We start from the raw sequence: 144,179 nt of genomic DNA, 5'->3' as shown, positions 1-144,179 counted from the left end.
TGGAAATGTCTGTAACAGGTAAATCTATAGAGACAGAGTAGGTGAGGAGAATTTCCCACCCTAAAATATGTTTTTGGCCTATTAATTGTGCTAAACTGGTTGTTTTCTGGGAAAAAGCAGGCAAGGGATGGGCTCTGCAAACCAAGTAGGGAGTTGCTTTCTGTAAGAAACACTTACATTTGTAAGGGAAATCTCCATTTGTAAGGGTGTCTCCCTCCCCGTACCTGAAAGAGCATTACCGAATCTCTACAAACTCTTATCAACCCTGCTTTTCCTTGTAACCTCCCACAACTGACTCTGCCTACCCTTAACATCATCGTTCCTCTTTAGCTGAGGATGGTATTTAGAATAAGGTCTTTGGCCCTTTTGGCAAGTTACTGTTTTTTTCTGTGTCTCTCCCATGTAATATTAAGTGTGGTTTGATTTTCTCCTGTTAATCAGTCCCATGTCAATACAATTCTTAGACCAGCCAGGAGAACCTAAGACTACAGAGGAAATTTTCTTCCCCCCAACAACAGAAAGTAGACTCATGGTTGCCCAGGGATGGAGGATTTGCAGAGAAATGAGGAGTGACTGCTAATATCTATGGCATTTCCTCTTAGGTTTATCAAAATGTTTTAAAATTGGCTGTCCTGATGGTTGCACAATTCTGCAAATGTATTCAAAACCATTGAGGGCTTCCCTGGTGGCTCAGTGGTTAAGAATCCGCCTGCTAATGCAGGGGACACGGGTTCGAGCCCTGGTCGCAGAAGATCCCACATGCCGCGGAGCAACTAAGCCCGTACGCCACAACTACTGAGCCCGCATGCCACAACTACTGAAGCCCGTGTGCCACAACTACTGAGCCTGCACTCTAGAGCCCACGAGCCACAACTACTGAGCCTGTGTGCCACAGCTACTGAAGCCTGTGCGCCTAGAGCCCGTGCTCCGCAACAAGAGAAGCCACCGCAATGAGAAGCCCGCACACCGCAACGAAGAGTAGCCCCCGCTCGCCGCAACTAGAGAAAGCCCGCATGCAGCAACCACGACTCAACGCAGCCAAAGATAAATAAATAAATATATTTTAAAAAAATACTCACATTAGGGCTTCCCTGGTGGCGCAGTGGTTGAGAGTCCGCCTGTCGATGCAGGGGACACGGGTTCGTGCCCCGGTCCGGGAAGATCCCACATGCCGCGGAGCAGCTGGGCCTGTGAGCCATGGCCGCTGAGCCTGCATGTCCGGAGCCTGTGCTCCGCAACGAGAGAGGCCACAACAGAGAGAGGCCAGCGTACAGCAAAAAAACAAAACAAAACAAAAAAAAACTCACATTAGAATCAAGTAAATCAAGTGGTTGTGCTAACTTCTAATTTTTAACCAGTTTATAGATGACCAGTCAAAAAAATTAGAAAAATGTATCCAAATAGTTGGGGCGGTGAAGGAGCTAACCTTCAAAGATAATCACTATTAATATTTTGGAGTGTTTTCTTCCAATAATCGTGCATCATAGTTTTTTCTTCACATAACACTATATTATAAGCCTATCTCCATGTCATCAGGTGGTTTGTTTATTTGTTTGTTTGTTTGTTTGTTTTTGGATGTACCATGCAGCGGGTGGGATCTTAGTTCCCCGACCAGGGATTGAACCTGGCCCTCGGCAGTGACAGCGTGGAGTCCTAACCACTGGACCGCCAGGGAGTTCCCCAGAGAGTTTTTTGTAAACGTCATTTAATGCCCATGGAGGTGTCATGATGTATTTAACCATTACCCTATCACTAACTGGTTCCTGTTTTCCCCTATCTTAATGGGGGAAAAGGATTAATATCTTTATACAGAAAGCATTTTGGTATTTAGGATTATTTCCTTGGATAGATTCTGATTCCTAAGAAGTAATTAATGAAACAAAGGACAGGACCATTTCATAGCATTTTCCCCAAAAGTTGTACCAGTTTATTTATACTGAGAAGTGATAAAGTTAATTTGTATATTGGGACCCACAGAATGGAGGCACCCCAGTAACCCTACACATGTCACAAATCTAAACCTAAGTCAGCCTGCACTTACTCCAAATGCCTCACTGTCAAGGAAACCGAACAAACACTAATCACTGTCCTCCACATCAGCTTTAACCAGCTAACCTTACCCGAGAAAACAGGACTTGCCAGCCTTACAAGGAAATTCCCAACCTCCAGGCCAATCATGCCCTGTTTCTGCTTGCCCTTTCTAAAGCTCTGTACAAATCTTGCCCAAAATCCCTTCAGAAGAAGGCCCCACTGCTTGTGAAGCACTGTCCTCCCCCAAGCAATGGGTTATTTTCCCTTGAATAAAGGATCTCAAACGTATAAGTAAATGGTTTTAGTTTGGTCATTTGACAGTGTGCTACAAAGTGTGATTTAAGACCTGGAATTTATGTTACATCTTCATCTCTGAAGTATTTATGTATTGCTCATTGTCTCTATACTCCTGTTTGGATATAAGCTCCACAAGGGCAGGAATCTTGACTTACTGGTATATCTCAAGCATCTAAACAGTGCCTGGCATATAGGAGACATTAAAATATTTGTTTCAAGAACAAATGAAATAAGAAGAAGTTTGTTTTTGAATCATGATTATGTAGTCCCAATGGCAAGATTTAATCACAGGTTACAACAGAACTGTCAAGTGAATATGTCCCTATGCCCATCTCATTCTCTGGTATTAGTTATCATGACACAATTTAAGCTTGAATCACTTATTGCATGTCTACTTCAGATAAAAAAGTTGCATTCCTTAGTTCTTATGTGTAAGAGAAACTGCTAATTACCAATCTGATTTCAGGTTCTCTTGCTATCTTGAAGAGCATATACTCGACTAGAAGACCACATTTCTAATCTCCCTTGCAGAGAGGTTGTGGTCAGATAATCATTAAGATATATACAGAAATTGTTGGAATTCCTTCTAGAAAATATCTTTGAAATGGGAACAAATCGCTGATGCGGTCCCTTGTTTTCCTTCTTCTGCTTCCTGCCTAGAATGCAGACATGATAGTTCCAACAGCCCTGCCATATACAATGAGGTAAATTTAAGGATGGAATCTCAGGATGGAATCTCTGGGCTTCTCTGGTGGCACAGTGGTTAAGAATCTGCCTGCCAAGGCAGGGGACACGGGTTCAAGCCCTGGTCGGGGAAGATCCCGCATGCCACGGACCAACTAAGCCCATGTGCCACAACTACTGAGCCTGTAGAGCCTGCAAGCCACAACTACTGAGCCCATGTGCCACAACTACTGAAGCCCACGCGCCTGGAGCTCGTGCTCCGCAACAAGAGAAGCCACCGCGATGAGAAACCCGTGCACTGCAACGAAGAGTAGCCCTCGCTCGCCGCAACTAGAGAAAGCCCGCGCACAACAAGGAAGACCCAACGCAGCCAAAAATAAGTAATAAATAAATTTATTAAAAAAAAACAAAACACTTCCTCAGTTTTGCTGTTCAGGGTGATGCTGCTTTGGGAAAGATCCCCGGTGTTCTCCTTACTTGCTGTAAATGATAATAAATGCTTCCTTCTCCCAATGTGCGGCTTGGTTGTGTCCACTGTCTCGACACCCACCAAGAGGAGAAACCAGTTTTGGGGTAACAGGACCATAGGTGGCAGTGCAATTATAAGAGTTTGGTAAGGCCATGGGGAATTCCCCAGCCAAATTCACCTCTCACTCCCTGTCTCGCAGGAACGCGCCTGCCTCAGTGTTCCCAGCGTGCTCAGCAGTGGGCTGGGCCCACTTTATAAGAAGCAAGGCCCCGGCTCCACAGCGGTGTTGGGTGTCAGAGCAAAGCCACTGAGGGCATGGATCAATCATACCTTTGCAGTCCCAGTGAGAGGTCTGAGAGCCACATTCTCCTGGTTCAGGATACCTGATGATCCTCTGAAAAGACGCCTGGAACAGTGTTACCTTCTGAGAAAAGGGATATAATAAGTGAAAAAACTCCAACAGAATTTAACATACATTTTTGAATGAATTTCTTTAATAAATATAAAAATACACTCAAAGCAATTGGGATTTTTCTGCATTTTTAAATATGTTAAAGATGATATCACTTCAGTTAGAAGTGAAGAATCATTTATAGTGATAGAACTAGAGACCTCATTACTCTGTTTTGTTTGGACTATTCATTGACTGATGTACTTCCGGTCTTTGACAGTGCTATGGACTGAAATGTGTTGCCTCACCCAACTCCTATTTTGAATCCTAACCCCCAATATGACTATATTTGGAGATAAGGTTTTCAAGAAGGTAACTAAGGTTAAATGAGGTCATAAGGGTAGGGCCCTAATCCAATAGGATAGGTGGCCTTATAAGAAGAGGAAGAGAGAGAGATTTCCCTTCCCCTCATGCTCATATATGTGTATATCTATGTATGTGTGTATACATATATGTGTACACGTGTATATAGCTTCACTTCAGACAGCTGAAGTTAGACGTTAACAAAGGAACTAGTGAAACTTCTAGGCAAACAGCAGTGCTAAGCAGAAAGTCTCAACAGGAGAAAAACCACAACTTCTATGTTTCTTGGCTCCATCTCCTCTATTTCTATTTTGAGGCTGCTCCAATCTTCAGAGAAAAAACACTCACCTGGTTCTTTATGCCATTGTCCTTTCATCGGTCTCCTGCCTTCCAGCCTCGCTGACGGCTGCCGCTTCCTTTCCACCACCACGGCCGACCTACAACTGTTCACATAAAGAGTGCCCTTCCCTGGCTTCCCTGGTGGCTCAGTGGTTGAGAGTCCGCCTGCCGATGCAGGGGACACGGGTTCGTGCCCTGGTCCGGGAGGATCCCACATGCCGCGGAGCGGCTGGGCCCGTGAGCCATGGCCGCTGAGCCTGCGCGTCCGGAGCCTGTGCTCCGCAACGGGAGAGGCCACAACAGTGAGAGGCCCGCGTATCACAAAAAAAAAAAAAAAAAAAAAAAAAGAGTGGGCTTCCCGTTGTCAAATCCAAAGGATCCACTCGCTGCCTTGACCTCTTGGGAGCATTCGTCACTGTTCTACCCTTGTAGAAACTTTCGGTTCCCTTACTTCGAAGATACCAGTCTCCCCCTGTTCTCCTTCTCTGATGAGGTTTCAAGTCTTTTCCCCTTCCAGCCATCCTTAAAGCTATGTGTTTCACAGGAATTTCATCCTTTAACAGTTTTCTTCTCTCACTCAGAGACTTTTTGTGAGTGATCTCATTACCCATGGCTTCAACTACTGGACCCTCAAACATGTCTGGCCCTGATTCTGCTATGAGCGTCCAGTCCTTAGTTTTATTTGCCTACAAAGTGACTCCACCTGGGTGTTCCATGGGCGCGTCTCAATGATATGTTCCCATCTTAACTCTCAGGGAGTGTCCGCCTTAAGAGAGGCATCTCCACCTGTTTTCCTTATTTTGCATCATCATCTACCAGTCACCCAGGTCGTCCCTAGACTCTGTCCTCTCCTCCCTCACCCCCTGGATTTAATTTCTAACTCAACCCCGTAGTTTCTGTCTCCTTCATAGTTCTTAAACCCATCTCTTTTGCATCACTGCCCCCAATTTATTTGTTTGGGAGGTAGTATTGAGGGAGCAACAGGAATGTGCATCAGAATCACCTGTGTGGTTTTTTTTTTTTTTTTTTTTGCGGTACGCGGGCCTCTCACTCCTGTGGCCTCTCCCGTTGCAGAGCACAGGCTCCGGATGCGCAGCCTCAGCGGCCATGGCTCACGGGCCCAGCCGCTCCGCGGCATGTGGGATCTTCCCAGACCGGGGCACGAACCCGTGTCCCCTGCATCGGCAGGCGGACCCTCAACCACTGCGCCACCAGGGAAGCCCTGGTTTTCTTTTTAAATAAGTGTGCCTGTCCTGCCCCTCCTCCAGAGATTCTGAACCAGCACATCCTCTTCCTCACCACGCTATTCTTATTCTCCCCTGGTCTCCCATCCATCCTCCACACCGCTGACAGATGATCTCTCCAAAAGGCAACTGTCAAAGTGCAACCTATCTGTCATTTCAGAGGTTCCACAAAACCTTCAGGATAAAGTCCAAACTCCTCAGAAAACCCTTGACACTGTGGTTCTTGCCCACAGCTTCCACCTCATCTCCTGCCACTCCCTTACAGGCACCCTGCACTCAAGCCTTAAGGAAGTGTGCTGCTTGCTGTTCCTGGAACATTCCTCCTTTCCTTCCCTTGTTATTCTCGGTGGATCTCCTCCATCAGCCCTTTCCACCTGGAAGTTATCTTGTTCAAAAACAAGACCTCTCCTGACTTCTCCAGGCAGTTAGATACTTCCTCTTCTGTGTTTCCACAGGACCTTGTTCATATCATGATTCTATATTTATTATTGGATGATTGTATTTGTGTTTATACAATCTCACCCACTAAACTATGAGCACACTTTGTTCAGTTCATTATCGTATGCCCTAATGTAGAGACCCACACATAATGCGTACTCAACAAATGCTTACTGAATGGATTTTTGAAATGAATAGTTTTTTTTGTTTTTTGTGGGGTTTTTTGCGGTATGCGGGCCTCTCACCGCTGTGGCCCCTCCTGCTGCGGAGCACAGGCTCCGGACGCGCAGGCCTGGCAGCCACGGCTCACGGGCCAAGCCGCTCCGCGGCATGCGGGATCTTCCCAGACCGGGGCACGAACCCGTGTCCCCTGCATCGGCAGGCGGACTCTCAACCACTGCGCCACCAGGGAAGCCCATGAATAAAGTTTTAATTTACACTTTTCTGATTGATTAAAGTATACAGTATTTTTTTTTTCTTTTTCTTCTTTTTCTTTTTTTTTTTTTTTTTTTTGGCCTTGCTGAGCAGCACGCTGGATCTTAGTTCCCTGACCAGGGATTGAACCCATGCCCCCTGCAATGGAAGCACGGAGTCTTAACCACTGGACAGCCAGGGAATTCCCATACAGTATTTAACATATAACAAAAATGATACCACTGACCCACTTTTAGGACAGCATGCTCTTTGAATCCCTTTAATATTTATTTATTTATTTATTTGCCACACCATACTGTATGTGGGATCTTAGCTCCCCCACCAGGGGTCGAACCTGTGCCCCCTGCAGTGGAAGCACAGAGTCTTAACCACTGGACCGCCAGGGAAGTCCCTGAGTCCCTTTTAATAATGACAGTTTATATTTGAAAGTACTTTTGATTTTTCAAAGCCACTTTTTTTTTTAATAATCTCACCACATTTTTTTTTTTTTTAATAATCTCACCACATTTTTTTTTTTTTTTTTTTTTGGCTGCGTTGGGTCTTTGTTCTGGTGCACAGGCTTCTCATTGCGGTGGCTTCTCTTGTTGTGGAGCACGGGCTCTAGGCGCGCGGGCTTCAGTAGTTGCGGCACGCAGGCTCTAGGGCACAGGCTCACTAGTTGTGGCACACGGGCTTAGTTGCTCTGTGGCATGTGGGATCTTCCCCGACCAGGGATCGAACCTGTGTCCCCTACATTCGCAGGCCAATTCTTAACCACTGCGCCACCAGGCAAGTCCCTCAAAGCACTTTTCTTCCAACACTTTATTATGAATATTTCCAAACACATGGGATGGAAAGAAAAAGAATTGTAAGTGAACTCCCATGGACCCTAGATTCTAATTCAACATTTTGCTATATTTGCAAAACACTTTTTATAGGCTAGTTTTATCAGCACTTTTTATTTCACCTAGTGACTAAGGTATGATTCTGTCTGTTTTTATAGACAAGGAAAGTGAGACTAAGAGAGTTAATGATTTGCCAAGAAGTATATCTCCCAGGAGTTATGATCAACCTGTGCCAGCTGATGGCAACCACACCTTCGGGTTGTCAGATATATAGCCCAGGCCTGAACATACATTGAATATCCTCGGTAACGAAAAGCTTCCAATTCCTCAAGACAGGAGAATCACCAGAACCATGGGAAATCCGGCAAGAAAACATTTCTAGGTCATAAATCATTCAGAGAGGAATCCAGTCTTGGGCCTCCCTCCCCCTCACCCCACTTCCCTTCCTGGTTAGTCATCATTTCCTGCCCAAATCTAGCTGAGAGATTTCTTCCATTCATTCTTTTCCAGTACTAGATGCAAGTCTAGAATAACTTTTTTTATCAGCTGGCCTACTTCTCTCTCTTGCCTTTTCACATGCCCGAGATACATGACCTCAAGGAAACCACAGCCCCAAATCATATCCTTGCGCAGCTCACAAAACAGCTCACCGTTTCCTACCAAATTACGTCTAATATAACGTCTGCCACCCGCAGTATAACCTATCCAAGCATCTGTCTTCTTACTCTTTAGCTTCCATCCTACATAACTAAGAGTTGTTCCTGTAAATACACCCAGGGCTTTCTTTATTTCCCTTTTTCACGTGTAAATCACCATCACTCTCTCCCCCCACCAAATTCCACAAGTGTAAAACCGAGACCTCCAAGTCTTTGCCCAACACAGATGCCAAGTCTTCTAATAAACCTTCTAGAAACCGCAGGCCTGTTATGACCTCTATCGCCAAACTTGCGAAAACTTGTGGCACTGATCTTAATCTACCTTGTAAAGCTTTATGGTCTGATTTCTCTTGCCACCTTCGCCCCCCTTTGCCTGAGGATAACATTCTTGAGGAAAGGGACGTTGTCTTCCTCAGCATCGCCCTCGCACACAGTGGGGGCTTTACCGTGCTTAATTTCGTTTAACGCAACATGTCCCGCCGACGGCGTCGGGGGCGGACACCCTTTACCGGATTCACACGTACACTCACACGCATGCACGGATGCTGTCTTCTACTCGGACACCCACGTGTCTCCAGGGCCACAGCCCTGGAGCAGTCTTGGGTCTCCCAGCCTGTGGGCGTTTCCACTGCAGCCAGCGGAAGGGGAGGCTCATTCCTTTAAAACCGCCTCAAGGGATCGTTGTTACTTTGAACCTCCCACAGCCCCCATCCTATGAATAGCTTAAGACCCGCTTCCTCCCAAATCAGTATCACTCCGGTTCGAGGAGTCCCTGCCTGGTCGCGCCGGGCTCCCGTCCCATGGATCCCCCCTCCCTGTTGCGCTTGGTAGCGTCCGCTTTGTCAGCGCTCTGCGCTCGCCGGTTACCCCCCAGCTCTCGCCCGCTGGCTGCAGACAGCGCCTTGGCGTCGCAGCAGCGGCAGCATCAGCCACTCAGTCTCCGGCTCGCCTGCCCAGCACCTTCCCCCGGGCCGCGGCGGGAAGAGAAGGAGCCCGGGAGCCTCCGCTCGGACGCCCCCGAGAGTCTGCTCGGCTTGCCCGCGTCGGCGAGGCCCGCGGGTGGGTCGGGCGCGCGAGGGGCCGCGGCGGCGGCGGCGGCGGCGGCGCCCGGCATGTATCAGAGCCCGCGGCGGCTCTGCTCCGCCCTGCTGCAGAGGGACGCGCCCGGCCTGCGCCGCCCGCCCGGCCCGCCGCCGCGCCGCCGCTCGCCCGCGCCCGCCGCCGCCCCCCGCCTCGCTTCCCCCCGGCTCCTGGCGGCGGCCTCGGCGGCCCGCGGCGTCGCGAGGTCGTGCTCCCGAACAGGTGAGTGCGCGGCGGTTCCGGGCAGAGAACGCGGCGGCGGCCAACGCGCGGCCGCCACCTGGAGACGGCGCGGAATGAATGGGAAGCCGGGGGCCGCCGGGCGGTGGGGTCGGACCGGGAAGCAGGTCCCTCTCTCCCTGAGCCGCTGTCTCCGCTCCCCTTTGCGGCTCTGCCCTCGCCTTCCCTTGCCTGGGGCTTGCACCGCGTCCGGTAAGAACCGGAACCCCGCGGGAGCTTCTAGTTTGATCCTTAGCGTTCGATGCCGTGGTTTTTGTATTTCTCGCTCTTGACCTGTAAGTTTTCCCCTTCCGAGGCCACAGATTATTTGTGTTTTGTTTCTAATCGCACTAATGATGGAACATTTTATGCGAACAAAAAATCTAAAGTTACACTTATCGGATCACGTGACCTGCGTGTCTTTTAGGTTTCTGAATTTTGAAAAATGTCATGTGAACAGTGTGTTATAACACGCCTTGACTCTTTGGACATACATTTGAAATCTTTCGGGAGCCTTCCCGTCTTAATATTTGCGTCATTCTGCGTCCGGTATACCTGGCTTAAGATCTTGCAAAGGTGATGCCGTCTTGGCCAAGAGCCAATTTTATACGTCACGTGCTCTGCATTTCCCCTTTTTGCCCAACGAGGTTTCTGCCTGAGGACCCATTACCGCGGCCACAATTTACATACAAAGTAGTCATACTTTTCAAAATGAGGAATAAAGCTTCTCTTTCAAAACTGGCAATTTTATCACCCTAAAAAAGTGTATTTTGTTTGTGCTCAAGTTTATTGCTGTTTAAGACGTAAGAGCATCTTAGATTGTAAATAACTACATTTTGCTCCAAAAGTTCTGGATTAACGGTTTTGGGTTTTTTTGTTTTGTTTTGTTTTTGGTCCCACTGCGTGGCTTGCGGGATTCCCAGACCAGGGATTGAACCCAGGGCCAGGGCAGTAAAAGCCCTGAGCCCTAACCACTGGACCGCCAGGGAATTCCCAGATTTACTTAAGGACAGATTGAGCAGTAAAAAGAATATGTTCAGTGTGGCTTTCTTTACTTAAAGTGATCACCCAGAATGTGACTAGGGACTTACCTGGCGGTCAAGTGGTTTAAGACTCGGCGCTTCCACCGCAGGGGATGCAGGTTCGATCCCTGGCGGGGGAACTAAGATCCCACATGCCCTGCGGTGCGGCCAAAAATAAATGAATAAATAAAGTAAAATAAAATTAGGATGTTAAAGTGGTTACCGGAGACTCTAAATTCTTCAGTGTCCTTAAAATGGGTGAATTTGGCAGTCACTGAGATCTTTCCAGTTCTATAGGAGTTTGGCACAATAAAATAACTGTTAGAATGGTTACCACCTAATATCTGATAGTGTTTTTTCTTTTTTTTTATAAAGTATTTTTAAAATAAGTTTATTTATTTATGGCTGCGTTGGGTCTTCGTTGCGGTGCGCAGGGCTTCTCATTGCGGTGGCGGAGCACGGGCTCTAGGCGTGCGGGCTTCCATAGTTGTGGCACGTGGGCTCAGTAGTTGTGGCGCACGGACTTAGTTGCTCCGCGGCATGTGGGATCTTCCCGGACCAGGGCTCGAACCCGTGTCCCCTGCATTGGCAGGTCGATGCTTAACCACTGCTCCACCAGGGAAGGTCAGTGGGTTTTCTTGCTGGAAATTTTCAAGAGGAACATTGTTAGGTTTGAGGTGGGAGAAGGGATGAAAGGAAACCAATTGGGGTCTTCCTAGCCGTCTCTCCTGTCTTAACCTTTCACCTTAAATTTCCTCCAGGCCCCTCGGGGCAGTTAGTCAGTAGGCTCATCTTGGGAGTACAGATAGCTTACATAACACACATACAGAGAGCTGTGCTGTTGGCTGAGGAAGAAAGGCCAGAACATTTGGAATCTTAGGCTTTGGACCCAGAAACGTGTTTAATGAACTTTCTGGAAGTCCCCTGAAGTTTTAGAAGGGAATTGAAATATTTTATGGTAGTTAAACTATTGTAAACTATTATAGACAGTTACTACTACAAGATCTAGGCAATTTTCTGGCTTCTGCGCAGTTTTCGCTTCAGCTACTTGTTGGAAGACACTCATGAATGCATTCATTCATCAGCTCATCGCTTGATCACTCATTCATTCAAAAACTTACAGTCTGTCTCACTCTGTAGGTGCTTTATTATAGGAGGTAAAAGAACATGAGACTTAGTCTGCCTCTAAGGAGTTTAGTGCCCAGTAAGAGGTGAGTTTTGCACAAAGACATGACTGTTTAATGAAATCAAACACCTTTTATTCTTAGTCTGTTACAATTAAAGGTTTGCAAATGGCACAAGGATGCCAGAGAGTGCAAAGTCCCTTTTAGCATTGGTGATCTTTTTTGGCTTCAAAACGTGGTTGGCATTTGAGCTGGGCCTTGAAGTGCAGTTTAGAATGGAAAGAGATTAGAACACTTTGCTTGGGAAAAGCCAGGAGCAAAGTGGAAGGCATGAGGCATGGTTGTGGCAGGGTGAGAGAAGAGATACCTTGCAAAATGTTTCCCAAAGAGCCTCAGAACCAGCATTAGGTGCTTTTTAAATAAATGCAGATTCATAGATCCTACTGTAGACTTAACTAAACAGAATTGTTACCGGTGGGCCCCAGATTCCACATTACTTAACAAAATAGCAACAATGATAAAAACCAGATTATTTTTACAGACCCCAAGGTTTAGACATCTGGCTAGAGAAACCTTCAGGGAACTGAAGCTATTCTTCCCTTCAGCACCTTTTTGCGGGGGGATGGGTAATAAAGCCCCACACTTGACCCCATTTGATAATCAGTTCCTTCCTAACTTAACGCCCCTTGGCAGTCAGAAGTCACTGGAAAGATGAGTGCAGCCTCTTTGCAGTCATCAAATGCTGGGTTATTAGAATTTAAAGGGGGACCTAGCAGTGTTTTGCTACCTTTTCTTATGGAAGGACAGCAGCCCCCATAAAGAAGCAGCAGTTGCCACAGTTACTGTGCTGGATGACTGTACTGGTCCAGTGTCATCTGTGGGTTTATAAATGCCTTCCTCCTCAGCTAATGAAGAGTTGGCTGAATTACTGTTTTCCATCACTGGAACATGTTGCTTTTTTTCTTGGTGCAATTTTAAAAGCAAATACCGGCTCATTTGAGGAGGCGGCTTTATTTAGTATGTCCCTTAACGGTGTGAGTAAGCTGCTTATGAGAGAGAAGAAATGCAAAAGCTTGTAATTATCAAGCTTCTACAAAGATAAATTGCTTTCTTTGTAGGAGAACCAAGGTATTGTTTTCCTGTAGCATTTAATGGTAAGAGCTTAAATACAGTGAGTTATTGGGGGCTTTTGAATTAGTAACCATGGCTCCAGACTCACATTCAACACACTTGTATGAACACTTGCAAATCATTTAACTTCGCTTGCTGGACTTTTCCTAGGGAAAAAAAAATTAATAAGATAAATTGGTATCAATTGATCCACAAGTATTACTGAACATAGTACACTTAAAAGGCCAAATATTTTATTGCTTCTCATGACTAATTGCAGCAGAGATTGAGAAGAAAGACATGAGTGTGGCTAGATTTGTTGGAAAAAAACTTTGCTTTGAATGCGAGAAAGGAGGGTGAGAGAAGACCATGTGCCAGAAGAAGGTGGCAGGTGTGGGAACAGCGATGAACACCCTGGGAAAAGGGGTACTTGAGAATCATCTGGGAGTATTTTATAAGCTCCACTCCTAGAGGTACTTATTCCTCCTGGAAAGTTTGGGAAACCCGGAGAGAATTCTGGAAGAGTGTTAAGAGTTTTGAGCTTGGGGCCTAAGACAATTCAGGAGACGCCTGAGCAAGAATGTTTACCTGAGCAAAAGCGAGCTTCAAGAAAAGGAAAGAACTGGTGTATCTGTGAAAGTTCAGTGAGACAGAACTTGACACTGACGTAACGGGAGTGTACAATTTATAGAGTAGGTAGGTGGATAAATATGTACTCTGTAGGTTCCTGTGATGGGATGTTTGCTAAAAGAGGTGAGGCAGGTATATTCAGCTTCTTGGAAGGAAGAGGGAGACTCAGCATACATATATATATATATATATATATATATATATATATATATATATATATATATATATATAGTTTTTTTTTTTTTTTTTTTTTTTGCGGTATGCGGGCCTCTCACTGTTGTGGCCTCTCCCGTTGCGGAGCACAGGCTCCAGACACACAGGCTTAGCGGCCATGGCTCACGGGCCCAGCCACTCCACGGCATGTGGGATCTTCCCAGACCGGGGCACAAACCCGTGTCCCCTGCATTGACAGGTGGACTCTCAACCACTGCGCCACCAGGGAAGCCCTCAGCATATATATTTATTGTTAGGAGTCACTCTAATCAGGATTCATAGGACCTTGATAACCACTTGAATGGTTATCACACTTGATGAATACTTAGCAATTCAAGGTTGATGTGCATTTCTCTTTTAGGTGGTTCATGCTGAATTTTATTTGGAAAATTTTCATGATAGTTTTTTTCTTTTTTGAATTTTATTTATTTTTTTATACAGCAGGTTCTTATTAGTTATCCATTTTATACATATTAGTGTATACATGTCAATCCCAATCTCCCAATTCATCCCACCACCACCCTGCCACTTTTCCCCTTGGTGTCCATATGTTTGTTCTCTACATCTGTGTCTCTATTTCTGCCCTGCAAACCGGTTCATCTGTACCATTTTTCTAGGTTCCACATATATGTGTTAATATATGATATTTGTTTTTCTCTTTCTGACTTACTTCACTCTGTATGACAGTCTCTGGATCCATCCATGTCTCTATAAATGACCCAATTTCATTCCTTTTTATGGCTGAGTAATGTTCCATTGTATATATGTAGCACATCTTCTTTATCCATTCGTCTGTCGATGGGCATTTAGGTTGCTTCCATGACCTGGCTATTGTAAATAGTGCTGCAATGAACATTGGGGTGCATGTGTCTTTTCGAATTATGGTTTTCGCAGGGTGTATGCCCAGTGGTGGGAATGCTGGGTCGTATGGTAGTTCTATTTTTAGTTTTTTAAGGAACCTCCATACTGTTCTCCATAGTGGCTGTATCAATTTACATTCCCACCAACAACGCAAGAGGGTTCCCTTTTCTCCACACCCTCTCCAGCATTTGTTGTTTGTAGATTTTCTGATGATGCCCATTCTGACTGGTGTGAGGTGATACCTCGTTGTAGTTTTGACTTTCATTTCTCTAATAATTAGTCATGTCGAGCAGCTTTTCATCATGATAGTTTTTTTAAATAATTTTTTTTAATTACACAAGTTACACATGCCCATTAATAAAAATATTTTCCCTCAGAGCTTAAATGTCTTTGTCAGTACTGGTTATCACCAGAAGTTTAGGATTGTTTGTCCTTGGTGTTCAAAAGTTCTGTCAGGATAAATGTCTCAGCGTCAGGTGAGCCCATTCAGTCTAAGGACATCCCATTCTTTAGCACAGGAAAATTTTCTATTATTTCTTGGGTTATTTTATCATATTCATCACTAAATCATCCCCCCTTCTCATGTTATTAAAAAGTCCCGTTTGACAGATTGTTGTCCATATGGATCCACCCTCTGGCTCCTCTCATTTTTTCAAGTCTTTATTTCATGAGATTTTCTGAATGTGTCTATTTTGCAGTCGTTTACAATTTCTGGACATTTTCTAGTTCTCCACTCCTTTTTTTCACAGAAGCCTACTCTTACATTGTGTCCTATGTAGTTGTAAATATATGTAGCTATGTGTATTTTAGGATTTATAGCCCAAATATCTGTTACAACTGTTCAACTCTGCTGCTGTAGTGTGGAAGCAGCCACAGACAATACATAAACCTTATTTACGGACATTGAAGTGTGAATTTCAAACGATTTTCACATCATGAAATATTATTAGTTTTTTTTTCAACCATTTAAAAATGTAAAAGATCACAGGCAGCACAAATACAGGGCACTGGCCAGATGTTGTTCACGGGCTGTAGTGTGTGGACCTCTGATCTAGAGGGAAGAATATCAGCAAAATAGTCCTCTTGGCTCCCACACTCCATATTTCCATTCATAGCTGTAAACCTGGCCCACTTCTTGAGTATCCCGGGAATGTTAGTGATGGGCATCAGGTAGTAACACAGACCTGATGTCTTATTGGAGAGCTGCTGTCCCACCAGATTCTTTTCATTTCTGCCTTTTCAGTTTCACTGCAGAGCATTATGCTAGAAAAGCCCGGCTTGTGGAAATGCTTGGCCAGGCCACTAACAATCGAGCACCAATTTTAACAGGTTAACCTCAGCTTTCATCGTGGAGGGGTTTCTTTTTCCCTTAGCCATATTCTCTAGCTGAATCGGGCGTGACTGAAGGTACAGCTTAGCCTTGTCTGGAAGACACTTGGACTTGGGCGTTCCTGTCTGTGACTGCTGCCTAGCAGAGGTCGTTGGGGTTGTCACACTGTGTCTAGGATCTTGTATTTTTAGACATGCTAGGTTGAGAGCCGTGACCTTCACTTGATATCTCTAGTAACGCCATGTGGGTCATTACACCGCTTTGTACACTTTGTGCTGTGCCAGCGTGCGCACCGTGCCGGTGGTGACGTCCTCGTGACGTCCTCGCAGAGGGAGGAGGTGGAATTCGACCTCTTGACCCCGTGCGCACCCCTGGTGTGGCTCCGTCCTGTTGTCCTGACTCTGGCTCAGCACTGTCGGGGATGCTGACGAGCAGCGGTCCAGGGTGCAGGCAGCCTTCTCCAGGGCCTGACCCTTTGCCAGTTGTGCAATCCTGAGAAAACCAGGTAATCGCTTAACTTCAGTCTCCGTGTTGATAAAAGTAGGCAAACACAATACCTACTTTGCTGGATTGTTGGAAAGAGTAATGAAAATACATGCAAGGAGTATGGCACATGCTGGGCTCTCAAATGTTAAAAGCAGCTTCTCTTGAAACCCAGAAAGTGAGCTTCACTAACAGTAACAAAATAGCTAACATTTAGCTCCCATTTCCAATGTGCTGGGTATAGCTAGTTTAATTCAGCGGCCAGTAACCCAGTGAAGTAGGTCACAGTGATCCCCAGGTGAAGAAAGTGAGCCACAGAGGTAAATACTTTGGTCAGGATCTGATTAGTAAAGGAGGAACCGGGATTTGAAATGAGGCAGCCTAACCCGAGTCCATGTGGTTAAGACCATTTTGCCTCACTGAGAAAAGTAAAAGCTTTCGCCGTAAGGCTTTCCCATGCTTAGAATACGGTCTCTAGGACCCAGGGAGTGTAATGTACTACACGTCCACACTGCGTCACAGAATTTGAAGGTGGTTGTGTGCCTTTACCAGGTGGACCTTCCGGGGACGTGTTGCACTGTTTTGAGTTTCGGTGTTCTAGCTGATGGGTACATAAACACAAAGAGAGGACCCTGACTACAGTCTCACAAAATTCCAAAAAGAGTACATTTAATAGTGACTCAGGACAAGTCACTTCTGAGCCTCATCTATAAAATAGCCAAGGGGTTCTTGAGAGGGTAACAGGTGTCTCAGCAAGTAAAAGTGCCTAGTGCACCATAAAGTGCTCTACCAACGTAAGGCGGTTCTTCTGCCAGTGTTTGACAGGGGTCCTTAATTAACACTTTGCACCCACTTGCCATCCTTTCTTTTATCAACGTTTTTAAAGTGCTAGGCCGGGTACCGGCTACCAGGGGAAGTGGTAATCAAGGCAGATGTAGTCCCTATTCCTCACAGAACTAATGAGTGAAGGACAGGGATTGTAGTTCAAATGTCAAGGGTCATTTAAGTAAGAGAAGAAGACCACGTGTAAGAAAAAGGGAGCCACTGGGGCTTGCTCCATGAAGCTGTGAGGTGGGGAGCTTTGACTTCTTCAGTAAATACGAACTATACCACATATCCAACACCCAGGCTGTTTTAGGTCGATGGTTATCTTGTGACTGTTTTGAAGGTGGCCGCGTGTGTTCAGGAAGCTGCTCTAAGGAGCCCCGTGAAAGCTAGCTGCTGAGTTAGCCGTCTAAACTTCCGAGGTGGTTCAGCACGCGGCCAGTAGGTGGCAGCACAGTCTCGCTGTTCAGTGATGCCTTCCCGTGACGTCTGTGCTTTACACTTCTGGGTACTTTACGCCTGGAGGTTTCCGCGGGCCCAAGCCTGGTCAGTTCCAGCAGCTTCTCAGACGTGGACCCAGAGAATCCTGGCTTTCCTTCAGTTTTTGCTTTTTAACCAGTATTTTTGCCAAGCCATCGTTTCAGGAGACTAAGCTCAGGCTGGTTATGAGAAATTATTAACAGACTGAAAGGTTTGGGCAGACTCTAGAAGAAGCAGTTGCTGGGTAAGTAGAGAAATGTTACGTGGAGAGAGGTTTTTCTGCTGAGATTTCTGAGTGCTGTTAGGACTGCTTGGGGTGGTGAGCCCAGTCAGTTTGGGTTCTCATCCAGCCTTCTAGTTACTGATTGACGGTGTTTTCATTAAACCCTGATCATTTGCCTCTGATAGCTGGCACATGGTTGGTCTGCCTGTTGCTTTAGAGTTGCTTTAGTCATCAGTAGCTTAAAGAGTAAATGTATTCTGTATTTCAATAATTAGCCCACTTTTGCTTTATCAGGAAAATAAAGGGATGACAAAATGGGGGAAGTTTACATATCACTGCTGTATTTCTGGAACCCAAATAATCTGAATTCTCTGGCAGACCTTTATTTTTTTTATTTTTTTGCTTTATAACAAATTTAATCAGTTATACATATACATATGTTCCCATATCCCCTCCCTTTTGCGTCTCCCTCCCACCCTCCCTATCCCACCCCTCCAGGCGGTCACAAAGCACCGAGCTGATCTCCCTGTGCTATGCGGCTGCTTCCCACTAGCTATCTACCTTACGTTTGGTAGTGTATATATGTCCATGCCGCTCTTTCACTTTGTCACAGCTTACCCTTTCCCCTCCCCATATCCTCAAGTCCATTCTCTAGTAGGTCTGTGTCTTTATTCCTGTCTTACCCCTATGTTCTTCATGACATTTTTTTTTCTTAAATTCCATATATATGTGTCAGCATACAGTATTTGTCTTTCTCTTTCTGACTTACTTCACTCTCTGGCAGACCTTTAAAGGCTATTAACAAAGGTAAGAAGAGTTATTCCTATAAAGTAAAATAGGAGTGACTTATTTATTCACCGTCATCATATCATCACGGAATGCAGGCATCCAGTTCTCTGTGTATATGGAAATATGCTTACAGGATTGGGAAGTGGCAAGAGATGGGAGTGGTGCAGCTAAATGAGAAATAAAGGCGTGAGAAATAAAGCTGTTGTCATCTGCCTTTTGCCTGTATAAATTACATCATGTGCATTACATTGAAATGATGGCTGATACTTTCTCTAGTAAAGTGGCTGGAAAAAAAATGAATTTGGGGCAAAAACCGAATATAATATGGGGTCAAATAAATAACACTCCAAACACATGTAAAATTCGACCCAGAAGCTAGTATGAGTGCCAAATAAAAGTTCAGTAGAGGTTTTGTCAAGATTTCATGCTTTCCAGTATCTTAGCAACCACCTGGATGAATTGTTTGTGCTGCCTTGCCTCAGGAAAGTGGCTTTCCATGTTGCTGTCCTGAACCTTTGATGATCGTTTTAAAGCCCTGAATGGCAACCCCTATTAAGGTATAAAACTTCAGCAGAAAGGCAAGCAATTTTGGAATTGGACTTGTATTTACGTGTGAAAAGATTTTTTAAACGGTTGATACTCTAAAAGAAAAAAAATGACTTTTAAAACAGGTGAGAGAATTGTTACTAAGTGATCCCTCCTTGTAAAAGGGGAATAATCAGAGTGGCTACCTCCTAGGAATGGAGTGAGAATGACTTAATTTGCGAGTGGTGCATAGTAAGCATTCAGCAGTCATTAGCTGTCATGGGCATCATCCTCAGGGTGGGGGAGGGGCAGAAGGGTGTCACATGCTCTTCAGCATTCCTTTGTTCTCAAATTTAAATAACTTGCCTTACCACCTAGCAGTTCTTGGGTGGCTCTGAGCCTTGCTACGACGGTGTTATAAGCACAAAAATAGCATGTGAAGTCTCCATGGTGTCCACTTTGAGTTATTAATTCCCTAGCACTTCCTTTGAATTGATGTCTGTATGTTACCAGAAAGTTTTAGGAAATAAAGCCTTGAAAAATAACTGAGTAAGCTCGTATGTTCTTAGGATAAAAGCTGAAAAGAATAACTGAAGACAGGAAGAAATGAATTGGGACTTCCCCAGATCCCTTCTGATTTGGTTCAGTAACCTGACTTTATGAGAAGAATATTTTTGAGCTATGGAAAATCTAGCTTAGAAATATAAGGCCAGAGGTCAGGGAAGCTTGTCCGTGATTTGAAGATAGGACTAGTCTCTGGAGTGCCGTGGAGGCAGCCTAGCAGCAGTGACCTCTCCCACCTTTTGTGATCAGATGCTCTGTCAGTTTGAGAAAAATTCAGATACGTGCGCTGTGTGAATTACAGACATGTCTACTTTCTGTTATTTCATTTCACCTTTTTTAGTTCTCATTTTCTCCCCGGGGATTGCTTTGCTTGTATCCCCCTGGAACGGGATGTCTACACTCAGGTGACGGTTGGTCTAGAAGAGACAGTCTCACCTTTTGTTCTCTGGACCCCTTCGCAATCTTAAAAAATACGGAGGGTCCCACAGAATTTTGTTTATGTGGGTTAATGTATAAATAATTAATATGACCTATGTTTATATATCATGTTAGAAAGTAAGATGAGAATTTTTAAATGTTTATCAAGTCATTTAATAGTAAAATCAGTGTTAACCTAAGTAACACTTTTGAACTGTTGTCCAAGACAAAAAGAAAATTAGTGAAAGAGTGGCATTGTTTGACAGTTTTGGAAATCTCTTTAAAGTCTGGCTTAATAGGAGACAGCTGTATTCTCGTATCTGCTTCTCCATTCAATCTGTTGTGATATAGTTTGGTTAAAATATATGAAGAAAATTTAGTCTCTCACAGATAATATAATTGGAAAAAAGTATTTTAATAGCCTTATAAGATAATTGTGGATAGTCTTTTTTTGTGGTAGTCTCTATGTTAATACGTAGTTATTTGTGACGTGGAATCTGATACCATATATATCAATGAAGTTTTGGTATTGGTTATTTGGGAAGTGGTGTTTCACTGGGTTATGCAGATCTTCCAAGTGTTACACAATATAGAAATAACTGTAGCTACTCTCACCACCAATCTTGTCAGAAACATTTTTTAAGTATTGGGGACCTGTCAGGCTCCTGATGGCAGATATGTTTTCCAGAATTGCCATATCTGATGGCAGATATGTTTTCCAGAAGTTTTCCTCGTGGGCAAAAACGCTGTCAGTTGTGACAGGCTGACTTCTTCTTACATTTTAGTGGGTAAGTGTCTGCCTCGTGTCCATATGTGATGAACTATAGTTTGTCGGTTCTTCGAGGTGAAATGGTATTCCATGAAGACAGGGACGAGTTCATTTTGCAGCTCAGACACTCACCCGAGCGCTTTTCCTTAAGGCAGCGTATCTTGCGTGCAGCGTGTTTCTGTGGACGCTCCATTTTGTCATATATTAAAGATATGCCATCGAGGCTGCACATTTAACAGAGATACTACTACGTCACTAAGGGACATTTTAAAGTAAAACAGGCACTTTTAAACTAAAACCCTGAGTGATCGGGATGCGCACAGTGGCCACTAGTGGAGCCTGGGGCCGCTCGGTGCCCGAGACCTGCTGACAGGGCAGCGGTCACCACGGCTGTGCGGAGAACAAGCACCAAGACAGAGAACACGACACGTGGGGTCTCAGGGTCATGAAAACCTTGGCCGTGCATGGCTCCAAGAGTCTCACACATCCCCAGTGGCCCATGAACCACGCCCCGAGCTGCTGCTGGAGCAGTGCCTCATCAGTGGGTCGGAAACCAAACGTAGTCGGGTCACAACCAGCATTTTTTAAAAAAGAAATGGAATACACCAGAAAATGGCCCAGATGTCATGCAGAAAAAAGCTGTTCTGTGAACCTCTTCTTAGATATGTATGTATGCCGTGTGTGCGCGCTGAGTTGTGAGTGTAGAATGTGTCCATTTCAATTTTTATACTTGTTGGCTAAATATAGCTTATGTTATACATGTAAATATATAAATATTCATGTGTATTTCTTATATATGTTTACATAGCATCATGTAAAAATGACAGTTTTAACTGAAAGCATTCATTGCCACAGAAGTACCTTATCTGCCGGGGCATGACAAGGCATCAGGACCTCCTAGGGTCCCACAAAAAAATCAAACAAAATTCCTTAAGAAGTAATGTTATATTTTACCAAAATGTTTTAGATTTATGTTTCTATCCTCACAATAACCCCGGACATATAAAGATATAAAATAGACATTTGTAGCATGGGAATAAAGCAGGTGGATGGTAGCATTAACTAAACAAATGATTAGCTCATGGCAGACAGCAAGTGGAAAAACAGAGCCGTCCACGTCGCTAATTATCTCTGTATCTACACATCTATATATGTATAGTAAGTGAAACATGAATTCAGGCTGATGTCTCTGACTCCAGCTCAGTATCATGGGATTCCTTTTTTTTTTTTTTAATTTATTTTATTTATTTTTGGCTGCGTTGGATCTTCATAGCTGCACATGGGTTTTCTCTAGAGGTGAGTGGGGGCTACTCTTCGTTGCGGTGCGCAGGCTTCTCATTGTGGTGCCTTCCCTTGTTGCAGAGCACAGGCTCTAGGCACGCAGGCTCAGTAGTTGTGGCGCACGGGCTTCGTTGCTCCGCATCATGTGGGATCTTCCACATGCCAAGGACCAGGGATTGAACCCGTGTCCCTGCATTGGCAGGCGGATTCTTAACCACTGTGCCACCAAGGAAGTCCCTGCATACATATTCCTGAATGAACTGGAGTTCACTTAGGTAAATACCTAGAGGCATGAATTCTATGTGTATTGTAAAAACTGCCAAACTGTCAAACTGTCTTCCAGAGTGGCTATACGTGGGAAGCAGTAAGTGGGAGTTTGTGAAGGATTGCTGCTTCTTATTTAAATATTTGATAGACTCACCAGCGAAGCCATCAGGGCCTGGGCCTTTCTTTTGGGCAGATTTTAATTTAGTACCTTTGCTGCCCTAGTTGAATACTTCCATGGAGCTGAGGGGGAGGGGTGGGACCAGCCCCGGCAGGACCGGGCACAGGCTAGCACTGTCCTTAACTGAAGTTCAATAGCTTTCGTGAATAAAAGCTTCTCAGTTCGTTGTATGCCTTTGGTCTACATCCAGAGCACTGAAATGGCTGGTTTTGACACTCGCGCCCGGGTTGATAATTGTTTGGGGGGAGGACTTGTCGGCTTCCTCATGTCGTCATGCCTGAAGTCTCCTGCTTCGTGGGTTTCTCCCTCTGCTGTGTCACCCCCGTTAGCAAACAAACATGATACTGCAGCTTCCCCAAATTCTCATGCCTCCATCTCCAGCCACCATTCCATTTCTCTCCTTTTTTGGGGGAGGGGGGCAAGATTTTCTCAAAATACATCTCTACTCTCTGTCCTGTTCCCTATTTTCCCAACACCTCCACCAAAAATCAAAAATCGCTGTCGTTAAATTCACCACCACCGTTTCCCATGTCGCTTACGGGAATCTTTAGTTCTCCGACCAGGGATCAAACCCATGCTCCCTGCAGTGGAAGAGCAGAGTCCTAACCACTGGACCGCCAGGGAATTCCCTAAAAACAGTTAAACAATTTTTAATTGAATATGCTTGCTTCTTTCTGGTCCTTGCTTCCCCCCACCTCCATGCTTTTTTGGGGTGTACTAAATCTTCATTGGTTCATTATCAGATCTCATAGCCATTGCATATTGTACTCTGTCTTTTAACCTCATTTAGACTTGATTTTCTAAGTGGCTATATGTTTAATATAGTACCACCAGTTTTTAAATCAGTGTCTCTGGTCATTTTGGTCTAAATCTTGTTCTCTAGTTCCAGGGGTGGCAAAGACCTTTCTGAAAAGGGCAGGATAGTAAACATTTAGGCTTTGAGGGCCAAAAACAATCCTGTTGCATAGTGTGTGTGTGTGTGTGTGTGTGTGTGTGTGTGTGTGTGTGTGTGTGTGTGTGTGTGTGTAACATCTCTTTAAAACCATTCTTTGCTTGAGGACTGTACTAAAATACATCTGGCTGCAGTTTGCCATCCCCTACTCTAGTAGTTTCTGGAAGAAGTGCTCCTGGCATCAGTATTCCAGTTTTGCTGGATATAAAATCCTTGGCTCGTGTACTGATGAGCCATATATATAAAGTTTGACATATATTTGAAATACGTAACTTCATCTGCTTCTGGTATAAAACATTGCAGTTGAAGTCCGGTGATACTCTAATTGTCCTTGCTGTTTTGTTTTTGCTGTTTTTGCCTAGAGCCCAAGGGATTTTTTCTTTTTCTATTTCTTTACAGCCCAGTTGGTGTTGGTCATTCTGGGTTGATATTCTCAGGTACGTGTGTCCACGATACATGTTTTTTTAACCTCATAATTTTTACCTTTTAAACCATTCACTTTATTTTTTCCAGCTTTATTGAGGTATAATTAACAAATAAAAATTGTATGTATTTAAGGTAAACCACACGATATTTTGATATTTGTAAACGTTGTGAAATAATTACCTCAGTCAAGCTAATTAACATATCTCACTCTCATAGTTACCCTGTGTGCTTGAGGGAGTGGGGACGTGAGATCACTTTAGATCTTCTCTCTCAGAGGATTTCAAGTATGGAATACATTATTGTTAACTATAGTCACCATGCTGTACGTTAAACCTCCAGAACTGAATTCATCCTGCATGACTGAAACTTTGTACTCCTAAAAGTTTTCTCGATTTATAGTTTTTTAGTATTTGTTTCATTTCCTGGCATTGGTTTTCCTGCTACAAGAACCCCTGTTTATCCATATGTTGCATCTTCACTTAAAATTAGTACATAATGTTTGCCACTGTCTCTTAAATGCTTTATCTCCTCATTTCTTTTTGTTATGTTTTTTGTTACTAATTTCTTGTGTTGCCTCACTTCTGAGTTTTCTAATTTAGGCTATTCTGTCATTGTCTTTTAGCTCATTTTGCAATAGGATATAATTTTGATTGGCTTTCTCACTGTATCTTTCCAGCACACGTTTATTGTCTGAACAGACGTGAACCTGTTCCTTATTCATTTCATGTGAAGGTTTTTCTACGTTTTTAGAAAGAAGTGTGGCTCAGGATAGTCTTTCTGGCTTCACGAAACTCCTCAAACCTTCGACTCCTGTTGGACACTGTGCTACCCTCTTTTTCACATTCCTTTTCACATGGTACTTGCTTTTTATCACAGCAACTACCCCAGAGCTCAGCTTGGCAAGGATATGATGGCATTAAAAGGATGTAGAGCAGTCCTGTTGAAAGTGAGCTGCATCAGGCTGGTCATTTGCCTAGAGCCTGACAAATGCCACACACTGGAGCCCCTGTGGATTTGCTGTGACGCCCTGTGACAGTTTGGTCGACCGTTAGGGTGATGCTGCTGATCTGGAAACCACACTTGAGAAACCAGTAGGACTTTTTTTTTTTGGGGGGGGGGGTGGGGCGGCTGTGTTGGGTCTTCCATGATGTGCACGGGCTTTCTCTAGTTGCAGCAAGTGGGGGCTACTCTTCATTGCGGAGCATGGGCTTCTCATTGCGGTGGCTTCTCTTGCTGCGGAGCATGGGTTCTAGGCACACAGGCTCTAGAGCGCAGGCTCAGTAGTTGTGGTGCACAGGCTTGGTTGCTCTGCAGCATGTGGGATCTTCCCAGACCAGGGCTCGAACCCATGTCCCCTGCGTTGGCAGGCGGATTCTTAACCACTGTGCCACCAGGGACGTCCCCCAGTAGGACTTTTTACTGCCTTTTATTTATTTATCTATCTATTTATTTATTTATTTTTTAATTTGTGTATGTGTGTTAGTTTCTGCTGTATAACCAAGTGAATCAGCTATACACATACATATATCCCCATATCCCCTCCCTCTTGCGTCTCCCTCCCACCCTCCCTACCCCACCCCTCTAGGTGGTCACAAAGCACCGAGCTGATCTCCCTGTGCTATGTGGCTGCTTCCCACTAGAAAGCTGTTTTACGTTTAGTAGTGTATATATGTCCATGCCACTATCTCACTTCGTCCCAGCTTACCTTTCCCACTCCCCATGTCCTCAAGTCCATTCTCTACATCTGCGTCTTTATTCCTGCCCTGCAGCTAGGTTCATCAGAATCTTTTTTTTTTTTTAGATTCCATATATATGTGTTAGCATGCGGTATTTGTTTTTCTCTTTCTGACTTACTTCACTCTCTATGACAGACTCTAGGTCCATCCACCTCACTACAAATAACTCAATTTTGTTTCCTTTTATGGCTGAGTAATATTTTTACTGCCTTAAAAAAAACCCCAAAAAACTAGAAGTACAGAAGAAAGATTTTCAGAGTTGTACTGCCAGCCAAGAAGAAAATTCCTCTGGACCCATGTACTCAGATAGGCAAACAAATTTATTTAAAGGAATTTAATATATTCAAATCAAACAGTTTCGGAACAGGTGTGTGCGTGTGTTCATGCATGTGCGTTTGTGAGAAGAACAGGCTTGCTGGCAGTTGCACGTGCACAGAAATGTCTGTTGGGAAAACTGGTGTGTTTCTTTGCCTTCATCTAGCTTTCTTGTTGGGGCACTACTTTTGAGTTGATGAAAGGGAACAATAGAAAGCATGCTTGCATGCTTGTTAACCCTTGGTGGTGAACACTTTAATCTGCTTTTGTGACGTGCTACAGCAAGTTCGGTCAACTGCTAGTTTCAGATGCAATCAGCTTGCCAAATAATACGTTTTATGAAGGAAACTTTGTGTCCTTCAAGAGGAGGCCAGGACTTGGACGGGGTAGGGAAATCCAGGTTCCTCCATACCAGGAACCAGGCGCGGAATCGAGGAGGTGGTTCCAGGTAGAACGTGCCCCTAATTCACACTATAATGAAGAGGAAACAAGGCTGACCTTTAAAGGAGCAGGCGGCTACTTACAGGCGAGGTGCCGGGCACAGCTCTCCTCATGCGGACCTGTTGAAGGTTGTGCTGTAGTCTCCTTAGTGAGTTACTGTCCAGTTAGATAACAAGAGGAAGCCCTAGGAAGTGCACTGACAGTGCTTCCCGCACCCTTTCTTCTCCCAGGATCCCAGAAACTGCACAAGTGCCTCTGCTCCCAACCCCTTTTCTGATTTGTTAAAAATCTGGCAATCGGGCCTCCCTGGTGGCGCGGTGGTTGAGAGTCCGCCTGCCGATGCAGGGGATACGGGTTCGTGCCCCGGTCCGGGAGGATCCCATATGCCGCGGAGCGGCTGGGCCCGTGAGCCATGGCCGCTGGGCCTGCGCATCCGGAGCCTGTGCTCCGCAACGGGAGAGGCCACAGCAGTGAGAGGCCCGCGTACCGCAAAAAGGAAAAAAAAAAAAAAAAAAAAAAAATCTGGCAATCGATATTAGATTACAGACCGCACTGCTCAGTGATGTTCAGAGTCCCACAGAAAGCCAGATCCCTGGTGTACGGTTAACATGTACGAGAAGTGGGATATGGATTTAATCCAGCCGATTCTCGCCATAGCAGAGGGATCTGTATAGGTGACATGGCTAGGGCAACAGCCTGCTCTAACCGAATCTGTTCTCCAGGATTAACTGGGCTTTCTGATATCTGGCTCTGTACACACTGGTCTTCACGTTCTCACTTAAAATGCACAGAAAAAGGAATATGGATTTTGTTTAGCTATGCTTTCATAAGGCTGTGTCTGTAAATTATAAAGACAGATTCTAGGTTAGAATAAGCCATAAAGATCGAGGTATCTCAACAGCGATATTTCAAGTACCCGCCCTAAGAGAAAGCTAGAACCCGGAAACTCCTTTGATCCACCCTGTAGAACGCGAACGTGGCAACATCGCCCTAAAGGGAGCTCGCGAGCTTGCGGCTTCTGTGGACAGTAAGTGTCTTATCTTCTGGCTGAGCCGAGCGGGCGAGGAGCCGGGCGAGTGACTGTGCTTTCCTTCCCCGCAGCGTGTCCCATGGGAAGCGGCACGAGCCGGCTCTACAGCGCTCTCACCAAGACCCTGGACGGCAGCTCCGCCTCCCAGCACCCAGAGTATCTGGTGGCACCCGACCCGGAACATCTGGAGCCCATTGATCCTAAAGAGCTCCTTGAGGAGTGCAGGGCCGTCCTGCACACTCGGCCTCCCCGCTTCCAGCGGGGTTTCGTGGATCTGAGGGCCGATGGCCCCAGTAGTAACCACGCACCTATCCGGGTCATGCAGTGGAACATCCTTGCCCAAGGTACGCCTGCGCTGTGACCGCCTTCCTGCCCCGCCCTGTGCCCCGCCCTGTGCGCAGGGAGAGGGCAGGGCGGGCCTGCGGAGGCGGGCCTGGGGAGCTCCCACACGGGGAGGCTAGGAAGGGGTGTCGTCTGGCCTTCACTGCCCTCTATCCATCAGCTGAAGACGTACTCCTTACCCTCCACGTGTGCAGACTTTCCGTGTTCGGGGAAAGTGTCTGCTTCCCGGCACGTGCTTCCTGTCTCTTGTTAGCCCATAAGCTTTCACCAGTTGTCTCCCGCTTTGAGTCCACAGCACTAAGATAGCACCTGGAATGGGGAGACTGAGTCTACCGAACGGGTGACCCTGAACCTTCTGCAGGGAATGGGGGCTGTGTAGGGGTGGTGCTGAGTCGGGGTACTCCTGAGGCCAAGTTCTCATCCAGACGCCTCTTCATAATTTGAGGCCAGAGATGTTGCTTCAGTTCTCTGTGCTTTAAGATATTACTTTGTACGGTAGAAAGGACTCCTTTCCTGGGTCGGCTCAGTGAAAAAACAGGTGTGTCAGTCAACTTTATTGCCGATCATGTCGCAGTTGAAATTTTAAGAAGAAACCAGGGTCACCATTTTTTCTGGAAAAGAAAGGCATACTCCCTGACTTTCCAATCTTTGATTCATTTGTTTTTTCCAGGTGTAGGGAAAAGCTGCCCGTTTTAAATGGGTGTCATTTATTCTAAGTGGTGTCTATAAAGGCCTAGTGTGGCTTATTTTAAGTCAGTGTTGAAAGCACTCTATAGAGTTAAGTGTATTTACTTCATCTGGCATAGTTTAGATCTGTTGGACGCCACAGAACACTGTCTAAAGGTAAAACTTAAGAAGATCTTATGTCCTAGAATATAGTGACAAGAAATAGTTTTAATACGAAAGGGTCAGTTAGTTGCTTGCTTCATCTGGATGGTAAGAGGTTATTCAGTTTGGTAGGTCGGTGCAGTAGGAGAAGAACCACCCAGAGCATCTGAAGCAGGGGAAGCACTCTGAAGGTCTTGGGTAGCGTCAAACCTAAGGAGACTCGCAGGTACTTAGTAGCGGTTCTTAGTAGCTGACCACTGACCGGCTTTTTTCTTTCAGCTCTTGGAGAAGGCAAAGACAACTTTGTACAGTGCCCCCTTGAAGCACTCAAGTGGGAAGAAAGGAAATGTCTCATCCTGGAAGAAATCCTAGCCTACCAGCCCGATATACTGTGCCTCCAAGAGGTGGACCACTACTTTGACACCTTCCACCCCCTCCTCAGTAGACTGGGCTATCAGGGCGCGTTTTTCCCCAAGCCCTGGTCACCTTGTCTGGATGTGGAACACAACAATGGACCAGATGGCTGTGCCTTGTTTTTTCTCCAAAACCGATTCAAGCTAGTCAACAGTGCCAACATCAGGCTGACGGCCATGACGTTGAAAACCAACCAGGTGGCCATTGCCCAGACCCTAGAGTGCAAGGAGTCCAGCCGGCAGTTCTGCATCGCCGTCACCCACCTAAAGGCTCGCACTGGCTGGGAGCGGTTTCGATCGGCTCAAGGCTGTGACCTTCTCCAGAAGCTGCAGAGCTTCACCCAGGGAGCCAAGATCCCCCTTATCGTTTGTGGGGACTTCAACGCAGAGCCAACAGAGGAGGTTTACAGACACTTCGCATCCTCCAGCCTCAACCTGAACAGCGCCTACAAGCTGCTGAGCGCAGATGGGCAGTCGGAACCTCCGTACACGACCTGGAAGATCCGGACCTCGGGTGAGTGCCGCCACACTCTGGATTATATCTGGTATTCCAAGCATGCACTCAGCGTGAGGTCAGCCCTGGATCTGCTCACCGAGGAGCAGATTGGACCCAACCGACTACCGTCCTTCAATTACCCTTCGGACCACCTGTCCCTAGTGTGTGACTTTAGCTTTAACGAGGAACCTTGATGGCCATTTATAAATGCTTGTCTGTGTCTCTTTAATCACAAGACTTAACCAGGGACGTTTCAGGAAGCTGAAATAAGAGGTTGACTGAGGAAGGCTCCCCAGTTCCTCTCACTTCACTTACCATGTTTCCAGCATGCCCTTGGGAAGGAACCCCATTTGCTCACAAACCTTTTCCATTAAAACCTACAGCGAAAAAGGTGTTTGCACTCCAGTTTTGGTTTGTATTGTTTTCTTTCCCTTAGCATTAATTACATTTTGATCATTTAAGGGCATTATATTTGGCTTTGTTTGGAAGCTTTTTCAGTTTGAGGATCCTATATTAAAATAGACTTGCTCGAGTCCCCTGTAATTAACAAGTATGCAGGAACAATTTCTCTAGACAACATTTCGAGTTATTTATTTGTGGTTTTTTAAAAATATCAACAAGTTATGCATGGCAATATTTATTTTTTTATATCTTCGTGTAAAATTAAGTAAATAAATTATAGCATTATGAACATTTAAAAACCATGCAAAACATAAGTTATAGAGTAATTTATAGTAATCTTCTTAAAGCGTTAAAGATGTTCTTACTTGAGGTCTGATAAAATAGTAGTGTACAAAGGAACTGTTTAGGCTGGAGGGGTTTTTGTTTGCTATTTAAGTGGAAATATCAGTTCACCTTGATACATTCTTCACAAATCCTTGCTGTGCCTCCGTGTCCCCCATTATTATGTTTCTTGAAGAAATTCCATTTCTGGTTTTCCATCGGAATGCTATCGGTGTACATTTGCGGTCACTCAGAAGTGTCATTATATGTATTGAATATGCTTTGCACAGTAGGTTGTTTAGGAGCTGATATGTGGCAGTGGCTAAGTCAGTGGGACCTTCTTTTCAGAGATGGGAAACTATTTCTAACCTGTTAATGAGGCTGTCGTTGAGATTTACTAAGATAGCCAGATGACTGGTTTAAAACAACTAGAAAGCAGAATATAGTTAGAAAGATAACCTGGAATTCTCTTCCCTCAGAAATAAAAGTGGTAAAGATAACAGGTGAAACCCCTTCCTAACAAAAATCCCCCCAAAAATAGCCCATTGGTAATAAATGGATAGATATTTTAACCCATGAGTTGTAAATATTTAAGATCAATAAATAAATGGTCTTTAAAGCTAGTGTTTTCATATCTTGTCTTTTCAATGCAAAGAGAATCTGAAAATAGACTGGATCTTTTAATCCTCTTAATGCGGTGCCCACACCGTCCTTTTCATTTTTAAACTGGACAAAGGTGGGTCTGTAGCTGCACGTTGAAGGTATCTGTGCTGTGCTTATGAGGTGTCACTTGGTGACAGGGTTGGGGTCCCCAAAGTAGTTCCTCCAGACATTTCTGCATTGGAACCACTTTGGAGACAAATGAGGTTTTCAGTATATTGTATACACGAAATCTTGGGGCTACCTGGAAGGAATGGCAGTTGGGAAGAACATCTGTACCAATTGTCATCTGGTTCAGGTCTTAGCATGACTAATTCATATGTTGTTGAGAAACAGAATACTGATTCGTACAGCAGGCATTGAATATTGTTTACCTACCGCAAAACACACCAACCTGAAGAGAAATTATCATACCCATATCATAAGCAAATCTGGATGAGAATGAAAGCCAAAAGAGTGTCTGGATTTCAAATGTCCACCAGTATACAAGTTAACAGGCTATGGTTTGGGGGTGGAACTGGGGGTGGGTGGGAATGCCGCTGAGCAGAAGGGCTTCTGGAATACCAACAAGTCATCCTTCAGCATTACCACGGCCGCAGGCCTAAGCACTTACCAGTATGCTTTTGTTGTTTGTATTTGTCTTCATTTAAAATGTAATCACGTGAGCGTTTTATGTAAACAGGTTTTTAGTAGTATATAAATCTTGATAGGTGGCACTTTTATATTTTATTTTTACTTCCCCTCTAGTCTTTCTTTGCAGGCAGCTCTGCCTTGTGGACCATCAGGGTAACCTGAAGGCATAACAGTAAATAACAAATCTCTATTCTAAATTTTTTTAAGTATGTTCCATTACTGAGTTTCTCTTATTCCATCCCTGTGTACCTTTTGATCCAGCTTTTCCTTTTATATCCCATAATATTTTGATTGTGGTTGTAATTAGAGTCTTAGAAATTGTGCAGATTCTTGATGACAGAGTGAGAGTGGATTTTTTGTTTCTTCCTCCATGCCATATTTCAGTAGATTCCATTCTACGAGGTAGTAGGAATGGCCGCCTCATTTACTTAAGTAAAGCATAATGGTGTATATCTGTATAACATTTGAGTTCCTTAGCTTTGGTTCTGAGAGCTTTACATATGATCTTAAAACTACTCTTAGTTTAAAATGGGGCTTAAAAGGTCCAAATAATTTGACCAAAGTCTCAGCTAATAGGTAGAGACAGGATTCACCCTCAGGTCTGTCATGACCCCAAAGGGCCCACTTACTTCCCCACCACCATGTGCCCTTGGCCTTGAGTGAGTACAAATGGGGAGAAAAGTAATATTCTGGGGGTGGAAGAGATTTGTTGAATGCAAAATGGTCAAGCACATAAGTCATACAGTATAGAGTTAGAAGCAAGATACAGAGGCTGAATAGTGGCTGTAGAGCAGATTTCAGTTATTCTGATATAGTAAAGCAGTACTGCTAAAACTAGAACATCTGATACCGTTTGCATAGTTTGATGGTGGCTTTTTTTAAAGGAAGCAGTAAGAGCTGTAGTAGTGTTTCAAACTAAAGGAGGAAATTGATGCAAATATTCTGTATTTGAATCATTCTTTTAAAACATGCAAAATTTTATAATGAAGGGAATGTTGCATCTAATTACACGATGTGTCTTAGACTTGAGAGATTTCCAAGATTTAAATTCTAAAAAGAGAGAAAAACACATGCTCATAATCATAATTGATTTCAATTTTTAAAAAAAGGAAAGGCATCCATAAAAATGAACGTGCTTGCATAAGGAGCTCTGATGAACTTTTTTAAATGACAGGTAGAAAAATATGGCACAGGCAGGCCTTTATCTAGAGTGGATGGATACCGGAATGGCAGAGGTCTGGAGCTGGGCTTATAAAAGCAAATCATGTACAAGGGCATGGGCTGTTAAGTAAAAAGACTTAGCTGTGACCACTGTGGTTCTATCTCTAGGGCCTCAGTTTTCTCATCCAGAGAGTATAGCATCATACCTGCCCTGTCAACCTCATAGATTTGTGAGGTGTTTGTAAAACGATATTGTAAATTGTAATATAATACATATGTAAGTCGTTGAGTAAACAATACTTAAGATTCAGAGCAAGAAAAGGAAGGGTACTGTTCTGGATGTCCTAATGTATTCATGGATGTCCTAACAAGCCATTCTTCAGATCATTCCAAGGGGAATAATCCTTCAATTTTAAAGGGCAGAATTAATAGTGTTAATAGAAAATTAAGGGACTTCCCTGGTGGCACAGTGGTTAAGAGTCCGCCTGCCAATGCAGGGGACACGGGTTCGATCCCTGGTCCAGGAAGATCCCACATGCCACGGAGCAACGAAGCCCATGCGCCACAACTACTGAGCCTGCGCTCTAGAGCCCGCAAGCCACAACTACTGAGCCCACGTGCCACAATTACTGAAGCCCGCACGCCTAGAACCCGAGCTCCGCAACAGGAGAAGCCACCGCAATGAGAAGCCAGCGCACCACAACGAAGAGTAGCCCTCGCTCGCCGCAACTAGAGAAAGCCCGCGCGCAACAACAAAGACCCGAACATAGCCAAAAATAAATAAATAAATTTTTAAAAAAAAAAAAAAAGAAAATTAAGCCCCAAATAGGTGAGGGGCTGATAGAATGGCAAGATTTTTTTTCCTTAACTCTTCCTCCAGGAAGTTGTGAGACTGTGGGTTGGTGATTCGGTTCTTTAACTTCAGGAGAGGATTTCAACCCTACTTTGATTTGTAAAATAGAAATATCTGCCTTTGGGGCCCTAGCTCCCCAGATTTTTGTGGAAAGCTCACTTCTAAGAAAATATTTATTAGGCATGTAGACAGACCCATTCCTCTTGACAGAATGTTAGGGAAAGATTTGCTTCTTCTAAGCAGCTGGTAAACTGAGACATGAATCTCGGTACGTTGAATTCTTTTTTGCTTTGGCTGCCGAGACATTCAAAACCAAACCTTATAGCTGCATTTTAATTGCTGTGTAACATTTTATAGCATGTATTCTATTTTCTTTTGCCATCCTGCCTTTTTTTCCCTTGCATCATTGTCTCGTACCTGCTTGTTTCTGTTAACTTTCATTTATTCTTACGATATGTAAACTACCTGAAATTCTTTTGATAATAAAGCAGAGTATAAGTTAATTTGCCACACTGAACAGATTCAGGCTTCTAGATGTAGACCACTTGCATATGTATTGAAATATGATTACACAGTTCTGAATCATAGGGAGGAAACACCAGTCAGGAGATATGATGGGAAGCTGGACACGGGATACCGCGACATCTGCCTTACATTGGTAAACCTGAAGGGAACACCCAGCAAAATTCTGCAACATTTCACAATTTACTTTGTGAGAAAGTAAGATCATTGCATGGTGGGATAGACTTATTCAGACACTAACCTGTTCTACCCCAAGCCCTGCCTTTTTTTGTTGTTTGTTTATTTTTGGCTGCGTTGGGTCTTCATTGCTGTGCGCGGGCTTTCTCTAGTTGCAGCAAGCAGGGGCTACTCTTCGTTGCGGTGCGTGGGCTTCTCATTGTGGTGGTTTCTCTTGTTGCGGAGCACAGGCTCTAGGCGCATGGGCTTCAGTAGTTGTGGCACGTGGGCTCAGTAGTTGTGGCTTGCGGGCTGTACAGCGCAGCCTCAGTAGTTGTGGCGCACGGGCTTCATTGCTCCGCGGCATTTGGGATCTTCCCGGACCAGGGCTCGAACCCGTGTCCCCTGCGTTGGCAGGCGGATTCTTAACCACTGTGCCACCAGGGAAGCCCCCCTGCCTTTTTTTGGATGGGAGGGAAAGGAGGTTGAGGCCAGAGAAGAAGTTGTGAATCTAGGCCTGCCACTGACAAACTGAACTGAAACTGACGAGTCAAGTTTTTCTGAACCTTAGTTTATTTATAATACAGGGAATAGACCAGGAAATCTCTTAAAACTGGTTTGCACTTCAAAACAATTTGAGTTACTGCTGCCACTGGTCAAAAAATGTTTTTGAAACTTTGGGGAACAGCTTCCCTATCCAGTTTTATGAAGGTTTCAAGAAAAAAAAAAAAAACTGTGAACTTCAGAGCCACATTTCGTTTTGAAACAGATGTGGCAGTACTTAGCTTAATTTGTGTCAGTTTCTTAACCTCAAGTGACTTGGCTATTTCTAAAACAAATCTTCCTCGGCAGGAAACCTGTCTCTATTAAACATGTTTTAAAATTTAGGTTCTGCTCCAAGAAGCAATTCAAAAGTATTTTTTGAACAATGGTAGCATTGGTGGCATTAATATATAGCTTCCTGAAAGTAATTTTTTTTAAGGGACAAGGCACATTAACACAGTGTACTGTTTCCTAAGACTTTAAAAGATTCATCCTAATTAAAGAGATATTAAGTATGAGAAAAAGGCTTTAGAATCAATGAAATGTACAGTATGTACATTTTTTAAAAGCCATGTGTAATAGTTAATAGGTATATCTCAAACTACCTTTTTCTGTTGAACATTTTAGAAAAGCTTAGATTAAGACAGATCTCTAAGTGTAAAACTTTCCTTACTGCATCTGGATGGCAGTGGTTCCCAAACCTGGCTGCGTGGTGAAATCACACTGAGATATTTTTTAAAATACTGATGCCCAGCTCCCATTCCCACACACTGTAATTTTCTTTTTAATTTATTTATTTATTCATTTTTGGTTGCGTTGGGTCTTGGTTGCTGTGCACGGGCTTTTCTCTAGTTACAGCGAGCGGGGGCTACTCTTTGTTGCAGTGTGCGGGCTTCTCATTGCAGTGGCTTCTCTTGTTGAGCACGGGCTCTAGGTGCACAGGCTTCAGTAGTTGTAGCATGCAGGCTCCATAGTTGTGGCGCGCAGGCTCAGTAATTGTGGCGCACGGGCTTAGTTGCTCCACGGCATGTGGGATCTTCCCGGACCAGGGCTCGAACCCGTGTCCCCTGCATTGGCAGGCAGATTCTTAACCACTGTGCCACCAGGGAAGCCCCACACATTGTAATTTAACTGGTATGGGATGTGACCTGTGCAACAGGATTTTAAAATCTACCCAGGTGATCTAATGTGCAGCGAAGTTACCACAGTATTCCAGTGATTTCATGTCCTACAATCCAAATAATTTGCAGATTCTGTAAAAGTTTAGTATCCACCTTTTATGACAGTATCACGTCATTAAAATCTTTTAGACAAAATTTTCTAAAAGTTAAACATACAATGGGATGGGAGGAAACGATATTCTGGGAGAAGACAACTCTGCTCTTAGTTTACAGTCTATTTATAGTTTGGTTTTGATATGGAGTATTTTGCATTAAATACTCATGTTTTGTTTGTATGTTCTCACTTGGGAAGTTGTAATATATCATTTATAAGTCCTGAACCCACAGCATAACTGCTGAGGTGCAGTGTTAAAAAAGATAGTTATGGATGCGTTAAAAAGTGAAGTAGATTCGTGTCCAATCACATACGGCATACCTCAGAGACACTGGGGGTTCAGCTCCAGACCACCAGAATGAGTATCGCAATAAAGCAAGACATGAATTTTTGGTGTCCCAGTGCATATAAAAGTGGCGATACTATAGTCTACTAAGTGTGCGATAACATTATGTCCAAAAAAAAGCAGTGTATATACTTTAATTGAAAAATACTTCATTGCTAACAAAATTTAGCCATCATCTGACCCTTCAGTAAGCCATTATCTTTTTCGGAGGGTTTGAAATACCGTGAGCGTTACCAAAGACACAGACACAAAGTGAGCAAATGCTGTTGGAATAAGGGCGCCGATAGACTTGCTTGACAGCGGTGCTGCCACAGACCTTCAATTTGTATAAAACAAAGCATCTGCAGAGTGCAGCACAGTAAAAGGAGGTATGCCCATGAGTCTCTGCTGCACTTGTTTTTCAGAGGTTTCTTGGTGTGGTGCAGGAGGCGAGTCAGTGCACTTGCAAAGGGGGAAGAGTATCTTATTCTCATGAGGACTGGCAGCACTGTGCACCGAGTCCGCACAGAAAAGGTTACAACTGTGGAGGACGACGATATAATCAAGGGGCTGAAGGACAGATGAACCACAACCACAAAGGACCTGCACTGTGAACTTGCTGTGTTGGCTGTGGAACTAAAAGTAGGATTCCTCTTGCCTCCCAAAAATATGCTCTGTAATGCCCTCCCATAAGATAGACCAGGGGGCTTAAAGGATCACGGGATGCTTTGTACGTAAAAGCCCAAATTTTGTTTTTGTTATCGTTAAACATGACTTGTTCGTATACAGTGATCAGAGACGCACTCTCTGAAGCATGCCAGGTGTCAGAGGCGAGTGGCTGGTAACGAACCAGGTGCCGTTGTCCCTTACATTCTGGTTTCATGGCCAACCCCTTACTGGAACTGCCCCTCTCTTGTCACTGTATCAATGTTGGTGGCTTCTTATTTGCTTGGCCCTTCCTGGAACACTTGATACTGTTGCCCACTGTTATCTTGACCTGAGCTGTCCTGTTAACCATGAATAGTCCCTGGTCTCCATTGCTGGGTTACTCTTCCTCTCCCCTAGCCCGTGTTGTCTTTATATACTTGATGCTTTCCAATCTTTTACTCAGAATTCACCCAGAGTTAAGACCACTCCCCACCCTGAATGGCTTCCAAGCCTATTTATTTCAGAAATATTTTGATGTCTGTCACCTCCAACTCAAATCTAGGTGAAGGAAGAAAGAGCGGTCCAGAGAGAAGCCATCAGTGGCATGGCCCAACGAGGTATGAGTGCCTAAAATATTTAGGGAAAATACATGTCAATGTGTCCATGGCCCGGAGATGCCCAAAACAGGGGTGGCCAGAGAGTAAGGCTTGGGAACGTAGGCAGGTGCTAGGTCAAAGGACTTTAATAAGAGTTTTACGCTTTGGATATTTATCTTTTTAGCAAGAGATGCCGTTGAAGAATTTAAAGCAGTCGCAAGGAAGTGATGGAAGTACACATTTTAGAAAGCTCTCATCTGGTAGCATGGGACTAGAGAGAGGCTTGAGAAGACAAAGCAGTAAGGTAGGGAGGATGGGAAAGGAAGCTGTTTAGAAGGTACCATCAACAGGACTTGGTAAAAGACTGGATATAGGAAGCAAAGGGTCTCGAATGGCCTTCACGCGGTGTCATTTGTTAAGCTAAGAGGAATAGATTTTCGAGAGAGGAGAGTTCCATTGGACACTCAGGAGGAAACAGCCGGCAGGGAATTAAACCCATCTAAGACTTTCAGTCTAGCCTAGAACAATAGATTTGGTAGTAAAAACCACATGCGTGGATGAGGTTATCTAACAGTTATGTTGAAGCAAAATCGTAATGATAAATATAACTACTCTACGAGGAAAAGAGCCCCGTGGTAAGTACTACCTTTAAATGGGAAAGCTGAAGGAATACAAAGTAGGCTAAGAAAGTAGAGTTGGTCAGGCAGGAAGTAAACCAGAAGGGGGGGTGTCACGGGAAATCAAAGGGGAATTTTAAGAAGTAGGCTGATCACATGAAAAAATGAAGCCTCTGTTTGATGTGACTGTTGGGTTGCTGGAGACACCAGTGGGAACTGTTTCTAAGCAGAACTGACGGCAAGCTTCTGAAGAATATGGGCTGTTGGAACAAGGCAACCAAGGAGGTGTGAAAGGGGGGAAGATGGTGAGTACAGGGGGAGGCACACCTGCCTCCTTCCCAAGACGGCTGTTTGTTAAGGATGGAGGCTGGAATACGTAGATGCTCTTGCAGCAAGGGGTCCAGAAACGGAGTTCACAGCTCATGACCTCAGTGTTCTCTCTGAAGAGGTATACTGGCCATTTGGTAAGCAGGGTGGTGGCGAAAAGGCTGGGGACTGCTGCTGGAAGGCAACCCGAGGAATAAATGGGCCGACTGCTGGTCACTGTTCAAAAGCCTGGCCAGACTGGAAAATGTAGCCGCGTCAAGTCATTGTTATGTGGTTCTTCTCTGATACACTGGACACAAAAAGCAAATGTAAGTTATAATGACTAACTAACAGTTGGAAGGGTTACGATTAAACGCCATACCGCTGCTAAGTCCAATCAGAAGAAACACTCTGATCGGTATATACTGTCAACATGTGTTTCTAAATCTAGACCTTAGGTGAACTTACGCTGAAAGAGAGACAAAAATTTTCAGGTTAGAGTGGTGGAGGTAAGCAAGTAGCCTTGGCTTAACCTAATTAAAACCAATCAGTAGTACAGCACAGGCAGAAAGAACTGCTCATTTAAAATGTTTCATTAGTTATCCTCCACGTGATTCAGATTCGTAGCAAATACATTATTACCAAAATCCATAAATGTCCAAGTGCCTAAAATGCTCAGCATTTGGGGAGGGGTGTAGGCATGACGCAAGTTACAACCTTTGCCCTAGAAGAGGATTATGGGAGACGTAGCTCAATGAAACTTCAGTGCAATAAAGACAATACAGTTAAGCGTCAAGGCATATGATACAGATTTTGAAAGCTGAAATATTTAGGAAATGTTTTTAAAGGAGGTAGAATTTGAGATTAACCCCCAGATGGGATAAGAATCAAGTGAGTTCTTCTCTGAGCTTTTATTAAAAGGTACCATCAAGTATGTTTATGGAAAAGAAAAGGTTACAAAGGGAGCTGTTATAAAAATCTTTGTTGACCTAAGTAGTGTCTGACCAAAAGCGCAATTAAAGGCCACAAAATATTAAGTATCGGTTTATTTAAATTTCTAAAAGATGTAAAAATAGACTTTTCTTTGTAGTAGAAAGAGCATTAAAGTGTGGAGTCACAGGACCTAGTTTGGTGTGAAATTACGTTCCTCTGGTCCCTCCACTTCCTAATTTGTACAAGGGCTCGAGTATTATTCATTCTTCCTCACCCTCAAAAGGTCTGAATGAGAAACAAATGGTCTGATTGGAAATATAAATTAAGTGTGGCCAACATTAAAATAATAAATTCATTATGTAAGTAGAACATTATAATAATTACATGATAGTAATTAGAAAGGAAGTGGAAACATGCAGATTACTTGCTAAATATTAATGTAATGGAACAAAACAGAAGTAGAATTTCTTCACGCAGTAGTTGGGAAGGAGAAATAGGACTTCTGTTACTTTGTAACTAAAACAGTATGTTTATAGTAGCTTTTGAATATTGTTATAAATATCACCAGAGACAAGATAAATTTCATTTCTATATTTCAGAAAACCTACTTGAATACACTTTGAAACAAGAGTACAACAAAATAGAATATACTTCAAATGTTGAATATACAAACTATTATAGTTCAAATCTGAACACTGGTACTTTCCCCTTAAACTTCAACTAAACAAAAAAAAAAAAAAAAAAAGAAAGGAAGAAAGAAAACGCCAGGCATTAGAGCTACCTGACAAAAATTCATGCTGAGCCTTAACTTCCAAGTGACAGGAGAACTGAAACGGATTATGTCTGCGCAGATGCCAGGGCGAAGTGAGTGACACAGGCACATTTACAGCAAAAGGAAGGCCAGAGCCAACTGTTAATTTGTCCACAATTAAGAAACTGACAGACTTAAACTACCATATAAAATGTTACATGTATATTCTATAACAATACTGTGCTAGGTACAAGATTTTTAAAATTTTTCTTTTAATAAAAAAGCTTTACACAAACAAGCCATTAGCTTATTTCAATAAAGAAAACCGAAAATTAGTCTAAGGCCTTTGTTTTCAGCTTAAGCTATATGATAAAAAAAAAAAATCGCACTAGATCTTTTTTGCTATCTCTTTCTGAAGCTTTTGGATCCATTCTTCAATTCACATTCTAAAATACCTATATTAGCAGTCTTCACATAGCACCAGTTAAGTGAGTTCTGTGTGAACACAGTAATAATTGCTGGTATGCATATAAAATGCATCAAAAATTGCTATATGTAACAATGAGATCACCCATCCCAATCCCTCCCCACTGAAAACTATATAACCTCTTACAGAATGTTAGTGTTCCAAGTCTTAGTGTAACTTGATATTGTAGTGAGTTGCTTGGTCCCTTTCAATCCTTTTTCTTATTGACGGGTTCAGTTGTTTCCTACTGTAAGAGGCAGTTTTCTGTCAGCGTCTCAACATGTAGTTCACTTCCCACTGAAACATGGGATAGGTAATTTATTTCCAGTAAGTTTGATTGTTTTCTTATATGCATTAAAAATGTTTTAAAGTCTTTTGACTTCTCTTGATGACATCCTTGCAAATGCTTAATGTCAGGACTGTCACTAACATTCTAACGTCCATGGGAGAGCTGCTCTTTTATTTCTCACATGTCACTAGTCCTTCTGTTTTCATAGTTACAGGAAGGGCAAGAGCTGAAGGCGCACTGACAACCACTACGTGGGTCACTGTCTTATTTCCATCTGCCGGTTTTTCCTCCTGTACCAGCTGCAAAGTTTTCACATCATGTTCCTGCTTTTTGGCCACTGCTTCCGATTTAATCTCTGGCCCTTTTATGACGGCGCTGATAACTCGGGGAGGAGTCTGGCCAGATGCCTGTTGAGGCGGCACTGCCAGCCTCATGACAGGCGCGCCATGGGCTATTGAAACCGGGGTGAGCGCTCTCACCGCCAGTGGCGTTCCAACAATGTTAATGCTCCCTGATCCAGGCAGGTTTGATTTTGTCTGCAGCTGACACTGTGCGAGCTGTGTAGCTGGGATGGTAATAATTTTGGCAGGCTGCATGGTGATTTTGTCTCCATTTTCAGTGGAGGCTGGCATCACAGTAGGGATTGTCTGAATCACCACCTTCGGAGAGGCCGCTGTTGTTGGGCTAGTGCTGGTTATCAGGGGTGCACCTGCATTAACTGACTGAACGGCCACAGTTGAAATCTTCTGCCCCAACGATGTCATTACAACAGGCACTTGCATTGCCACACGAACTGTCCTAGTAGAGGTAAAAAATAAAGTTGATTATATTTCATGTTAAACTATAAAATAGGTCTCTTGAGCAAAAAGATGAATGCAAATCCAAAACATATAAAACTAGTGCTCCCAAATTTTACAAATGTACCGAAAACCCCTTAAGTTTAGAGTATGAAATACCATGAGACGAATATATTTTAAAAACTAAAGCCTAGGGCTTCTCTGGTGGCGCAGTGGTTAAGAATCGCCTGCCAATGCAGGTGACACGGGTTCGAGCCCTGGTCTGGGAAGATATCACATGCCGCGGAGCAACTGGGCCTGTGAGCCACAACTACTGAGCCTGCGTGTTTGGAGCCTGTGCTCTGCAACAGGAGAGGCCGCGACAGTGAGAGGCCCATGCACCGCAATGAAGAGTGGCCCCTGCTCGCCGCAACTAGAGAAAGCCCTCGCACAGAAATGAAGACCCAACACAGCCATCCATCCATCCATCCATCCATCCATCCATCAATCCCTAAAGCCTACGTTAAATTCCATCCGTAAGACCCTAAAAATCCATTCAGGTTAGAGGAGACATCTACTTTAACAACAACAACAAAATACATTTAAAAATGCCAAGCACTTTTCAAAGTCCTGACAACAGTGAGTTCTTAGAATGCAAATATTAAAAAAGGGAACATATCATTTCTGCCAAAGAGTTTTCTAAAAATTAAACCCGTTACAACTAATGGTTTCCCTCACTTACCTTGGAGCTGCTGTTGCTGATACAGATGCGGTAGTAGTAGGAGACCTGGACGAAGCATCATGACCAGGGGGAGTGATGTTCACAACTCTAGCTACACCCTTCTCTGCTTTGGAGCAGTTCAGAGGAGATGAGTTTTTCCCACCACGCACAGAAGTTGCTGCTTTCAAGAGACTTTCTGCAGACAGTGACACTCGTTCTAATGATTTTTCATCAGCAGCTGCTGCTAAATCTTCATTACAGGTTTCACTTTTGTCATCATCTATGACCACTATGTTCTTGGGCATATCCTTGAACTGATATACAAGCCTCTGTCCTTCAACCTTTGCGAGAATACCCCTTTGGTAATAATATCTGTCAGGAAAAAGTACTAAATAGATCAAGTACATTACATTTGTTCTCCCCACCTCCCTACCCTCCAACAAAAACACCATGTAGAAGAGATGCTAACAGAAACATTCACTGATTCTAGTAAGAGATAAGGAGGAACTCACACTGCCTGGATTGTTCAAAAGGCTAAGAATTTGAAGTAGGAATGAAATTAGAACCTGGTGCCACTGGTCTTATATAACCTTGAGATCTGTAAAGTAGCTAAAAGCTCATTCTTAAAGGAAGTAATTTAACCTAAATACAGAATATCTTACTGTACAGCTGGCCCTCCATGTCCCTGGGTTCCTCATCCATGGATTTAACTAACCCATGGATCGAAAATACTCGGGGAAAAAAGAATTCCACAAAACAGCAAAACTTGAGTTTGCCAATGTGATAGCAATTATTTACACAGCATTTACCCTGTGTTAGGTATTACATGTAATCTAGAGATGATTTCAAGTATACAGGGGATGTAGGTGGGTTATAGGCAAACACTACGCCACTTTATAGAAGGGATTTGAGCATCCATGGATTTTGGTATCTGCGGGGGGTCCTGGAACCAATCCCCCTCAGGGACGACTGAATTTTACAGACACTGGTAAAAACTTAGTTCTGATTTACATAGGTTATAAAAACAATCTCATGTTACATGGAAAAATTACCTAAGCCATGCTTAATAGAAGTGAATCTGTGGTATATATGAATACTGTCACTAAACTATGTTCATTTACAAAATACCCTTAATTAGAATAAGCCACGTGCATTACAAAGTTATGTGGGTTCCTCCAACTGACAAAACTTAAGAGAAAGTTTCATATCAAGATAAATCCATTATAGTAAGTTTGCAGGAACTAAAGAGCAAATTCACAATTTGGAAACTATTTTGTTTGGGTTTAATTTTCTGAAAGGTGCACATTTCCCACAAAAATGGATTTTCCAATGGTGTTGGAAATTTTAGCCGTCTAGACCAAACTCCTGTCTCCCCACCTGCGTCCATATACAAGAAGCTCCTCTAGAAAATCCCCCCCAAATTACAAGCAAGGGATTTTAACAGCTTCTCTTTAAATAGTTAATAGACAATATTAAGAGATATGTAAGTTTTGTCTGAAAACTCTTTCTTTTGGGTTCTTACCTCAGAGCTCGTCCCATAGTTTCATAGTTCATGTCTGGCTTGTTCTTATGCTTTCCCCAAAGCTTAGAGACAGCCTTTGAATCCACAAGCTTGAATATGCCTTTTTCTCTCTGAGTCCACTTAATATACCGGGGACAAGTATTTTTATCTTGAAGTAGATCTAAGAGAAACTCCCACAAATAGGTTGTGTTTCCTTTGAAAACAATCATAGATATTGATTAAAGATTAATTAACATAATTAAAAGCAAATATTTACTTATGCTGGATAAAAAAATCAATTAATTTACCATTGGTGAAGCACAAATGTACCGAGAGTCTGTCATGAAATACTTGACTAGATTGGCAATCATTTGTACAGTGTCAAATTGTGTTGTCTAGTAAATAACAACAATTCAAAAAATAAACAATAGTTTGAAACAATATAAGCTATAACATAAGGCCAGGCACAATTATATTTCAAATGAATGATAGAAAATAATGTCTGAGGTTTCAGGAGTGAACATAAAGTGGATTGTTAAGACATTATCAAGTCTTGGAAGATGGCTAAGATTTGCATAGAAGGAAAGGAAGGACTCTAGGTAGGTAAAATAAGAAACTGAGTCCCAAAGGGAAGAGAGCATCACTCTTCTTTTCTTTTCTTTTCTTGGAAGGTTGGGGAAGAGTAGTGGGCAGTGGTTATGAGAAGACTAGAAGACTAAAAACAGGCTGCTGTTTTTCTTTTATTCCCTTTGTAAGCCTCTAGGTGCAGAGGTTCTTAAATTGATGAAAGAACAGAAGAGAGTCCCGAGAAGAAGATCAGAATACATATGCCACCAGTGAGCCACCAGGTCATCTCCAGGCTCCTACTCAATAACCCTTTACTATCATCAAATCTAGATCCAAGTTACGGGCTACATGAGAAGAACCTTGAGGGTGGGAGGCTTCCACATCAAGCCACTGCTGCTACTCAATCGAAACGCTGATGTTTTTCTCCTCTAGCATTTCATTTTCATCCTGTATTTCCCTGAAAATTCAGTCAATCCATTAACCCATAGTTGAGCCCCGTGTACATCTACTGACTTTAAAAAAATTAACCTTCAACTTTACAATGTTATTTGTATCTCTTCAACTTTACTATGTTACATTTGTCCATCAGCACAAATACCTAAAAACCCTTAGTATCAAACCGTGCATAACTTTCAACTACATCACTCTCAACTTAATCAAGATATGTAGCTGGGGCAGTTTTATTTTATGACCTAGAGATTATAAGAACTTATTCTGGAAGAAATTTTTGCACAACAGACAATGCCTTGCACACAGTGGGATTTGAGTACTTCTGTGTCTACTGAATTAATCAGACTCATCAACATTCTTTAGGTTGTCTTTAAATGCTTCGCCCTAGTTCCCATCCCAAAGTTAAAATTAACAATTCTATTTCTGGTTTTAAGGAAAACAAGTTCGAAAGGGAAGCCTTCTTTATCAGACAAGGTAGTTCACTAAGTCTATGCAGACATTATCATTATAATTTTGCAGAAGAGGAAACACTGACTGGATTTTTAATCCAGGGGTGACTGTAATCACTTTAATCTTCACATTTCAACAGGTTGCCTCAAGTTTAATAATACAAAACTGAAATTTTAATGAAAGGTGATTTTGACTGGTAAAAATAGGTTATCACAAAATTTTTTGCCAGTTTTAAACATAAGGTCTTTGAATACAAGAGACACCACTGATGATGGGAATAATTTTTTTTAAAGTAATAACTGGGACTTCCCTGGTGGCGCAGTGGTTAAGAATCCGCCTGCCAATGCAAGGGACATGGGTTCAAGCCCTGGTCCGGGAAGAACCCACATGCCGTGGAGCAACTAAGCCCGTGCGCCACAACTACTGAGCCTGCGCTCTAGAGCCCGCAGGCCACAACTACTGAGGCCTGCACACCTAGAGCCGGTGGTCTGCAACAAGAGAAGCCACCGCAATGAGAAGCCCACGCGCTGCAACTACAGAAAGCCCGCACACAGCAACAAAGACCCAACGCAGCCAAAAATAAATAAGTAAATAATTTTTAAAGTAATAATTGTATATTTACAGTTCAACTTAGTAATACTACTATTATGTAAGTTTTAAAGTTTTCAATATAAATTAAAAGATAAAACCTAAGATACCAGAAATGTAAAACAACCATAGACACAGAAGAAAATAAAAGTATCCTAAATCTGTCCCAAATTGAATAAACAGTTCCTAAATAAATAAGGGTTTACTGTAACTGGATTTTTTTTATTTTTTATTTTTTTGTCTAAATTTCTTGGTAGGCTTACTAGACTTAATTTTTTTTTTTTTTTTTTTTTTGCGGTACGTGGGTTTCTCACTGTTGTGGCCTCTTCCGTTGCAAAGCACAGGCTCCGGACGCGCAGGCTCAGTGGCCATGGTTCACGGGCCCAGCCACTCCATGGCATGTGGGATCTTCCCGGACCGGGGCACGAACCCGCGTCCCCTTGCATCGGCAGGTGGACTCTCAACCACTGCGCCACCAGGGAAGCCCTTAATTTTTTTTTTTAATAGAGATTTAATTTTTGCTTTTATTATTTAAAATGAGATATATCAGACTACCCGTTGAGGATGCAATAAATTTGAATATACGAATCCAAAATGTATCCAACTATTGAAAACATTCATGGAAGTGATAAAATTTTGGTTATCAGATTATCAGAACACACCTAAAACCCTTACTAAGATCACTTGAAATCAACTTATGCAACAAATGACCACAGCAGAGAATGTAGAAGGCTTATTGTTATTTTTGTGCTTAATGAGAATATACAAACTCTAAAGCAAACATGTTAAATTTTTGTTCTAAGATCCTTACTGACATGACTGAAATCTGCTGGTTGGAAAACTAAATTCACCTTGCTTCTATCAGTTAAGAGAGTATGGAGAAATGAAGTCTTAGTTTTGTAAAACTTTCAATTCTAAGTGACTCTCCATGAGGATGCCTGCCGTTATACATACACACATCCTCCAGAACAACAGCTCTTAATACAGCTGTGTATCAGATTGCAGTTAGGGCCTTTTCCAAATTCAAACGCTTGCCCACCTCCACTCCCTGCAGTTTATCTAGGCCTCCACTCCCTACAGTTTTATCTCAGTGGAGTAAGGACCAGGCATAGATAGTTTGAAAAAGCTCCGCATGTGATGCTCATACAGCCCTGATTAAGAACTACTACCAGGGCTTCCCTGGTGGCGCAGTGGTTGAGAGTCTGCCTGCCGATGCAGGGGACACGGGTTCGTGCCCCTGTGTGGGAAGATCCCACATGCCGCGGAGCGGCTGGGCCCATGAGCCATGGCCGCTGAGCCTGTGCGTCCGGAGCCTGTGCTCCGCAACGGGAGAGGCCACAACAGTGAGAGGCCCGCGTACCGCAAAAAAGAACTACTACCAAAGACAGTACTCTCACATGTGCGTGTACTAGAAGTAATTTTCCTACAAATGTACTTGACTAAAAAAAACACCATCTCACCTACAAAACAGCCCTCCCCAAATTACCTTTTCCTTCTCTGGGTTTCTTCTTTATACCTAACTCAGGAGACCCATTGGAAATTGGCGATTGCTGGGTCTTTGGTTTACGGCCAACTGGAAATAAAAGATATTGAAACCACACGTTGAAAACAGGAAAAATAACAGAAGCATGATAGCAGGCTTTTTGATAACAAATTATTCATGAAACTGGATACTAATCTATGGATTAATATATTCAGTGTATATAAAAGTTGCTTTTAAAAGAACATGAAAAGCACTTCTGCAATTTTAGATTACAGCAGTTAGTGGATAGTAATGTCAATGTACATGGCAAGTCAGGCACTACTAACCCATTATTTACATGGTCAGAGCCTCAATTTGCTAACCTTTTCCAATAATGTAGCAATGGAAACAAATTCTAGTACAAACTTTTGTTTTCTGTTCTACAGAATTGTTAGAAAAAGCTTTACCTACCGATTGCAGAGGATCTGATAATCTGCGAAGCCCTTTGAGCTCAAATGAGGAAAAGTAAAAAATATTATTTTAAACACTCTCTACTGCTCTGAGCCAATCAATTCACCAGAATTTCAGCATAAATTTCCCCACCTCAACGTGCAGGTACATTATAAGGATAAAAAAATCTTCCAAGCGATTACTTCGTAGGTCTAGTAGATGTTTGCGCTCTTCCTTTTGTTTCCCCTCACTTCTGCCATAAGGCTCTCTGAGAGAGACTAGCATCCACAATGAACAGAAAAGCAAGAGCTATACTTCTCTACAGTAAAGAAAGCTTAAGCCTGAAATGTGTTGTATTCAACCCTCAGCCCTGCCGGATCAATGCTGGCAGTGAGGGGAAGCCTCAGGAAAGAGACTCGGAATATTACATATACTATTACTGATTTGGTGATTTGTCCTAACATCTGGGATTTCTGATGTCTCCACTCTTCATTAGCAAGGATTATCTAGAGCTAAATTAAAGTGCCTTAATTTATATGTCAAAAAGCATAGTTATTATATTCTAGGATTTCATTAAGACATATGCTTTGGCAAAAATTAAAACAGAAAGTTTACTGGCCTCCCTTGTTAAAACAGAGCTTAATTTCTCAATTTAAATAATACTTATATGTACAAATCAGTCAGTTAATAAGACTGACGTCTTCACCATCTCCTAAATTCAATCACAAAAGCCCAACTTCCTTAATGGAAAGATTAGCCCCAAAAGGCTTATTCTTATAAAGCAGCATTTCCCAAATGGTATTACGTGAGAAATAGGTTATTCATCAGTAGGAAAAACGGTTCTACAGTCAAATTAACTTTTAGAACCGCATGCTGTCTTCTCTTGGAGATTTACAATGCACATTAGTATATTAAAGGCTCTAGAAATAAAAAGAAACTTCTACTATTAAAAAATACCTACCTAACTTTGTATGTCCCAAAGGTACTTAACCACAAATGAATAATTAACGATGTTGCATGTAATTTTTAAATTGTCATTCATTAAGACCACCTATTTTCAAATACGTAATAAGATTAGTATTAAATTGGCAAATTACTTCCTGGTTTATACCATACCACCACATAGGCAGATCAACCTGTTTATCTAGAGGTCTTGGTTCCCTAAATGATCTCAGCTTTTCAGTCTTTTCCCTCTTCATTTAAATCTAAAATTTTCTTAAGTATTTTGTAATAGCTTCCATAAGACAACCAGCCGAAGGCTATAGAGGGCAGTGGGTAAACAGGGCTATTTATATGTATTCCTTTTGTTTTTAAACATTTACAGCAGGAAGTAATTCTTCCTTCTAAACTCTCTCATTCATGCCTTTCTCAAATACATATTATCTACATTGTAAGAGGGAAGGTGCTCTGTCTTATTCTCCACTGTGTACCTCACAGCAAATGAGGCACAGACCTGTGACCATCACAGCAATTTGAAACACTGCTACCTAATAGATCAAAGATAATACCATTATTTCTAAAACAAGTTTTCCCTTATTGTTGCCTTTGATTTTTCTTTTCCCCCATTCCAAAATGTGAAGAAAGAGATAAGGAAGAAAGCGGAATTAGATGAGTACCCATTTATACAGAATTTCATTTCTTTCAAGTTTTACCTTTGATTCAAAGAGAAAAAAAACCCACTCAGGATGCTGGAGATGGACTGGAGCCTGTGCCTCACCCGCTGGGGTCAGATGAGCACAAGTCTCAGCAGGCGTCAAGTAACAAGTGGAAACGCTCTTTACCCAAAAGGTGAGTCCATTCCCCTCACAAGTCCCTACGGGCAATCTTGGTGTTTTAAGGCCGAAGACAAGGGGAAGAAAATTGGGCTTTTTACTTTAACGCCCACAAAAAGAGTAGGAAGGTAAGATTATGAAAAATAGAGAAAGTCAGGAATAATTTTTTTTTTTAAGTAACCAAATACCTAAAAGGATCAGAAAGTAGAAAAATGGGCAGTGAACCTCTGACCTTCCTTCTGTGTATCAAGCACCTATTATAATCTCATTCTGCAGGCACCTACTTTTAGGGCTCAAATCTAACTCCTTTAAACAGTATGAACATGTTAAAAGACAAAATCTTAATTCTTTGAGAATATCTAATTAAGATAACATCAATCATAAATCTACAGCATATATTTCCTATGTCCTGTGATGGGGGGAGAAAGATACCAGAAAAAATTTCACCCAATATCCCAGAAATTTATAAATACACTCTACCTTTCTTCTTTTTCATTGGTTCGTGGCTATCCGGTGACGTAGGAAGAGGAGAGGTATCCATTGGTTCAGATTCTTCAGTTGACACCTCCACTACAGTTTCTGTAATGACATCTGGCCTCATAGCAGCATGGATAAATTCTGGAGTTGATACACAAGGAGGGACAAACACTTCCACTATAAAAAAAAGTTGAAAAATTAAAATTTCCCACCCCCATTAATGCCTCTCAATACGGACAATTCAATATTTAGTAGAGGTGAGGTTATTAAGAATTCATCAAAGCAGGATAAAAACTTGAAGTTCATTTGTTGAATATACAATATGGTCTAAAGTATGTAAGTAAATAAATGCAAAGAAAATCGACTTGAAGGAAATGTTAATCTTCCGGGTAAAGGGGGAGATCATAAGTAGTCAACCCCCATGCTTCACACTTTTAGATACTTTCAAGTTCACTGTAGAAGACTTTGGATTATTTTGACAATTGGGAAAACATTTGAAAATAAAAGAGTATAATAGTGAGTTAATAATTACTTTCCTTCCACTCACTCATCATTATTCTCTAACTAGGAAGAACATGCACCTGGTATAACATTATAGTAATAAACGTACATTTAGGGAAAAGTAAGCACAGTTCATTTCAAAATATGAAAAGAAAACCTGCTCATTACAGCCAAATGAATATCATCTTTCAATATTTAATATTTTATTTACTGGAACAGTCCCTGATATTTTGGGTCACTAAAATGGTCCATACAGATTTTCTATTACATAAAATGTTGCTCTGGCTTCCTTTCAATGTGCATGAATAACCAGGATATGACATTTCTATTTCAGTTAATACATACTCTCATGGATTAATATACTGACCAATATGCCCTAATCTTCTTCTCATATCCCTGAATAATACACAGGATTCCTACTTTAACTAAAAAGTACGGTTGATCTTAACATATGTTGTAAATCCCTAAAAGAAAGGGCCAATCTTAACTGTATTAAGTCAAATTAACATTTGGGCATTAAAATCAGGACAAATTAAAATTAGGACAAAAAGACTCTCAAAGGCAGTCTTTAAAAAGGGGGCCAAAAAAAAAAAAAAGGAAAACGTGCAGCCTGAAGGGAGTGTGAGGAAACACTGGAAGCTGCGTCCGCCCTCCCTCAGGGAGCACTCCCTGGGGTCACTGCCCATTTACCACTGAAGGAAGGACTGAACGTGGTCACAGGTGGCAAATGCTCCCAGCTGCCATTCTCTTAAGGTTTATAATTTACCCAGAGTTGAGGAAATAAGACATGATGGTATAAACAGCAATGTAACAGCCATCTATTTGTCTGTCTATAGTGGACGTTTCTGTTTCATTTATTTTGAAAATTAAGGATTTAAAGTATTTAAGATTTGGGAACATTGACAAATAAAAATCAATTACTACTGTCACAGGTATTTATGTATTATAGACTTTGAGAACACCAACAATCCCCTTGGATTACCAAAAACAAAAACTTTCTTTCTAGATACATAAAGTGATGTGATATGTTTAATATAAAAAAGAACAGTTCACATACCAGGACTTCTTGAATCTCTCAAGCAGGTAGGAGATTCCATATGAAGCAGGGCTTCAGCAGCTTCAATTGTCTTATCTGTACAGTGTGCATTACTGCTATGAACTGATGCTTCCACTGGGGGGAAAATAAGTTCTACTCAATAAAAATGCACTGAACACGTTATTAAACTCTCACGTTAATAACTCTAAATGAGTCATTAATACATATTAGCCCATATAAATTACTTACAGAAATAATTTTAAAACCAAAACAACCTAGTATCTATACTTTGTAAAATGAATGTTGATTATAAAGCAACTACTGAGATTGATTAGAAATTTCTGAATCTTATCCAAAGGAAAACAAAGACCCTTGAAATTTGAACCCTGTATCAATTTTAGGCCAAAACTAACTTGCGGGGTAGGGGAGGGAGAATGGTTGTAGATTAACAGTTCTATGAGGTCAATTGTAATTTTAATATACTGCTACTAAGTAAACACCTAGCAGAATCAGTCAGGAACTCGTATTTCTAAATTAGTTTAATCAATTAGTTCAATTCTTACAGACCCTCCTAGTGAGTGCACCAGAGAACTTGGGAATTTTCTTCACAGTAACTGCTTTCTTCTTCAAGATCTCTCTGGACTTTGCTGGGTTTTACCCAAGAAATTTAGAAAGAAAGAAAGAAAAAAAAGAGAGAGAGAGAGAGAGCGCCTATGTTTTTTTTTCCTCTCCATGAAGCCTTTTCTAGTTCTACCACCTCTTGTAACTCTCTTCTAACACTTACTTTATGCTTTGCTGATTAAATTATTTGTGAAACAGTAAAGTGTACAGCAGTGGTTTGGTTTTCCAGGCCCGAAAGCTTGGGCTCTAGTCTCTACCACTTAGAATTTCTGTTACCTTAGGCCAGCAATTTAATTTCTTGTAAGGCTCAGTTTCCTCTTTCACCAAACAGGAATATTACTTACCTCATACAGTTGTGAGAATTAAATGCAGTGATTCCCTTAAAAAACATGTAAAATATCTCACATATAGATAAGAATTCAATAAATGGTGATAATTTCTTATCACCATTTAAGCTCCGTGAGATCAGGGAGGGCTATCTTAATTCATTTACATCTGTTATGGTTCCTAACAGACCTTTCATAAAGGAGGCATGCAAGTGTTTCTTTCATGTTTTGAAGTTAAGGACAACCCATAGACCTTACAGGAAAAATAGCAATTCAAGCACAAACTCATTATCCTAATGATATAATTAATTTCACATCCTGACTTGAAATATTCTGCTTGGTAAGAGGTTCTGAAACATGAATATGTTAACAGTCTCTAATTTGATAAATTTTTCTCAAGATGTCCTCTAAAGGACTAAAAGAAAATATTTATACGAATTTCATAAAGCCATATTATAAATTTACAAGTTCTACAACACTAAAGATATGAATCTTTTAAAATTGTTTCCAGTAAACTTTTAATTGAAAACAACTTTTCCACTTAGTCTCAAAATTCACCGAGTGCTAAGGCCTCGGCCTTCCACACCGGCCATCTGGAGAGCATTCACAGAAAATCCAGTGACCGCTTCACCACCTGCTGCACAACATCCACACTCTCAACCAAGGTACCGGGTCTCTCCAGTTGCTCTTTCCATTTATGGAAATCTGCTCAAAGCTAAACAGTTCCAGAGAGGCAGCCAAACCTCTAAGTAAATCTATCTTTAGGTGACCCTGCTTACTCTTATCTGCAGCTTCACTGAAGCACAGGATTCAATCAGTCCTTCTAGCTCAACTTTAAGAAATTTACTATTAGTGAGTATAAAATACATTACCATTCTCAAGTAGTTTTTTCAAAGTACCTCCCCCTGCAGTACTCACATGCACTAAAGAACCTTGGGAAGCAGATTCTCAGGTTTTAAAAGTTTATTCTAGGAACTTCATTCTCTTTAAAGTCTGCTTGTGTTGCAATTTAGCTGTTGTCTTAGGTGCTATTAATAAACCATCCTGGGTAAACTAATTCCTTATGTAATTGTATTAAGACACACCCTAAAAACTCTACCATATTAAAGTAAGAGCTTTGAGTATTTGATAATAATACAGCAATAGAATTTTACCAGATATTTTAATGTTTTAAGTTATAAACAAAATGAAATTTACCAACAGCTATATATTATGCTGCCCTGAGCTCTTGTGCAGTTTGAGGTATGTTTTCAAAACTATGATTTCATGTTAGTTATGTCAGTGAAAATTTTCTTGCTATTATTTCCGACCTCAACCTCCCCTTTCTCCCTAAGTTCAAAATACTGTTTCCCTGAAATATTTTATATTCAGAGTAAAACAAATAGAATCCACACAAATTTAAGCAGAAAATTAACTCATTTATACTTTAAATTTAGGATGAGACTATATTTTTAAAAATGCATAAATTCTCTATGAACTATCAATCAGATCTAATACTCTATGTACAGTCAACAAAGGATTGTTAAGGGTTTTACCCTGTGCTATAAACCTGAGATACAAGTGTGAACAGATCTCTGGCCTCGTGAAGCTTATACGAATAGTTCAGAGTATCAAAAACATAAATGGAAGTAAAATATTTCAAAACAAAATAAAGATGCAAAATAATTTGACAGTTTCCAAGAATACTTAACCCAATTTGTTAAAAGTGAGCTCTATCTCTTTTTACTTTTCTTTTGTTGACATAAGTCAACAAGCAGTTTTTGGTAACAGAAATTTAAGAAATACTTTTCCTATTCAAGTTTCCATAATTTTTAAAAACTTTTCAATACTATTTTATTCAGATCAATAATTCAAATACAATTTAAACTAAAATTCAGCACAATTCCTAAGGATAAATATGAATGTAACATTGTTGTGCCATCAAAGTAAGCAAACTTACAAGTGAGGGCTGAAAATTCCTTATTTATCTCTTATTTAAAACTTGATTTTCTGGTGTCTTTCTAGGCCTGCGTATGAAATTTATGGGAGTTTAAAAAAATAAGCAACTCATTTGAAAAATAGAAATGCAGCTAAAAGTAATCTGGCAGGTATCAACTTCTAGTTGCCCCTAGTCAGTGGCACTGCTGGTCAATATTCCTTGAAGAAATAAATATACCAAATAAATTTCCAAACTACTTTAATTTTAATCAGTGTCAAAAATTAAATTTGCTTATGCCCTCCTTTACCATTGGTTAAGAGTCTTATTGTTCCATTTCTAGCTTTCTAATCAACTGGTGTTTGTATGGAGACTATTCCAGACTCACTCGACAGCTGTTACTAAATACCAAACTTGGTAATTAAGTCTGACAAGAGACATACCTCTCAGCTTTGCAGAAGAGAATGCTGGCAATGGATCTAGTTCATAACAACGTTCTTAAAAGTCAAAAATAAAAATTAACAGCAATTTAATTTGAGAGCAATAGGAAAAAACTAGAAAACACTTCACTAGGTGATAGTAGTATTCCCCTACAAGCAAGACCATAAACTAATATTTACAAGGGCATCACGCAGCTACCACACCTGACTCACCACAGCTTATTCTCTAACGCCCCAGGACTGAAACAGTTAATAGGCGAGTGAAGAACACAAACAAACAGAAAGGTAAAGGTCTGGGGCACTCCATCTGTATCCGTTCCCCTTTGACTTTTCTAATCTATACAGCTGCATTATCAGGTTAAAAAGGGAAAGAGAATAAAATCATTTTCTACAGTAGCGCTGTCTGATAAAAATATAACGAGAGCCACGTGTAATTTTTAAAGGTCCAGGAGCCACGTTAAGAAAATAAGCAGAAGGGGAAATTAATACCTTTCATTTAACCCAGTATATATCCAAAACACTGGCATTTCAACATGTAAAAGAGGTTTACATGCAAAGAACATGTAAAGAAGTTTTCCACTGCTTCAGTTTTTATGTTTATATTAAATTAAAAATTTGGTGAATCACCCACATTTCAAATACTCAATCACCACATGAGGCTAGTGGCTATGGTACTGAAAAGTATAGACTAAATAAAACTGTAATTCAGCTATTCTCAAACTTTTCTGGTCAAAGGACCCTTTTACACTCAGATTACTGAGGACCACAAAGAGATTCTGCTTATGTAAGTCCTGTTTAGATACTTATCCTATTTGAAATTAAAACTAAGAAAACTTTAAGTAATATGTTTATGAAAAATAACTTTTCTAAAACAAAGAAAAATTTAGAGAGTAGCTTTATTTTACATTTTTGCAAATCTTTTTAATACATGGTAGAAAACAGTTGGATTCTCATACTTGCTTTTTCATCCGATCTGTTCTATCAAGACATGTAGCCTCTAGAAAACTTCTGTGAACACTTGTGAAAGTGAAAAGGCAAATAATGTCTTAGCGTTACCATGAAACCAATCTGACTTCACGGACCCCCTGAAAGAGTCTGGGGAACTCCCAGAATCCCCCATACCAGAGATCTTAGTATTAAAGAACTGCAGCTGTAATTTATTATCAAATGTAATCAACAACACCCAAATTCCATCCTCATGTTTCTGTAAGTTTTAGCTTCTAAACATAAAATCAGTGTGTAGATGAACAATTATGATTCCATTTCCATAAGTACAACAGTACTTTGTCGACTTACACATGAATGATTTTTTTTAACTCTTCATAAATCAAAAGCACTCTCCTGCCTGCCTCTCTACCAATTAAATTTGTCCCTAAAGGAAACTGATGTTGGATTACCCTGAATGACTCTTTACACACTGATGTTACTCTTTAACTCAATTTCTGTATGAATTTTAGTACTAATGCTGCAATGAATTCTAAAGAGTAATTTCTTAAACACATTTTCAAATAAAGTTTTAAAAAATTTATGCCATTCTTCCAACTTTATTTCAACACATGCTTCATCTTTTCATAGCCTGATAAATTTTTTTTTCAAATTGATGTTCTTTTCAAGATTGACACTAGATATTGCAGTTTACAGTAAATTAGAAGATTTTCAAGTTCAAATTTCATGATGAATTTTAACAAACTAGACAGATTTGTTCTGTCCGTAAAAATACTTAAGGCTGCATTTCCAGAAGAATTTCCCCCTTCCATTCAATAACCATGTTAAAGTAGAACAATACTTCTTTCCTAAGAGTTACCCTATTTCTCAATTCTCAAATTCTCCACTTTCTCAATTTTCAATTTCTCAAAAAAAGGAAGAAAAAAGTCAAGGAATGTACACTTGAGAATAAGAAGGCAGAATATTTTAAATTGAAAATCTTCCAGAAAAGTCAGACCACATGTACACAACGCTTTCGCTAAGTATTAATAAAGTAACATTCATATTTTCCTGCAGACTAGAAATGAGCTTAATTTACTAAATAAACTATATCATAGTCTTATTCAACGTACAGACATGGCCTCAAGCTCCAATTTGGTCCAAAGATTGGCAAAAGAAATTAACACCTCCCCATTACATAACGACCTTACAGACAAATTCACTCATAGAGTGTAATGTAAAGAAATCCAAGCAAAAAGAGAACCTTCGCTTTCCATTAAATATTTCTGAGCCACCTATAGTTTCAGAGTTTTAAAAGTTATTAGGGACCACGTAGTCAATGCTGTTCTCTTACAGAAAACGAAGCCTTAAAGAGCTAGTTTAGTGACAGCTAGATGAAGATCCTTATCTCCTGACTTCAGGGTCAAGGCTCTCTCAAGGCTCTTTCTCCGACACCATGTTGCCAGTGAAAGTTTTATAAAGTATGTCAAGTCTTTACCACACAAAATATTTTATATGTGAAAACGAAAGTGATTTTTAGTAAATAAGCTTATGTATTTCATTCTTTATTCAAATGCCTCTGACAACATACATGTTGATAACTAAAGCGAAAGCTGATAGCTAAAGTTGATAGTTAAGTCTCTGAAGGCGGGAAAATAAAAGCAAAACTATATCCTCTCGCATCTTAACGTCTAACAGTAATGGTAATTCTAAGTGCTTTATACTTATTTAGAAACAACAGTTATGCTAACAATATTCAAGTTAAAGCTTATCTCCTCTAGAAGTTTTCCTTAATAGCATTCTACACTTACCAGGAACCCATATAGCAATCCCTGCAGTTATATTAACATTTATATATTATACAGATTTTCATCTGTCTCCTCAATTAGACTAAATCTTCATGAGCAAGAATTATGTCTAACACTTGATGACTTCCCTCAAGGGAATGAAAAGATACCATTAAGTCCATATACAAATACAAACCTTACAAACATTACCCTCCCAACATCATTGGAAATTGGCAGCAATAAAAATTTAGATCCATGATTCTTCATTTTCTGGGCCACCTTTCCTCCTCCACTTTTAACTCACTGAATAAACCTTGGATAAATCAGCAAACCTGTCTCAAATTTCCTTCTAAAATAGGGTTTATAAAGGAACTTCAGATTACACAAACATGACTGAGAAAATAATTTGAAAACAATTATATGTAATATGTATTCTTTACAGAACATTATAATCACAAATTTCAACTGTAAGGTTTCTATGTACTAAGGAAATGCAGAACTGGAAAACAACATTTAACTTACAAAAAAAACCTGATCAAAAGAAGATAAAACTTTTGTATTTTTGAACTGTAGACTGTCTATATGTTAAACTGTGTATATGTATCCACTCCAAGCAAAATATCTACAGGTAACGTTCAGTTGTGACGATAATTCCAAAAGCTTATGACAAAAATACCTTCTCTTGCCAAAATTAAGCTCTCTTACCTTTACCTTTACAAAATTCTAACTGCGTGGAGTATTCTAAGGTTCTCACAACCACTGGTAACATTTCCGGAAAGGTCCATGTTCAGCACTACTGACCCAAACAATCCATAAAGTATTGTTAGTACCAATAATATAAAGCCAAAAATTCCATCCCTTAATTCATACAGTATTAATGGACTGAACGTACACAAAGAGACCAAGTTCTCATTGTGCTTTGCCTCCTTTTCCTTAATATTTAAGTTCTTGCTCTAATCAGAAAGTAACTGTCAAATGCATTTTAATCACTACTCAGTAAACTGTGATTTTTTTCTTTGGGACCGTGCAGCGTTCTATTTTACAGATTAAGTTCTGTTAAGGGTACATGTAAGTTTATGATTTCTCCCAAACGAACTGAATCACAAGAGTTTCACCAACCAAAGGACCAACTCCCCAACCTAAAAACAGTGGATGGAAAACAGCCGGTAAGATCCTTTACAGCAATCCTCGTCGGTGACTCTTCCCCATCTTCCAATTCCCATCGATGGCGATATGAAAGAGAAGCCAAGGAAAGGAACACTGACGCTCACTGCAGTAGGTAAACCGTACTCAAGCTCCGCTACGCCGACTCAGGGCCCTCGCTGCGCTGTCTGCTATTAAGTAAAGCCGCCTTCTCTATGTAACTTAAGTCCGTGCCCTTCCGCTGCAGCAGTGGCGCCGCACATCCCCCACCGCCGCGGCCACTTCCGTGTTTACACTCCTCTTCCCTCCAATTCCATGCGTACATTGTCAGCTTCACTCCCGCCCAATCTTCATTGGCCCAGCGCGGGCCAGGAGTCCCGCCCCCAGAAACCAACGCTCTTATTCGGAACATCGCGGCGAGCGGATTGGAACCCGAGGCCTGTCAATCCCGGCCGTTCTGTCCTCTCCGAGGCGCTTCCGCTGTGGTGGGAGGCTTGGGGGGGAGGGGGAAAGGGGGCAATTCCGTGAGGAGACTTCCCTGGGGCCAAGACTCCCTCCCGCCCGCCCCGCTCCTCCACCTTCACCCGCTGTTTACAAAAATAAACGTTCTTCTCTGACGCCCCAACGCTCCAGTGCAGGGGTACAAAACATACTCCGTGTCTTTCCCATCCTCCCCCCTGAAAAACCCACCCACGAGGCAAGGGGCATAAGCCTACTTCTCCACAGCCGCCCACTGAACCAGGAAAGGGAGGCGGGCCCCCGAGAGAAACACCCCCCCAGGCCGCTCCACGTTATTAAGGGACCCTCTCGAGAACCGTTACTCCCGAGCCCGCACAAGGTGGGGATGTGAGGAGGAGGGTCAGAGCAATTTTTTGGCGGGTATCGGTCTACCGGACGTGGCCCGGCGCTGCCTCGTCCGCGCGGAAGTCCAGGACTTGCGGACCAAGTCTGAAAGAAGAACGGGGCGGGGGTGGCGAGCGTCCACCGGAGAAGCCCGCCGCCCCCGACCGCGGGCAGCAGCGGCCTCTGCGGCCAGACAGCGTGGCAGGCGCAGCCGGGAGACAACAGCCTCACTCACTTCCTGGTTCCTCAGCAACTGGGGTGAAGCGCACAACTCGTCCGCCCCCGAGTCCCCAACTTAACTGCGGCTCGGCTGCCCGGCACCCGCTGCCAGCGCTCCGCCCGGCAGCCGCCGCCGCTGCTCCACAAACCCACCCTGAAGCGACAGCGCCGGATTTGAGGCAGGTTACTCTCCAAGGTGATCACTTCCTGATTCGTCGCCTCCATTACTTCATTCACAACCCCCCTTTCCCCCGGCCGCCCCGGTTACCGAAGGGGACACCGGACCCCCTGCACTGACCGCCACAGGGGAGCCACCCCGCCCCCTGTGCACCCCCTCTCCTGCTGCACCGATGCACGGGAGTAAAGTTCCCCTGTCCTTACCAGCCCGGATGAGCAGATCCAGCTGGTTCGTGGGTCCCTCATGCAGAGACGTCGCCATGTTTATCCCGGGGCTGGAGCTGCTGCTTCACATTGACTTACACCGTGAGCAGCGGCGGCAGGGGAGGAGGCGGAACCCGCGGCCGGAGACACACGCCGTGCGGCCGACACACACTCACGCACTCGCACACACTCCGACGCCCGGATCCTTGCGCGTCCTCCGACAGGAAGCCGAGGCCGGCCCGCCTCCCGCCGCCGGGCTGAGAAACCCCACCACCTAACGGCAGGGGCGGCGGCGGCGGCCGCCTCGGCTAGCAACGCGATCCTTCCGCCCCGCGCCCAGACAGGAAGTCCCGGACGCCCGCCCCAGAGAGCGGCCGCGGCCCGTGGCGCGGAGGACACCTGAGGCAGGGAGTCGTCCGAGGGGCCGCGGCTGGGACGAGGCCCCTCGGCAGGAAGACGCACGTTTCACGCTCTGCGGAAGAGAAGTCTGCAGTCGTCCCCACGCTAGAAGAGAGCCATTAATCAAATTTTCTTTCTGGAAGAGTTCTAATGCCCAGTCCCGCAGCTGGACGGAAAGGTGGCTAATTAATTAACTTGTTGGGCCGTGTCAAAGCGTAGGCTGCGTGTAAGCCGTTCACTTGAAAGCGCTGCTCTGTAAAACAGGCATACCAACCCCAAAAGTCATACCTACAAAATATTACCAAGGCTTTCCTGGTACAAAGTAAGGGGCTTCCAACCACTCTCAGGGACCGACTTCGCCCTCTTCCCTCTACAGAGGTATGGAAAAGCACACTAGACAGGTGTTTATTAGCAAACAGAACATGCCAACCTCTGAGAGATTAGATTATCCTCCCCCAGTTGGCTATTTGGTTCGCTCGGAAACAAACGAACGTATTCACTTATATCATCATCTACTTTTAAAGATCTTTTTGATAAAACTAACCTTATTACAAATAACGTACATATTAAATACAGTAGACGCGGGAGCTAGATTGCCGTTTAGTGACTATAGACTTACTGACAACACAGGAAACCAAGCCAATAAAATGACCCATATGAAGCTTCATTGAAACAAGCACAAAAAATGCTTCCCTGGGTTCAAAATTTCATAATATAAAAAAAACTGAAACAAAAGGTTGTCTATAGTTGTTTCTCCACACAACGTAAAACAGTGCCTCCTACAGAATAAGTGTTCAAAAAGTTATTTCCTGAATAAACAAAAAAAGATTTGGTCGTTACAAATTTTAAATAAGGTGTAATTTTTATGACAAATTGAATGAACTGTGATGATAACTAGAGAAAAAAATGTTTTCCAGGGGTAATATAAATACTATATCGTTTTACAAATGTTTGCCCAACATGTGCAACTTCAGAGTTGATTCCACAGCCCATGACTTTGCTTTTTTCATTTCTTCTAAATACTCATTTATTCTTTGGGGCCTTTCCCCTAGCCCTACCACCATGATCCCCACCTTCCCAAAAAAGGACCCAGACGCCATTTCCAAAGTACAGCCCCCCTGAAACCAAACAGGGATCTCTTCCTTGTGTTAGGTAAACTTGCCACCTATTAGACAAAAGAAACTGTATGACTGGTAGCTTTTATTTTTTATTTCTAGTCAATTTAAACTAAGGATCATCCATTAACCGGCAGCATCATAAACTGAGACAGTTTCCAGGTGAGAGGATGATGAGGCATGCTCAGGGGCTAACTGCTAGCTTTAGGCAGAACACTGAAATTGATAGCAAATCTGAATTTCCACTCTTATCAATCATAGATATTCGTATATTTAGAAAGGAAGAGAGTAATGTAAGCCAAAGGTGTGTTTCTTCTGGAGGCGACAGCTTGACTTGGCTCAAAAAGAAACACTCTTCTCACTGTGGGAGTCAGTTTGAAGCCTGACATAACTTTTACCTCACTCTTTGCTTCTTGAGGGTTAGCTTTTAAAGAAAGATAATGGTGTGTGTCTGTGTATTTCACTCTTGGTACATCTTAATTATATGGACTCATGTCAGCCTTATATTTTAAGTTCCAAGTGAACAGCAGCTGTATCTATTCCTGCATAATACTTCACAGTTAGTATATACACATATATAGTATTTATGCATAAGTGTGTATATATATATATAAATAGAAATTAATGCAGAAAGGCTGGAAAATATTCCTATATATTTAAAGCTCTTATAAAAACACAATTCCCTGGGGTTTAATGCAATTCTGTCTTGCTACTATAACTAGGCTTTCAAAAGCCACCAATACTTTTTAGAGACCAGTAATACTATACTAGGACTAGCAAGCAAGGTGAGGCTGCTGCTGGAAATATAAACTGGTACAAACTTTCAAGAAAGCAATGAGCATTATATATCAAGAGTCTTAAAGAGGTAAATATCAATATATACTGATCTAGGAATTTCATTTCCGGGGCCTAGCCTGAGGAAATAATCAAAAAATGCAATGGATTGTTTTAATAAAAGCATGTTTGAAGAATTTTTAACATGGTAAAATATTAAAAATATAAATGTGGCAGGATTAAAATATACAGTATGTCCCCTACATAACAAATGAGTTCCATTCCGAAAGCGCGTTTGTAAGTCCAATTTGTTTGTAAGTCCAACAAAGTTAGCCTAGGTACCCAACTAACACAATCAGAGGGCAAGCTGCAATTTCACTCACGTCTGACACTGATGCAATGCATGTTCGCATTTTTGAAAGTTCGCAACTTGAAGGTTCGTATATAGGGGACTTACTGTATATGCATTTCTTCCACACAGTATGACTCAAGCCATGTAGTATATGTGAATATATGTGTACATAACATGTGTATGTGTGTATATATACACACATTCACACACACACATCGGCATTTCTCAAGTCTTCAAGGTTAAGCAGAATTTTCTCAAGTACTAACAAGCAGAATTTTAAAAATTGAATAAGACTAGGTAGGTTAGCCTGGTGGATACCTTAGAGCATATTCTGCTAATAACATTACAGAAAGGCAGACTCTACATCAAAGTTATTGCTGTGATCTAGTAGGTAAATAACAGCTAACTCTTATTGAAATAAAAGCCACCAAGATAAGTGCTTTACCTTCATTTTTTTCACTTATTCCTCTCTACATTCCTGCAACAGATATTACTATTGTGCTCATATCACAGATGAGGAATCTTGACGAAGGTCAGAGTGTTCAGGAGCAGAGCCAGGATTTGAACCCACGAACTCGAACTCTAGAGCCCTTCCTCTCAAACACTCCCCAAGCAACAAAGTAACAAGGCCTGTGTATCTGCTATGATGCATTTAGTACCTACTGATTTTCTTTTCTGAAAATTCTTTTATATTCCTCCCTTCAAGAGGTGGAATCTAATTCCCCTCTCTCCCTTTGACTGTAGGCTGAACTTAATGACACTTCTAACAAAGAGAATAAAGCTGAACTGATGGTGTGTGACTTCAGAAACTGTCTGCTTGATCTCTTGCTTTGGGTCACTCAGAGGAAGCCAACTGCCCATTAGGCAAGCAACAATGGCATCCTGCCAACAGTCATGTGACTGAACTCTCTAGGACACAAACCCTCCAGCCCTAATCAAGCCTTCAGATGATTCCAGCTTCATGAAACATCCTGAGTTACGAACCATGCAAGTAAGCCAATCCCCAATCCTTAATCTCAAAAACTATGTAATATTGATATAATGTTTATTGTCTTAAACTGCTAAATTTGGGATGATTTGTTAATCAGCAAAAGATAGTTAATATAAAAGAAAGGAGTCTGGCTTTGTTTTTTTCCTATTTGTTTTTTTTCCATTGACTTCGCCTACTTGGGCACAACCTTCAAATGTGACTGTTCTTCCAAAGCATGAGCCTTAGCCACTTTCTCTCTTCATTCTCCACTCTCTCAAGAATGGTAGTTAGTATCCATTCACCACCAGGGCTTTCAATATATATGATTTCTGAACTGACTCAAAAATCAGCATCTCTAGGCTTGACTCATTATTATTTTTTTTAGTGCTACGTTCTAATTTCCAATTGTACGGTAAACGTCTTTATTTGGATAACCCACTGGCACCTAAAGGTCTTTTATCTACAAATCTCCTTTGTTTCCTCTATCAATAACATCACCTTCATCCCAAGCTAGAAATCTTGAGTCATCTGTGTTCCTTGTTTAGGAAGTTATCTCTTGTACAATTTTTGAGGAGGATTTTAAATGTATGTGAAATTACCAAAAATATATATATATAACAAACAGTCATGACCCCCGCATCCAGAACAAACAACTGTTATCAGTTTGTCATCTATATGTTAAGGTGCTGTTTTTCCCTAAGAAATAACACATTACATGTGGAGATAATAACACCTTTGAGAACTACCCCCAGTCCTCATTCACCATTCTATCTCTCCAAAGAAACCACTATCATGAGTTTTGTGTATATTCTTCCAGTCTATGTTTTCACATCTGTGTACATTTATGCATGTGTGTGTGTGCATGTATCCCAGAATGACATACAGTATTACTTTGCATGCTTTGGGTACATAAATGACATACTATATATGCCATTCTAAAATTTTTTCATTCAAGATTCATATTCTATCCATGTTGGTATAAGTAAATATAGCTTTGCTTTTTACATACTTCAAATTATCCCAGTGCATACATACACCCCATTTTGTTCAAAAACTTATCTACTGATAGGCAAATAAAGTTGTTTCCATTTTTCACTTTTATAAACAATGCTGCAAAAAATTCTTATCTATTTTTTCTTAAGCATGTATGCTAGAGTCTCTCCACAGTATACACCTACAGAGAGAATTTTTAGGTCATAGAATAAGTGCATTTTAAATTTATATGTTACTCTTTCCAAAGTAGCTAAGTAGGTCTAAAATCCCACTAGTGATGTGTTAGTGCTCCCATTTTTCTTACATTCTTGTCAATACAAGATATAATCAAACTTTAAAAAATGTTTGCCATCTGTTGGACGGCAGGAAATTTTTCACTGTTGTATTAATTTGCGTGTACTTAGTAAGTGCTGAGGATAAATATTTTTTTCATATACTTATTGGCCATTAACATTTCCCCTATGAATTTCCTATTCATATCCTTTGTCATTTTTCTATGACACTTTTTTTGTCTTACTTATCTGTAGAATGTTAACATACACTAGACAACAATTCAGATATGTGTTCCAACTATCTTCTGTCAGCCTGTTGTTTGACTTTTACTTTGGTTGGTCTACGGTATCCTCTATCCTACAAAAATTTTAAGTTTTGATCCAGCCAAATTAATATGTGCTTTCCCTTACAGTGTATGTTAAATAGCCCATGGAATAAAAAGGAAATCATAAAGGAAATGAGAAATATTTAGAAATGAATTACAATAAAAATACAACATGTCAAACTATATGTGACACAGCTAAAACAGTACTCAGATGCCAGGAAATGAAAAGGTTTAAAAATATATAAGCTAAACATTCAGTTGATAAAAATGGAAAAATCAACAGAACAAACCCAAAGAAAAAAGAAGGAAAGAAATAATAGAGCAGGAAAAATGAAACAGAGAGCAATAATTTTTAAAACTAGAAAAGATTCACAAAACCATAAGTTGATTTTAGAAAGATTAATAAAATAGATAGACCTCTGCAAGGATAACCAAGAAAAGAAGGTACAAATAAGATACAGAACAAAAGGGGAGAAATAACCACAGATACAATACATATAAAAATAATAAATCAGTATTATGAACAATTAATAAAGTTGAAATCTGGATGGACTGTATAAAGAAGCTGTATAAACTATAAAAAGAAAAAACTGAATAGAAGAGTAAGTAGCAAAGAAATGAAAATGTAGCCCAAAACCTCCTCTCTACAAAAAAAAAATTACAGGCTTAAATGTCCTTTTAGGCAAATTCTAGCAAATTTTTAAATTAATTTTTATCTTACAGAAATTGTTACAGAAAATAGGAGGAAAAAAAAGTGAAAGCAACCTAGATTATTTTATGAGCCTAGTGTAATCTTGATTCCAAGATTAGATAAGGACAATACAAGAAAAGAAATTATAGTTCCATATTACTTATGAAAGGTCCTTAACTTAAAGCAAAACAGAGCAAAATGATGAGTAACATGTATCCTCAAACGCAAGGAAAATTCAATGCCTGAGAATTCATTAATTAATTGATCACATTAATATATTCCAGAAGAAAAATCATGACTTATCAAAGAATGCTGAAAAAGTATCTGACAGGATTCCATGTATAACTAACACAAAAACAAAACCAAAGGACTACACGGAAATTCCTTAACCCGGTACATGTTATATACTAAAACTTACAACAAACATTAAACTTCAAGTTGAAACTTCAGATACAGTCCCTTCAAGATTAGGAAAAAAACAGGACTGCCAATGGGAATGTAAACTGGTGCAGCCACTGTGGAAAATAGTATGGAGGTTCCTCAAAAAACTAAAAATAGAACTACCGTATGATCCAGCAATCCCACTCTTGGGTATATATTCAAAGAAAACAAAAACATTAATTTAAAAAGATATATACTCGGGCCTCCCTGGTGGCGCAGTGGTTGAGAGTCCGCCTGCCGATGCAGGGGATACGGGTTCGTGCCCCGGTCTGGGAGGATCCCATATGCCGCGGAGCGGCTGGGCCCGTGAGCCATGGCCGCTGAGCCTGCGCGTCCGGAGCCTGTGCTCCGCAACGGGAGAGGCCACAACAGTGAGAGGCCCGCGTACCGAAAAAAAAAAAAAAAAAAAAAAAAAAAAAAAGATATATACTCCCCAATGTTCAAAGCAGCATTATTTACAACACCCAAGATACAGAAGCAGCCAAAGTGTCCATTAACAGATGAATGGATAAAGAAGATGTGGTGTGTTTATGTGCGCGCACACACACACACACACACACACACAATGGAATACTACTCAGCCATAAAAAAAGAATGAAATTTTGCCATTTGCAACAACATGGATGGACTTGGAGGGTATTATACTTGGTGGAATAAGTCAGAGAAAGAAAAATACTGTATAATATCACTTATATAAGGAATCTAAAAAAATTAAACTAGTGAATATAACAAAAAAGAAACAGACTCACAGATACAGAAAACATACCAGTGGGGAGTGGGAAGGGGGAGGGGCAAGACAGGAGTAGGGGATTAACAGGTACAAACTACTATAAAGATAAATAAGCTAGGGCCTCCCTGGTGGCGCAGTGGTTGAGAGTCCGCCTGCCGATGCAGGGGATACGGGTTCGTGCCCCGGTCTGGGAGGATCCCATATGCCGCGGAGCGGCTGGGCCCGTGAGCCATGGCCGCTGAGCCTGTGCGTCCGGAGCCTGTGCTCCGCAACGGGAGAGGCCACAACAGTGAGAGGCCCGCGTACAGCAAAAAAAAAAAAAAAAAAAAAAGATAAATAAGCTACAAGGATATATTATCAAGCATAGGAAATATAGCCAATCATTTATAATGACTATAAATAAGAGTATAACCTTTAATAATTGTGAATCACGGGACTTCCCTGGTGGCACAGTAGTTAAGAATCCACCTGCCAATGCAAGGGACACGGGTTCGATCCCTGGTCTGGGAAGATCCCACATGCCACAGAGCAACTAAGCCCGTGTGCCACAACTACTGAGCCCATGTGCCGCTACTGAGCCCGCATGCTGCAACTACTGAGACCATGTGCTGCAACTACTGAGCCCATGTGCTGCAACTACTGAAGCCCACGTGACTAGAGCCCATGCTCCACAACAAGAGAAGCCACCGCAATGAGAAGCCTGCGCACCACAACGAAGAGTAGCCCCCCTCACCACAACTAAAGCCCGAGCACAGCAACGAAGACCCAATGCAGCCAAAAAAACAAAAAATTGTGAATCACTATGTTGTGAAACATATAATATTATAAATCAACTATACCTCATTAAAAAAATTTCTAATTAAAAAAAAATTTTAAGAGAAAATCCACAACCAAAAAAAAATAATAACCAAGAATGCCAATTAATATAACTATTCTTAAACATACTGGAGTTCTTGACGAACATCATAAGGAATAAAAGAGAAAGAAGGTGACTGGAGACTGGAGAGGAGGAGGGCTGAGTTGCCTCAGCTGAGGCCATCCTAGACCAATAAGCTCCCAGCTGATCCACAGACAACCACAAACAGGAGAGTAAAATGTGGTGGATGTCAATCAGGGAGCATTATGCAGCAGTCAGAAGCAACAGATTATATACATACAAAGCAACAGGCATGGATATTAAGAATAGTATTTACTAAAAAAAAGTAGGAAACAGAGTAAGATACATAGTACCATTTCTATAAACTTTAAATTTATACAACAAAATATATACACTTAATACACTAAAAAAGTACCTATTAATCAAATTAAATATTATGCTTATGAGGGAGGGAGATTGGATTTTTATATAAATAAAAAAGATAAAGAAGAATAAATAAATCAATTGAAAAAAAAATAAAAGAGGGTATGAAACAGGGCTCTAGCTTTACTTTTCTCTTTATAAAAAACTAGCTATCCTAATATAATCTACCGAATAGTTCTTCCTTTCTATAAATCCGTGTCTATTATATACTAGGCATAAATACATGCTTACTCTCTCTGGGCTCTCTAGTCTATCCTACTCAACTATTCATCTGTGGGCCAATAACACATTTTAAAATACTGTATAGTTTTAGAATCATTCTTTATGAATAGGAGGGCAAGTACCACACACTTTGTTCTTTTGCAGAATTATCTAGATTATTTTTGGACCTCTACCTAAGAGTTTGTCAAATTCCACCAAGTCCTCTTGAAATTTTGACTGGAACTATATTGAATTTATAGATTAATAGGGGAAGAATTAACAGCTTTACCATGTCCAGTTTTCCATGTGTTTGTGGGTTAAAGAATAAAGTCAATGAAATGGTTTTGGTCTCTTTAGGTTTTCTATTTCCTCTTAAGGAAGTTGTGTATCTCTTCATTTATTTATGTCCCTCCATAAAGCAAAATTCTTATTTTTATAGGTATTGCATATTATTGTTAGATTTATTCCCAGATACCTAATTAAGTTTTAAAAACTATTATGAATGGGATGTTTTTCATTTCATTTTCTGATTACTAGTCTTGTATACAGCAACACTGATGAACCTTCTAAGTAGTTTTAAAGTCTATACGCTCTTTTAAATTTTGTGTGTAAACCTCGCAAATAACAGTGTTTCTGTTGTTTGTTCCCTTCTGATCTTTGTCTTTTATTTTTCTTGCCTTATTTGCATTTGCTAGGCCTGCCAGTATAACACTAGTTAATAAACATGGTAAATGGAATAGTTTCCCCATTAATTATGAAATTTGCTATAGATTTTTAATATATATCCCTAATCAAGTCCCAATCCAGACTGAGTCTTTTTCGGGGGGGGGCTGCCTTGGGTCTTCGTTGCTGTGCGCAGGCTTTCTCTAGTTGCGGCGATCGGGGGGCTACTCTTTGTTGCGCTGCGCGGGCTGCTCATTGCAGTGGCTTCTCTTGTTCTGGAGCACAGGCTCTAGGCGCACGGGCTTCAGTAGTTGTGGCACATGGGCTCAGTAGTTGTGGCTCGCGGGCTCTAGAGCGCAGGCTCAGTAGTCATGGCGCATGGGCTTAGCTGCTCCGCAGCATGTGGGATCTTCCGGGACCAGGGCTCAAACCCGTGTCCCCTGAACTGGCAGGCAGATTCTTAACCACTGAGCCACCAGGGAAGCCCAGATTGAGTCTTTATCTTCAGAAGATGACGAATTTTAGCAAATGTCTTTGCATCTACTGAGATGATAATATGGGCTTTCTCCTTTAATCTATTCATATGGTAAATTACATTAATAAATTTTCTAATATTTAGCCTTCCTTGCCTTTCTAGTATGCATTTAGTCATTACGTATTTTTTAATGAGTGCTGGATTTGATTTGCTCTTTTTTTTTTAACGCTTTTCCATCCATGAAATAACTTACTTTATTTTTCTATTTTTTTAAAAAAATATATTTATTTTTTGGCTGCATTGGGTCTTCATTGCTGTGCGCAGGTTCTCTCTAGTTGTGGTGAGTGGGGGCTGCCCTTCGTTGCGGTGCACGGACTTCTCACTGTGGTGGCTTCTCTCGTTGTGGAGCACGGGCTCTAGGCACGCAGGCCTCACTAGCTGCAGCACGTGGGCTCAGTAGTTCTGGTTCACAGGCTCTAGAGTGCACGCTCAGTAGTTGTGGCACACGGGCTTAGCTGCTCCGTGGCATGTGGGATCCTCCTGGACCAGGGCTCGAACCCATGTCCCCTGCATTGCCAGGCGGATTCTTAACCACTGCGCCACCAGGGAAGTCCTAATTTGTTATTCTTAATTTAGAACATTTGTAGCTATGATCATACATAAATTCAGCAAGAAATTTTCTTTTTCTATACTAGATCAGTGTTAAGGTTAAGGTTATACTAGCTTCATAAAATGAGTTGAAAAGCTTTCCCTCTTCTACTGTTTTCTATGACAGTTTGTACATGATAGGGATTATGCATCCCTTGAAATTTTAGAAATAGAACTGGGTCTGATAGATTTTATTTGAATGAGGGAATGCATATGTAAAATTAAAGACCTTAAATGGTTATTGATTTGCCTAGGTTTTCTATTTCCTCTTGAGTCAGCTGTAATTTATATATATATACATATATATATATATGTATTTTTTTAGTTGCTCACTTTGTAGGTTTTCAAATTTTCTGGCAATAGGTTGTTTATAGTATTTTCTTATGGTTTTTAAACTCTCTATTCTGTTGGTCATATTTTCGTTTTTAATAGTACTCATTTTTCCTTGATCTGTCTTTATAGAGATTCATCCATTTTTATTAATTTTATGGTATTAATAATCTATTCTGTTCTATTTTCTATTTAATTAATATAGACTTAGTATTTCTTCTACTCAATTTGGATTCTGTTGGTCCTTTATTAACATCTAAAGTTGAGCAGATTACTCATTTTATCAACCTTTCCCGATGCAGGGGACACAGGTTCGTGCCCCTGTTTGGGAAGATCCCACATGCCGCGGAGCGGCTGGGCCCATGAGCCATGGCCGCTGAGCCTGCGCGTCCGGAGCCTGTGCTCCGCAACGGGAGAGGCCGCAACAGTGAGAAGCCCGCGTACTGCCAAAAAAAAAAAAAAAAAAAAAAAAAAATTTGCAGTGAGTTATGCTTAAGGCACATCTAAAATTTTTGCATGCAGTGCTCTGTTATTTAGCTACAAATATTTTATAAATTTCATTTCCTCTTTCATCCATTAATTAGTGAGGGGTATTTTTTTGTTTTCTGGGGGGGGGTTTTTGCGGTACGCGGGTCTCTCACTGTTGTCGCCTCTCCCGTTGCAGAGCACAGGCTCTGGACGCGCAGGCTCAGCGGCCATGGCTCACAGGCCCAGCCGCTCCGTGGCATGTGGGATCTTCCTGGACCGGGGCACGAACCCGTGTCCCCTGCATCAGCAGGCAGACTCTCAACCACTACGCCACCAGGGAAGCCCTAATTAGTGAGTTTTTATTATTTTATTTTTATTTTGGCCACACTGCACGGCTTGCGGGATCTTAGTTCCCTGACCAGGGGTTGAACCCAGGTCCACAGCCCACGGCAGTGAAATCACCGAGTCCTAACCACTGGACCACCAGGGAATTTCCAATTTGTGAGTTTTTAGTTGCCAAAATTATAAGTGTTTTGGTTGTCTTTTCATTGTTGATTTCTAACTTTGTTGCATTATGATGAAACAGTATATTTTGAATGACACTGATTTTCTAGACATTGTTGAGATTCTTCTATGACATAGTACACAGTTAAAAGCTGACCTGTATATAAATGGAAAAAGAAAATGTACAAAGTTGTATTTTATTCAGTTAACTACAGTGTTCTATAGATCTCCGGCTTATAAAACTTGTTAATCCTGTGGTTCAATTCTTTGATGTCATTTTAAATTTTGTGTCTGCCTGATTTTTCAATTTTGACAGAGTTTTTTTTTTCTTTTTTTTTTTGAGGCAAGGAATACGACTTTATTCAGAAAGCCAGCAGACCATGGAGATGGCAGACTAGTGTTTCCCAACAGAGGTGTTTTGAAGTCCCAGTTTTGTAGACATGTCCACTTCGCCTTGCAATTCTGAAAGTTTTTACTTTATTTATTTATTTACTTACTTACTTACTTACTTAGCCGCACCATGTGGCTTACGGTATCTTAGTGGATCTTCCTGCAGTGGAAGCGCAGAGTCCTAACCACTGGACAGCCGGGGAATTCCTGAAAGTTTTTACTTTAAATGATATTTCAAGGCAATGTTGTTAGATGCATATAAGTTTATGATGATTATATTTTCTGGACTGTTCCTTTTAGCAGTTTGAAGAGCCTCTCTTTGTCCCAATTAAAGATTGGCACCCTGAATTCTACTTTATTACAGCAGATTTATCTGGTATTTCTCTGATAAATATATTTTTCCACTCTTTTAATTTAATTTTGTTTTGTGTGTCTGTTAAAAACAGCACAGACTCGTGTTAAGATCACAATTGGTAATTTTAATATAATTGATGTTTTGGACTATTTCTACAGTCTTGATTTTTTAAATAAATGTTTTATTTATTTATTTATTTATTTATTTATTTATGGCTGCGTTGGGTCTTCACTGCTGCACGTGCGCTTTCTCTAGTTGCAGCAAGCGGGGACTACTCTTCGTTGCGGTGCGCGGACTTCTCATTGCGGTGGCTTCTCCTGTTGCAGAGCACAGGCTCTAGGTGCGTGGGCTTCAGTAGTTGTGGCTCGCGGGCTCTAGAGCACAGGCTCAGTAGTTGTGGCACACGGGCTTAGTTGCTCCTCAGCATGTGGGATCTTCCCGGACCAGGGCTCAAACCCGCGTCCCCTGCATTGGCAGGCAGATTCTTAACCACCGAGCCACCAGGGAAGTCCCTACTGTCTTGATTTATGATTTGTATTTCCATAGTTTTTTTCTGCTCTTTGTTGCCTTTCTGTTAGATTGGTTGAAAGTTTAGTTTACTCCCTAACCTACCCCCCAACTTAGTATTTTGGAAGCCAGACCTTCTATTTCTATTATTTTAGTATGCTCTAGTTGCTTAAAATAAATGTCCTTTTCACTTCTCATCTTCTCCAGATCATGTTTCACACAGTTCCTAACTATTTAATTCAAAGGCCACCAAAATCTGGTTCCACTCTATCTTTCTAGGCTCACTTTTCTCAACCATATGCCTCTACAAAGCCTTATCTCCAGTTAAACTACATTACTTGTCAGTTTCTAAATAAAATACAAAATTTCTGAAATTCTGTTCTGGTTCATGATGTTTTCTGATTCACTCACTCATTCAACAAATACGTTATTCAAAACCTACTTGGTGCCTGGCTTTGAGCAATACCAGTAAACACAATGCATATGGTCTTTGGACTTATGAAGCATTGAGTGGAAAGACTAAACAATAAACACAAATAGAATAAAGTAAAACTTCATGAATACATGAATTCTGATAAATTTTAACTGGGAACTGGCTCCCATCTCCCACAGCAGTCACTGGACTACACAGCTACCAGCAGGTGGCACCAAACCACCAAAGTCTGACCTCAGACTGACTTGGATAACTTATTCTGAATCCTGGAACCCATTCCACACACGAACTTCCTCCTCCACAAAGACTGACTCGGGTCGTTTTATTAAACTCACAAGAATGCCATTTTTATGTGATTTGAATTTTTTAGAATTACTTACTACTTCATCATGGGAGTTTACTGTATCACAAGTTGTAGGTGCTAACCAAAAAAGAAAAGGGAATGCAAGTCTCTGACGAAAATAACAGAACAGCCCTAGTTGAGACTGAAGAGTATCAGCTAAAGCCCCTATCTCCCTCCGAGAAAGTGACTTTCAAACTGATATCCAAAAGATGACCAGGAATGAAAAGCTGAAAAATGAAAAGCAGTATGTTCCAGAAAGAAAACAGCATACAAGAGCACCCTGGGAAGGTAAAGTCTGGACTGATGGAAAGGCGAAAAGACAAGTGTGTGTGTATGTCTGGGGTGAGGGTACTGTGTAATTCATCAGAGTATAATGCTTAAGAGCTTGGGCTCTGGAGCCCGAGCTGATGTACTAGCTGACTTGAAGTCCTTGCTCCACCACATAAATAGATGTCTAGCCTTAGAAAGGCTATTCAGCCTAGGATTGCTGAAAGTATTAAATCTATTATTGTATAAAGCTCTAAGAACTATTCCTGGCAATACAGTAAAGAAATATTAATGTTAGGGTTCTGTTTTCTGTTGCTATTATTGCTGTTACTGTCTCTAGATGGATGAGAGGAGAGCCCAATTATTCAGTGTCTTGAAGGCCATGTTAAAAATCCTGACCAGTATACTGTGTGCAATTAGAACCACTAGAAGGTTTTATGGAAGGGAATATCATGATTCAATTTATACATATTGGGTTGGTCAAAAAGTTCGTTCGGTTTTTTCCGTAAGATGGCTCTAGTAGCGCTTAGTTGTCTTTAAATTCATTCAAAACAATTCTGTTAGACTGTATTGTGACCGCTCTCATATCAGCATGCATTTAAAAAAAATTATCAAAATTGGTGAATTTTTGTGTAGCGATTTTAATACTGAAGATGGAAGGGAAAAAAGCAACATTTTCGGCATATCATGCTTTATTATTTCAAGAAAGGTAAAAACGCAACTGAAACTCAAAAAATAAGATTTGTGCAGTGTATGGAGAAGGTGCCGTGATTGATGGAACGTATCAAAAGTGGTCTGTGAAGTTTCATGCTGGAGACTTCTTGGTGGACAATGCTCCATGGTCGGGTAGACCAGCTGAACTTGACAGCAATCAAATCGAGACACTGAGAACAATCAACATTATACCACGCGGGAGATGGCTGACATACTCAAAATATCCAAATCAAGCGTTGAAAATCATTTGCACCAGCTTGGTTATGTTAATCGCTTTGATGTTTGGGTTCCACGTAAGTTAAGCGGAAAAAACCTTCTTGACCATCTTGCCGCATGCGACAACGTAACGAAAACGTTCCGTTTTTAAAGCAAATTATGATGGGCGATGAAAAGTGGATACTGGGGGCTTCCCTGGTGGCGCAGTGGTTAAGAGTGTGCCTGCCGATGCAAGGGACACGGGTTCGTGCCCCGGTCCGGGAGGATCCCACATGCCGCGGAGCGGCTGGGCCCGTGAGCCATGGCCGCTGAGCCTGCGCGTCCAGAGCCTGTGCTCCGCAACGGGAGAGGCCACAACAGTGAGAGGCCCGCATACCGTAAAAAAAAAAAAAAAAAAGTGGATACTGTACAATAATGTGGAACGGAGATCGTGGGGCAAGCGAAATGAACCACCACCAACCACACCAAAGGCCGGTCTTCATCCAAAGAAGGTGATGTTGTGTATATGGTGGGATTGGAAGGGAGTCCTCTACTATGAGCTCCTTCCGCAAAACCAAACGATTCATTCCAACAAGTACTGCTCCCAATTACACCAACTGAAAGCAGCACTCTATGAAAAGCATCCGGAATTAGTCAACAGAAAACCCATAATCTTGCATCAGGATAATGCAAGACCACATGTTTCTTTGATGACCAGGCAAAAACTGTTACAGCTTGGCTGGGAAGTCCTGATGCATCTGCCATAGTCACTAGACATTGCACCTACGGATTTCCATTTATTTCGGTCTTCAGAAAATTCTCTTAATGGAAAAAATTTTGATTCCCTGGAAGACTGTAAAAGGCACCTGGAACAGTTCTTTGCTCAAAAAGATAAAAAGTTTTGGGAAGATGGAATTATGAAGTTACCTGAAAAATGGCAGAAGGTAGTGGAGGTGAACACATTGTTCAGTAAAGTTCTTGGTGAAAATGAAAAATGTCTTTTTACTTAAAAACCAAAGGAAATTTTTGGCCAACCCAATATATTTTTTAAATCACCTGGCCTACAACGTGAAGAATGGGTTGCTTGGGGTTCTGGGGGTGATGGGCAGGAATGAACACAAGACCTATTAGAAGGCCAAAGGCCAAAGCAGTAGCTCATATAAAAAATAACTACAGGTTGGACTAGGCTAGTAGCAATAAAGTTGGAAAGAAATTGGTAGACTTATGATACATTTGAAGGTAAAACTGACATGATTTGGTAATGTACTAGGAGGTAAGGGACAAAAGGGTGGAAATGACGACTTCTCACAATACCCGCACCCCCCAACCTTGAATAAAGTCTTCCTTACTGTACTTTAATGACTGTCATTGAATTTTTTTTCTTTAACACTTCCCAAGTGAAAGCTTATCTTTCCAGGCTCAGCTAAAATATGAACTTTCCATTATAGGAGCTAACAGCTCTCTCCTCCGCACTCTCACAACAGTCTTTAGGTTATAAAGAGTTGTTTTCTTATATATTTTCCCCAATAGAGACAAGCTCCTTTACAGTCAAGGCTACATCTAATTTCTTGTTCTAGCCCACACAAAAAAAGTGCGACACGCACCAAGGGCAGCCTCGGATAACCTCGCAAATGGCCTCAAAGCCAGGGCAACTCCTCAAGCTCTTTTCTTTCCTTGGAAGGAAATTCAGTCTGCTTTCTTCTCCTTTCAACTATTCTATCTCTGGGGATTCTGTTTCCCCTAAGATTAACTGTAGAATTAACTAGTCTTTCATTAGCCTCCCCATTTCTTGCAGCCGCCAAAAACAAGTATATAGGGATTCTTTTTGTTAAAGTGCTTGCTACTAATTCTATTGAAAAACTCCTGACTCCCTTTGTGAGTTGGTAAACTGAATGCACTGGCTTCTGCCCCTTACTTTTATTCCCATGGATGAGGTTCACCAAAAGTTCTTCCTTTTTTGTGTGTGGAGGCCTCTCCTCCCAGAACATAGCCTGCAGATGAAGCCTAGACATAATAATCGGTGTCTTCTTACCTCAAATAGATAACTGGCACTTCTGAGGGCCTCCTAAGCAGGCCTGTAATGTAGCAATGGAATTTAAAACAAATGTGATTCTGCCAGCATTGTTTTTTCCAAACCAAACGGCTAAAGCTTACTGTTGTAAATCCAAATAGTAATAGATGCTACCTGTTTGAGTTCTTTCTCCTCTTGAACCAAATCCTTGATTCCCTCTTCAAAAGAATTTTTTCATTGTAAGTTATTATTCTAAATCTTTATTTTATGAGGATTAAGTTGCAGGGGGGGAAAAGGTGATATATATATATTAAAAAAACAAAAACAAAAAAACCAGGATTCAGATTCTCCTAAAAGTCTTGTCAAACACCATGCACACCAAGAAGTCCCATTTTGCTAACCAGAGACATAACTCCTTTTTTTTGATGTAAAATTTTCTAGGGTCATCTTTTGCAAGCTCATCTAGTGATAAGAAAATCTCTAAGTTCTAGCTAACAAATAATTCATACTGTTCAAATATATTCTTAAGTAAGTCCTGGAGGATAACTACTACTTATCATGACTCAGTCTTATAGAAAACATATGAAAAGCATTTTTCGTTAAATTTAAAGATTTAATTGTGCATTCCTTTTAAGTAATATATGTATTTTGGCTGATCTACAAAGTAAAAAGAAATCAAACATCCAGTTATGACCAAATGCTGAACATAAACTTGGAGAATATGGGATATCTATTATAAAAACTGGTACTCTACACCTTAATAATGTCTAATGGAAAGAGAGGAAACCGGCTACATTCCTTCTTCCCTTGATATACTCAATGGAAAAAAAAAATTACAGAAATGTAGAAAAAATTTTAAATAAAAATTAGTCCTACCTCATCTCCTAATCCCATTACCAAATTGTAACTAACCACTGCAAACACTGTTAGTTCTTAGCACTGTCCCCTTATTTTTTGTGAATGGGAAAGTCACTCATGTTTTTGATGGTACTGTACACACATTTTAAAAAAAAAGTGAGATTTAGGAATGCTTAATTCCATTTGACTTGCTTCTCTGTCCCTAAACCCCTCTGCCTTAACAGTCAACTATGCCCTTATGATAAAATTTAAATATGACCCATTACAATAGCAATAATGCAATCTGGAACTTATAAATTAACTACTATACCTGGCAATTCTTTGTCTTTCCTCACCTTTCCCCAACCCTATCTACTTCATACTATTATTTCCTCAAGTGCTTGTTTTTCTCAGCTTAGTTGGTAACCTTCTTTGAGGCCAGCCACCATGTTTTATTCAACTATGAATCACTTACTCCCTAGGAGCAGTACTGTGCATAGAATAGGTACTTTGTACATGATAAATATTAAGTTTACCATTATCTCAACTGTACTTAAAGACTGACATATGGAGGAGGAGAAGGGAGAATTTATCTGCTGCTTCAACTGCTTGAAAAGAAATGATTCACGAATTTATTATTTTAACTTAATTGCTAATATTAACTCTAAACAACAATCTCAGGAGTTGTTAATTTATGTATTCTGATTTGTGACAAAGCAATTTTACGCTATGGTGAATTTACATGTTTTCTTCACTAGAGTCTAAGTATTGCATGAATGCAGACACTGCCCCTCTTGTCTATTTATCTAGTCCCATGCTCTAAATAGTGCCTGGTATATAGCAGATGCTCAATGAATGTTTACTGGTGAATTAATTAACAGCAGCAATGCATTACAACACCTCATATAAGCCTGAAAGAACTTTAGTATCTCTTCACCCGCAACAGCAATCTTTGTGATGGGTATACTATACACAGTAAGAAATTACAGGATTAACTGAGTTCTCACGATGGAAGAAGCTCTCTTTTGGTGCTATCACTCCCAACAGCCGAGGTAATGGTTCTCAAAGTATGATCCCTGGGCCAGCAGTATTGACATCAGCATCACCTGGGGACTTGTTAAAAATGCAAATTCTCGGGACTTCCCTGGTGGCACCGTGGTTAAGACTACACCTGCCAATGCAGGGGACACGGGTTCGAGCCCTGGTCCGGGAAGATCCCACATGCCATGGAGCAACTAAGCCCGTGTGCCACAACTACTAAGACTGCATGCCACAACTACTGAAGCCCGCGCGCCTAGAGCCCATGCTCCACAACAAGAGAAGCCACTGCAATGAGAAACCCGCGCACTGCAGCGAAGAGTAGCCCCCGCTCGCTGCAACTAGAGAAAGCCCGTGTGCAGCAACAAAGACCCAACGCAGCCGAAAATAAATAAATAAATAAATTTATATTTTTTAAAATGCAAATTCTTGAATTCCAGCTCACTAAGTCACAAATCCTGGAGGTGGGGCTAGTGATCTGTGTTTTAACAAGCACTCCAGATGATTCTGATGTATGCTCAATTCTGAGAGCCACCGGCCACAGAAATTTTTCTCATGGAAATAGAAGGGATCTCAAGCCAACAAAAGGGTCATAAAATATTAGATGAGGCTTTAAAGAAATGTACTTAATGTTCAAACATTAGAATGTTTTTTAAAAGAAGTTAAATTAAGTCAATCCATTAAGTGACATGAAAAACTACCAGTATATAGTTGAGAGGGTTTTTTTCCTTATCAGAGATCATAAAACTGTATTCAGATCCCTACTATGAGTTATTAAGGAAAGAAAGCAGAAATAAGGCAGAATATGGAGTACAGGTAAAATAAGACATGGATGAGATCTGGGAAAACTGTTTTTCAGATTCCAACTGAAATTTAGCACTTTAGTTTTAAATAAAAGTACAAACCACAGTAGTTTTCACAGTATCTGTTGACTCACGACTAACAGAAATCATAAAATATTTTCATATCATATTATAGTTGTTACATACATCTCAAAATATACTTTATGGTCACTACTTAGAAATTACAGCAGTAAATTAGATCTGCCACTAGATCTCATTATTTAATGCATTATTAAAGAAACATATGTATTAATATGTCACAACTAAAAATAGTCTGAAAGCTACATTTCAATATATTTGGTTCCTTGGCAATCCTAGGTATTTCATATATTTAAAAACATTGTTCTGAGAGAAGGTCCACAGGCTTTACCATATGGCCAAAGAGGCCCACAATATAAAAAGATTTTAAAAACACACAAAAGTTAACAGTTAATAGCCGTGTTAAAAGTGTTCCTGACCTCCTCTAAGTTTTGGGCCCCTTCACAAATCTGAGAAAACGTATAGACCCTTTTCCAAGTTTGCAAAGGGGCATGGGGGATGCATTAGGGACAATGATTCCTTCTCCTGAAACAGCATTATACCAAAGCACCCACCTTTTGATTCCAAAAAGAAACTCTAGCTGTACAAATACCTTAATCTCTGTAACTTTTAGCTTAGTATGGGCAATGAGCACATCTATAGCCCACATCTGCAAAGGCCGACAATTTAGTGGAAAGTGAATAAGAATAGTCAACTAGCTTAAAATTAGGGAACTGTGAATGAGGAGCTAAGGAGTTCAGTCTTTATTTTAGGTAATGCTTTGATTGTCTTCCTTTACTTTTCATTTTACAGTACTCAGTATTTTGGAAACAACAAAATTTGTATAAAAAACATACTTTGTTTAAAACTCTTAAAAGGCTTCCCACTGCCCTTTAGATAAGGCCCCCAAAAACAGGTACAAAGCTTTCAGAGTCCTCACCAGTTAAGATTTTACCTCCTTAGCCTCATTTTCATCCCCTTTCCTTCTCATAATCCATATTCTAGCCATGTTGAATTCCTTTCTGCAAATCAAATAGGCCATGCTCTCCTTCCCCCAGACTTTCAGACATGCTATTCTCTGCTTGGCTAATTGCTTCAGACCCTTCAAACCTGTTTAAATGTCACTTCCACAGGGAGGCATTCTCTGACCTCCTGGCCATTCCCCTACTGTATACTCTCTAAACCTTTCATTAATCCTATCACAGCGTTAACTCATCACATTTTATTGTAACAATGTAACAATGTGTTTGACTGTTCATCTTCTCCACGAAGCTGAAAGCCTGGTGAGGACACAGACAGGGTTCCCCACAAGGTATTCCGCTGAGCCTGACATGCTGCTGGTGCTCAGTAAGAGCTGGCTGAGGAATCAATGCATGGATTTGCCTAGAGACATGTTTTAAAGCATTCCTGTTTGTATATCTAAGAAGTCTGAGCTATCCCGACTTGGCAACACTTATAACCTTGTGTGCTACTCATTTAAAATTTCATATAATCTGTATTTAGCCCTGTCCTCAGTCTGAATTAACAAAACTGTATTACTTAGACACATTGTTTGTTATATATAAAATTGGAAGTTAATTAGTGTTTAAAAAAACAAGTCTGAGTGCAAAGGAATGAATGCTACTAGTTTCCCAAGTTAAACAAATATCCTCTAATGATCAACTGTCTGGATATACTTATCTTTCCTTTTATATAAAATAGATGTTTCCTGAGAAGTATACAAATACCATTTAAAATCATTCCTTTTCATTTGTTTTATTAATTGACAGGGTAGTTCTTTGCTTTTGGCCACTCTCCTTCACATAATTAATAATCTGTAAAAGATATATTCAAGGCGCACTAAAAATCAGTGGCTACTTTAAAGAGCCCTTGAAGGATCCTGTTTTAAAATGATAGTTTAGAAAGCAGAAGAAGCTTCAATTCATTTTCTTTCTAGATCACAAAATCCAATTAAAAACTGACAATTATGATAAAACTCTACTTTTTTTTTTTTTTTTTTTTTTTTTTTGGCCGTGCTGCTTGTGGGATCTTAGTTCCCTGACCAGGGCCCAAGAAAGCACCGAGTCCTAACCACTGGACCACCAGGTAATTCCCAAGCTCGACCTACTGATTAAGTAAAAGCATCTTATTAAAATACGTTTTCATCTTCTATACCCTCCGTAATTTAATACCTTATATGGTTACTTTGTACACTGTTAAACAGTATAGTTAGATGGTTTTTTAAATACCCCCTCTTAAACGACAGTAAAGAATTTAGAGATCATACTCAGCACATGCAGGGACTCCACAACTGCAACTCACCTCCATTTTTCATGAACCTGATACTTTAATATCCAATTCCCAGATAATGGGAATTTCAGGACGATTCAGAATTGCATGATAACATATTTCATTAATTCTAAGACATACATTTTTTCACATTTTGACATCTCTGAAATCAGGATGTATTTTACAATTGACGATATCCTAAAATTTGTAATTGCCAGCAGGTTTTTCTTTTAGTGGTCTAAAAATAACGTTTCTTACAATTGATGGCATCTTAAATGAAATACTGTTAATAAAATATTAAAAACTTCTCTCTAATAAGGCTTTCCAACTAATCTAAATAATAGTATAATTATAATTCACACAATTCTAGAATCAAAACTAAATAAACTTAAGATTCACATTTTACCTTTTTAGAAAACTAGTGACCAGGCTAAATTCAAGAAAATAGATAATTGAAAGAAAACACTTCTTAAAAAATTATTTTAGGAAAAAGTATAGTTTAGAGGCAGAAATAACACAAATTGAAAAAAAAAAAGACTTGAAGATGTTCAGTCAGTGGTAACTTCGAAGGAAGTGAAGGCGGGAGACAGACCTAGAGTTCTGTTTATAGAAGAAACAGATATTAGGGACACGGCAGGGGATTAACTTAGACAGCAAGCAGATTCCTTAGGGGGAAAAATACTATTATAATCTTTCTCCCTCCACAAGGAGGGATCGTTGTCACCCTTTAAACAAAAATACGGAAACATAGCTGAAATCATTGTAGTTAAATGTAAAATTGCAAACATTCTTAATAAATTAAAGACCAACCTACCAGCATTGTCTTCCTTCTGGCTCAATCTGTTTCACCTTCAGGTAATCCTAGGGTAGGGGCTCCTTTTCAGATCCCCAGTTTTTCATGTCGATCTTCTACCTCCCTGTGGCAACAATATTTTCTAATTAAAAGAGTCCTTTTGTGCCACAGGGAGGATTTCTGATGGTATAACACATACAAAAGTTATCACAGCTCATCATGAGGTCAACCTAGTCTTGAGAGTCTTCAAGAAAGAAATTTGGTTCCTTATCTTATTTTTCAATAGAAATCTGGTTTTATTTTTTAAAACTGCATTTCAAAAACCTGAACTTTCATTTATTAGAAAAAAGCACTACTTTCTTGTTGAAGTATATAAAAATTCTTACCATTCATCTACCTTTTCAGCTAACCTCTAAACACAATTTTGTAGATCACAAAAAAAAAAAGTTTTCTAAGTTCTCTTGATAATTACTTTAACTAATAAGACCAACATTTTATGTTTTGATACTTGGTTAAAAACCAAAATCCTGTTCCCAATGAGCAGAAGAGAGGAGTAGGAAGCTACCAGATCCCTCTGAGCCAATGTTTGTTAGTAAAGATTAATAAATAAGTCTACATGTATTACGTAACATGATGTTAATTATGCTTAAAACATACATTAAAAAAGACCAGCGGGAAATTTAGAAAAGTGGTAGTTACTGTCCCCTCACTGGTAAGATTATGGGTGATTTTCACTGTTTATTCTTTGTAATACTTCCCAGTTTTTCCAATGAACACGTATTGCTTTTATTATTAAAAAAAAATCAAATTTAGGTGTAAGCAAGAATGACTAAAACTTACTGTGATTTTAAGATGAAGTTAATCTAAGTGTGACAACATTATGGCTTTGATATATTTTGGATGACCATATTTATGTTTTTTGGATGACTGCCTTTTTATATTTTAAATAACCCTACGGTATTCAATATTTAGCATATAAACAAAAAAAACATATTTAAGATTTTACATAGATGGTTCTTCATTATACTGCAATTCTAAGTCAAAACTCAATTTGCTTCAGTCTGTATTTCTTAACAGCTATGTGTTAAACTCTGTATTATATGCTATATTCAACAAAATAAAAATATGGGCTCTGTACTCAGGGGCTTGTATGCTCACTTTGAAAACTAAAGGAGTATACACACAGTGTAAGAACAGTGTAAGAAAGTCAATGATCATGTGTCTAAATCCAGATGGTCTCACAGAAGATCAGGAAAGGGAGTGTTTAACGTAGGCCACAATTGCTGTGGACAGCTTCATGCGGTTGGGCCTGAAGGAATGGATAATACTTAAAGACATTCTTGATAGAAAACTATATTTGAGCAAAAGCTCAGAAGCATAAATAGCACAGCCATGAGAAGGGCAGAAAGGAAAACTGCTAGAATACAGTGTTTCTGTAGATAAGAAGGCCAGATTTAAAAGGCTCTACTTCTGGATGATTCCGTGAGTCAATGAATTTGGTAGAGGAGTGGACTTGGAAATCTGATAAACGAAGAGCTTCAGGAGAATGATAAATGCAGATCCCAGAGCACAGTAAGTTAAGGAAGGAATGAGGAGGAAAAAGAAAAGACTTAAGGTATAAAACATTTGTCGTTTTAAAAAGTCAAAGTGAACGGAAAGAGAAAACTACAACAGAGAAGTATTAAACAAATGTTGTTTTAATGTATAAAAGACCTTCTCCATACCTGAAGGCACAAGGAAAGGTTTTAATGAAGTTAAGGAACACTTACAGAGCACTTACATCACAAGCGCTGTGCTTTATAAGTTTATTTTATATAATCCTCACAACACTGAATTCCTATTTTACGACAGTGAGACAGACTCTGAAACAGTTAAATACTGCCAAGTAAGTGACAAAGTGGAAACCTGAAACCAGGACTAACTAACCCAATCAATAGTCTTCCCTTTCCTACTAAAGAGAGCCACTTAAAAGGCTTAAAAGAAAAAAAAAAAAATTTAAGCTCAGGATTAGTCACCCAGGATTTTTTATTATATTTGACTACTATTTGTCTCTTCTTCTTGTCTTCAAAATGTAAACATTCCTTAAAGTTAATTTCTTAACTCTGTGTCCTTTGTTCTCTATCACAGAGTGACAAATATAGAATTTAAAAATCTTCCCCTTGGGGAAATCTCTCAAGTTCCTTTCCCCTTGGAGTTTTCATTTATTTCCATGGCTTCAGTGAGGATGATCCCAAGTTGGTCTCTGCTTGACCTTTCTGTACTAAGCTTCAGTTGTACTAGATAACCTTCCATTTACCCCTACGGATCTATACTCCACCCTTCACTCTGTCCCAGGAGGCTGACTTCCCTGGCTCCCTCTCTGTGGCACTGCCCTCAAGTCAGCTATGTCCTTTGACCAAAGGTCCCAGACTCTCTCAAGGTAACCCCCTCTCCAGGGCTCTCCTTCTGGGTTCCAGTAACCCTTCCCTCTGTTTGGCCCCTGGGCCAAAGGACAGAAACAGCTCTGCTACTGCTAGCTCTGGAGTACCACCGCATCACTTACGGTTACCCTACGCTTGCCGACACATTTGTAACTAGCCATTTATTAAAACATTCCTTAAATTATCCTTATTTGAAGATGCCCTCTCTTTTGTGATGGGGCACTGAACATACATTTGTACATCTTTAAATACCTAATTATTTCCCCTTTGATGCTCTGCTTCAAATCAAAATCAACATGCTTATTATCAAACTTATCTGCTTCCCCAGTCTTGCCTTCCTCAAAACCTTTTATGATACTTTCGCCATTATTAGGGTCAAAAAACTGAGTAATACCTTACCTATCTATGTTTCTCCCCTAATCTATCATGCCTAGTCTTATTAGATCTTACATAGTAGAAGTGCTTATATAAGCCACTTCTGTTCTTATTGCTTCTACCTTGTTTTAATACTTCTCAAGCCATCCCTGAGTCATACATACTACAAGAGCTAGTCTTTCTGCCTCATCTTTTCCCTACAATTCATGCTCTATCTACTGAGATACTAATCACTTAGTACTTTCTACTCAAAACCTTCCAAATCTTTGTGTCTTATATGGCTGATTACTAACCCTTAGGTTCAAATCACAATCTAGTCACAGTTCTTAACGGAACCTCCTATTAATATCTTATTTACTCAGTATCTTCTAAACATATCTCAAAGTTCTACACCCCACCCACTTGTTACCTATATTTCCCTCAGTCTACGTGCCTTTCGCCTACCTGCTATCTGCCCAACCAAATCCTACCATTTGTCCTCCTCCTTTCTCTAAAACACTCCCTAATGCTGTAAATTGAACTTTCCTCTTCTGAAAATTTCTTTGAATTTGTAAATAGTGCTCAACTGATTCTACACTGCTTTATATTTTGATTATAATATATATATTTTATCTCCACAAAATATAAATTACTACCACCTTGAGGGGAAAAAAACATGTTGAACACAGTGCCCCAGCACATAACAAATACAAAGTATTTATTGATATATTCTCATAAATTAAAGTGGAAGGTTATGAGGATAAATATAGTTTAAGTTAAGGTGCAAGATGAAGAAGCAGATTCTCAACAGCTCAATCTTTGCAGCCAAGTCTTAAAAGATTTCCAGCAAAACTTATCTATTATTGATTGCATTGGTATAAACTTGTTATTTTTTACATGGTAATCTGTAATAACTCATTAAAATCTGTAATAACTCATTAAAATTTATATATATATATAATATAAATATTATATATATATATATATATATTTAAGGAGTGAATGTAAAAACTGAATTTCCACATCTTAGTAGGGAATCCAAGAGACTCCTCTTCACCCCCAACTCACCACATCACTCTCCAGAGGCCTCCAGAAACTGCTGGACTCTGCAGCCACTGGCAGAGGTACTTCGGCCTGCCAGAGTCGAGACCACCCTTCATGCATGCTTCGTTACTACTCCTCAAAGGCTCTTTATGATTACTAAACTTCAGTTATTATCAAAAAGCAATTTACAGGTTTAGATGAATATGTCTATTTTTAAAGTTTTAAAATATACTTGGTTTTTCCTATATAATTTAAGAGAGGATTACTATTACACACAAGCTCTGTGAGGGAAATGTAGATGTTCAGTCTATAAGAAAGTGAAGCAAGATAGCCTATAATTACTACTAACAAAATAAGAAATCATTTTATACACAAAATAATGAAGACAGCTAAATGTACATCGTTATATGACTTTAGTACTCCTGCCTGGATGACACCATGAATACTGCTTCTGGTATGGATATATATGCATGGGTATACAGGAATAAAAGAAAAAAAAACTTCAATAACAACATGCAGAGAACTGATAGATCAATAAATATAATTACGAACACTTTTTAGACTAATATAATCTAAATTATAACATAGGAGCATTCCAGGGAGTATTTCCTAGACGTACAAAAGGAAATCTTATTCTCTACAGATCTCATTTCCACCAATTCACCAAACAGAAACTGCTGTAGCCATCTTATAAATATTCCTTTCCTTTACTTCCCAGTCATCTTCCTCTCCAAAACCTACATATATCTGGGATTTAAGCTAAAAATTTATTATCACCACAAGAAATGAACCCAATCCTAATCCACTACCTAAAAGGAAATATGCATTATATTAAGTCATAACAACCTTTCTTCATCTACATAGGTTCTAGGTATCAGGAGAATGAAAATTTATTTATATTTCAACTCATTTAAAAATGCATTTTAGTCTTTAAGTAGAAACAAAATTAAGCTCAGATTAACTGATTCTAAACTAAACTATGTATATTAACAATCTTACTGAGTTACTATGAGCCATGCTATTTTTAAATAAATTAGTATATTGTAGTCTCCAAGTTCTGCAGGCCTTATGATGAATAAATGTGAGTGTATTAAACTGTTCTGATTACGGATGTACGAGCAAGTAGTTTTCAGTCTGAATTTGGCATTGCCTTTAAAAGAGCTGTATCTGAATTCTGCATTTTACAGTGTTCTTCTATCAGGAGAGCCAAGAATAGCTACGCTACACTAGTCTTGTTTTTAGAAGTAATATGGATTTTAGAGGTAAAGTGGGTTTTAAAAAATCCATGAGCCAGAATGGAATTAAAAAGAAAATGTAAGATGAACTTCTCAGGTTACTTTTAGACTATTTTAGAATAATGTAAGTTATTTACCAAAATTTCCTTTTAGTGTTGAAGAAAAATAAACCTAAAAAACATTATCAAGTTTTCAAAAGCTACTTTTAAAATACCACAAAAGTAATTGTTCTTTTATCCAGACTTTGTACATCCTCTTTTTCAATATTATAATCACTCATATTTTTGCCCTGCAAATGATATCATCACCCTCAGAGAGTTCAAGAAGACGAAGAAAATAAAATCCCTTACATGGATTATATTCGCTTCCTATTTGGAATTGTTTTTACCAGATTAATTTAAATTAATGAACTGCTGACCATCAAGTGTACAACGAATAAGATTTGGTCAACATGCTCTGGTATTTTAATGTGAATTTAAATTTCTACTGACGCAAATTTGGCACTGTAGTTTTCATTTTTCAGTTTCCAATTTGCTACCAAAATCAGTCTTCCCTTTTTTTTTTTGATCAGAACATTTTCCAGAAATTTCAATCAGTTCTACTTTCTTCATTCAACTTAAGCTATCATACTTTTTTCTTGTCCCATTAGTTTTCTATTTAGTTATACTCCTATAATAAAATCAGTTACAATATCTACTTCAAGATATCATCCTGCATAATACTTTTGTAAGTTCTTCTTATTCTTTTCCTCAAGAAGAAAATTCATCTCTACCACTAACCTTCTAGCTTCGGACTGGAAAGCTCTCCAAACTCTCAAAAGAAAACATACGTTATCTTCCTGCCACTTGCACTGTAAATCAAGTACCACTCCAGACTACAATCACAAAGACTTTATGAAGTGTTTAGCTACCTGTTTTGATAAAATGACTAGATTACCACTGCACATGGGGTTTGCTGGCACTGTTGTCATCACTGCTCCAAAGAGCAAGGTAACTTCCAACCCCTCAGCTCAACCAAAAAAAAAAAAAGAACTAGGGAGTGCTACTGGGCCTCAACAGGCAGAAAGCCATCAAATACACAAAATTTTTCATCATGAGACTTTGCTACATTTAAAGAAATTTATCTAAAGTATTAAGAATTTGTATTAGGGTTGTAAACCAAATATAAGGATTCTTTTTCTCTATTAACTGATACAGATAAATTTAATGTTTATTATTATAAAATTGTCATTATAATCCTTCTGGTAAAAAACTCTTTTTTCTTTATGGTCAATGGCAAAAATGAAAAGGTTTCTCCAAGAATTATACATACTAATGCCCAATTAAACATACAGTTATCTCACCACAGACATACTGAAATACCAAAATTTCTAAGAAGACAAAAAGGGAAGAGGAATCTGATAGACTACTACAAAGATGCTTCTGACCTAGGAAAAAAGAAATCATACTGCTCCGATACTGGTTAAAGAAACTCTAATCTACTATGGAATGAGAAAACTGTATTTATTTTTTGAATTAAAAAAAATCTAGTATACTAGTCTATTGACTTCTACAAATAAATAACAACTAGTCAATATTTCCACTCCCAGAAAAAAAAAATGACAAAAATAGTTTTATTATTATGGGTCTGTAATTTTGTCCTTAGGGTCCATGATATGAGACTCTGTTGGACTTCAAAGAATTATAATGTAGAACTTTATATATATAAATTCCCTTAAACAAGAGATATTTCACTTGTTTCCAAGCTATACTAAATAGCATTAAAAAGAGGTTTTTCAGTATATTATTCAACTGGCAATAGTAATGTTGACACTTACAAAATGAGAAAGGTATAAATAATGAACATTTAATGAGATGTCTACCTGTTTCCACATTCTCGGTCTCAACTTCTTGTTCTTCTGCCACATCTTGCATCATGTAAGTCTCATCATCATAAACCAGAACCTGGGCTGCATAGCCCTGCTCTAATCTGGCACTTGGAACTGGTTCCACAATCACTGCTGGATATTCAGAAACCTTTCCACTTTCCTACAAGAGCAAATTTAAAAAACAATCAACCTCTTTATTCACAAATTCTGGATTCACTTATAAATCCTTGAGTTCATATAGTCTCAAGGAGTTCAAACAAGTGTCATGTATTATAAATACGAATGTAAAAACCAAAGTGAGAGATGAAAAGGGCTAATTTTAATAATCTTTTCACATCTCAAGAGGTGAGACATATTAAACATTTTAAATAATCAGGGCTTTAGGATTAAGATGGCAAATTAAAAACATGCATATAATTTCACTCTCTCATGAAAGCCCACTAAAATGCTACAAAAGACTTTTTTAGACATAAACTCATAAGAAGAGATAAGAGCAACAAAATCTTGGAAGACTGATAGTGGATGGATGAATATTATTAAGTGGTTTAGCAGACCCAGGAAAGCCAAATCATAGCCTGGCAGCAAAAAATAAATGAGACACAACACACTTTACACCGGAGAATCCACAGAAGGCAATACCAATTACTTCTGGAAATAGAGGAGCAGGAGGTGACGGACAAAGAAGAGGGGGGTTAAAACAAGGAAGATTCCATGAAAGTTGTTTGAAAAGCACTTTTATTCCTAGACCTGCTCCCTCCTCCATGATGCTAGGCAACGGGCCCTTCCCCACCTCAGCAGAAGATTGGAGAGTTACTTTCTGGAGAGAGAAAAACAAGAGCATCTTTGAGGTATAAAGGCACATTTGCTAGTATCAGTGCTGTACCAAAAACAGAGTTCCCAATCAGCTTTTTCGTCCTCCACCTTTAATCATGAGCATACAGCCAAGTATTACTGTCACCCAAGGAAACACCCAAGGAAACGCCTCTAACACAAAACATATCATTTACATACATATACATTTATATATTCATATTTTTCACAGAGATAAGAAAAGCTATATCCATAAAACAGGAACAGAATACAATTTAATAAAGAACATTAAAAAAATAAAGAGCTCTTAGAAATTAAAAACACAATAGCTGAAATGAAAAAAGAGGCATGGAGAATAAAATTGAGGCAAGTCTTCCAGGAACCAGAGAAAAAAAGACATAGGAGAAAAGCGGGGGGCTTCCCTGGCAGTCCAGTGGTTAAGAATCTGCCTTCCAATGCCAGGGACGCAGGCTCAATCCCTGGTTGGGGAACTAAGATCCCACATGCCGTGGGGCGACTAAGCCTGCGCCGCAACTACTGAGCCCACGCACCACACAGAGAGAGCCCGCACTCAGCAACTACTGAGCCCGTGTGCCACAACTAGACAGAAGCCCACACAGCACAGTGAAGAGCCTGCGCACCACAGTGAAAGATCCTGCGTGCCTCAACTAAGACCTGACGCCGCCAAAAATAAATAAATAAATACATACATTAAAAAAAAAAAAAAAGACTGCTCTTCAAATGCAGGGAGTCGGAACTAGGATCCCACATGCCTCGGGGCAAAAAAACCCAAAAAGTCACAGGGAGAGAAACAGGAACACTATTAGAGGACCAGTCCAGGAGGACCAATATCTGAATAACAGTTCCAGAGACAGGGGCGGGGGAGGTTGGAAGGAAATGAAAGAATTTCAGAAATTTTCCTAGAGCTGAAGGGTATGAGCTGCCCATTTGAAACGGTCTACCAAGTGTTTAGTATAAACAAATAAAGAATGAGACCTACACTGAGGCACACCATTGTGAAATATCACAATCAGGGAACAAAAAGAAGATTCTATAAGATTCTTGAAAGAAAATACAGGTCACATACAAAGAATCAAGACTCAGACTTCAGTCTTCTCAACAGTCATATTGGAAGGAAGATGACAATGGAGACACTTCTTCAAAATTATAAAGGAAAATTATTTCCAACCTAGAATTCTTCACCCAAACCATCTTATGAAAGTAACATATTTTCCACCTTGCCTTACTTCCTGGATCAGCTGAGACCACTCATTTTCACCTCCCAGATGAGGTAAAGATTCTGCTTTAATCAATTCCTAAGTGTTGGAAGACCACAAAGAGCTCAGAAACCAGAAATAAAGAACAGCACTCTTTTCGTGTGACCATATACTTGCTGAACAAACCTGCAATACCCGGCCCATACTATAGCAATGACAGACACCTGACCAAGATGGCGTCCTATGTTTCCAAAATTAACTCATTACACTGCTTAATGATTACCTGAGTAGAAACTCCTCAAGCTCAGTGAACCTGACCCCTGACTAGTCAGCTTGTTTCCTGGAAGCTTTCATCTAACTATGGTAATGCTGCCCCTTCCTAACTCAGTTAGCTTAGTACACTATTCATTTTTTCAAAGTAAATGATACGTTGCTTAGGAAATATCCACAGACAATAAAACTGTAAAGAAAAGTAAAAGAATGTAAACACATTAAGTCAGGATAATGGCACCTCTGGGAACAGGGATGGGGATAGGAGGTGGGGCACACTTAGTATTCTAAAATACTAATAATTTCTACTTTTTAACCTGAGCAATAGGTAATATGTCCCCTTTTTGTTATTCTTAAGTTGAAACATATATATTTTATACACTCTTGTTTTATATAACACATGGCACAAAATTTTTAAATAAACTACAAAACAAAGATACAGTGACATTTAAAAAAGCCAGTACACACTGAATATTAATCTTGAATTTCCTACTCTGTATAAGGCAAAAGATGAGTCCAACTTGCTAACATTAGAAAAAAATTCTTTTTCACAAATGGGGTACACTGACAGTTGAATCTTCATTCATGCTCCTTGATCAGCTTTATAATCACAGCCCAGAGTCAGTACCACCCAGCTAAACAACAGCTATTAAAGAGAAGTATGGGATAGGTAAAAACTGACGAGGTCTCCACTCATTAGAAACTCAGAAAGCAATATCATAAGCAGCATTTAAACTAGTATTGACCCAAGCAATGAATATTTATATATAGTCCAAGGGACTTATAACTTCTTTCATTCTTCTAAAATCTAATAGTATTTTTAATAGTAACATTAATCTCAGATTATCTTCTACTGTGAACTCCCCCACCCATACCCAACCGGTAGGAAATAAATTTTCTAAACTGTGAAATACTTGAGGACTAGAATTCTGTACAGGCTAATCCCTCTATCTATATTCTCTTCCCCACCAACTAGGACTGTGGACCCATTCCTTAGTTGGGTTTTGTCTTGTTTCAATATTTCTATGGTTCCTTACCTTTAACCATAAAAAAAGCAAAAATCTTTATTAAAAAAGTTCAACTCTTCTCTCTTTTAAATGAACTCCAGATCTTTGCTTCTTATACCTGTACACACCTCTCAAAAAAATAGTCTAACTCCTTGACTCCTTATCTACATATACCTTGTATTCTAGCTACCACCTCATTGATACTACTCTCTCAAAATGTCAGTAAGGACCAAATTCTATTTCAGTTTTCATCCTCCTTTACCTTTTTCTGCAGACTCTTATACACTGACCAGCTCCTCATTTTTTAAATTAATTAATTAATTTATTTTATTTTGGGCTGTGTTGGGTCTTCGTTGCTGTGCGCGGGCTTTCTCTAGTTGCGGCGAGCAGGGGCTACTCTTCGTTGTGGTGCGTGGGCTTCTCATTGCAGTGGCTTCTCTTGTTGCGGAGCATGGGCTCTAGGTGCATGGGCTTCAGTAGTTGTAGCATGCAGGCTCTGTAGTTGTGGCTCGCGGGCTCTAGAGCACAGGCTCAGTAGTTGTGGTGCACGGGCTTAGTTGCTCCGCAGCGTGTTGATCTTCCTGGACCAGGGCTCGAACCCATGTCCCCTGCATTAGCAGGCGGATTCTTAACCACTGCACCACCAGGGAAGGTCTGACCAGCACCTCATTTTAAAAATTCTTTCTTGCATCGTTTTTGTTCTCTTTATACCACGCTGCTTTTAAGCATCTCCTCCTGACTCTTCTTCCATTCCCACTGACTCAAATGTAGCCACATTACCAAGGTTCTGTCCTCAGCACCTCCTTTCTCTTTACTCTATATTACCTTCCCAGGCAAGTCCACCCGTTCTTACGGTTTCAAATAGCATGTCTGTACTAACAACTACTAAATATCTATCTTCTACTCTGGCCCATCTCCTGAACTCCAGAACCAAATTTTAAACTACCAACTTAACATCATTATAGGAATGTTCAGCCAATACTTCAAACTTAACATGTCTAAATGGACCAAATTATCAACATCTCTCCCTGTTCCCCCACCCTGTGTTCTTCTCTAAACCTCAGTTTCTTCATATTTAAAAAAAGAGGTTACAATAATAACTCATACTTCACGAAGTCCCTTGAAAATTAAATACCACAAAGTACTCAGCACAGTGTGCAGCACAAAGTAAGTACTCAATTAATGGTATCCATCATTACACTGTAACCATAGTAATAGTATTTAAACCTACTACTTGCTCTCAACTTTGGAGGGCATCTTTTCACATTACAATCAGAATTTTTTGTATTACTTCTTTATACAAAAAGTTTTCATGAATATCTTTTTGTCTAAAAGGAAAGTTGAACATTCTAAATAACGATTTTTAACATTCTGTGAAATATAACCCTCAACCTACCTGCTAAGGGTTGATCTGTGTCTCCTAAAAGATGCTGAAATCCTAACCCCCAAATACAGATTCACTGATTCAAATCAGTGAATCTGAGCTGATTTGAAAATAGGGTCTTTGCAGATGATCCAGTTAAGATGGGATCACTAGGATGAGCCCTAATCCAATATGACTGTGTCTTTATAACAAGGGGAAATTTGGACACAGAGAGATACATACAGAGGGGAGACAATGTCACAGGGAGAACATCATCTACAAACCAAGGAACACCTGGAGCTACCAAAAGCTAGGAGAGAGGCATGGAAGATAGTCTCTCTCACAGCCCTCAAAAAGAACCAGCTCTGCCAAACCTTGTTTTCAAACTTCTAGCCTCCAGAACTGTGAGACAGTAAATATCTACTGTTCCCAAAAGTGAAAGTGTCCATGATTTTTGCTGAAATTACCTCCCATTATCTGTCCAACTCCTTTTCATCCACTCAGCACACAGTTCCAGGGAGTCTTCTACAATTCCTTAATCTGAATCAATTTTTCCATACCAAGTACTTCCATGACAAGTCATTTACCTATTATTACCACTCTGCATTACCCTGTATTATAACTACCTGTTTACAGATCCCACTCCTTGACAAGATAATAAGGTATTGAGAGCAAGAGTCCATTTTTATATCAAATCCATTTTAATATCAAGTCAACTTCTATATCCTCCTCAACAATACACACCTCATATAAACTAAACTGGCATTTAAGTATTTGTAGCTTGGTTCAAAGAAAGATAAAGCTCAATAAATTTTAATATTAACAGTTACTCATAAATTCAACATTTGCTAATCTATGATGGCAAGTAACTTCATGAGCTTTTTTCTGATAAATGATAGGGGCCAGAGGCCACTGCACAGAGATATGCAGGTAATTACTGCTTTGCACTGTAGGGCGGAGTTAGCTATTTTTACTGGGGAAGAAGGGTGGAAAAGAGACGAATCGGGGGGTGGGTCTTTGTTTTACAATAATATACTAAAAACTTACATATCCACCAGGTTATTTTATTTAGGGTCACCACACTCTTGCTCAAGTCACCAAAATATTCAATGATTAAAAATGCGTGAATGCTGCTTCAGCAGGTGTTGGCACAGCCTACATAGCTCTCCATAAGCTAAGACTGTCAGAATTAGCAAATACAGACACAAGACACCCCTTTAAATGTGAATTTCGGATAAACAAATAATACGTCAAGAATGCCCCATGCAATATTTGGATCATACTTAAAGTAAAAAGTTAGGGCTTCCCGGGTGGTGCAGTGGTTGAGAGTCCGCCTGCCGATGCAGGGGATGTGGGTTCGTGCCCCGGTCCGGGAAGATTCCACATGCCGCGGAGCGGCTGGGCCTGTGAGCCATGGCCGCTGAGCCTGCGCATCCGGAGCCTGTGCTCCACAACGGGGGAGACCACAACAGTGAGAGGCCCGCGTACCGCAAAAAAAAAAAAAAAAAAAAAGGTTTACAGCAGTATTCTGTCATGTCCTGCCTCCCATCCTTTGTTCTACTGCTGTCATACATTTACTTCTTTTACTTCTTCACACTGTAAACCCCACAATTCACTGTTAATTATTTTTGTCTTAAACAATTATCTTTTCAAAAATTTTAAAACTGATTTTAAAAAGTATTTTATTTTTACCCACACATTAACCATTTCTCCAGCACTTTTCAATGCTTTATGTATATATAAGTTTTAATTTGGTATCATTTACCTTCTGCCTAAAGAACTTCTTTGAACATTTCTCATAACACACGTCTGCTGGTGATAAATTCAGCTTTGGGTTTGAGAAAAGCTTCACTTTGAAGGATATTTTCACTGGATGTATAATTGTAGGTTGACAAGTTTTATTTTTTCAGCAATTTAAGGAAGTCATTATCTTCTGACTTGCATAGTTTTAATAAAGATGTCTGTAGTCATTATCTTTGTTCTTCTGTATGTAATGAGTTTTTTCCTCTGGAAGCTTTTTTCTTCCCCCCCACCCCCATATTTCTCACTGCCTCTTTGATCAGGTCTTTGTTCAAAATTAGCTGTCCAAAATGATTTGACCATTACAGATTAAACAAATTTAAGTTTATGCAGCAGCCTTCTTTTCTTCTGTGGTGGGTTTCTTTTCTGTAGGCTTCTTTTCAACTGCTGGTTTCTTGGTCACTGCAGCCTTTTTTTCCCACCAAAGGCTTCTTCTGCTTCTTAATGCCAACAGCTTTCTTTCCTTTCTTCCCCACCACAGGCGTCTTGCCTGGAACCCCCTTCTCATCTGATTTGGCTTCTAGTGCTGCTGCTGCCCTATCCATCCGGATTTTGTGGTTCTTGGCCTAGCGAAGAATGGTGTTCCAGCGCATGGTCTTTGCATACGGGTTGAGCTTCAGTGATTCTCAGGTTTTTCAGTGGACTCTTCTTCGGGACTCTGTGATGAATCTTCTCGCATGGTGCTCGGAAGGCTCTTTGGATCTCTGGGCTTTTCAAGATTCTGCTAAAGTCTGTACTGAGCATCTTGTGCATTGGGAGGCTGAAGCTACTCTTGAGGGGAGCAGCTTTACGCCAAGTGCCATACAGCTCATCTAACTTGCGGAAAGCACTTTCAGTCCAAATGCAGGAACGTAGCACATGCCCACCAGGAGCAAGTTTCTAAAGGTTCAGTTTTTGCTCACATCAGGCAGAGTAATTCCAGGGATGTTTCTGAAGGCCTTGATGACGCGCTCATTACAGATGATGCAGGGTCTCCTGCACTGGATATGGTGACGGTTTCTCATTTTGCTTTTGCCAGCTCTCATTCTCTAAGAGGCGTAGCCCTTTCTGATATCATTCCAAGCCTTAAGTTTCTTCAGAAGCAAAACAGCCTGCTTGGTCTTGGAGCCTTCAACTTTGTCTTCAATCACCAAAGGAAATTCAGGAACTTCCTCAATATGATGGCCTTTAGACATGACCAGCGCTGGTTAACGCTGAGGCAGCCAGTGCAGAGCAGATGGAGTATCGCTTCTGCATTATGTTCACTCTGCGGTGCCAGCGTCGCCAGGTCTTGGAGGGCGCAAACACGTGGCCCCCACGACACATATTTTCAAAAGCACCCTGGCCAGAGTGGTGAGTCCAGCCACTTCAAACTCTGGGAATTCGAGCCACAGCTCTGCCAGTACCCCAAGACTCAGCAGTGGTTCGATGACCTGCTAATTCACTGACAGCACAGGGCTGTGCTGTTTTTGCACAAGTTGGTGCAAACAAAGTTCACAATATCTGGTCAAATCAGAGCTTGAACACAGCAGGCAAAGTGACATTTGTGCCAGATGACTCCCCGTTTTTGGAGTACACTGATATCAGTGGGTGAGCACACGCTACGGCGGGGAGAGGAGAAGGCCACGCTCCTCTCAACCCAGCGGCTCCCAAAGGAAAAGCTCTCTGGAAGCTTTTAAGATTTTCTTTCTGAAATTGGCTCTCAGCAGTTTCATTATGATGTACCTAATAATGTACCAGTCTATTTGATACAGATGTACCAGTCTATTTGCTCTCTGCTTTATCCTGTTTAGGGTTTAAGTTTCTCAGATCTATGGGGGTTTATATTTTTCATCAAACTTGGAAGTTTTTATAGCCATTATTTCTTCACATGTTTTTTCTGTTCTCTCATTCTGGTACTCCAATTACATTATGTTAGACAACTTGATATTGTCCCACAGGTAACCAAGTCATTGTTCTTTTTTTTTTTCTTTTTTCAGTTTTTCTCTCTTCGCTCCATAAAGTAGTTTCTATTGCCCTCTTCAAATTCACTGGTCTTTTCTTACACAGTACCAAATTTATTTTTAATCTTATACAGTGAATTTTTCTTTTCATATAGTATATATTTCATTTCTAGAAGTTTCATTTGGTTCTTTTATGTCATTTACACCTCTCCTCTGAGATTCATGTTTTCTTTACATTTCTTGAGCGTATTTATAGTAGCTGTTTTGAAATCTTATCTGCTAATTTCATCATATCTACCATTTGTATTTGTTTTCATTGACATTTTTTTCTCCAAGTTATATTATTCCTGCTTCCTTGCATTTAACATGATTGGGTATTTCATATGTAAAATTTACATTGTTGGGTATAATTTACACATTGTTTTATTTTAATAACGTTTACTATGACAGATAGTTACGTTACTTATGGATCAACTTTCAAGGCCTGTTTTTAACCCTTTTTAGGGCAAGTCTGGACTCCCCTTTATTCTAGGGCTAGTTCAGCTCTACTGTAAGGCATGACTCTTCCAGAGTCTCCAATGAATGCCCTGGGCAGTTAACAAGGACCCTCCACTCCAGCTGACTGGAACTCTAGGATCTCCCAGCCCTGACTGAATTCTGTAGGTTTTTTCAGTAAATTACTGAGTTTACAACATTCTGATCATTCTTTGCCTGGCTTCACAGAGTTTCATACTACACCTGGGGGCTCATTCAGCTAAAGACTAGGGGAACCCAAGGCTGAGTTCCGACATTCTTCCTCTGGGCAGCTTCTTCCTTTCAGATACTCCGCCCCTCAAATTAGTTGCATTAGCCTCTCCAAAATCCTAATTTTGTTTCCTCAACTCAGCGACACCGTCACACCCTGCTTGGATTCCTCCTTCCCACGCTGTGGTCCAGAAAGCGGCTCCAAGCAGTAAGTCAGCGCAACCACTTCTCTCTTCTCAGGAGGCACAGCTTTGCACTGCCTGTCGTCTAACTGTCTTAGTCCATTCATGCTATGATAACAAAAGGCCGGACTGGGTGGCTGAACAACAGCAGAAATTTATTGCTCATGGTTCTGGAAGCTGGGAGTCCGAGATCAGGGTAGCAGCGTGACCGGGTGGGGGCCTTCTTCCAGGTTGTAGGCTTCTTGGTGTACCCTCACATGACAGAAGGGGCAAAAGATCTCTCTGGAGCCTTTTATAAAAGCTCTAACCCCTTTCGTAAGGGTTCCCCCCTCATGACCTAATCACCTCCCTAAAGCCCTACTTCCGAACACCTTCCTAATAATAATCATCTTTGGAAGTCTGGATTCAACATATGAATTTCGTGGGGGTCACAAACATTCAGACCGTAGCCGAATGTCTCAGAACTGTAGTTTCATATGTTTTGTTCATTTTCCTAGTTGTTTATGGTGGGAGTATAAATCTGGTCTCAGTTATTCCACCACAGTGTGAAGTGGAAGAACTCCCAATCTTGTTTGTCTGGAAGCAGACACCCTCTAAAACGTGCACGCATTGTGCTTTTTAAAATATACTTAAATCCTTTTTTATTTTTTCTGCATTAATTCCCCATTTCTATGAGACGTACCTGCTATATATTTCCTTTGCAAAAACTGCTCTGGCTACTCCTTTATGTTTGCTCTTCCATATAATCTTTAGGTCCATATGACCAACTTCCCCCAAACTTGCCCTAGCATCTGACAGAGATGGAATTAAATATATAGATTAATTGGAGGAAATTGACATCCTGCCTAATACTGACCCTTCTTGTTTCTCTTACCCAAATACGAAGTATATCTCTCTGTTTACTAAAGTCTACTTAAGCATCATTAATCAGTTTTCTTCAAACAAGTCCCATATATCCTTTACATTTATTCCTCAACATTTTACATTTTTTTGTTTATTTTCTGAAAGGGATCTTATTTTCCATGACCTCTTCTAACTAATTACAGTCCTTACAAAAGAAAGCTAGATATTTTTATATTAATTTTGTACCCACCAAACTACTAGGCACTCTTATTAGTTCTAATGTGTTTTTCATGGATTCCCTTTGGTTTTCCCAGGTGGCAAATCATATTATCTGCAAATAATAATTTGGTCTCCTTTATAATATTTATATATTTTTTCATTATCTGGTCTGATTACAGGAAAATGTTAAATAATAGTAATAGTAGTGCACATACTAACTTTCTCTCCAATTTTAGAGAAAATACTCCAGTACTTCACCATTAAATAGGATTCTAGCTCTTGATTTTAAGTGTTTTTTAATAATGTTAAGGAAATACACATCTATATTATTAAGAGTCTTTATCAGGATGAATACTGAATTTCATAAAATCCTATTTCATCAAGTATTTTATCCTAACATATCATACGTCATATTAGTAGGCATATATATTATATTAATGGTTTTCTTAAAATTGAATTGTCCCTATGTATCTAAATCCTATTTGGTAATTGGATTTTTTAATATATGACTGCATTTTATAAATTTATTATGATTTTATTTATGATTTTTGTACCTATACTCATTCGTAAGATTATAGTTTACTTTCTTTTGGTATCTTTGTCAGAAAATAGAATTATCCTAATTTAATAAAATGTATTACTTTTATAAACAGTAATAAAGTTATAAAAAATAAAGCCTAAAAATCACTAACAACTCTCCAAATGCCCACCACTTCTCTTTTAATTAAAAAAAAATTTTTTTAATGGAGTATAGTTGATTTAAAATGTGTTGCCCACCACTTCTTAAACATTTATTTTTTCTTCAGGTTCTGGAGCTATCGTAATAAAATCTTGACAGGTCATTTTTCCACCCCACCCTACACTTTAGAGTATAGATAGTATAGATATATATTATACATATATTCCTGAATAGCTGCTTATAAGACAAAATTCTATCTTTCAAATACCACTATCCCCAAAACTCACTTTGTAAAATCAGGAGACGTTTTAGATACTAGTGGCTTTTCTTTCTTGCAGGAATTCTCTTCCCCAGGTGTTTCTACAGCCCAATCTCTTATGTTATTTAGGTCTAAACTAAAATGCCACCTCTTCAGAGAAGGCTTCCTTGTCCACCTAATTAAAATACCACTACCAACTTTCCATCTATCTCTAGCCCTGATTTATTCTTCATAACCACTGTGAAATACTTTATCCCCAGTGCCCAGAAGAGTAACTGACATTCAGTAAGTGGTCAACTAATGTTTGTTGAAGGAACAAATAAATGAAAGTAAGTGGGCAACCACTTACTTGGGTATAATTTGAAGAAAAAGTCCCCAAGAACAGTTTCCTCCTTTCTGGTGCCACACTTCCTAAAATGCCTATGACAACCTTATAAGGCTACTGCATAAATCATTAATCAATAATGCCCTGGTAAAATTATTTCATTTATCAGATTCTTTCTTCCATAATAATCAGTTCTTCAAGCCTTGAACACCTGGGGTTCCATGTAAATGAAGAAAAGTATAGAGTCTTCCAGAAATAAGCTCGTACTCTTTTTCTCATAATAGCAGTACCCAGTCAGCATATGGTAAATATATTCTGCCTACTGTTCTTAGCAGCTCCCCGCATAGAATTAAATACCAATGGAGTAAAACTATGGGGCAAAGAGAAAGTACTTGAAGAAGCAATAATTAGTCTGGGTGATATAGGAGGGGACAGAAATCCCGAGTCCCTCATTTCTTTGGAGAATCATACCTGGAAGTAATCATACAAAAAGTGAATCTTTGGGCCTCCCTGGTGGCGCAGTGGTTGAGAGTCCGCCTGCCGATGCAGGGGATACGGGTTCGTGCCCCGGTCTGGGAGGATCCCATATGCCGCGGAGCGGCTGGGCCCGTGAGCCATGGCCGCTGGGCCTGCGCATCCGGAGCCTGTGCTCCGCAACGGGGGAGGCCACAACAGTGAGAGGCCCGCATACCGCAAAAAAAAAAAAAAAAAAAAAAAAAGTGAATCTTTAAGAAAGAAGCAGAAATTGATTATGAGAATAAAACATGTTCTTTAGCTGTGGCTAAAGACTTTGAACCAGTTTTAGATTCAAATACAACAGGAACATTTCAGTTACCAAGTCCACTGAAAACAAACCCACTGAATTTGCCCATAGCTATCTTGGAAGACTGCACAGACACCAAGCAAGCTAGAAGAAAAATCCAGATTCCAGAACACACAGCCTGACATCCTAACTTGTTTCTCAGTCATGGTACTAAGTACCAGTAAGAGCAGTATCTTTCACAGAATATAGAAAAAACAGATTTTTTAAATACAGTAAACTCTCCATTTTCTCATCTTATCTCTGACCAAATATTTGTCCATTATTGTGACAGCATTATTCCATTTTAATTTAGATACTTCCCAACAGTCAATCTTTACTGAATGGTGGGAAAAGAAGCCAGGCCTTGGAAGTCCATATATTTCTGGTACTGTTATTTTTCTACTCCCATCTCTTATTCTTTAATGTTATCAATAACAAAAAAAAAAAAACCAAATATGCCAAAGCTGCAAAATTCTTCAAGTGTAAAATTTCAAAAGCTGAATTTCCGGGCTTCCCTGGTGGCGCAGTGGTTGAGAGTCCGCCTGCCGATGCAGGGGTTACGGGTTCGTGCCCCGGTCTGGGAAGATCCCACATGCAGCGGAATGGCTGGGCCCGTGAGCCATGGTCACTGAGCCTGTGCGTCCCGGAGCCTGTGCTCCACAACGGGAGAGGCCACAACAGCGAGAGGCCCGCATACCGCAAAACAAAAAAAACAAAAAACTGAATTTCCTTTCTGATTTACAAATTATCCAAATTCTTAAGTATAAATAACATGATTAAAATATGATGGATTCCTATTAGATGTAATTACTAATTACTGAATTAGATGTAATAACCAAAAGACAAAGGTAACAGCTAAAGGAGATACAAAATTCTAAATTAAGACGAATGTAACTTAGGTATTTAGGTACAGTGTATGCCTATACACTCTCAAATCCAAAACAATGGATTTTGTTAGGAATTTAAATCTCTCGACTAGTACTACAGCATTCTTTCTTTCAATTTTTTCCTCCCAGTTCATTCCAATATATGCAATGTTCCAACAACTCAGGCAACTCAGGCCCAGCAGTCCCTTCCTCAACCTTCTATTGCCTAATTACATGAGGACACAGGACATACATATAGAGTCTCATGCATTGTACATTTCTACTCTCAAATACCTGTTCCCCATTAAATTCAAAATTAGTTCATGCATTGATTTCTATGAACAAAACAGAAATGTAATACATTGGATGCCTAACCTCTTGATTTTCTACTCCACTGCTGGAAAGCTCCAAAACAGAACCTCCACTGTCAACTACTGCTGATGTCATTGTTTATTCCCTGAGGAAGCTTCAGACGCAATCAGTCGACGTAATTAAAGGTTCATGGATGATTGCCAGTGTTACAGGTTTGCACTATCATGTTTTAAAAGTCAACAGAGGAGTGAAGTAGATATCCAGAAATCCAGTCTTCTAAAGATGAATAACCAGAGACCCTAAAAAGAGGAAGAATTGAAAAATTATTAAAAATATACAAAATGGATATAAAGCACAACCTATTTTGCATCTAATTTTTAACATTTTTGTAAACTAAAAGGAGATAGGCTTATACAGCCCTGTGTCAAAAGAGGGCAGTAATGAGCATTCTGCTTAGAGTTGTCAAGTTCGTGAACAATCTGAAGTAAGTTCTTACCAAGCTATTGCACATTGGTGAGCTTATGACATTTATATTCTAAGAGATAAAACGTTATAACTTTCTCCCCTTATGAAGATGTACTATTATTCCTGAAATATTTTGGTAAAAAATTCCTGAAATTAAAAAAAAATTTTATGCACTGAAAACAAAAAACGTGCTGGACCGAGACAACTTCCAAAATTATTCACCTATTTAACAAATTAAAAGATTTATTGGTTTGTAAATATTTCTTTTTTTTTGATCGTGCCGCACAGCATGTAGGATCTTAGTTCCCCGACCAGGGATCGAATCCGTGCCCCACCCAACCCCGCCGTTCAGGGCACGGAGTCTGAACCACTGGACCACCAGGGAAGTCCCTGGTTTGTAAATGTTTCATTCTTTGGCTCATTTGGTTTGTTTATATGAATAATTAATTAGAATTATCTTTTGCTTATGGTAGCAATCTCATTTTGTGTTCACATTTTGAATACTCATACAAGGTCTATAAAATAGATTAATTTGAGTAACTTATACTTTCAAACAAAGTAGTTTGAAAATAAGGTAGTGAAATGACTTGGAATTACTTTAATATACTTTATCATTCTTTCCTCAATAATTTTTTTGCTATTGGTTCAAAATGCAGTATAGCAAAGGGTTTCAAGAAAACATAATTAAAGCTTTTTTCCCCTACTAGAGATGAATATGAGTATGTACATCATCTAGATTTATGCATTAGATTATTCTAATAACTCTAAAGTTACATTTTATTTGATTTTGTGTATGTTAAATATTTCATAGAGAAATTACAGAGATTTCTTTCTGACAGGATTTTTTTCCCATAAAAATTTAAGAATGCAGAAAAATTAAGCATATTTAAAGAGAAAAGAATAACCGTTTCTAATTAATCATTCCATTAATATGTGGCCTATATTAAATTTGAACACTGGTACCATACAGGTATGGAAATAAAATATTAAAGAATTTCCATAAACTTCTACAATAAAAAGAAATACCTGAAAAAAAAGCAGAAATTTCACCTCACTACTTAAGACCCATTCAGTACTATTAGTCTCCTTTTTGATCTTATCAACAGAAAATGAGATAGAAAGTATTTGTATCTTAAGAATAAAAATTAAGAAAAATCCACAATCCCATCACACTAAAGCTTACTATTATCATACAAGGTAACAACTATTTTCAATTTCTGTTTTCTAATCATATAGATAGTAATAGCAGAAATAACTTTTACTTACAATTTGAATGTTAAGTAGTCTAAGCATCCTTCACTATTTTCACAACTTGGCAAGAGTTAAAATATAAACCAGCAGTTCTCTGGAACTACTAGTGGGAGGAAAAAGACAGTATTAATATAATTCTATTAAAAAATATTTTGCCCAAAATACGTGTGATTCTGACAGTAGGTACTTATTACAACAAACTATCTCCAAAGCCTGATGGTACACATTTTATAATGAACATAATAAAGAAATTACTCCTGGGCTAATGAGGAATCAGAAGTTTTTACCAAACTTAAAATTTTAGGTCACCACTAAATACCAAGTATTGAGTAATGACAGATTCCAACATACATAGCCCATACCCCACATTATGGGCTATATTTCAATCAACCAACAGGATTTTAACACATGGCTGCAGGTATAACCCCAGATCCCCAGGAGTATAAAATCAAGTTTAAGAAGATTAACCCAATCAACTATACTTCAATAAAAAATAATTAGTTAATTAATTTTAAAAACCTAAAAATTTTTTAAATTTAGAAAAAAAAGACTAACCCAGAAAACTACTATTGAACGATGCTAATGATATATTATTGCCTGATAACTTTCCTGCTATTCACTTTCTTGCTGTCTCACCCTCCAAACTTAGCACCCATACAAATCTAAACATCCCAAGCCTCCTCAAACAGCCCTCCTCCTTTCTAAAGCTCATCTGTGCACTGGATCTTAGGCCTTATTCCATCAATTATTCCCTCTTTTTCCTTAACCTTCTCTTTCTGAACATTGGGTTCTTTCCCTCAACATCTAAACATTTATAAGACTCTCTCAACTTTTTTGTTTGTTTTGTTTTGTTTTGTTTTAATTTCTTGGCCGTGCTGCATGCAGCATGAGGGATCTTAATTCCCAGACCAGGGATGGAACCCGTGCCCCCTGCAGTAGAAACTGGAGTCTTAACCACTGGACCACCAGGGAAGCCCCAAGACTCTCTCATCTTAAACATGACTCCTCCATGACCCTGCATACCTCTCCAGCTACCACTCTAGTTCCTTCCTTTCTCAGATAAGGTTCTACCTAAAAAATCTTTTATACCCTGTCTCCACTTCCGGATTTCTCAGGTACTCCTTCTATGGAAGTTTGGCAGCCATCACCACCAACTGAAATTTTTACTAAATTCTGGTTATCAAATCCAATGGATACATTTCTGTCTTCATAGGACTTAATGTCTCTGAAGCATTTGACACTGTTGATCATTCCCTCCTTGAAACTCTATCTTGAATTTATCTTCTCCCTCTCTAGCTATTCCTTTTCAATTCCCTCTTGCAGGCCCACCCCTAGTTCTCAAGGAGCTTGAAGAGTACAAACGTAAGCCCATATACCACACGCCTAAGTATTTTAAAGTTATAGACCAAACTAAAAAGCTAGTAAATTTTATTTTACTCTCCTATCTTGACATATACACTTTTATAACAACCTACAAGGCTAAGTTCTGATTTGGCATTCTCAGACTCAACATCTATGTTGGTGGGGAGGGGGGGATGGGAGGCCCGTGCTTCCCCCATCTCCCTGCAGCCTGCCCCTTTTTCTCATGCCACCTTTGGCTCCCCTCCAGACTACAAGGAGCCTCACATACACACATGTGGACATCCCAGACAACATGTCTAAGCTCTGGCCACATGCCTGCAAACAGCTGCCACTTGGCCATCCCTTAAGCCGAGGGAAGCCCATACATGTGGTATAGTTAACAGAGGAGAGAATCAGGGAAGAGACCTGTGAAGGGTTACATGGGCAGGGAATTCTGGGATTCAAATACTCTTAGCTTGATCTAGAAATGGGTACCAGATGGACTGGCCCCTCAAAATCCTCATCCTATCAGCAGGGGTTAGCTGCAGGAAGGCCAGATGAGGACCTCTAAAAGCACAAAACCCAGAGCAGGGTTCCCGCTTGGATAACTCTAAGGACAGTGCAACTCTCTGGTCAATCCTGGTAGGTGTTTCCAGGATCCCATCCCCAGTCCTCTTCTGATTCTTCACTCTCTCTAAACCACCTCATGCACTGCCACGGCTTCACTCAAATCTCTCTTCCAGTCTAAACCATTTTATGGGCTCCAGTTTGTCTGCTAGGTATTTACTTGCCTGTACTTCCTTGTGAAATTAAATAGGGTATAAATAAATAGCAAGCATCTATTCCAGGATATCCCAAGGACTCCATTAATTAATTCAGTCATTCAACAAACACTAATTGAGCACCTTTTATATACAAGTAGTTTTCGGTCGCTAGAGGTACAGTGGTGAAAAAAGCAGAAGTCCTTGTTCCTATGTATCTTAAATTCCAGTGGGGAGAGATGAAAATAGCAAAATATGTTTAGCACCCATGTAGACGGTGATAAAGGCTAAGGAGGCAAATGAACCAAAAGGAGACAATATTCGGCAAGGAAGAGGGCTGAAATTTCAAACTGGGTAATCAGAGAATAATTCACTGAAAAAGTGACATATGAGTGAAAACTCGGAAGTAGGAAGGAGTTGTGCCAGTGACGGGGGGCATGGGGAGAGCTCCCTCGTGAAAAGAAAGAGAACATTCAATATCTTCAGGAGGGAATAAGCCTGAAAGTTCAAAGATCAGCAAGGAGGCCAATACGGCTGGAGTGAAGTGAGCAAGAGGAAGGAAGGATAGATGAGGATGACCAAGAGGTAAGGAAAGGGGTCAGGTAAGCCCTCTATGAGGACTCGGACTCTGACCCAGGGAGAAGGAGGGTTTTATGCAGAGAGATGACCTGATTATTCTAATGGTCATTCAGCTGCTGGGTTGAGCACAGACAAGGGGACAAGGCCAGAAGCAGGGAGATCAATTTGGAAGCTACTATAATAACTAGGTGAGAAATGACACTGGCTAGGACTGAGCGGTGGGTTCTGGAGAGAGTGAACAGTGGTCAACTTCTAGAAATTTTTGTAGGTAAAATGGACAAAGTTTGATAGCAAACTGGATGCGGGGTGTGAATGAAAGAGAAGAGTCAAGAATGAATCCAAAGATGGCGGAAGAGTAAGACGCGGAGATCACCTTCCTCCCCACGGATACACCAGAAATACAGCTACACGTGGAACAACTCCTACAGAACACCTACTGAACGCTGGCAGAAGACCCCAGACCTCCCAAAAGGCAAGAAACTCCCCACATACCTGGGTAGGGCAAAGCGGAGAGATCCCCACACAGAGGATCGGTGCCGAGCGGCACTCACCAGCCCGAGAGGCTTGTCTGCTCGCCCGCCGGGGCGCGCAGCGCTGGAAGCTGAGGCTCGGGCTTCGGTCAGAGCGCAGGGAGAGGACTGGGGCTGGCGGCGAGATCTCAGCCCGAAGGGGGCTAATATGCCACAGCTAGCCGGCAGGGAGTCCGGGAAAACTCTGGAGCTGCCGAAGAGGCAAGAGACTTTTTCTTCCCTCTTGGTTTCCTGGTGCGCGAGTAGAGGGGATTAAGAGCGCTGCTTAAAGGGGCTCCACAGACGGGCGCGAGTCGCGACTGAAAGCGCGGAGCCCAGAGACGGGCGTGGGACGCTGGGGCTGCTGCTGCCGCCGCCAAGAAGCCTGTGTGCGAGCGCAGGTCACTGCCCACACCGCCCTTCCGGGAGCCTGTGCAGCCCGCCACTGCCGGGTTCCCGGGATCCAGGGGCGGCTTCCCTGGGAGAACGCAGGGCGCGCCTCGGGCTGGTGCAACGTCACGCCGAACTCTGCCGCTGCAGGCTCGCCCCGCACTCCGTGCCCCTCCCTCCCGCCCGGCCTGAGTGAGCCAGAGTCCCCGAAGAGGCTGCTCCTTTAACCCTGTCCTGTCTGAGCGAAGAACAGACGCCCTCCGGCGACCTACACGCAGAGGCGGGGCCAAATCCAAAGCTGAGACCCAGGAGCTGTGAGAACAAAGAAGAGAAAGGGAAACCTCTCCCAGCAGCCTCAGAAGCAGCGGATTAAAGCTCCACAATCAACTTGATGTACCCTGCATCTGTGGAATACAGGAATAGACAACACATCATCCCAAATTGAGGAGCCCGGAGTCAGTGCTGTGCCTCTGAGGTGGGAGAGCCAACTTCAGGACACTGGTCCACAAGAGACCTCCCAGCTCCACATAATATCAAACGGCAAAAATCTTCCAGAGATCTCCATCTCAACACCAGCACCCAGCTTCACTCAACGACCAGCAAGCTACAGTGCTGGACACACTAAGCCAAACAACTAGCAAGACAGGAACACAACGCCACCCATTAGCAGAGAGGTGGCCTAAAATCATAAAAACTCCGCAGACACCCCAAAACACACCACCAGACGTGGACCTGCCCACCAGAAAGACAAGATCCAGCCTCATCCACCAGAACACCAGAACAGTCCCCTCCACCAGGAAGCCTACACAACCCACTAAACCAACCTTAGCCACTGGGGACAGACACCAAAAACAACGGGAACTACGAACCTGCAGCCTGCAAAAAGGAGACACCAAACACAGTAACATAAGCAAAATGAGAAGACAGAAAAACACACAGCAGGAGAAGGAGCAAGATAAAAACCCACCAGATCTAACAAATGAAGAGGTAATAGGCAGTCTACCTGAAAAAGAATTCAGAATAATGATGGTAAAGATGATCCAAGATTCTATTTCCCAGATCCAAAATCTTGGAAATAGAATAGACAAAATGGAAGAAACAGTTAACAAGGACCTAGAAGAACTAAAGAATCAAGCATCGATTAAAAACACAATACATGAAATAAAAAATACTCTAGATGGGATCAATAGCAGAATAACTGAGGCAGAAGAACGGATAAGTGAGGTGGAAGATAAAATAGTGGAAATAACTGCTGCAGAGCAAACTAAAGAAAAAAGAATGAAAAGAACAGAGGACAGTCTCAGAGACCTCTGGGACAACATTAAACGCACCAACATTCGAATTATAGGGGTTCCAGAAGAAGAAGAGAAAAAGAAAGGGACTGAGAAAATATTTGAAGAGATTATAGTTGAAAACTTCCCTAATATGGGAAAGGAAATAGTTAATCAAGTCCAGGAGGCACAGAGAGTCCCATACAGAATAAATCCAAGGAGAAATACACCAAGACACATATTAATCAAACTGTCAAAAATTAAACACAAAGAAATCATATTAAAAGCAGCAAGGCAAAAACAACAAATAACACACAAGGGAATCCCCATCAGGATAACAGCTGATCTCTCAGCAGAAACTCTACAAGCCAGAAGGGAGTGGCAGGACATAATTAAAGTGATGAAGGAGAAAAACCTGCAACCAAGATTACTCTACCCAGCAAGGATCTCATTCAGATTTGATGGAGAAATTAAAACGTTTACAGACAAGCAAAAGCTGAGAGAGTTCAGCACCACCAAACCAGCTTTACAACAAATGCTAAAGGAACTTCTCTAGGCAAGAAACACAACAGAAGTAAAAGACCTACAATAACGAACCCAAAACAATTAAGAAAATGGGAATAGGAACATACATATCGATAATTACCTTAAATGTAAATGGACTAAATGCTCCCACCAAAAGATACAGATTGGCTGAATGGATACAAAAACAAGACCCATATATATGCTGTCTACAAGAGACCCACTTCAGACCTAGAGACACATACAGACTGAAAGTAAGGGGATGGAAAAAGATATTCCATGCAAATGGAAACCAAAAGAAAGCTGGAGTAGCAATTCTCATATCAGACAAAATAGACTTTAAAATAAAGACTACTAGAAGAGACAAAGAAGGACACTACATAATGATCAAGGGATTGATCCAAGAAGAAGATATAACAATTGTAAATATTTATGCACCAAACATAGGAGCACCTCAATACATAAGGCAAATACTAACAGCCATAAAAGGAGAAATCGACAGTAACACACTCATAGTAGGGGACTTTAACACCCCACTTTCACCAATGGACAGATCATCCAAAATGAAAATAAATAAGGAAACACAAGCTTTAAATGATACATTAAACAAGATGGACTTAATTGATATTTATAGGACATTCCATCCAAAAACAACAGAATACACATTTTTCTCAAGTGCTCATGGAACATTCTCCAGGATAGATCATATCTTGGGTCACAAATCAAGCCTTGGTAAATTTAAGAAAATTGAAATTGTATCAAGTATCTTTTCCGACCACAATGCTATGAGACTAGATATCAATTACAGGAAAAGAGCTGTAAAAAATACAAACACATGGAGGCTAAACAATACACTACTTAATAACGAAGTGATCACTGAAGAAATCAAAGAGGAAATTAAGAAATACCTAGAAACAAATGACAATGGAGACACGACGACCCAAAACCTATGGGATGCAGCAAAAGCAGTTCTAAGAGGGAAGTTTATAGCAATACAATCCCACCTTAAGAAACAGGAAACATCTCGAATAAACAACCTAACCTTGCACCTAAAGCAATTAGAGAAAGAAGAACAAAAACATCCCAAAGTTAGCAGAAGGAAAGAAATCATAAAAATCAGATCAGAAATAAATGAAAAAGAAATGAAAGAAACGATAGCAAAGATCAATAAAACTAAAAGCTGGTTCTTTGAGAAGATAAACAAAATTGATAAACCATTAGCCAGACTCATCAAGAAAAAAAGGGAGAAGACTCAAATCAATAGAATTAGAAATGAAAAAGGATTCTGACAACTGACACTGCAGAAATACAAAAGATCATGAGAGATTACTATAAGCAACTCTATGCCAATAAAATGGACAATCTGGAAGAAATGGACAAATTCTTAGAAATGCACAACCTACCAAGACTGAATCAGGAAGAAATAGAAAATATGAACAGACCAATCACAAGCACTGAAATTGAAACTGTGATAAAAAAATCTTCCAACAAACAAAAGCCCAGGACCAGATGGCTTCACAGGCGAATTCTATCAAGCATTTAGAGAAGAGCTAACACCTATCCTTCTCAAACTCTTCCAAAATATAGCAGAGGGAGGAACACTCCCAAACTCATTCTACGAGGCCACCATCACCTTGATACCAAAACCAGAAAAGGATGTCACAAAGAAAGAAAACTACAGGCCAATATCACTGATGAACATAGATGCAAAAATCCTCAACAAAATACTAGCAAACAGAATCCAACAGCACATTAAAAGGATCATACACCATGATCAAGTGGGGTTTATTCCAGGAATGCAAGGATTCTTCAATATACGCAAATCAATCAACGTGATACACCATATTAACAAATTGAAGGAGAAAAACCATATGATCATCTCAATAGATGCAGAGAAAGCTTTCGACAAAATTCAACACCCATTTATGATAAAAACCCTGCAGAAAGTAGGCATAGAGGGAACTTTCCTCAACATAATAAAGGCCATATATGACAAACCCACAGCAAACATCATTCTCAACGGTGAAAAACTGAAACCATTTCCACTAAGATCAGGAACAAGACAAGGTTGCCCACTATCACCACTCTTATTCAACATAGTTTTGGAAGTTTTAGCCACAGCAATCAGAGAAGAAAAGGAAATAAAAGGAATCCAAATTGGAAAAGAAGAAGTAAAGCTGTCACTGTTTGCAGATGACATGATACTATACATAGAGAATCCTAAAGATGCTACCAGAAAACTACTAGAGTTAATCAATGAATTTGGTAAAGTTGCAGGATACAAAATTAATGCACAGAAATCTCTGGCATTCCTATATACTAATGATGAAAAATCTGAAAGTGAAATCAAGGAAACACTCCCATTTACCACTGCAACAAAAAGAATAAAATATCTAGGAATAAACCTACCTAAGGAGACAAAAGACCTGTATGCAGAAAATTATAAGACACTGATGAAAGAAATTAAAGATGATACAAATAGATGGAGAGATGTACCATGTTCTTGGATTGGAAGAATCAACATTGTGAAAATGACTCTACTACCCAAAGCAATCTACAGATTCAATGCAATCCCTATCAAACTACCACTGGCATTTTTCACAGAACTAGAACAAAAAATTTCACAATTTGTATGGAAACACAAAAGACCCCGAATAGCCAAAGCAATCTTGAGAACGAAAAATGGAGCTGGAGGAATCAGGCTCCCTGACTTCAGACTATACTACAAAGCTACAGTAATCAAGACAGTATGGTACTGGCACAAAAACAGAAAGATAGATCAATGGAACAGGATAGAAAGCCCAGAGTTAAACCCACGGACATATGGTCACCTTATCTTTGATAAAGGAGGCAGGAATGTACAGTGGAGAAAGGACAGCCTCTTCAATAAGTGGTGCTGTGAAAACTGGATAGGGACATGTAAAAGTATGAGATTAGATCACTCCCTAACACCATACACAAAAATAAGCTCAAAATGGATTAAAGACCTAAATGTAAGACCAGACACTATCAAACTCTTAGAGGAAAACATAGGCAGAACACTCTATGACATAAATCACAGTAAGATCCTTTTTGACCCACCTCCTAGAGAAATGGAAATAAAGACAAAAATAAACACATGGGACCTAATGAAACTTAAAAGCTTTTGCACAGCAAAGGAAACCATAAACAAGACCAAAAGACAACCCTCAGAATGGGAGAAAATATTTGCAAATGAAGCAACTGACAAAGGATTAATCTCCAAAATTTATAAGCAGCTCAGGCAGCTCAATAACAAAAAAACAAACAACCCAATCCAAAAATGGGCAGAAGACCTAAATAGACATTTCTCCACAGAAGATATACAGACTGCCAACAAACACATGAAAGGATGCTCAACATCTTTACTCATTAGAGAAATGCAAATCAAAACTACAATGAGATATCATCTCACACCAGTCAGAATGGCCATCATCAAAAAATCTAGAAACAATAAATGCTGGAGAGAGTGCGGAAAAAAGGGAACACTCTTGCACTGCTGGTGGGAATGTGAATTGGTACAGCCACTATGGAGAACGGTATGGAGGTTCCTTAAAAAACTACAAATAGAACTACCATATGACCCAGCAATCCCACTACTGGGCATATACCCTGAGAAAACCATAATTCAAAAAGAGACATGTACCAAAATGTTCATAGCAGCCCTATTTACAATAGCCCAGAGATGGAAACAACCTAAGTGTCCATCATCGGATGAATGGATAAAGAAGATGTGGCACATATATACAATGGCATATTACTCAGCCATAAAAAGAAATGAAATTGAGCTATTTGTAATGAGGTGGATAGACCTAGAGTCTGTCATACAGAGTGAAGTAAGTCAGAAAGAGAAAGACAAATACTGTATGCTAACACATATATATGGAATTTAAGAAAAAAAAATGTCATGAAGAACATAGGGGTAAGACAGGAATAAAGACACAGACCTACTAGAGAATGGACTTGAGGATATGGGGAGGGGGAAGGGTAAGCTGTGACAAAGTGAAAGAGCGGCATGGACATATATACACTACCAAACGTAAGGTAGATAGCTAGTGGGAAGCAGCCGCATAGCACAGGGAGATCAGCTCGGTGCTTTGTGACCGCCTGGAGGGGTGGGATAGGGAGGGTGGGAGGGAGACGCAAAAGGGAGGGGATATGGAAACATATGTATATGTATAACTGATTAAATTTGTTATAAAGCAAAAATAAAAATAAAATTAAATTAAATTAAAAAAAAAGAATGAATCCAGAGAAATCAGTCAAAGCCCCTGGACTAGCCATGAGATGGTATGAATGACAGTGTGAAACAGGTCCAATATGTCCCAAACTAAACTTTTTCTCTGCTACCTCCCCCAAGGTATGAGCACGCCTACTGTGCTTAATTAGCCCCATAAGCTACCCTGTCACCTACACAGGTTGCCTAAAACAACAGAGGCTGAAGCCACCTGTGACTCCTTCCCCATCAACACCATCATCCTCTCTCACTCTTGACTCTTGCTCAAGGATCTCATATCCTCTGCCCTAGTTGAGGTCCTTATTATCATTTTTCTATAGTTGTAAGAGCCTCAGATTCTGCCTCTTGGCCTTTAATCTTCCCTCCCTTCCAGTCCATCTAACTGCACTGTCCGGGTGATGCAAGATGGAATAATGTCAGGCTCCTCTCAAAATTCTTCAGCAGTTCATCATCACCTGCGAGATGAAATTTCAACCTCTCTGCAAGCATACTGATTTAGTAGAAACGAGCAAGGGTCTAGGTCTCTTTTTCAGAAGTTATGAAATGTTCACTCTGATACGCTCCGGTATAGAAGTCACCAGTCGAATCCATGCTCACTGGTCCAGCCTCGTTTTCCTTTACTCCCTCCATCTTGGTTGTTCACCCCACAGCTGTTTACAGTTCTCTACATTCTTCTCTCTCTTGTCTTGACACCCTTCCCGTTTGCCCATTTGGCCAATTCCTAGCTGTCTTACAGGTCTCAGCTCTAAAGCAACCTCATCACTGAAGGGCTCAGTATCATTTTCTGTAACGCTCTTCCCCCAATCCACATTATATACTTCCCTCACACAAACATCAGGGAAGTAACAGCTTCCAGGTGCCACCTCGCATCAACCACAGCAAGCCAAACACCTATGCCTTTCTTGAGTGCTCCCTAAAATCCTGCTTCACTTTACCTTCTTAATATTCTTACCTTCTTACCACTTTCTCAAAGCACCAAGTTTTAAACATCTGTGTATCCAGGTTTTAAAAATCTGTGGTTGATACCACCTAAACCACTGCCTTTCCTATAGCAGATAAACAGTAAAGATGTGATGAATACGAGGATAAACAAACATGTTCCAATCAGACAAATGTCTTCACTGTTCACTACACAGACCACGCTCATTCCCATACCTATCCCTTTGCTGGTTCCCTTCTCTCATCAGGAATGCCCTCTTCTTTGATTATTCAGATTCTACCTGCCCCTCATGGACAACTTTTCCCCTATAATAACATCACCTCTTTCCTCTCTCTTACTATACCAGTTCTTTCAATAACATTTATTAAGCACTTAACTGTATACCAAATACAGCACTATGCCAAGAACACAAAAACAAAGTTAGGACTCAGCCTGCAAACAGCTTAGAGTCTAGTAAGGAGAAGCACTCGAAGCAATTACCATAATGTAAACGCCATAAAGGAAACTACAAAGTACAGTGGAAACATTAAAAAAGAGAACACCCAGTCGGCCCTGGGGAGGGCCGGGGGGGGGGGGGGGGAGGGATGGGAAGATTCTAGAAAAGACTTCAGAAAGGAGCCACCACTTGGTCTGGGGTTAGAAGAAGGGGTGGAAACTGGCATAACAATAAGAGAAACAATTCTGAATCATGAATACTAAGTGAACTGTCGGGACTGAAAAAAACTGTGAGAAATGATAGCAAACCTAAGTATCACTCAGAAGTAAATGCAGCTCAGACTATAATTTAGTTGCTTAGAATACAGATCACACTCTCATCAAAAACAGTTTACGTGTATGATTTTATTTACATAAAGTACAAAAACAAGGAAAACTCAATCTATGATATTAGAAATATGATACTATATTACAAAAGGCTACTATTACTAATATATAAGGAATGCTTAAAATAGGAATAAAGGACCAAAAAACAAAAACGAGAAAAATATGAAAAACTGTGGTATAAAAAACAACTGTGGCATAAAAAATATGAAAATATGAAAAACACAAACACACAATTCACAAAACCAGATACAAAAATAGCCCTTAAACATAAGAAAAGATGTTCAAATTCACTCATAGAGAAAGGCAAGTTTTTAAAAATTGAAATACCATTTCTCTCATCTATCAGATTGGTGAAAATTAAAATGTATATAACATTATATTCTGTTGGTAAAACTGTGTACATTTATACACTGCTGGTGGGAAGCAAGGTGACACAACACTTTGGGAGGAGAATTTGTCAATATCTAACAAAACTACATATGTACTTACCTTTTAAAACAGCTTTATTGAGATATAATTCACATATCACACAGTTCACCAACTTAAAGCATATAATTTAAAGGTTTTTAGTATATGAGTGAAGTGCCATCATCACCACAATCTAATTTTAGAACATTCTCAGCACGCCACCCCCCCCAAAAAAAACCCTCACGTCCATCAGCAGTCACTCCCCACCCTCCCCCACTCTCACGTCCTTGGCGATACTAATCTACTTCCTATCTCTAGAGATTTGCTTGTTCTGGCCATTTCATATAAGTAGAATTTTAAATATGTGGACTTCTGTGACTGGTGTCTTTCACTTAGTACATTTTCAGTATTCATCTATGTGTAACATGTGTTAGTACTTCAATTCTTTTACTGCTGAATAATATTCCATTGCATAGATATATCACATTTTATTTATCTATTCATCAGCTGGTGCAAAGTTGTTTCCACTTTTTGCCTATTATAAAATGATGCTGCTATAAAAATTCATGTACAAGGTTTTGTGTAGACATGTTTTCTTTTCTCTTAGTATATACCTAGGAATGGAATTGCTAGAACACACAGTAACTCTGTGCTTAATATTTTGAGAAAATGCCAAACTACATCATTTTACATTGTCATCAGCAGTGTATGAAGGTTCTAATTTCTCGACATCCCCATCAACCCATGTTGTAGGTAATCTGTTATGCAGCAATAGATAATTATTAACACATCATCTTGGTAGATGCAATAAAAATCACTTGATACATTTTATAATTAAAAGAAAAAAGCAGCCAAGACTCAATGGCAAAATATTTAAAACTTTTCCCCAATACTGGGAACATAGCAAATATACCTACAATTGCCACTTCAATTCAAAACCACACTGGCAATCCTGACCAGCAGAGTTTGATAAGGAAAAATTAAAAGGCATAAGAAATGGAAAGGAAGAGGGACTTCCCTGGCAGCGCAGTGCTTAAGAATCCGCCTGCCAATGCAGGGGACAGGGGCTGGATCTCTGGTCCGGGAAGACTCCCACATGCCGTGGAGCAACTAAACCAACGCGCCACAACTACTGAGCCTGTGCTCTAGAGCCCGCGAGGCACAACTACTGAGCCCACGCTCTGCAACTACTGAAGCCCAAGTTCTCTAGGGCTCACATGCCACAACTACTGAGCCCACGTGCTGCAACTACTGGAGCCCACACACCTGGAACCCGTGCTCCGCAACAAGAGAAGCCACCGCAATGAGAAACCCACACACCGCAACGAAGAGCAGACCCTGCTCACCGCAACTAGAGAAAGCCCACACACAGCAACGAAGACCCAACGCAGCCAAAAATTAAGTAAAATTTAAAAAGAAAAAAGAAATGGAAAGGAAGAAATGAAGCTACCACTGTTTGTAGATGATAAGACTCTCTACATAGAAAACCCAAAAGAACCTTCAGATATTAGAAGAAGAGGGTTTGCAAGATGTGTGGATACAGATGAATGCAGTAAGTCCCCTACATACGAAACTTCAAGCTGTGAACTTTCAAAGATGATAAAGTGCATTCACATGTCCAATCACGTAAGTTAGTTCACATGTCTGGCGTACACTGTCACATGTGTGCATCCTCTACAAGTGGTTGTGCTTCTGTGTACTTTACTGTACAGTACTGTACAGAGTACAGTAGTATGGTATCTTTATTTCAAGCCCAGGACCCAAATGTAGAACGGTACACAAAGGTTGCAGCAGCCGTTCAGAATGCAATCCAGTGCTACCGTGTCATCTATGACGAGAAAAAAAGAGCTACCACCCAGACATCACTGGATTATTTTTTCAAGAGGGTAGATATAGAACCTGGGCCATCAGCGTCAGGCGTGAGTGAAATTGCAGCTTGCCTTCCATCTCTTATTGCGGACCATCCTGATTCAGCTCTACCATCTCCCACCTCCTCTCCCTCCTCCAGTCAGGAACTCTCCTGGCCTGTTCACTCGACGCCAGCCCCTGGATGCCAGCTGTTGTACTGTACTACTGTACTTTTCAGGGTACTGTACTGTAAGATTAAAAAATGTTTTATTTTTTGTGTTTCTTTTTTATGTATTATTTATATGAAAAGTATTATAAACCTATTACAGGACAGTACTATACAGCCGATTGTGTTAGCTGAGTTCCTACGCTAACTTTGCTGGACTAACGAACAAACTGGACTTACAAACACGCACTTGGAACGGAACTCGTTCGTATGTAGGGGACTTACCATATATAAAAATCAACTGTTTCTCTATGTACCCGCAACAAACAGAAAATGTAATTTTTTTTTTTGCAGTACGCGGGCCTCTCACTGTTGTGGCCTCTCCCGTTGCGGAGCACTGGCTCCGGACACGCAGGCTCAGCGGCCATGGCTCACGGGCCCAGCCGCTCCGCGGCATGTGGGATCCTCCCGGACCGGGCCACGAACCCGTGTCCCCTGCATCGGCAGGCGGACTCTCAACTACTGCGCCACCAGGGAAGCCCAGAAAATGTAATTTTTAAAAAGGATATCGTTTACAATAACCACAAAAATATAAGACTCCTAAGACTTGGGAATTCCCCGGCAGTTAGGGAACTGCAGTGGTGAGGACTCAGCGCTTTCACTGCTGTGACCTGGGTTCAATCCCTGGTCAGGGAAAAAAAAATCCCACAAGCCATGTGAAGATACCTAAGACTCAATCTAACAAAGAACTCTACGGAGAAAAATAAATATATTGAAAGAAATTAAAGAAATCTTGGGAATTCCCTGGCAGTCTTGGATAGGAAAGCTCAATATCTTAAAGATGTCAATGCTCAACAAATTCATCTAACAAATTCAATATATTTCCAGTCAAAAATCCCAAGACAGTTTTACAAAAACCTTGACAAAGATAGTTAAGAGAAAAAAAAAAAAAAGGCGGGGGGGCGGGGGGCGGATATACAAGAACAAAGGGCAAAAGTGAGCCAAAACCCTCTGGAGAAGAACTACCCTACCTAGTCTAGTCTATGGTAATTAGACAATAAGTAATGGTGTAGACATAACCAAATATACCAATGGAACAGAATATAGAGGCCAGAAAAAGGCCCATGCATATTGGAAACTTAATGTAGGAAGAGGCAGTGTTAAAATCAATGGGAAAAAAAGACTATTAAATGATGCTGAGACAAGTGATTATCCATACAAGACAAAAATTAAATCACCATCTCTCACCATTCACAAAATAAATTACAGGTGTACTAAAGACCTAAATATACAAACTTTTTCCAAAATTAGAAGGAAATATAGAATATCTTCATGAACTCATAGTTAAGGAAAAATTACTAAATACATGGAAAGCAGAAAAAACAAAGAATGACTAAACTTGACTACACCAATTTTTTTTAAAAATTCATAACAATGCAAACCAAAAACAAAACCAAAAGACAAGACACTAGGAAAAGTAATTCCTCTCCCTCCAAAACAGGGGAAAAAAAGAACTCCTACTAATTAATAAGAAATATACACAACCAAAATCTATTAAAGATTTTAAAATAAATTATATTAAGGCATGCATGGCTAAATGTGATATAAATTATTGTCAAGGTTCTAGTTCTCAGGAGTTCCCTGGTGGTCCAGTAGTTAGGACTCAGTGCTTTCACTGCCTGGGCCAGAGTTCAATCCCTGGTTAGGGAACTAAAGATCCCTCCTGCAAACCGAGAGGCGTGGCCAAAAACAAACAAACAAAATGCTCTAGTTCTCATGCTGAATGTGCACTCATGTGTATTTATCATATTATTAAAAATAAACAAACAACAGCCATTACTGGGCAAATTATTTGTGTCATGAATCAAGGATTATGATTCATCTAATTTTGTACAACTGGGGTCCAAGGAGAGGTTGAAAACTGATTTTATTAGTTTCCCATCGAAAGTGTGAAATCCATTCACATGAATTGGTTCTTTTTAAATATGTTTTGTAAATTGAATAATATTTACTAATCCTTTCACAAACTTATTTACAATTTTCCAACAGGTTGTGTTCATTTTTTGACTTAATTGCTTCTTAATGCAATTCTTAATTTGTAAGAAAGCTGTGTCAGCATAGGGGGGGTCACAATTACCTTACCTGCTATTGCAGCAAATATATCTAAACAACCTAATGGATCAGAAAGAGGAACAGCAATTCCATTTACAGGACATTTCAAGAAAAAGTAAAACTATAGGAACAGAAAACAAATCAGTGGGAAGGCGTTATCTCAAAGGGCACAAGGAACTTTTGGGGGGTGACAGCAATGTTCTATATCTTGACTGTGGTGGTGACTGCATAATGATATGAATTTGTCAAAATCAGGGAAATGTAAGGATGAATTTCACTACATGTAAACTAAACTTCAATAAATTTGACTTTAAAAGAAGGAGAGGACAATGCTGCAAATTAGAATTTAACCTATTAAAGAGATTCTTATTCAATATTAACATTATCATCATACTAAGGAGAACTGTAGCTTGTAATCCAAACTTATGTACAGTTTGACTCACAACTAGTACCTCCCTGTGGAATCAGAAAATTCTCCCCCTAAAAAGCCTTATTATTCTTTAGCCACTTTATTGGTAAAATTAAAGCTTTTAAATTTGGAACTCAATTCCTGAAATACTTCTGATTCATATTTTCATTGTTCTATTTTTTTAATTATCTACCAAGTCTGACAGGAATTATATATGTAGTTTATAATGCTAATATAATAATAGCCTCAATAGTCTCAACTATGTATTCTTCTATTTCTATGTCACTGAATCAAGCATTTTTATGCATTGTCCTTTCACCCTTACAATAACCCTGTGAAATAGGTATAATTATTCCCCCTATTACATGAGGACTATTTTAACAGTATGCTTTATATTTAAGAGCTAGTACGACTAACAGTTAAGAGCCTACTCACAACTGTATCCCCAGAATACAGTAGGTGCTCAATAAATATTTGTTGAATGTTGGCTTTACCTGTGACTACATAATCTTGGGCAGTTATTTATCTCTTTAAACTTCAATATCCTCATCCATAATAAGATAGTAAAACAACTCTAGGAAGTCGGTGTGTTTAGTTCTTTTAATCCTTTACATAAAGTGCCTGGCACACTATGAGTATTGAATGAATGTAACTTTATTATTATTATGTCTTTGATAGGATCAATCAGAGCTGTATATATTGCCAAAGCTTCCTATTAAGAATAAAGCAGTAACAGATGATTATACCTAAAACCTAACTGCTCCTCATGCAAAACTGAGATGTTCATTCTTCTAACTTGTTAAAACAAAAATTAGTACATTTTAAAGGGATAAAAAGTAAACTAATGAATCTTTTAAAGAAAGAAGAATCCCCCTCTGAAAATGGAACTAAGTCTGAGCAGTATACAATTGACAAATATTTGGGCCCACAAGTCAGGGCTGGAAATTATTTGGGCAGCAAGTGGTCATGTCATGGGACTTACTTTAGGGCAAGGTGATTGATCTAGATATTTTAAACTGCATGCTAGAAATTTACAGTATAAGAGAAATTACATGAAATTACTGGAAGAGATCTTAGAGCTCATTTTATAGAATAAATAGATTGAAGAGGCTAACTGGAAAATTAAGTAAAATATCGATAACCTGCCAACCATAAAACAATTCTGCATTTCAGGAGTCCCATACCATGGATAATAATATCTTAAAATCCTTATTTACTCACAGCCCTGAGTTTTGACACACAGTCATAGAATAACACATAGATAAGAAATGAACTTAGATAATCTGTGATTTCATCTAAGTTCTGTTTAAGGTATTTTGATGCTTTTCTTGCCAGGCATGTTTTGGTTGTTTTCTTCATCATCCAAAGAACTACAATGGCCAGGTTCCTGGGTATAACCTAACAAATCCTGGTTTGTTCAATTTATTTTGTGATGGTGAAAATCTAAGAGGGAATTATCATCTTAAAATACTCTGAATAATCAAACATTAGAGTTATTTAAAGAACTGATGAGCAAAGAGATGGCAAGACAAAATCAACCTGACTGCGCTACCCACAATTACCACTGGAGCTAAAAATGATACTGCTACCTAGCTATCTATACTCCTTTAATATTTTTATCCTCCTAATCTCTGTTACCATTTCACACAGGCTCAAATTGTAGGGCAGTAATAATAAAGGCCATAATAAGTATATGGAGGAAGAGATCACATTAAGCACATCTTAGAATCCAACCTAGCTTGAGGATGAAGATAAGCAACGAAGGTCTGATTTTTTTTTTTTTTTTTTTTTTTTTGGCCACACTGCACAGCATGCATCAAACCCACGCCCCCTGTAGCAGAAGCAGAGCTTTAACTACTGGACCACCAGGGAAGTCCCCAAAGGTCTCATTATTAATCAGTAATCCTAAACTTATATGAATATTCATTTCTAGACTTATTCTATGAACTATTTGTAAGAAATACTAAATGGTGGAAATAAATGTTTAGCCTGTATATTCTGTGAATAAGCACACTTCCAAATCAAGTAAGAATCAGACAGGAGAATATGTACTAGGAGGTCTGGTTAGGAAAAAAGTAGCAAAATCAAAGTCACCGGCTCATCCCCTGACCATTGCACAGACGTTTAAGAAGTCTCAAATATGGTCACAATGGCCTCTTGTACATCCAAAGAGAGACACATAAAAGACTTAAAAGACTTGTTTCAACTGGCTTAAGGTAGTCAAGCAACTGCTTTACAGGAAGCTGAAGCTAGAGGTGATCAGGGTATATGGCAGATTCCCAGTCATCAAGAAGCCTAAAATCTACTTAGGTTCTATTCAGGAAAGCAAACTGGGAAAAGTTTTCTTTTTGAAGGAGAGATAAATTGCCAATCCAGCAACTGCCATCCTCAAGACCCTAGTGCAGGACTTCCCTGCGCAGTGGCGCAGTGGTTAAGAATCCGCCTGCCAATGCAGGGGACATGGGTTCAATCCCTGGTCTGGGAAGATGTCACATGCTGTGGAGCAACTAAGCCCATGTGCCACAGCTACTGAGCCTGCGCTCTAGAGCCCGCGAGCTACAACTACTGAAGCCTGTGGGCCTAGAGCCCGTGCTCTGCCACAAGAGAAGCCACCACAATGAGAAGCCCACGCACCGCAACGAAGAGTAGCCCCCGCTCCCCGCAACTAGAGAAAGCCCGCGCGCAGCAACGAAGACCCAACGCGGCCATAAATAAATAAATAATAAATAAATTTATTTTTAAAAAAAAAAAAGACCCTAGTGCAGATAATTCTAAAACCTTCGCCAACTTCTTCACTACCGTGACTTAAAAGGAAGCAAAGAACTGCTCTTCACAACAACCTTTTTTAATAATCTGGTTTGACAGGATATGAATTCATTAATGTGAATTTATCCTAGAGGTAACTCAATAACTAGCTTGGCTTAGAGTACATTTTCTTCTTCTTCCAAACAATGAAGGGATAACAGTAGTTAACATTTATAGAGCAATTACTCTATGCCAGCATTATTCTAAACTCACTACATGTATTAATCTATTTAATCTACACAATCCTACAAAACAGGTATAATTCCCCATTTTACATTTGGGGAAACTGAGGCACCGGGCGATTTTTTTTTTTTTTTTTTAAAGTAACTTACTCAAGGTCAAACAAACAAATGAGAAAGTCAGAATTTCAACCTAAGCCGTCTGGCTCCAGACTCTGTGCTCTTAAAGTTTTTCTGCCTCATGATTATACAAGTGTTTTTAACACTGTAACTGTGAACGAATCATATAGAACCTCTCCCATCCCACCCCTGGGAGATTTTTCTACCTACTTCCTCTATTGACTCATAACATGAGCTGATTAGAAGGCTTAAAATATGCTAAATGGGAATTACATCTCCCTTATCTACATAAGCATACATATCTTTCTTCCCTTTCCAAAAAAAGGGGGTGGCAGGAGGAGGGAATTAATTATTTAACTCACAAATTCTCTCATATAAGTTCTGTAGGCCTTAGGGAGAAAGTGGCAGTATCAGAAATTCTTTCTCCTTTGGTCTCTTTAGGGTTGAACTTTTTTTTTTTTAACATCTTTATTGGAGTATAATTGCTTTATAAGGGTGTGTTAGTTTCTGCTTTATAACAAAGTGAATCAGTTATACATATACATATGTCCCCATATCTCTTCCCTCTTGCATCTCCCTCCCTCCCACCCTCCTTATCCCACCCCTCTAAGGTGGTCACAAAGCACCCAACTGATCTCCCTGTGCTATGTGGCTGCTTCCCACTAGCTATCTATTTTACATTTGGTAGTGTATATATGTCCATACCACTCTCTCACTTCGTCCCAGCTTACCCTTCCCCCTCCCCGTGTCCTCAAGTCCATTCTCTATGTCTGCATCTTTATTCCTGTCTTGCCCCTAGGTTTTTCAGAACTTTTTTTTTTTTTGGATTCCATATATATGTGTTAGATATGGCATTTGTTTTTCTCTTTCTGACTTATTTCAGAGCTTATTTTCTATTTGTTTTTTAGAAAGAAATGTTGGACTGTAATTCTGTATTAGCAAGAAACAAAGATTCTCAGGTATAGACTTTATATGCTAATTAAGATTTACCCATATTTACCTGGAACCAAAATATAAACTTTCTCATAATGTTAAATAAAAAGGCCCCTGCAGAAGCAACTAGGGGAAAATGTGCACCCAGTCTCTCACTCTGAGGCCTAAACTATAACTATTTACAAGATTATCTCCCTTTACCTAATTAAGCCAAGGTTTATACCTTCCCCACAGGCCCTGGATCATGGGTGCTTACAGGGCCTGTAGAATGTATAATGAATAGATCAATGAACAAACGCATGCTTATTTTTATTTAAAGGACTAAATATCATCTTCTCCATTGTACCTCCAACTCTAATCACTGGGCAAGAATCTCTGCCATTGCTATAATTGTACTACAAATTCAAAGTTTTACAGATATTGGGTTTTTGTCTTATTTTTAGATAGTTAAATTTCAAGGAAGAAGTTATTTTCCCTTCTATTCTTTATAAAGCTAAAATCATTCATAGAAAACCCTAGAAATATTTATTCACACTCAGAAGCTGTTAAACAATAAAATTATAGGACTTCCCTGGTGGCTCAGTGCTTAAGAATCCGTCTGCCAATGCAGGAGACACGGGTTCGATCCCTGGTCCGAGAAGATCCCACATGTCACAGAGCAACTAAGCCCGTGCTCCGCAACTACTGAGCCTGTGCTCCAGAGCCCACACGCTGCAACTACTGAGCCTGCATGCTGCAACTACTAAAGCCTGTGCGCCTAGAGCCCATGCTCCGCAACATGAGAGCTACCACAATGAGAAGCCTTCACACTGCAACAAAGAGTAGCCCCCGCTCGCCGCAACTAGAGAAAGCCCACACGCAGCAACAAAGACCCAACGCAGCCAAAAGTAAAAATTAAAAAAAGAATAAAATTATATACTGGGCTGTAAATTAACTCTTGCGTCAAGAATGGAAGTCGCTGAAATATTTTTCCACTGTTTTCCCACCACACTTAGAAAAAAATCTAAACTCTTTAACATGGTCTTTATAAAGTTCAACCCAGGGGTAGCCCACCCCACCTCTCTGATCTCATTCATCCCTCATTTCTCTTTCACTGGCTTGCTGAGCTCCAGCCACACTGGCCCTATTCCTACAACACACCAAGCTTATTCTGCACCTCCTGTTCTCTAGGCTACAAGGGTCTTCCAGATCATCCACAGACTGAATCCTCCTCACACATCATGCAGATCTCACTTCAAATACCACCTCTTCAGAGAGACATTTCCTTCATGGCTCTCCTCCCCCAAATTATATCACATTTCCAGGTAGCTGCCCCATCATTCTCTATTTGAGATCACATTACCCTATTTTATTTGTTCACTATATTTATCATTCTCTAAAATTGTCTTGTTTATATGTTTAATGCATGTCTCCTCTAACAGAATATAAGGTTCCATGAGAACAAGTACTGCATTTATCTTATTTACTACAATCTCTCAAGGACCTAAAATGAATAATACTATACTACTAAATGTACAGGCTCGTATGAAGATTTTGATACCTTATAACCATTCTAACTCATTATATTGCTCTCTTAGGCTTCTTCCATTATTTCCTACCAATTAGCACTTACCATGAGAGAATTAAGCAGCAAGAAATATGGACAAACAAGTAGACTTTATACTGTATGATCAGTTCAGGGAATGAACTAAGGTTTCAGAATTAATGGCATGTCTTTCAAATTGTACACTGACCCTACTTTCCAATAAACACTAGTAATTATAAGTAAATTGTTAATTATGTTTGAAAAGAAACTATCAGATGAAATTTAGCATTTATGAGTAATATACTTTCATACATATCATGAAATACAGATGAAAATATTGAATATAATTTAGAAATAAAGCAAACTCCATTTTAGGATTTAACACATAGTTTAGGTATCATCTTCTATCTAAAATTTAATTTTATCTCCAAATACAGAAACCACGTTTAAAGAATTAAAGGTAAGTATGACAACTGTAACTCATATAACTCATGTCAATAAAGATACAGATATTATTTTAAAAAAGAATAAAATGGAAATCCTGGAGTTGAAAAGTGTAACAATTCTAGAGTTGAAAAGTATTAAGAACCAAAATTTTAAATTCACTAGCAGAGTTCAAAAAGCAGGTTGGAGATGACAGAAGAAAGAGCCAATGCACTTGAAGATATACCAATAGAAATTACCAATTCTGAAGAACAGAAAAGAATTTTTTTTAAAAAATCTTGTAATGAACAAAGCCTCAGAGACTTAGGAATACCATCAAGCATGCCAACTTACATGTAATGAGAGTCCCAGAAGAAAAGGAAAGAGAGAAAAGGATAGAAAAAGTACTTGAAGAAACTATACTTAGAACTTACCAAATGTTTAAAATATGGTTATCTCTACATTTAAGTTTACTGAATCCAAAGTATGATTAACACATAGAGATCCACACCTAGACATACCACAGTAAAACTGTTGACTAAAGACAGGAAATCTTGAACGCACAAAAAGAAAAATAACTCATCAGAAACAATGAAGGCCAGAAAGCAGGAGATGACATATTCAAAATGCTAAAAGGAAACAAATGTAACAAAGAATTCTATATCCAGCAAAACTATTCTTCAAAAATAAAGGCAAAATAAAAACAATCCCAAGAAACAAAGACTGCGATAATTCATTAATAACAGACTTTCCTTACAAGAAATCCAAAAGGAAGTCCACCAGACTGAAAGGAATAACCAGCCCATAACTCAAATACATAAAAAGAAATAAAGATCACATAAACGGTAAATACATGGTAAAAAAAAAAAAAAAAAAAAAAACTTTAAAAATACTTGTTCTTCCCTTAACTATCTTTAAAGACATACAGTTGCATTAAAATATTATAAAACTGTATTGTTGGGCTTCTAGAACATAAAAGTTTAATATGCGTGACAATACTGACAGACAGGAGGGGGGAGAAAATGGAGCAAATTTTCTATATTTTACTACAATTAAATTAGTCAATTTTGAAGTAAACTGTGATAAATTAAGACACACACTGTAATCCCTAAAGCAACCTAAGAAAATAACTAAAAAATCCAGTTAAGAAACTAACAAAGGAATTAAAATGATACCCTGGAAAATATCTAGTAACTCCAGAACAGGGAGTAGAAGACAATCAAAAAAATAAAAAAGAGGGCTTCCCTGGTGGCGCAGTGGTTGAGAATATGCCTGCTAATGCAGGGGACACGGGTTTGAGACCTGGTCTGGGAAGATCCCACATGCCTCGGAGCAACTAGGCCCGTGAGCCACAACTACTGAGCCTGCACGTCTGGAGCCTGTGCTCCGCAACAACAGAGGCTGAGATAGTGAGAGGCCCGCGCACCGCAATGAAGAGTGGCCCCCGCTTGCCACAATTAGAGAAAGCCCTCGCACAGAAACGAAGACCCAACACAGCCATAAATAAATAAATAAATAAATTTATTAAAAAAATAAAATAAAATAAAAAAGAAATGAGACGTATGGAAAGTAACTAGCAAAGCTGCATAAATCTGAATATCAACTATTACATTAAATGTGAACAGATTAAACCTTCCAATCAAAAGGCAGAAGTGGTCAAACTATTTTTTTAAATAGGCTTTTTTTTTTTTTTTTTTTTTTTTTTTTGCGGTACGCGGGCCTCTCACCATTGTGGCCTCTCCCGTTGTGGAGCACAGGCTCCGGACGCACAGGCTCAGCGGCCATGGCTCACGGGCTGAGCTGCTCCGCGGCATGTGGGATCTTCCAAGACCAGGGCACGAACCCGTGTCCCCTGCATTGGCAGGCGGACTCTCAACCACTGCACCACCAGGGAAGCCCTAAATAGGCATTTTAACTATATACTGTAAGATACACTTTAGATTCAAAAACAAATAAGTTGAAAGTAAAAAGACAGAAAAAGATACAGAATGCAAACAGTAAGCACAACAGAGCTGGGTAGCTACACTAACACCAGACAAAATACTACTATAAGGTGTATGTATGTGTATTATTATATATGTATATCATACCTAGCACCAGTGCCCCAAAAATATGAAGCAAAAATTGACAGAACTGGCCTTCCCTGGTGGTGGACTGGTTGAGAATCTGGCTGCCAATGCAGGGGACATGGGTTCGAGCCCTGGTCCGGGAAGATCCCACATGCTGCGGAGCAACTAAGCCCCGTGCACTACAACTACTGAGCCTGAGCTCTAGAGCCCGTGAGCCACAGCTACTGAGCCTGCGCTCTAAAGCCCGTGAGCCACAACTACTGAGCCCACGTGCTGCAACTACTGAAGCCCGCACGCCTAGAGCCCATGCTCCGCAATAAGAGAAGCCACCGCAATGAGAAGCCCGCGCACCACAAGAGTAGCCCCCACTCACTGCAACTAGAGAAACCCTGCGCGCAGCAACGAAGACCCAATGCAGCCAAAAATAAATAAATAACTATAAAAAAAATTTGACAGAACTGAAAGGAAAAACAGACAGTTCAATAATAATAGAGATTTTAGAATCTCACTCTCAATAATTAATAGAATAACTAGACAGAAAATAAGCACAAAGAACCAACTTGACTTGACACCTGTAAAACATTCCACCCAACAAAACCTTTCTAGCACTCATAGAACATTCTTTTTTTCTTTCTTTTCATTTTATTTATTTATTTATTTATTGGGCTGCATCGGGTCTTAGTTGCAGCATGAGGGATCTTTCGTTGCCGCCCACAGGCTTCTCTAGCTGTGGTATGCGGGCTTCTCTCTAGTTGCGGCATGTGGGTTTTTTTCTCTTTAGTTGTGGTGCATGGGCTCCAGGGCGCATCGGCTCCATAGTTTGTGGCACAAAGGCTCTCTTGTTGAGGCACACGGGCTTAGTTGCCCCATGGGCTTAGTTGCCCCACGGCACGTGGGATCTTAGTTCCACGACCAGGGATTGAACCCGTATCCCCTGCATTGGAAGGCGGATTACTTACCACTGGACTACCAGGGAAGTCCCAAACTTTCTTCATAATAGATTACATACTAGGCAGTAAGAATGTCTCAATAAATTTAAAATGAGAAAAATACAAAGTATATTCTCTCACTACAGGGGAATTAAATTAGAAATCAGCAACAATGAAATTTAGGGAATCCCCAAATAATTGGAAATTAAACAATACATTTCTAAATAACCCATGGGTCAAAGAAGAAATCACAGAGGAAATTAGGAAATATGAATGAAAATTTTAAAAAGCAGAACATATAAAAACATATGGCAGCTAACAATGTTTGGAAGGAAATGTAGGCCTATATCAGAAAAGAAGAAAGATCTCAAATCAGTAACCTAAGCTTCTACCTTAAGAAACCAGAAAGAGAAAAGCAAACAAAATCTCAAGCAAGAAGGGAGGAAATTATAAAGATTAAAATGGAAATCAGTGAAGTAGAAAACAGAAAAACAACTGAGAAAAAAACAATTAAACCAAAACTTTTTACCTTGAAAAGAGCAACAAAACTGACAAAGCTTTAGCTAAAATGACCAAGTAAAAAAGAGAGAAGACACATGCTGCCAAAATTAGGAATGAAAAAGCAACAACACTACCTATGCTTGCAAAATTAAAAGCATATATAGGAATATGATAAAGTGTATGCCAAAAATAGTAAATAGCTTAGATGAAATAGACAAACCCCTAGAAACACAATTACCAAAACTAATAATTTAAAACTTAGCAAAAAATCTGAATAGATCTATAACAAGTAAAGAAACTGAATTAGTAGTTTAAAAATCTCCCAAAAAGAAAAATCTAGGCCCAGATGTCTTACTGGCGACTTCTATCAAATATATTCAAGGAGGTAGCCATACTAATCCTTCACAAACTCTTACAGAAAATAGAAGAGGGAACACTTCCGAATTTATTCTGGGATTAATATGTATTACCATATTGCAAAATCCAAAGACATCACAAGAAAACTACAGACCAGTATCTTACATAAATATAGACACAAAAATGTTCAATTAAACATTAGCAAACTAAATCCAGCAACATATAATAAGAATTATATACCATGACCAAGTGGGATTTATCCCAGGAATGTAAGGCTGGTTTAGTTGCTAAAAATCAATTAATATTATACACTATGTTAGTGGAATAAAGGACAGAAACCACATGATCATCTCAGACATTAAGGTGACCAACCATTCTGGTTTATCTGGGACTGAAGGGTTTCCCAAGATGCAGGTGTTCCGGCATTAAAACCAGGACAGTCATGAGCAAACCGTGACAGCTGGTCTTACTAAGAGATGCAGAAAAAGCATCTGATAAAATCTAATACCCATTCATGATAAAAACTCTGAACAAAACAGAATTAAAAAGCAAACTTCTACCATGTATAGAAATCTGCTATACAACTCTGTTTATAGTTAGCAACACTGTACTGTATTCTTAAAAAGAGGGTAGATCTCATGTTAAGTTTTCTTACCACAATAACATTTTTTTTAATTTTTAAGTAAAAGATGTGTACACTGAAAATTTTAAAACATCACTTAGAAAAATTAAAGATCAATAAATTAAAAAAATTTTTCATCTTCATGTATTAGGAAACTCAATATTGTAAGATGGTAATTCATCCCAAACTGATCTACAGATTCAATGCATTCCCCATCAAAATTCCAAAACTTTTTTCGCAGACACTGACAAGTCGATTTCTAAATTTTTATATATAACCCACAATAGCCACAATTTTCAAAAGTAAGAACAAAATTTAAGAGCTTACACTACCTGGTTTCATAAATTACCATAATGCACAGTAATCAAGACAGGGTGGTACTAGCCAAAGGACAGACATACAGATAATGAAACAGAATTGAAAGTCCAGAATTAAATATTTACAATTACAATCAATGGAGAAATGACAGTCTTTTCAACAAATGGTGCTAAGACAACCCATATATAACAGGTGAATTTAGACCCTTATTTCACACCATACACAAAAATTAACTCAAAATAGATCACAAATCTACATATAATAGCAAAATCTATAAAACATCTAGAAGAAAACAAAGGAGAAAATCCTCAAGATCTTGGATGAGGGAGAGTTCTTAAAACAACAAAAGCATGATCCATAAAACAAAAATTGGGAAATTAAGCTCCATCAAAACTAAAACTTTTGTGCTTCAAAAGACTCCAGTAAAAATGAAGAAAAGAAAAAAGCCATAGACTGGGAGAAAATATTTGTAAATCATGTATCTAAGAAAGGACTTACATCCAGAATGTATAAAAAACTCTTATAACTAAATTATAGTAAGACAACTGGCAAAAGATTTGAATAGCTATTTCACCCAAAAGGATATATGAATGAATATCATATGAAAAAATGCTTAACACCTTACATCTTTAGGAAAAATGCAAATTAAAATCACTATGATTTAAACACTTCACACCCAGTACCATGGCTAAAATAAAACAGACAGACAATAACAAGTGTTGACAAAGGTGTGAAAAAACTAACTCTCACACATCGCTGTTAGGAATATAAAATGTAAGGCCACTTTCAAAAACAGTTTGGTAGCTTCTTAAAAAGTTAAACAGATGACCCAGCAATTCTATTCCTAGGCACCTACCCAAGAGAATGAAACCATATGTCCACATAAAGACTCGCACTCAAACTTTCAAGCTTCATTATTTGCAACAGTCAAAAAACTGGAAACAATCCAAATGTCCGTCAACTGGTCAACAGATAAACAAAATATGGTATAACCACACATTAAAATACTATTCAGTAATAAAAAGGAACAAAATACTGACACATGCTACAATATGGATGACTCTCCAAAACACTATGCTAAGTGAAAGAAGCCAGATGCAAAAGACTACATATTGTATGTATACGAAAGATAAAGGCAAATCTACAGAAACGAAACACAAATCAGTGGTTGCCTGGGGCCAGGAGTGTCCCCATAAGGGTTAACGGCAAGGAGGTTAGAGAGAATTTTCAGAAGTGATGACACGTTCTAAAATTGGCTTGTGGTGATAATTTAAGAACTCAATGTATTTATTAAAAAATCATTGAATTTTCTCTCAGGATTAATTTTTTGATATTAAATGATAACTCAAAAAGCTATTTTTTTAAAAGTGTATATATCCAAGAGAAATGAAAACATATCCACACAAAAACTTGTACACAAGTGTGTGTAGCAGCATTACTTGTAACAGCTAAAAAGTAGAAACTCAAATGTCCATCAACTAATTAATGGATACATAATATGTGGTATATCCATACAATGGAATATTACTCAGCAGTAAAAAGAAATGAAATAATGACATGTTACAATGTGGATGATCTCTGAAAACATTATGCTAAATCAAAGAACGCAATTATGAAAGATCACACGTTGTATTATTCCATTTATAGAAAATGTCCAGAGTAGGCAAATCTATAGAGACAGAAAGTAGTTAGCGGCTCCCTAGGGCTGGGGATTCTGGGGGGAAATTGGGAGTGACAGCTCATGGGTATGAGGTTCCTTTTTGGGGGGTGATGAAAATGTTTTTAAATTGATGATGGTGATAGTTTCACAACTCTGTGAATATATTAAAAACCACTGAACTATACACTTTAAATTGGTGAATCGAATGGTAGGTGAATTATATCTCAATAAAGCTGTTATCAACAACAACAGCAATAAACCTCGGTGTACGATCTGTGAGCAGGTGAAGCCATCAGCGCTGGTAACGCCCTACCACAGCTGCAGTTACCCACCTATCTACCTAGGACAGAAAAATCTCAAAGTTACAAATTCTTTCCAACCTACTGTGATTATTTCGTAAATGAGTTTATGTGTCTGAAATGAAAAGCAATGATTTATCAAAGCAATTAGTTCAGCCACTAAGCTTAAAAAACAGATTGATATTAAATTTTCAAATTTCAAATGCCCAAGATATATCAGTTTTCTACTTCGTGTATTTACTAGGAGATACCTCAATAATATTCATATGAGTTCACTGTGTAAACTGTATTACATCATATTTAAACTTTATTCCTAAACCCCTTTAAATGTAATTCAATAGTTTCCAGTCTTATATAAAGTCATTCTACCTTTGGAAGAAAGGAAGAAACTCTGAAGCTCAAATATCCAAACCTATCTTAGTAAAGCATACATTCTTCTGTGCATTCTGTCACTATTCTGTGATTATGGCACTAAACAAAGTACATCATTTACCTCTCATACAGACCCACAGATAAAAAGAAAAAGCAAATCTGATTACCAAACACCAGATTACTGTTCTATCGTCACCGGATTAAAATTTAAACCACACGGCTGAAATAAATGTTCATGAAGACAAAAAAGGGGGTGAAATTCAGTTTTACAATAAAGTGTTCCCCTCTTACTCCTTTAATGAAGTACTAAGAACGTAAAGAAAGACTATTCTGCACCGTAGCCAGCTCCTAGAAAAAAGAGCGCCCGGGATGCTGGCACATGGGAAATACTAGAAACTATGCAATCTGGATTACTCCTGGGGTAGTGGAATATTTTCCTTTATTGACATGGAATAAAAATGCCCAAGTAGAGCAAGAGGGGACTCGGCTGCCCTGCTCGCAAAGCTGCTCGGGCAGTCAGTACCAGCCCTGGCCGAGCCCTTACCGTCCTCCTCCCGCGTCCTCCCCACCCCCACCCCCCCCCGCCAACATCCAGGAGCAAGGTCCCTGAGGGCCAGCTTCGCGAAGAGAGGATCCAGAAGGCGGTCACTGGACGCGCGTGTTACAGAGCCCGTTTTTGTTTTGTTTAAAAAGCAGATTCCTATCAGAGCCCAGCCTCCCCACTCCCGGGGGGATAGGGGGAAGTGGCAGCAGGGGGACGGCGTGCAGAGCGAGAATAAAAGAATGACCGAGTACAACCTGCCGTGCCAGCTAACAGCGGAGGGCAGGAAAGGTAAGAGGCGGCGATGAGGCCCGACGGGGAAGGAAACTGGTCTCCAGCCCTCCACGCCACCCCACGCGGCCGGAGCCTCCCAGGTCCCGCCCCGGGCTCGCCGCCCTGCCCCGGCGCCGGCCGCAGCCTCCCGCCCTCCCCGACCCTCCCAGGACGCGCTTCCTCCGGAGCCGGACCCCCGCCCTGGCCTCCTCGCGGGATAAGGCGGGTCAGTTCAGTCCGCTTCTCGGCAGAGGTGACTCGCGCGGCGGTGTAAACACTGCGAGACCAGCTGCGCGCGGCCCATCCCCCCCGCCGGGGTCCGTAACCTCTTCGCGCAGCTCTGCCCGGCTCCCCGCGCTCTCCGCGGGCGGGCGCGCCGCCCGCCTTCCCCTTTCTCCAAGTCCCGCTCCCCGACCGTCGCCCGGGGGCACTCAGCCTGCTTCCTCAGCTCCCGGCCGGTGTCACCGCCACAGCCTCCGGAAAACCCTCCGCAAACCCCGGAGCCAACAACACAGGCGCGGGGCGGGGGCGCGGAGGGAGGCGGTGGCACTCGGGACAGCGAGGCTTTCTCGCCGCACCCTCCGCGCTCCCTCGCACCAGCCTCCGCGGCCCGCGCGCTCTTACCTGTTCTCCGCGTCGCCCGGGAAGACCGCCGCGTCGCCTTCCCTCCCGGCAGGGCCGCGGACTAGCCGCCGCCGCCGCCGCTGTTGGCCGGGCGTCCGGAGGGAGCCGGGGCCTCCCCGGCTGCCCGAGCCGCTCCACTGGGAGAGGAGGAGACAAAACAGCGGCGCGCCGCCCCGCGCAGAGCCCCCCGCCCGCGCCGCCCCGCCGACTCCCCCCCCCAATCGCCGAGGCGACGGCGGCGACACTGAGCCCGGCGCGGAGAGCAATGGTGGCCCCCGCCCTCGCCCCGCTCCCGGCCCCCTCCCTCCACCCCCCGCCTCGGCTCCTCCCCCTCGGCCTCCAACCGCCGCCAACAGGACAGTCGAGTCCGCCTCCCCCACCCCGCCCGCTCCGAGCGCTCCTCCCCTCCCCACGCAGCGAGGGGGGCGGCACTGCCAGTCACCGCCGCGCCTGTCAAACCCGGGCCGGCTATTTATACCCCGCGGGGCCCCGCCGCCCTCGGCCCCCACCAGCCCCCCCACCAGGCCTCGGTGGCTCTCTCGAATCTCGCCCGCCCTGTAGCCCCCAACTTCTCCCAAGCCCGCCTTCTCAGGTAGACTCTCGCCACTTGTCCCGCTCCCTGCTCGGGGCTCCCCCATCCTGCTCCCGACTCCGGCCCCGGCCCGGGACTGGCGCGGGGGCTCCGAAGCGCGGGCAGGCGTGTAGGGGCGCGCGTGCACCTGCAGCGGCCGCCGGCCCGGAGCGCACGCACACACCCTCGCCACTCTCTGAGGTCCCACGCGGGCGCCGGCTGTCACCCCATCCCCAGCTCCGGACTCCCGCCCTTCTCCTCAAGGGATTGCTCTGCACTCGGGCAGCCTAACAGTCAGTGGGGGCCGGAGGTCGTTGAAACTCCTAGCCCGGGTCCCTCCTGTCTCGACTCCAAAGCCTGGGCTAAGTAGAAGGTGGGGCCACGGGCGGGCCGGAGCGCGCGCCCGGCCCCGCCCCCTGCCCCGCCCCGGCCCGTGACGCTCTTGGAGCCCCGCCCCGACCGCCTCGCGCCCCTCCGCGCCACCGGCTCCTCCTCCTCCTCCTCCTTCTCCTGCTCGCTTGCAAACGCCCGGCCTCGTACCCCCACGGACCCCGCCCCATTCCCAGAAATTACCACCCGCCCAACGGCCGGGCCGCGCGGCGGTTGGTGCCCGCGTTTGCTGACGGGCGGGCGGCGGGGCTCAGCGCGCAGCTGCGGAGCGCGGCGGGCGGTCCCTTGGCTCTGACCCGAGAGCTGCGGGCGCCCGCCCCGGGCCATTGTCGCTGCTCGCTCGGTCGGCGACGGACGGAGAAGCACCCCAAGTCCGAGGATCGTCGGTGCGAGAATGAGGGAGTGGGTGAGAGCGGGAGGATTTTGGTGCCTGCGAATTCGAAAATGAAAACCCAGCTGTAGCCTCATGCTTCTGGTTTCCCCACTTTCACACAAAGGGGAACCTCTGAGCAGGGCACTCAGGCGCCTTCAAGTGCACAAAAGCCAATGACACGGTGCCCGGGGTTGTCCTGCATTTGGAGCGCCTCAATGATCTTTCTTACGCCCAGTTCTGCACACAAACGCCTCAATCTCTTCCCCCACCACTACACTTGGCCGCCGCCGCATTGGCTTGTATTTGTTTAACAAAGAGCAGTGACTGTCCCGGTGCGCGTGGGGACCGACTCTGGTCCCCTTTCGGGCTCCTGCAGCCGCCCTCCGGTGGACCTGGCGCAGTACTGATTCGCCAGGTTCGTTTCCCGGCTCTAAACTCACTCTTTTTGCGTCTCCACAGCCAGTCCTGAGCGTAGAAGAAACCCTGAGGAATACAAGTGGTATCTGTTCTTGAAAGTGACGTGGGAACCATGGAGATAACCCTAGAGTAGGGCTCAAACGTCAAAGGCCCTACTGATTGAAGTCCCTGAAGAGCCGAAGAATTTAATGATCTTCTCTTTCTTTTTTAAAGCTAATAATGCCTGTTTATTTACCGGGGAGCGGAGGCGGGGGGTGGGGGGAGGAGGGGGATTCTTTCTTTCCTATCCTAAAAAGCAACTCTAGGTACTTCTTTTCTTAAGAGATTTTTACTTTTAAACGTAGGGGAAACCTGGATAGCAAATAGGGTTAGTCAGAGAGATCCCCTGAACTCTGGTGAAGTTTTATGGATTCCTGAGTTGTAAAACATAGCGACTCTTGCCACTCTTGAACTAAAGAATTTATAAAGCCTTATAACATTGAAACCTTTTATGCACATTAAACAGAATACTACAAACAGCACCCTTTCTAGGGCAGTATTCCTAATCCCCTATTTCCTGCTAACAAACAAATAAAAAACCTATCACTTAAGGGAACCATTGTCCACTTTGATATTTGTAAGGACTTAATAATCAGCACTACTGCATCTCCGTGACCCTAGCATGGCATATTAAGGAGCATGCAACAACAACGCCTGATTTCTATAGTTAGGAACAGATCTCACCTGCTGGGTCAAATCATTCCTGTTTGCAGCTAACATGAGAAGAAATATATCTCCTCTACCATCAATTGGAAGTAAGCTGGAAAGTCCCAGGAAGAAACAGTGGTAAATAACATTAGTGTTCCCGATTTTTCACTGCTCCATGCGCGCCCTTTGAAATGTGGTTTTGTAGTTCCTCTCATTAGAGACAGACTGTTTCTGCACTCCACAGACGTTGGGCTTAGATCGTTCCACTTGCTTTTGGCCAAAGGAATATGGGTGATAGTGTGACAGTTCTGAGCCTGACCTTAGGAGGTATTGCATGTTGCTGCTTGCCTCTCTCACACAATATGAAGAACATGCCTGGGAAGTCTGCTAGTACAAGAAGAATGAGAGACATGGGGCAGGTCTAGAACCACCCCCAGCTTGAAGCCAGTGACCTGCAAAAAAAAAAAAAAAAAAAAAAAGATTGTTATCTTAAGCACTGTGTTTTGGGGTGTTTTGCTACCCGGAATTAGTGTTGCTCTCACTGACCGGTACAATAGGAAATGGAGCAATCTGCCCTTTTTTTTTTTTTTTTTTTTTTTTTTTTGGCTGCGTTGGGCCTTCGTTGCTGTGCGCGGGCTTTCTCTAGTTGCGGCGAGTGGGGGGCTACTCTTTGTTGCGGTGCGCAGGCTTCTCATTGCGGTGGCTTCTCTTGTTGCGGAGCATGGGCTCCAGGTGCGGGCTCAGTACTTCTGGCTCGCGGGCTCTAGAGCGCAGGCTCAGTAGTTGTGGCACACCGGCTTAGTCGCTCTGCAGCATGTGGGATCTTCCCGGACCAGGGCTCGAGTCCATGTCCCCTGCCTTAGCAGGCAGATTCTTAACCACTGCGCCACCAGGGAAGTCCCACAATCCACTCTTTTGACCTTGAAGGTGCCAAACTTGATGTCTCTGATGTCTCTTTGACAGTGGGTCTTGGAAAGGCACATCCCTTCTGGAAGCCAGTGAAGAAAGACACCCAGAAAGTTTGTAGCAAAGCATTCTAAAGAATTCAGTAGGAAAGGGCTGATGTGGCCAGTAGTCCTAGAATAATCACAGAATAGGAGAGCTCTATGTGGTAACTAGATTGCTTTTACTTCTGTTTTTTATATTACACAGTTCATTTTTTAATTATACAAGTGATTCATTGATACATTCTCATCATCAATTTTCAGATAATACAAAATAGACTTTTAAAAAAGCCAAATGAGGGCTTCCCTGGTGGCGCAGTGGTTGAGAGTCCGCCTGCCGATGCAGGGGACACGGGTTCGTGCCCTGGTCCGGGAAGATCCCACATGCCACGGAGCGGCTGGGCCCATGAGCCATGACCGCTGAGCCTGCGCATCTGGAGTCCGCAAGGGAGAGGCCACAACAGTGAGAGGCCCGCGTACCGGAAAAAAAAAAAAAAAAATATATATATATATATATATATATATATAAAAGCCAAGTCTCCTTTCCTTCTCTGCTTTTCTTTCCATGCCTCACCCTCCACACATACCCAGCCATCCCATACCTCCCCTGTTCCACGGGTAACCGTAAATGATAGTTTAGCATTTAAGCTTCCAGACTTTTCTCTGTGCATTTATGTACATATGCATGCATATATATATATATAGAGAGAGAGAGAGAGACCAAATATTAGTAAGATTATATAATATATGTACTAAGTACAGTAATTTTGTATTTTTCTCTGTTTATTTCCCTTTTGTTTTCTCTATCTAAGAAAGTCTCTTTTTAAGATCTTTCTAGGACTACTCAGCCTGTCTTCATTTTTTTTTGCGGTACGCGGGCCTCTCACTGTTGTGGCCTCTCCCGTAGCGGAGCACAGGCTCCGGACATGCAGGCTCAGCAGCCATGGCTCACGGGCCCAGCCACTCTGTGGCATGTGGGATCTTCCCAGACCGGGGCACGAACCCGCGTCCCCTGCATTGGCAGACGGACTCTCAACCACTGTGCCACCAGGGAAGCCCTGTCCCCACTTTTATATCAGAACGTTAAGTGGGAGAAGGACCCCTTAGCACCTGTCTTAAGGGTGGGAGTGATACTCAACACGAGGAATGAAGGAGAAGACTAAATTCTCTGAGTGGTAGCCAATAAATCATTTGTCCCTCCCAAATTGTAAATTCTCTTTCTGGGCAAATCCTTGAGCACTTTGAGTTATAGCTGATTAAATAAGGCTCCATTCCCTTATAACATTTCAAAGTGATTAACCCAAGAGAACAAAGAAATGCCATGCTGTCTTTTCTGACCAGCCTCAGGAGCCATACACCATGACTCATTATGCCCTGTTCTACTGGTCATACAAAGCACTCGTAAGTCAGCGTGGGAGGGCACTACACAAAGACGTGAACACCAGAAGATGAGGATCAGTAGGGCCGTGTTGGAAGCCGTGTGTCACAAGGCCCTGCCACAGCTGTGAATTTTGAGTGACTGACACAGGCTTTAAACTTGTTGGATTCCCTCACTGCAGGTGGGCAAATCCCAGATTACCAACAACCATGTAGACTTCATAAGGACAGCCAGAAAAATCTCTTCTTTTGTCTCTCTTTAAAGAATAAGCGGTTCTGGGCAACTATCCAGTTATATTACGGTGTTAACCTACCTTATTTGTGAGCCACTGTATCCACACCTCTCACGGCCCCTTTCTGGGCGTCTCCAAAGATAATTATTCATAACTCTCCCATATTCTGGGTCTGCAAAAGAACTCAGTCCCCAAACTCATGTTTTGTTTTAGGTACCATCTTGTCTTTTATGAGTCAGAATCTCTTAAACACTGTATATTAAACAAGTTATAAGAGGCCTGCCTGAGAGAATGATGAAAACCAAAATAATTTTGGAGGAACATGTTAAGTTTCCAGAATCCAGTGAAACAGTTCTTGAGAATGACATTTGTACCATCAAATGCAATCACGTAAAACAAGCAGAAAGTATGAAGTTTTTAATATAGAAGGGAAGCCAAATCATCATGAGTTTCAGGTGTAATTTTACCATGTAATGTTTTCTAGTAAAATAAGTACTTAATGTCATTTCATAATTTAAGTTCTTGATATATTTAAAAAGCAGTCGTCTCTTTAGAATAGTGCTTTAGTTGGAAGCATTGTATTAATTCCATCCACAAATAAATTACTTTTAAAGAACATTTTGGGACTGCCCTGGCGGTCCAGTGGTTAGGACGCCGTACTTCGAATGCTGGGGGCGCAGTTTCCATCCCTGGTTGGGGAACTAGAATCCCACATGCCACACGGTGCAGCCAAAAATATTTTTTTTTAAAAAGAACATTTTATTGCTTTTTAAAAATATTTGAAGTGTTTAAGATGGACTACACTTTATTCTAGTTAGGATTTCTAATATTTTCCATGTCAAAACCAATTTTTGTAAGCAGATTTTGCCTCCTTATCTTTGTTATAAAATTAAAAGTCCAAATGAAATGTACATGAAGACATTTTATTAGTGATTTAAGATTACATTAATCTTTAAAATTTCTGAATGAAACTGGTTTCTTAATAAAATTCAGGATAAATGCTATAGTAGTTAATTAAAACACAAAGATAAATATCTTCCATGGAGAAAGATCTGAAATAAATTTCCATATCTGCAGGCTGACTAGTTTTCAAGGCCATTTAGCTGTTTCTTCCATGCTGCTAAGTCAAAATGAGTTAATTGAAATTTTTCTTTCCATTCATTTCCTGGATCACCCTAAAGATTAGAAAAGCACACCAAAGGCCTTGCTTTTCCCATTATTTATTTGCTTTCCCCTCTGGGGATTTTTCCTACTGGTCAGCTAATCAGAGTGAGTAGCATTATTTTAACAGTAGTAAACAATAACAGCAATAATAACTATAATATTGGCCCCTATTAGTATACCACTGGATACTTTGTGTTCATTTATCTTATGAATTCTGGGACTTCCCTGGTGGCGCAGTGGTTAAGACCCCGAGCTCGCAGTGCAGGGGGCCCGGGTTTGATCCCTGGTCAGGGAACTAGATCCCACATGCATGCCGCACCTAAGAGTTCACGTGCCACAACTAAGGAGCCCACCTGCCACAACTAAGGAGCCTGCAAGCCACAACTAAGACCCGGCACAACCAAATAAATAAATGTTAAAAAAAAATCTTATGAATTCTGTATAATTATCCCATCCTACAGTTCATGCTGAAGTTATGAGACATTAAGCCACTTGTTCAAAGTTACACAATAGACAGTGGAGTTGGAGATTGAATTCTCCAGAGCCTGTGCTCTTGACCACGTACATCTAAAATGCAGCCTTGTTTCAACTGTTCATGTTCAAACATCGCAGATGGAAAGTATTGCTCTCTGATTCAGCCTTGACACCAGCTTCATGTCCCATCCCCCCCAGATTCGTCGGGTACTGCTGCCACCTTGCAGCCCTGTTCCCCTCTGTTTGGCATCCCTGTTCTGCCTGTGACAGCAGGCACTGCTGCAGATGGTTGAGTGTTTCTGGCCGCACTCCCTATCTGCCTCTCCAGACACTCCCTTTTCCGCTGGTTGCCAGCATGTTCCCTCTACTCCACCCTGTGGCTCCTGTTCTTCCTGTCTGCCACATTGTGTCTGAGTAGGCTTTCCATATCTGCTGATGACACTGACTGCTAAGCAAAAAGAAAGAGGGAAATTTAAGGCCAGGATAAGAAGCCAATCAATATGGAGGATAAAAGGTCACAGGAGAACCATAATTAAAATGTGAACCCCAGGGCTTCCCTGGTGGCACAGTGGTTGAGAGTCCGCCTGCCGATGCAGGGGACACAGGTTCGTGCCCCGGGCTGGGAAGATCCCACATGCCAAGGAGCGGCTGGGCCCGTGAGCCATGGCCGCTGAGCCTGCGCGTCCGGAGCCTGTGCTCCGCAACGCGAGAGGCCACAACAGTGAGAGACCCGTGTACCGCAAAAAAAAAAAAAAAAAAAAAAAAGTGAATCCCAGACAGAAAAGAATGGAATAAATGGGAAGAGGAATTGAGAGTTTTAAAATACTGCGAACCTATAGGAAAGACTGGAAACTCCCATAACATAAAGGAGAGAGGGAAATAAAAATAGTTCTATGGTTCAAATTAATATTCAAGAGTCTATGAATAAGTACAGTAATTGCTAATATCTGTACTTACATGTGATCAGAGTCCTAAATACCAACAAAATGCTTTGGAAATCTGGCACCATCTTAAAGGTAGTGTTGTGCAAACGTGTATTTCCTTTTAATCTTTTTTTTTTAATCCTCATAACAACCCAATCAGAAAGGTATTATCATCATTTTGCAGATTATGAAACTGACACAACTAAAAGGGTAGAACAACTTTTCCAAGACCACCAGCAAGTGAATAGTGGAGCCAGGCAGGAAACCTAAGCAGGCTGGCTCCAGACTCCCTGCTCTCAACACTCTGCTCAGCTTCCTCAGCCTGCCGGGATAAACTCTCCCTCACATGAAACCCATAGTCTGGGCCTTGCAGTAGGGATTGCCATCCGCCTTTCAAGGAGGAAAGCTGGCTTTCACAAATAGTACCTTCTCCTCCACAGCATCTCCAAGGCCGAAGGCGAGGTCAGGCTGGCTTCT

At 40.7% G+C, this 144,179-nt stretch overlaps 2 protein-coding genes, 1 long non-coding RNA gene and 1 pseudogene across 15 annotated transcripts; 1 reads left to right on the top strand and 3 right to left on the bottom strand.

Annotated features, from left to right (window-relative positions):
• Positions 1-8,934: 8,934 nt before the first annotated feature.
• Positions 8,935-30,886, top strand: NOCT (nocturnin). The gene is made up of 3 exons (XM_082638975.1): positions 8,935-9,473; positions 27,533-27,805; positions 28,911-30,886. Exons 1-3 carry the CDS (start codon positions 8,972-8,974, stop codon positions 29,732-29,734), a joined length of 1,599 nt encoding a protein of 532 aa, XP_082495101.1. The 5' UTR covers positions 8,935-8,971; the 3' UTR covers positions 29,735-30,886.
• On the bottom strand, positions 13,661-22,229 carry LOC309813844. Its single transcript, XR_014295549.1, has 2 exons — positions 18,558-22,229; positions 13,661-18,151 (listed from the first exon to the last, which is right to left on the bottom strand). It is a non-coding gene; the product is annotated as an uncharacterized lncRNA (long non-coding RNA).
• A 9,181-nt stretch (positions 30,887-40,067) lies between the features above and the next one.
• On the bottom strand, positions 40,068-136,315 carry ELF2 (E74 like ETS transcription factor 2). Of its 12 annotated transcripts, none has more exons than XM_082611308.1 (11): positions 136,150-136,315; positions 105,282-105,369; positions 103,614-103,849; positions 89,925-90,090; positions 51,770-51,883; positions 50,215-50,388; positions 47,984-48,022; positions 47,537-47,623; positions 44,017-44,209; positions 42,516-42,866; positions 40,068-41,795 (listed from the first exon to the last, which is right to left on the bottom strand). In XM_082611308.1, exons 3-11 carry the CDS (start codon positions 103,683-103,685, stop codon positions 41,168-41,170), a joined length of 1,824 nt encoding a protein of 607 aa, XP_082467434.1. In that variant the 5' UTR covers positions 103,686-103,849; positions 105,282-105,369; positions 136,150-136,315; the 3' UTR covers positions 40,068-41,167. The 12 variants fall into 12 exon arrangements, with proteins under 12 accessions (XP_082467434.1, XP_082467438.1, XP_082467439.1 ...); XM_082611312.1 differs by having other exon boundaries at positions 105,282-105,366; XM_082611313.1 differs by having other exon boundaries at positions 50,215-50,352; positions 136,150-136,314.
• On the bottom strand, positions 95,816-99,352 carry LOC309798649 (large ribosomal subunit protein uL4-like; annotated as a pseudogene). Its single transcript has 2 exons — positions 99,212-99,352; positions 95,816-98,048 (listed from the first exon to the last, which is right to left on the bottom strand). The product of its transcript is annotated as a large ribosomal subunit protein uL4-like (transcript).
• Positions 136,316-144,179: the final 7,864 nt, after the last annotated feature.

This window comes from Mesoplodon mirus (assembly GCF_964341445.2).
Source record: "Mesoplodon mirus genome assembly, chromosome: 2".
Classification (NCBI taxonomy): domain Eukaryota; kingdom Metazoa; phylum Chordata; class Mammalia; order Artiodactyla; family Ziphiidae; genus Mesoplodon; species Mesoplodon mirus.
Note: the sequence above shows the minus strand (reverse complement) of the source record. Positions and strands in the feature narration are given on the sequence as shown.

Bases quoted from the DNA above. Each gene is read 5' to 3' on its own strand.
- NOCT (XM_082638975.1), top strand. From the start codon at position 8,972: ATGGATCCCCCCTCCCTGTTGCGCTTGGTAGCGTCCGCTTTGTCAGCG. The intron at 9,474-27,532 runs GTGAGTGCGCGG...CCTTCCCCGCAG, and splicing joins GAGGTCGTGCTCCCGAACAG to CGTGTCCCATGGGAAGCGGC. The intron at 27,806-28,910 runs GTACGCCTGCGC...TTTTTCTTTCAG, and splicing joins GTGGAACATCCTTGCCCAAG to CTCTTGGAGAAGGCAAAGAC.
- ELF2 (XM_082611308.1), bottom strand. From the start codon at position 103,685: ATGACATCAGCAGTAGTTGACAGTGGAGGTTCTGTTTTGGAGCTTTCC. The intron at 51,884-89,924 runs GTAGACATCTCA...TTTTCCCCCCAG, and splicing joins GACCGAGAATGTGGAAACAG to TGGAAGCATCAGTTCATAGC. The intron at 50,389-51,769 runs GTATGTGAACTG...TTTTTTTTATAG, and splicing joins GAGAGATTCAAGAAGTCCTG to TGGAAGTGTTTGTCCCTCCT.